This window comes from Panthera tigris, chromosome C1 (assembly GCF_018350195.1).
Source record: "Panthera tigris isolate Pti1 chromosome C1, P.tigris_Pti1_mat1.1, whole genome shotgun sequence".
Lineage (NCBI taxonomy): Eukaryota > Metazoa > Chordata > Mammalia > Carnivora > Felidae > Panthera > Panthera tigris.
In genome coordinates, this window is record NC_056667.1 from 37,101,019 (window position 1) to 37,245,197 (window position 144,179).

Consider the following 144,179-nt stretch of genomic DNA (forward strand, 5'->3'; position numbering starts at 1 on the left):
TTATGGCCATTTCTACATCTTGATTTTAACCCCAAATAGCAGCGCTGCAGGGAAACAGACACCGACCGGTCCTGGCTCCAGTGGGGAAGAGCACAGAGCAACCAGGCTGCTAACTAACTAAAAACTGTTTTTATCAGATTATTACCTCAGAAGGCCCCAAACGAGCTGGAAAGTATTTAGAGATACAAAGTCCCCTTCTTTCCAGCTTCCATATCAAACTTTGATAGAAGAAAGTGACATCTAAGTTAACCTCAGCAGAAGAGCTTGATCTCTCAAGTGAATGAGGGCTTTTTCCTTTTAGATTTAGAAATACGAATTTTAAACTTAATTTTTAAGAAGGTGGGAGAAAAAAAGAAGCAACCCTAACAACTTGGATGGATCTCAAGGACATTAAGCTGAGTGAAGACTTATTTCATCAAGTTACACACCGTGATGCCACATTTATATTAACATCCTCAAAATGACAACACTGGAGTGATGGAGAATAGACCACTGGTTGTCAAGGATTTGGGCTGGAGGCGGGTATATTTTAAAAGCATAGCACTATGGAGTTTCTTTGCTGTGATGAATCAGTTTTGTATGCTGATTGTGGTGGTGCTGAATCAAATCTATAACAAGTGACACAATTTCATAGAGTTATACACCAAAAAGTAAATAAATGAGTGCGTGTAGAAACCTGTGCAACCCAAAAGGTCTGTGGTTTAGTTACTAATATTGTACCCAATGTCAATTTCTTGGTTTTGATCATTTGCTATGGTTATGTAAGATACTATCATTGGGGGGGGGGGGGTGGTCACTGGCTAAAGGGTACACCAGAACTCTCTGCTATTATTTTTATAATTTTGGGGGAGTCTAAAAAGTTTTTTTTTTTTTTTAACAAGTGTAGAAAGAAGGATACGTTATAGCAGAGTACAAAGGAAAACAGTAAATCTGAACATTTTTATTAAGTTCTACTAAAAAATATTAAAACACGTGAAATACTCAAAGTCTGTAAAACACACTCATACTCAGTAATTTTCTTATTTTGTGATAGCTAGTGCTATAATGTTGAAAATGTTACATAACATCAACCTACCAGACTGCAAGAGTTTTACTTCCACAGAATTCGACAAATATGCATCCTAATTAAGAGAACATATATACTTGTTGTGTAAAAGATCTTCAGGTTATTTTTAAAAATAAAACTTTCCCCTTAAATTCAATAAGGGTGGGTTTAGTTAATTTAGTGAGGGTCATGATAAGTCTATCTCATGTTCTTTTAGGTGATAGTGGGTAGATGCAGAGATGCAACATGCTAGGAAAATAGACTTACTTTTCACAAAGAACAGTTCAGATTTAGAGCTGGATACTGTGTACGTAAATTTGTTTAAATGACTGGTCTCGGGATTTTTTTTAAAAAGTCGCAGTGATGCTGAACGGCTCTATTTGAACAGAGAACCTCACCTCCCACCAGTCAGCCATCTCCCAGACCATCAGGTTGCTTGTTTGGCTTTTGGCCATGAGCTGCTGCCAAGAAACAGAGCGGCCCTGAGAATGCTTAGGGATCCCCAAACCACCAAGTGGCTCTGGCTTCCCTAAGTCTCTTTGGGAGACACCCCATCCTCACATCAGGAGGGTGGTGAGTTTAAGGTTCAAAATAGTTTTGGCAACTGTCTGAGCCGCTTTACATCTAAGAAGGTGCCTACTGAATTCATACTGTTCATCTGCTTTAAAGTTTCAGGTTTTAAACTTTCGGGAAGAATTGGAGAGTCCCTTTCATTTTCTTTCTCAGGATGTTGGGTAAACTCTGCTTTTCCAGTTCGGAGGTTCACTGCAGGACTTGGTTTAAAGTTTTTTAATAAGAAAGCTGGGTTTTCATTCAATTGCTGCATTGCTTTTGGCCGCACAACTTCATTTGTAATATTTCTCAGTACTGGCATATCTGTGTGGGTGCTCACGGGTTCACAGTTGTGACAATTAATTATTTCACAGGTGTTCCTAGAGGGCTCTTTCTGACAGTCTAGTTGCTCAGGTGTGGATGTAAGGTTTTGACTCAGTAAATGTTCACTCTTGCCCTCTGTATTGTTTGGAGGCTCCTCTTCATCTTCACTGTTGTCACTGCTTTGAATGAGTCCGTATCTCTTCATATATTTTTTGGTTGCAAATGACATGTTGTTTGGTGAAATTAAACTAAGCCCCACTGTGCTTCTGTCTGTATTAATATGTAGAAGACTAAAAGATGAGTCACAGTTATTTTGGTTTGATCGACTGAGGGATAGTTGTGACAGCTGATTTTCATTTAAATATTTCAGAGCTATAGCATTCGCCTCCATGCTCAAATCCACGCCGTTGGGGCTTAAGCCACTCATACCAACATTAGCAAATGACATGTAGTTTAATCCAGAAATCACTGCTTCGGGGCTGATGCATGCCAACACACTGAAAGACACAATGGAGCAGGCCATCATTTATCTCATTTTGAGTACTAAATGCTGTTATTCTAAATGTGTTCCATTCTAAGAAAGCAACAAAAGGTTTCCAGCTTCAAGATTCACGGTGCTTTTTGATCTGAGTGTGCAAACATCTAAGTCTTAATGATCCAGGTACATTCAAGAGATAAATATGGTACACTAGAAGGTAATCCATGATTCAAAGACTAAAAGTGGAACACAAACTAGTTCTCCTAAATTTATACATCAGTCATGATTTTAAGAACAAATACAATGCCCCCAAATGTAAAAGCCATTCAATTTTGGTAAAAATAAATAAATAAATAATAAATAAATAAATAAATAAAATCAAACAGAGCAAATATCTGATAATGTAACATTTACAAGCTTTGGTGAGTAGCTCAGAATATGAAATTGTCCATAGTTGAAGAGACTCCATTTGTAATGAGTGAAAAACATCAACCAGTCTCTGGATATGGGCTACTGTATGTATCTCTGTATACACTAATTTTCTTTCATTAGATATAATCCTCAACTTACTTTTGGTTGGTGTCATCTCATTAATATTAACTAACTGACTTGCCTTTTTCCTTTATATCATAAATACAATAATAATAGCTGCTAATTTTTACTGATGCCTGATTATGTGCCAGGCACACTCAGTATCTCATTTAATCCTCACAGAAACCTTTCTCAGAGGTATCTTGCCTTTCAAATATTCCAACCTCATTCTACACTCTGTACAACAGTTCACATTTACATCATTTATTGGCAGTCCATATATTTAACTCACATTTCTTTTTTTTCTCTTAACTTTTTAATGTTTATTTATTTGAGAGCGCACAAGCATGAGCAGGTGAGAGGCAGAGAGAGGCAGAGAATCGGAAGCAGTCTGTGCTATCAGTGTAAAGCCTGACACGGGGCTTGAACTCATGAACTGAGATCATGACCTGAGCTGAAGTTGGTCACTCGACCAACTGAGCCACCCAGGTGCCCCTCTTTTTTTTTTTTTTTTTTTTTTTAATGTTTATTTTTGGGAGAGAAAGAGACAACACGAGAGGGAGAGGTGCAGAGGTGGGTGGGGCACAGAGGATCTGAAGTGGGCTCTGCACTGACAGCAGAGAGCCCAATGAGGGGCTTGAACTCACGAACTGTGAGATCATGTCCTGAGCTGACCTGGACGTTCAATGGACTGAGCCACCCAGGCGCCCCTAATTCATATTTCTTATTTATCATCTAGCTCCTTCATGAAAGCCCATGAGGGCAGGTATGTTTAAATCCACCACCTCATGTCAATATCCTTGGTGCCTAAACAGTGTCTGGCACATAGTAGGCACTTACTGAATATTTACTGTATGAATTAAAGAAATAAGTACTATTATCTTTATTTTATAGCTGAAAACACTAAGGAATAGGGATTTTTTTTTTTTTTTTTTTACTAATTTGCCTAAGCTGAACAGCTAAGAATTGAAAAGCTGAGCCCAGGTCGCCTTATTCTCTAGGGCTCTACCACCCCTGTGTTTCACTATTATTTTGGTATCAGTTTTTCTGTTCCCTAAAAATTAGAGTCTTTTGTGTACTGTTTGTTGTGGTAAACATTATATTCTACTCAAATACACTGTAATTTTGCATATCACCCGATGAAGAAATTCAGTTGTTTTATATGTGCCAGCCACTGTCTTCATCCCTACCCCCATAAAACCCAAATAATGAGCAGGTATTTTCATTCTGAGAAGTATCTGAAATTTTGAAGAAGCTATTTTCAACCATTAATATTACTGAAACCAATGATATCATCATCAAACAATGAAACAGTGTGCTCAATAATGTTGGTCTTTAAAACCACCTTATAATTTTCCCTTAATCTTCTTGGTACTTAGGTACTTAATACGATGGAAGAGACACCAATATATCTAGACATTATTCTTTTATGAAATGTTCACAGTGATAATATTTTCTAAATATAAAATCTTTTCTACTTTCTTTGCCCATTTCTTCAAAATTATAAGCAATTTGCATATTAAATCAGAAGACCTGTACATGTTAAAAAATATATATCTCTAGAGATAATATTAATGTAAATAAATTAAAACTTCTAATTCAAAATGCTAAATATTTAGAAAAAGTAGGTCTAATTTGAATTACATCTTCTTTTATTATAGAATAGCTAAAGAATCTATATACATCCATAAACCAGTCACTATCAGTTTAGAAGGTTCTTCAAGTTTCGTTGTGTAACACAGCTAGCTAATTTCAATTAGGGGTTAGGGGAAACAACACTACTTTGGAAACAAAACAGATCAATAAGGCTCAAAACGAATGCATATAAACACTAGGGTAATTAAAGATGAGAAACAACAGGAGGCCACTCACTAATCAAATCCTAACAGCCTTGAGCACAAATATACTATGTTAGTATCTCATTAGATGCACAGTCTCAAAAGGATGATGAGAGTCCATTTATGCTCCTATAGGAGAGTCCCAGGCCAACAACTATTCCAAAATTACAAAAATTATTCCAACTTAAAGATGAAAACTAACTTTGACTTTATTGTTCTGTTTGAATACCAATTAGTAAACTCCTACTTATCCTACACTGGGTTTTCAACTAATAAGTAGAAAGGAAGGAAGCGACTAAAGAGACTGCTTAAGATCTGTTTTGAATTTGAAAGGAATTGGAAATATGCCTGTAGAGGCTGCTGCCAGACCTCAAACCACAATCTCCATCTTCCCTACAATTTCTAGGGGTTGTTTAGCACCTTCTTTCATTGCTCTCCTGCCTTTGGACCCTCCTAATCTCTGCAGTTCTGAACCTGAAAAGCAGAAAGGAAATCTTCCTTCCCTTGTCTCAGTTACTCATCTGGTGGGAGAATCTGCTTCCGAAGTCTGTACATGAAATGAGTTCTCACATAGGTACAATGACAAAGAATAGGTGGTTTATAAACTAGGGGAACAGTGTAGATTGTAAGAATTATAAAGAGTACTTTCCTGGATTACTAAACTACAATTTGTAACACTATTTCCATAGGAAAATGTACCTTAAATTCTAAACGCCTGCCTTATGAACTTTTAAGCATACCAGTTATATTATACTCATAGATGTTAAAAGGTAACAAGGCCACAAATACGGACAATAAGTACCGCAGAGGTGCTAAAAATAAAGCATTCACTGTATGCTTCAATGATGACCCAAACAGATGGGATTTCACAAATTCAGCAAATGACTCATGGAAGGCCCACCAAGTGTGATAGAAGCAATGAAGATTCAGAGATATATACTACTCATGATCTTGCTGGAAAACCTATCACAAGAATAGGCTATAGAATAGGCTATATTAGGAACAAGTAGTCTGAGTAAAAACATCAATATTCTGGTGAGGGGCCCAGGAAAGCTTGACAAAGGAGCTGCCATCTGAGTTCAGCCTTGAAGGATAAGAGGATTCTGGCAGGCAGAAAGGTGAAAAAGAATATCCCAGGTGAAAGTAACAGTGAGGAACCTTGCAAATCCCAATGGTGGGTAAGCTGGAAGGCTGGCAGACAGTGGTAGGAGATTATACTAAAAAAAATAAGTTTGGGGCACCTGGGTGGCTCAGTCGGTTAAGCGTCCTTCGGTTTAGGTCATGATCTCATGGTTCAGGAGTTCGAGCCCCAAGTCACGCTCTATACTGACAGTTGGGAACCTGGAGCCTGCTTCAGATTCTGTGTCTCCCTCTCTCTCTGCCCCTCCCCTACTTGTGCTCTCTGTCTCTCAAAAATAAACATTAAACAACAACAAAGTTGTTAAAAAACAGAACAGCTTAAGACAAAAAACAATATGAATTAATTAATTAGGCTTTAGATTCTTTCAGCCTAAGATTAATGACAAACAAAATCTCACTTCTTTGTGTTGGAGAAACAGTTTCAGTGTGGTTTCATGTTTAATCATAATAATATGCAGAAGCCATTAATAATCAATAAAATATAAATTAAATAGTTTAGGGGCGCCTGGGTGGCTCAGTCGGTTAAGCGTCCGACTTCGACTCAGGTCACGATCTCACGGTTCGTGAGTTCGAGCCCCGCGTTGGGCTCTGGGCTGATGGCTCGGAGCCTGGAGCCTGCTTCCAATTCTGTGTCTCCCTCTCTCTCTGCCCCTCCCCCGTTCATGGTTTGTCTCTGTCTCAAAAATAAATAAACGTTAAAAAAAAAAAAAAGAATAGTTTAATATATTTTTGGTCTAAATTAGCACACATGTTCAAAAGGACAATTTTAATATAGGGTAATTATAATACAGTATGAAAATACTGCTAATGTTAGGTACCTCTCCTATGTGTTTCTACAACATACTATATATATCCTTCCTTTTCATAGGCGGTAACAGAATATATCATAGTTGACTATGTGTCTTTTCCACTGCACAATGGGCTCTGTGAGGGCAAAGATGTCTTCAACAGGTTATCTTGTATACCATGATGTCTCTCAGAGCTGGCTCAAAATAGAAGCTCAATATGTATTTATTGAAGTAAAATGAATGAAAGTATTGGCGAAATAATACATATAGCTGGTAAGACTATAAAACCTTCTCTTTCAGAAAGCAATGTCACAACAGCTTTAAAATTTTCCTACCCTTTTGACTTAGTCTTTCCATTTCTGAGACTGTAAGGCAATAATCCTAAACTAAAAAAAAAAAAAATGCAATCTTTGCAACAAGATGTTCATTATAGCAACATTTCAAAAGGGGCACCTGGGTGGCTCAGTCGGTTAAGCGCCTGACTTTGACTCAGGTCATGATCTCACCGTTGGTGAGTTTGAGCCCTGCACTGGGCTCTCAGGCTCTCTGCTGAGCAGGAGCTCACTTAGGATCCTCTGTCTTCCTTTCTCTGCCCCTCCCTGAGCTCTCTCTCCCTCTCTCTCTCAAAAAATAAATAAACATTAAAAAATTAAGTAGTAAGAAATTGGGGCGCCTGACTGGCTAGCTGGAAGAGCTTGTGACTTTTCATCTCAGGGTTGTAAATTCAAGCCTCACGTCAGGTGTCAAGGTTACTTAAAAATCTTTTTTTCGCCTAATGTCTGATTATTTTTCAGAGAGACAGCGCAAGCAGGGGAGAGGTATAGACAGGGGAAGATAGAAGATCCGAAGTGGGCTCTGCGCTGACAGTGAAGAGCCCGATGTGGGGCTCAAACCCATGAACCACGAGATCATGACCTGAGCCAAAGTTGGACACTCAACCGACTCAGCCACCCAGGCACCTCCCAAATAAAAATCTTTTTTTTTTTTAATTAAAATTAAAAAAAATAAATAAATTGAAGCCAACTTGACAAGTTCTTTTCTGTTCTGACAAAAGGGAAGGGTTAGGTAAACAAATGCTATATATCCCACTTAATGGATTAGGATATATCCCCATTAAAGATGATGGTTGGTAAGAGTTACAACAATTTGGAAAACATGCTTATTTCCCAGTGTAAAGCCAAAAAGAATTTGGTTTTTTTTTTTTGGTAGACACAACACGGTCAAAACACAAAGTAGCAAACTATACACCACCATCAGACCTCACCAAAAAATTAAATAAGCAAGAGAGCAAAACAGTAATAACACAAAACAAAAAACAAACTATGGACTTTGGAATTAGAGAGAGTAGGTCTAAAATCACAGGTATGGGGGCCTTGATCAAATTGGTACTTAATTTCCTTATCTATAAAACAGGAATAATAATAGTGTCTACTATATAGATTACTAAGGGTTAAATGAAAAATACTGCATAAAAATTCAGCACAATTCCTCACACACTATGAACGCTCAATAAATGGTTGCTGTTGAAAATTATTTTAGAGGGGGGAAAAATTAGAGTGGTACCTCAGTCAGTTGAGCGTCCAACTTCGGCTCAGGTCATGATGTCACAGTTCATGAGTTCAAGCCCTGCATCGGGCTCTGTCCTGACAGCATGGAGCCCAATTCAGATTCTATCTCCCTCTCTCTCTGCCCCTCCCCAGCTTACACACTCTCTCTCTCTCTCTCTCTCTCAAAAATAAGTAACATTTTTAAAAAATTAAAAAAAAAGAAATTCTCCAGAATTAAAAAATTATTTTAGAAAAAGAAAAGGAAATACAAAAGCAAAGTTTTAATAATAAATGAGTTTGATTGGGATGAATATGGTTTTTCTACATTTTACAAAATAAGTTTATATTACTTTGACAATGAAAACAAATATCAAGTTCTATTTCCAAAGTTCTACAATATTTTATACAACTTATACCATATAATAAAATCTAAAAGATTTTTTTCATATAAAGATATAACTATGTTACTTACCCCTCTATGGAAATACCTAATTTAACATATTGCTTTGAACCGAAAAACAATTTTTTTCATATTGGCTTTCACTTCCTTGGAAAATTATCTCATATGAAATTAAAATCCTATCTATGAACGTATATCTATGAGTTTTTCAACTGCTAATCAAATTTTAAAAATGGGCATAGCCCACAATATTAAAATTCATAAAGAAAAATATTAAAATTGTATATATAGTAAAATTGCAACTGTTCCTTTTTTTAATTTAATTTTTATTTATTTTTGTTAACGTTGGAATCATACTGAAAATGCTTTATTCATTTATTTATTTATTTATCTATTTATTTATTTTTCAATATATGAAATTTATTGTCAAATTGGTTTCCATACAACACCCAGTGCTCATCCCGAAAGGTGCCCTCCTCAATACCCATCACCCACCTTCCCCTCCCTCCCAGCCCCCTAATTTTTATTTTTTGAGAAAGAGAGTGAGTGAGTGCAAGTAGGGGAGGAACAGAAGGAGAGGGAGGGAGAGAATCTAAAGCAGGCTCCATGCTCAGCATGGAGCCCGATACGGGGCTTGACCTTCCGAACCCTGGGATCATGACCTGAGCTGAAATCAAGAGTCAGACGCTCAACCAGCTGGGCCACCCAGGTGCCCCTGCAACTGTTTCTTAAAAAACTGATTTTCTTTGGATGTTATTAGTTCAAATGACATTCTCTTCATTTCCTAAAATGCCAACCCTGAGCACATATAATTTTCATAGTAGAGATTTACAATGTAAATTGTTATGTAAATAAAGAACAGAACAATCTTGATAAAACAATGACTACCCCACAATGGTAAATCAAAAGGCTCTACTTTCCATTTCATTCTAAGCATCTAAAAAACAAATCAAGTTCATTATATGTTGAAAATTTATTAATTCCACTGTTTTACTGTAAAGACATTAAAACTGGGTAACTACTACGAAGAAATAATTACCTAAAAACTACTCCCCAAAGGCACCACACCAAAACACAGTGTTCCACAGATGGCAGGATAATTTGTATATTCCAACAGACGTTATACAGCCTCTGTCTTACAGTATTAGATAAAACCTTCAAAAATGCTAGCCTTACTCTCTTATACTGTTGGTAGGAACATAAACTGGTACACTCATTTGGTGGGCAATGGCAACAACTACCAAAACTTTAAATGCATATATCCTCTGATCCTGCCTACTTCTAAGAGTTGATCCTACAAAGATATTTGTATCAGCTCCTGCAGAAAGATGTTTACTTAGCATTGTTTGAGATAAGAAATAAGAGATTCAGTCTAAGTCCATTAACAGAGGTCAGGTTCACTATATTCTGTGTACAACAGAGTATTATGCAGCTGTTTAAATGCATGAGAAAGAACTACATATACCTATAAAGAAAAGTATCTAAGACATAATGTTAAGCAAACAAAACAAAAACAGATTGCAACACTCTTCACACACATATACACCTGAATATGCACAACATTTTTACAGAACACAAAAGAAACAGTTAAGAGGAGTCAAACTGAGGAATTTGGGGAGTGGGAGCTTTTGCATTTTATCTGATATTCTTTGTATTATTTAATATTTTCTCTTTTTTATTTAATATTGTCTTAAAACATGAGACCATGCTACTTTTGCAACTATGAAACAAAAATAATTAACAGAAAACAGGCTAACCTTAATAATACAATTTTCAGATTTTATCCTTTTAAAAATAAGTATGTGATAAAGATCATCTTTGATGAAGAAGAATCTGAACAGAAAAACATGGCCAATTGTAATAGGTAAGCAATAAGTAAAGTTTGTATGACTAGACTGTTGAAAACCCATTTCTAGGGAAAGGAATGTTTTTGCCTTTTAGTCGACACAACTGCATAACCGAACGTCCAATAGGTGGTGCAGACTGTAGCACCTCCAGGAAGGCCTTCTAGACACCAACAATGAGTAAAGTCCATTTCTTTCTCCAAGCCTTCCAGAGCATTTTGTTGGCATCTTCCCCCAGGAGGGATTTATGTATATAAAACCTACTCTCTTACTAAAATGAAGACCCTAAAGGGTAGAGATGATCTCTTAGTCATCACACACATAGTAGGCCCTGAATTCATGATGCATCAATTGAATGGAGTGGCGAGCTTACACTTTTTCTCATGAGACCGCTGCAATACATCTACAATTTTTTTTGATCTTTTAAAACAAATTTTAAAGTTACCTGGCATGATCCACTTTATGTGCATTTTTATTCACTTTAGTGGGAGAATCAATTTTTACTCCAAGGTTTCTTAGTTGTTTAAGGGTTGCATTAAGAACACAATCTTTGTCTGCTGGCCCTGAATCACGTTTTTTTTTCTTTGTATGGTAAACATTTTGTGTTCTGGTACATTCATGGCTGATAATTACTGCTTTGGTGGACGGCTGCTCAGCTTCTTTGGAGGAGCTATTCAGTAGGTGGTTCACTTGACTCTGATGAAAAAAAATGTATTTGAAAAATCACTATTAACAATCTTGGGAAACAAAAGTGTAAATAGCAGCATAAGCAAGGCCAGGGAAAAGCGAAATAAGATCTTGCCAAATTCTATAAAGAAGCAAATATATTTGGAAATTTTTTATACTATAGGGTTTTTATAAAGGCAGCCCATCTTAACAAATGATTTCATCAGGCTCTGAGGAAATTTAGAATGTCTGTTCAGAACTTGTTCATTTTAAAACCAAATTTAAAATCATTTCAGTAATATTTCAAGTGTTTTCAAGGGTTTATAGTAGCTATAAATTAAAGTTCTAAATCATGCTTTCGTTTGAAAAATGGTAATGTTTCGGGCACCTGGATGGTTCAGCTGGTTAAACATCTGATTTTGGCTCAGGTCATGATCTCACGGTTTGTGAGTTCAAGTCCTGCATTGGGTGAGCTCAAGCCCCACTTCGGGTGAGCCCTGCTTCTCTCTCCCCCCCACTCTCTATGCCCCTCGCTCACTTGTACACACACAGTCTCTCTCTCTCAAGAAAGGAAAATGGTAATGTTTCAGAGTTATAAATTAGATCTTTATGTTCAGAATCTGACTCTTCTCCTTTCTCCCTTTGAATGAGAATGACCTGTGATACTATCTCTGCCTTCCTGGCATTAGAGTACATTTCATTCACTGAGCCACAGCTGCTAGCACCAGTATAAGACCCCACAAGCAAATAACAATTATGTGTTCATTGATGGGTACCTAGGGCCCTATGAAGCATGGAGACATCCAGTGTTCCAAAGTCTACAGTTTGGATGGAAGTGACAGCCAGGGTCATTCAACCTTCAAGTCTCAGTTTATATTCCAACTTTTCCAAGACGACTAGGTGACTATTTCCTCCAACCAGAATTATCCCTTTTTAGTCCATGCTGCCTTTGTTTATAGCACTTCTCGGCCTGTCCTATAATTGCTTGCTACTAGTATCCATGTGCTATTTCCCCTAGATTCTCACGAGCGGAGACTACCATATTCATCTTTATATTATTCCCTTTACTTAGTTTATTTCTTAGAGTAAGCTAAATAGTCTATAAAAATCTGCTTACCTGAACTCAGTAAATATTATCATAAATATTCTCCTACTTTTCAACTTCCAAACTTCCTGCAAATTGTTGCTTGTTTTTTCTGGTACTAGCTTAGTTTGAATTTGGCATAATATCAACACTTCTGTTTTAAAATCAGGTTCCACCCCCCTCCCCTCCCCCCCCCCCACCTATCTAAGTATCTGATGACTGGCATGCTTATACTAAATTACTGAATTTAGGTTATCATAATCATGAAAAGCTAAAGGAAATAAATTATGTATCATTAATTTGGGGAAATCTTTTATATCAAAGTCCCAATCAGTTTAAAGACAGGAGAGGCTTAACTAGTCTACTTTAAACTAAATAATCATCTCAGAAAAAATGAAATGCATTACATTTCTTACCAATAAATCCTGGTATATTTTCTGCCTATCTGATGGTTGAGGAGGCAAGGGTTGTATCGCTTGCTCAGTTTTGGGTTCGCCTGATGTTACAGGGTTGTTACTAGCACCCTCTGTTGGTCCACTCTGTAAGCACATGCTTATACTCTCTGCTGGCACAGAATTTGCAAGGAACACGGGCACATCAGGTTCTTTTCTCACACCTGGAGAAGAGCTGCTTGGAAGGATATATAAATAATGTAAGTGTTAGTTATCAAGACACCTTTAACATATATTTGAAGTGCAGTAACTTTGAAAGAAAGGGATAAGACTCAAGCAGCATTCTGGCTTGTATTTTCAGATCTCATCTTGATAAGGCTGTATATAAGCCAGATCATGACACCTTTTTAAGTCATGTTATTTATATTTAGACAATTTTTTTTTTAAAAGGCAAACAACCTGCTGATTTCTCTTGAACTTGATACAAAGGAAATTTTCAGAGTATCTAAAAATTATAAATGTATCATTTCTTCACTTCAAGTTTTAAAATATAGTTAAGGGGTGCCTGGGTGACTCAATAGGTCAAGAGTCTGACTTTGGCTCAGGTCATGATCTCATGGTTTGTGAGTTTGAGCCCTGCGTCAGGCTCTGTGCTGACAGCTAGAAGCCTGGAGCCTGCTTCAGATACTGTGTCTCCCTCTCTCTGCCCATCCCCTGCTCGTGCTGTCTCTCAAAAATAAAACAAACGTTAAAAAAAGAATTAAAATATAGTTAAGTTCCTGCCAAATGGAGAGTTCATAAGCTGCCATTTATAATCACATCTTATATTTGGTAGTACTTCTTTTCTTCTTTATGCTGTTCTATATTTTTCAAATTTTCTACAATAAGCATTTATTACTTTCAAACTTAGCATATAAACACATATCTTTACATTTATTATGGAACACAATATTAAAAAAACATTTCTTGTAAGAACAATAATCTGTGGCTAAAGTAGAGAAATAATAAAATATCAGCTAGCAGAAAGCTTACTGTAGGCCAGGCACTGTTTCAAGTGCATTATCTTGTAAAATACTTACCATATACCAAAAACACATATAAGATAGTTACTACATATTATGCCCATTTGAAAGATGAGGAAATTAAGGCAGAGAGGTTAGATACTGCCCAAAGTTATACCAAATATGAAGAAAATAAAACTCATACATAGTTTAATGCCTAGAGATAACCACATTTTAGAGTACTTCCATTTATACATATATATTTTTACAAGTAGTATTTTCTCTGAAAAACTGTACCATACCAAAGGTAGTTTGGAGGCAGCTTTTTAAAACCTAACATTAGGGGCGCCTGGGTGGCTCAGTCAGCTAAGTGTCCAACTTTGGCTTGGGTCATGATCTCGCAGTCTATGAGGTGGAGCCCCCCATCGGGCTCTGTGCTGACAGCTCAGAGCCTGGATCCCACTTTGGATTCTGTGTTTCCCTCTCTCTCTGCCCCTCCCCTGATATTGCTCACACGCTCCCAATCTCTCTCTCTCACAAAAATAAACATTAAAAAAAAAATTAAAACTTAACAAAATATCATAAGTATCTTTTCATTTCACTAAATATTCTTGAAAACAAGCTTTGTTACACAGTATTTTATTTTAGAGGTATAGTATAATTCTTCTAACCATAAGTCTTCTTTAAAACTCAGCTTATTTCCAATTTTCTCCATACTACTTAATTTTAACTTGATATGAAGTGCCTAGTACTCGTTTGGTACTTGATAAGCTCAGTAAATATTAGCTGAAATGAGTATTTGTAAAATACCAGTTAAGTCATAATTCTAAGGAAAAAAATCCATAAATTTGACTACATGAAATAAAAATTTTTACATAGCAAAAAACATCAAACAAAATCAAAAGACAACTGACAGACTGGAAGAAAACATGCACAACATATACTACAAAGAGCACAACATACACTACAAAGAGCTAACATCACTAATGTAGAAGAACACTTAAAAAGTAAAGGGTGAAGGACCTGAGATTCTAGCAGAAATATGTGAGAGACGTAAACTTACAATTCACAAAGTTATCAAAATAAATCTTGACATGAAGAAGTGATCCAACTCATTCATAATTTTTAAAATGAAAATTAAAACTCCACCAATATACCATTTATCACCTATCAGACTGGCAAAAAGTTTGTTTTAAATATGCCAACATTTTGTTGGCACAGCTCTGGGAAAATAGGTAGTCTCATACACTGCTGTTGAGACCACAAACTGGTACAATTTTCTGCAGGGAAACATGGTAATATTTAACAAAATTACATATGCACTTAACTGTGGATGCAGAAATCCCACTTCTAAAACAATTCAAAAATGCACATACCACGAGGTAATCACTATAGCAATACTTATAACTAAAAATTACTGGAAACAGTCAAAATGTTTATAAGTAGATGTTTATTAAACTATGGTACATCCACATAGTGGAGTACTATATAGTTATATAAAAAAAGAAGATCACTAGGACTGATTTGTAGTAATTTCCAGTATATACTGTTAAGAGGAAAAAAAGCTCAAAAAATACCTGTGGTATGCTACCTTTCTACACTTCACATAAAAAAGAAGTATAATAAGAAAATAAAGACACAGGGAAGTCTTGGGTGGCTTAGCTGGTTAAGCATCTGACTCTTGGTTTTGGCTCAGGTCATGAGATCAAGTCCCATATTGGGCTCTGCACTGAGCATGGAGCCTGCCTGCATAAGATTCTCTCTCTCCCTCTCCCTCTGTCCCTCCCCTGCTCACACACACGCTCTCTCTCTTTGAAAAAAGTAAAAAGAGAAAAAGAAAACATAGACATATATGCTCGTTTGTGCAAAAGAAATACAGGAAACCTGGGTGGCTCAGACGGTTGGTTGAGTGTCTGACTTAGGCTCAGGTCATGACCTCACAATTTGTGAGTTCGAGGCCCACGTCGGGCTCTGTGCTGACAGCTCGGAGCCTAGAGCCTGCTTCAGATTTTGTGTCTCCCCCACTCTCTCTCTGCCCCTCCCCTGCTTGCGCTCTGTCTCTTTATGTCTCTCAAAAATAAATAAACGTTTAAAAAAAAAATACAGGAAAGGTAAGCCAGTAACTAAAGAGATTGGTTATCTAAAGGAGATAGATGAGTGGGAAAGGGGGTAGGAAAAAGGGAGATTTCAGAACAGGGTGGCAGGAATGAGAAGGGAGCAACACTCCTTTGAGTATATGCCTTTTTATGTAGTTTGGTCTGTTAAAACTACAGTAAGTTTCAGGTACCAAAAAAACCACAAATAAAATCAACCAGAATACGGAGGGACCCCCAAGTGGAACAAACAGTAACGAATCAACCTAATGATATTACAAACAAATAACCACATAAGGAAGTGTGGAAGAAAATAACCTACCTAAATAACTATGGAAAGAGGTATTTCATTGGATACTGTATGGTTAAAGGTAAAAAGAATTATAAAGAAATATACTCTAGTAAATCCATTTCAGAATTCTTAAGCAATTCCAAAACTACTTTATGTGTACACTAGAACTAAACAAATAAGTATAGTGTACATGAAAGCCAGGTTTCTCACTGTTAGGAAAAGAAGGTATAAATAAGAAAAAGGGATGTGTTGGACTGGAATCAGAGGATTGGTAGGAAGTCAAGGATTTTCAAATATAGATAGATACATATAGAAATAAATATGGGGGGGGGGGGTGTATCCTAGATAGGAGGGCCTAGAAGCACAGATACAAAGTAGCAATGAGTACACCTAGTGCCCAGATCTTGACTTCTAAATATGTTCTCTGGTACTACTGCTCCTGGTTTCTGTGTTTGAATCCAGGGTTGGGGCAGGGAAAATACAAGGTGGGCCTGGAACATCCTGTGGTGCCAAAAAATAAGAAAACACGTGAAAGAGGATGGGGGCTTTTCCAGAGGTAACAGAAGCCAATCTAAAAGAATTTCCAAAGACCAGGGCGCCTGGGTGTCTCAGTCGGTTGAGCATCTGACTCTTGATTTCAGTTCAGGTCATTTCCCACGGTTTGTTGAGATCAAGCCCCATATCAGGCTCTGTGCTATAGCACAGAGCCTGCTTGGGATTCCCTCTCCCTCTCTCTCTGCCCCTTCCCTGCTTGTGCCATGCATGCTCACTCTCCCTCTCAAAATTAATAAAATAAACACTTTAAAAAAACATCTAAAAGAGTTTCCAAAAACCTAAACTGGAACAATTTGAGCAAATAAAAATAAATAATAATACTTTGAATTATAACTCTTAGAATAAAAGTAATGCCCAGGAGTACACACTGACACAAACAAATGAATAAACACATAAGAAGAAAAGGAAAACAGCTTTTCCTTACAGAAGAAATCCAATTTACAAATGTAGAAGGAATGGGGCGCCTGGGTGGCTCGTTTGGTTGGGCTTCCAACTTTGGCTCAGGTCATGATCTCAAGGTCCTTGAGTTCAAGCCGCCTCAGGCTCTGTGCTGACAGCCCGGAGCCCGGAGCCCGGAGCCTGCTTTGGATTCTGTGTCTCCCTCTCTCTCTGCCCCTCCCCCGCTCGCACTCTGCCTCTCTCTGTCAAAAATGAATAAACGTTAAAAAACATTTAAAAAAAATGTAGATGGAATGAGGAAAATACAAAATCATCAGTAATTAATATTGGTGTATTAATTACACCTCTGTCTCAAAAATAAATAAATGTTAAAAAAAAAATTAAAAAAAAAAAAAGATACAATTCTACATTTGGTTTGTTTTTCTCAAATATAATTTGATTAAGAAGTCTGAGATCCTAAAGAAGGAATAATACAATAAAAATACAAGGCACAAATTTTTTTTTTTTTAATATTAGAGATTATTTTTTTTATAGGTTTTTTTTTTTTTTTTTTTTTAACGTTTATTTACTTTTGAGACAGAGAGACAGAGCATGAACAGGGGAGGGTCAGAGAGAGGGAGACACAGAATCTGAAACAGGCTCCAGGCTCTGAGCTGTCAGCACAGAGCCCGACGCGGGGCTCGAACTCACAGACCGTGAGATCATGACCTGAGCCAAAGTCGGCCGCTTAACCGACTGAGCCACCCAGGCGCCCCACAAGGCACAAATATTTTAACAAATAATAAAATTTACAAATAGAGATTATTATAATCACCATTTGGCTTCTCAGACACAAAGACACACTGTTCTTAAAACCAGAAAGGAGCTCTCCAAGTCACCCACTCCATCCCTTCCTCAAGATAAAAGTACATTTAAACCAGTAAAGACACCAGTGAATTTATCCTAGACTTAAAAGAACTTCGGTGTAATTATGTTGTATAATTTCCTTTAGTATTCAAATCTGGTGTAATTAATTAATTAAATACCGAGAATTAAATCTTAAAAAAAAATTTTTTTTTTAGTATAGTTGACACACAATGTTATATTAGTCTCATGTATTATTAGTTTCAGTATATTAGTTTCAGGTAAATCTTATACACAGAAAAAAAGCACATGTTTAAAAACCTTAAGTGGGAGAACTATTTGCAAATTATGCATCTGATGAGGGGTTCATATCTAAAATACATAAAGAACTCTAACTCAACAACAAAAAATCAACCGAATTAAAATGGGCAAAGGGCATTTCTCCTCAAAGATGATATAAAATGGCCCACAGGTATATGAAGAGATGCTCAACATCAGTAATCATGAGAGAAAAGTGCAAGTCAAAAACAATAAGATATTACCTCACACCCATTAAGACTACCACTATCAAAAAAAACTCCAGAAAATAACAAGTGCAAGTGTTGGCCAACAAAACCCTTCGCACTGTTGACAGGTCTGTAAAATGGTTGCATCCACAATGAAAAACAGTATGGAGGTTCCTCAAAAAATTAAAAGTACAACTACCTTGTGATCCGACAATCTCACTTTTGGGAATATATCCAGGTGGATCGAAAACAGGGTCTCAAAGAGATGTTTGTATACCTATGTTCACAACAGCATTATTCACAATAGCCAAAAGGTAGAAGTAACCCAAATGTTCATCGATGTGTGAATGGATAAACACAATGTGGTATATACATACAATGGAATATCACTCAGTTTTAGAAAGAAGGAAATCCTGTCACATGCTACAACATAAGTGAAACTTGAGGACATTATGCGAAGTCAAATAAGGCACTCATAAAAAGACAGATGCTGTATGATTCCACCTATACAAGGAATCTAAAGTAGTCAAATTCAGAGAAATAGAAAGTAGAATGATGATGACTACCAGGGGCTGAGGCGGGAGGAGAAAGGGGAGTTGTTCTTTAACGGATATAGAGTTTTGGCTTTACAAGACGAAAAAGGTCTGGAGATCTGTCTTACAACAATGTAAACATACGTAATACTACCCAAGTGTACCTTTAAACATTAAGATGGTAAATTTTATGTAAACGTATTTTTTAGCAAAACAACAAATACCTTAAATGATTTCTTAAAACAAATACAATTTCTTATTCTGCCAATCAAAGCTCTCCAAAATTTGGTAGCCAATTTGGCTTTTCAGCCAATTTCTCACAATGTCCCCTGTTTTACTTCTAAACAAAATGGATAACTAATAATACTCTAAATTCAGCCCATACATTTTAAGTCCCCAGCGCAGTAGTTCTCAATCTTGGCAACACAGCAATATTACTTGTATTAAGTAATAAATAAGTAAGTTTTTAAAAACACAACTGTTTGGCCCGCACCCTTCAGAGACGCTGAACTGGTGAAGGGCCCAGATATCTATCTGTACTTTCAAATGCCACGGCCTCAAGAATTATTGCTTGAATGCATCTATGTTGGCACACTCTTGTCAAACCCTTATCTGCTCTTGAAGGGTCATCTTAAAAGTCTGCTTCCTCTAAAACCCTAACTGGATATGTTCTCTTGCTTCTTTTAGCCACCATTAGCACTTCCTTTTATCTTTTATGTCACATATATTCTCATTTATGATACAGTCATCTGTGTGTTCATCATACTTTGGGCAAATTTTTTAATCCGGGCCTCGGTTTCCTCATCCATGAAAAGGGAAAAATGATATCCACTTCCCTGGGTTGAAAAAAATGACACAGGATTAAAGGAGATACAAAGTGCCTAGCACAGTACCAGACAATCATAGTGGGCGAATCATAAGTGTTAGTTCTCTTTATCTCTTGTTGCTTTCCCCTTATTCCCCAAACATCAGATTGAACCTTTTTCTTCAACCATGTTAACTAATTTCACTTTAGTGAAAACACCAAACCTCTTAAATGTAGAAGCAGAAATCTAGTCTTTATAGAGATTTTATGGCTTTTTGGGAAATTACTTGTTCTGAGCAGGATTTTTATCATCCAAACAGTTGCAAAGCACTTTATTTTTATGGAGAGTCCATGTCAGTTACTGAGTTTGCCTTACTCCATCTTTAGCTAGATGATAAAAGTAATTAGGCACTAAGGCACTGTTCTAAGTGCTTTACATATATTAACTTATTTAATCCTTACAACAACCCTATGAGATAGGTGCTTTTATTCTCTCCATTTACAGATGAGAAAACTGAGTCATCCATAAATTATGAAACCTGCCTACAGTCACACTGCTGTGATTCAAATCCAGGCAGTCTGACACCTGACCCCATGATCTTAATCATAATCACTCTTCTAAACTGCATTTTCAAGAATCTTAAAATATCTGTTTAGGGGCACCTGGGTGGCTCAGTCGGTTGAACATCGGACTCTTGATTTCAGCTCAGGTCATGATCCCAGGGTCATGGGATCAAGTCCTGTGTTGGGCTCCACACTGAGCCTGCTTGAGATTCATATTCTCTCTCTCTCTCTCTCTCTCCCCCCCCCCCCGCCCTTCTCCTTCATTCATCCTCTCCTTAAAATTTAAAAAAAAAAAAAAAAAAAAGACCTACATATGCGTATCTGTCTTAGTGTTTAACATAGCAAGCAAAAACAAAAGAAAAAGAAAAGAACCAAAACATTAAAGATTTTAACCTCAAAAGATTTAAGATTAAAACAAAATTTTATTTTATTTATCTTTTTTTTTTTTTTAAGGTTTTATTTTTGGGGCACCTGGGTGGCTCAGTCAGTTAAGCAGCTGACTTGATTTCAACTCAAGTCATGATCACATGGTTCATGAGTTCAAGCCCCACCTTGGGTTCTGTGCTGACAGTGTAGAGCCTGCTTGGGATTCTCTCTCCCTCTCTCTCTGTTTTTCCTCCACTTGCCTTTCTCTCTCTCAAAGTAAAGAAACTAAAAAATTAAAAATAAAGATTAAAAAATTTTTTTTTTAATTTTAAGAGAGAGAGAGCACTCATGCACAAGTTGGGGAGAGGGGCAAAGGCAGAGGGAGAGAGAAAGCAGGAGAGAGGAGCAAAGAGAGAGGGTGAGAGAGTCTTAAGCAGGCTCCATGCTCAGTATGGCGCCCAACTCCAGGCTTGATCCCATAACCCTGGGCTCAATCCCTCAACCCTCCTTCAACCCTGGGATCATGACCTGAGCTGAAATCAAGAGTTGGAGGCTCAACTGACTGAGCCCTCCAGGCACCCCTAAAAGATTTTATTTTTAAGTAATCTCTATACCCAAAGTGGGGCTTCAACTTACAACCCCGAGATCAAGATCACATGCTCTACCGACTGAGATAGTGAGGCACCTCAAATCAAAATTTTACAAGATGACTCTAGGGCACCTGAGTGGCTCAGGCATTAAGCATCTGACTTCAGCTCAGGTCACGATCTCACAGTTCATGAGCTTGAGCCCCACATCGGGTGACCTCAAGCCCTGCTTCAGGTGAGCACAAGCCCCACTTCCGGTAAAAACACAAGCCCCAGGTTTAGGGAAAAAAAAAGGAGCACCTGGGTGGCTCAGTCGGTTAAGCATCTGACTTCAGCTTAGGTCATGACCTCATGGTTTATGGGTTTGAAACCTGCATCAGGCTCTGTGCTGACAGCTCAGAGCCTGGAACCTGCTTTGCATTCTGTGTCTCCCTCTGTCTCTCCCCCACTTGCACACACACACTCTCTCTCTCTTTCCCTCTCAAAAATAAATTAATATTAAAACAAATTTTGAAAAAGGGGGGGCTCCTGGGTGGCTCAGTCGGTTAAGTGTCTGGCTTCAGCTCGGGTCACAATCTTGTGGTTCATGGGTTTGAGCCCCACGTCAGGCTCTGTGCTGACAGCTCAGAGCCTGGAGCCTGCTTCAGATTCTGTGTCTCCTCCTCTCTCTGCCCCTCCCATGCTCATGCTCTGTCTCTCTCTGCCTCTAATAAATAAACGTTAAAAAACAAAAACCAAAAAACAACACAAGCTCCAGGTGAGCCCCGTTTCTCTCCCTCTCTCTCTCTCTCTGCCCCTTGCTCACTTTTGTCCTCTCTCCAAAACACAAAAATAAAAATAAAAATAAAAGATGAGTCTAATAATACAGCAAGTGGTATACCCAAAGAATTTTTAAAAATGTTCTATTTATTTTTGAGAGGGTACGAGTGGGGCAGGGGCAGAGAGAGGGGGACAGAACATCCGAGGTGGGCTCTGCACTGACAGCACAGAGCCTGATGTGAGGGTCAAACTCACAAACCGCGAGATTACAACCTGAGCTGAAGATGGACGCGCCACTGACTGAGTCACTCAGGTGCCCCCAAAGTATAACTTCTAAAAGAAAAATAAGGATTGTTTCACATGAAAGTCTATAAATACCACTACTCTTCAGCGGCAAAAAGCTTTTAATTACCAACTTTCCTTCAAGGCAAATAAATTTATCCCTCATAGACTGCTTTAACATCAGAAAGAGAGATCCAGGAAGACATCCAAGGGGGACAGGGAACCCGGATGGCTAGGTGCCATGTATGAACACTTAGCAGTGGGAAGCACATCATGAATCAGACCACATGTTTGGGAAGAATCCTACAGAAGCACCAAAGCCACTATGGACAATAATGGAGACAGTATTTAATCCAAATCAATACATTATGCTGAACAAAGATCAGATTTATATCTAGCTATGTGTTGGAATCAATAGAGCTGATTAACTGCTCTGAAAAAGCAATTAACTAACATTCTACTAATTAACTGAGATATGTTTCAAAAGTTAAAAACCACATTGGATTGGAGATGTTTAAAGTTTTGACTTAGAAACTATTTCAGGGGAAGACACCCATAATGCTAAAAAGAAGTCTGCAGTTTACAGAAGTCCAGAAGGAGAAATAAGGATAACCATAGTTCATTCCTTTGTTCTGTTTCTATAATTAGTCCAAATAAAATGTGGATTTATCTCGGGGCTCACCTTAAATTGCTCTTTCTATCACAGAACTCATATGAAGTAGGTAACATGGGGAACCATACACTAGGTCAAGTTCTAAAGACACAGAATATGGTAATCAGAATAATTAAAAATGTCAAATATTATCACAAGGCTTATAATTTAAAAAAATAACCAACTGTCTGCCCCACGCCATCCCACCACCAAATTCACCTCTTTTAACTGCTGTTGCATGTGGTGTGTTACACCTACATCATTCCTCTACTGTCAAGATGCACTCTATGTATTCTACACCTGATCCCTTCGGGCACTTCCACAAGTCCAAGTGCCTTCACCTCCTCTGGCCTTGACTATACTAACTGGTTTCCCTACTTCCATTCTAAACCCCTTTAGTTCAATTGACACAAAACAGCTATTTAAAAAACGAAAAATCAGGGGTGCCTGGGTGGCTCAGTCGGTTAAGCGTCTGACTTCGGCTCAGGTCATGATCTTGCAGTTTGTGGGTTCAAGTCCTGCATGGGGCTCTGTGCTGACAGCTCAGAGCCTGAAGGCTGCTTCAGATTCTGTGTCCCTCTCTCTCTCTCTGCCCCTCTCCTGCTCAAGTTCTGTCCCTCTGTTTCTCAAAAATAAATAAACAGTAAAAAAAAAAAAAAAAAAAAAAATCAGATCACACTACTCTATTGTCTAAAATACACCCAGACTTTAATAAGCATGGAGTAAATTCAAAGCTCCTTTCTACATAATGCAAAGCCCCCACATAATTTGGTTCCTGCCTGTATCTCTGACCACAGTTCCTAAGCTCTCTCTCCCTCGGTCACCATATCTGCTGATGAGAGAAACAAAGGCAAGAGAAATGTAACATAAGTTAAATCTCTTTACAGCTTGCAGCCCCTGATAGACACCTGAAACCTGCAGAGTGTGACCTTCCTCAAGCAACTCATGGCTGCCTTACTTCCTTAATGTTTTTGTGTTATTAAAGACTAAAAATAAGAGTAGCCTTGTCTTAACAGTAGCTAGCCCCTCAAGGTCCTGAAAGCCTTGGTTTCAAATTCCTTAGAAACTACGCTATCCCTAACCCCACTAACTTAAAAGTATATAATCAGTCACTCCTCACAACCCCAGTGCAGCTCTTTCTGCCCACAGGTTCTGTCCTGCTGCTGTAATTAAATCACCCCTTTGCACCAAAGAGGCCTCAAGAATTCTTTCTTAGCCGTTTGCTCAAGAACCCCATCATAGCCACAACGGCTTTCCTAATTGTTTCTTGAACAGTCAAGCTCATGCATACCTCAAGGTCTACACTTGCTATTTCCTCCACCTGGAACACTCTTCAGATGTTCTCATGGCTGGCTCCTTCTCATCATATTAGGCACTGTTCAGATGTTATCCCTCAGCAAAGGCTTCCTTCACCATGCCCTACTTAATATATCCCTCGCTCCCATGCCACCATCCCAGTCACACTCCACTTAATAACCCTGGTTCTTTTTTTCTTTTTAATGTTTATTTATTTATTTTGAGAGAGAGAGAGAGAGCATGTGCATGAGCAGGGGGAGGGGCAGAGAGAGAGGGGAGAGAGAATCCTAAGTAAGCTCTGCTCTGTCAGCACAAAGGCTGATGCAGGGCTTGATCTCATGAACTGTGAGATCATGAGTTGAGCAGAAAACAGGAGTCAGACGCTCAACCAACTGAGCCACCCAGGCGCCTCCCTGGTTTATTCTCTTCAGAGCAGTAATCATTATATGACATTAAATTATGTGTTACTTATATGGTTATTGTTTGTCTCTTTTAAGTCATGAACATTCCATTAAGTTAGCAGCTTTTCCTGACCTACTGCTCATCTCTAGGGCTTCATTCTATGGCAGCACATATCAGAAGCTCAAAGATATTTGAATTTGTTTCCTAATTTCCTGAGGATCTTAAGTTACTTTGAAATCCTTGTTTAATTAAAAAAAAAAAAATTCATAATGAAAAATTTCAAACACAAGAGAATAGTATAACAAACTATTATACACAGTTTTGTATATTGCAACTTGCAACTTTTGTATATTTGCGACTTGCAACCAATCTTATTCCAATTATCCCCTTAGCCATTTCATCTCCCACCAGATTATTTTGAAGTAAATCTCAGATAACATTTCGTATATAAACACCCAGTCTGTATCTTACAAAAATAAATTCATAGATATATAAATTTTTGCAATATGCAGAATCTTTAAAAATTCACAAAATTCAGGGCCCATCTCCATCTGGGATCTAGCTATCAGAATCTACAGTGAGGCCTAGGCATATGTATTCCTGAAATTTTCTTCAGATGTTCTGATTCAGCTAGATTGTAACACAACCAAAGATTGACATCTGGGAATGGTTCTAGAAGAGTCAGAATTGTCGATTACATAAGAACCATCTAAGGAGAGCCACTACAGCTGAAAATACCATTTACAAAACAAAGTTTCTGAGTTAGAACACCAAAAGAATATTAGAATTTAAAAAGAAAAACAGGAGGATGAATACTGAATCGAAGACACCTTACTTGGATACAGAAAGTGGCTGATTAAATTCTTCTTCCGCAGCAATGTTGCTCTCTTCAAAGCTGGGAATATCAACTGCTTTTAATGAAGATGCACTACCTGGAGGACTTGTGACTCCATTATTAATATCAACAGAAAAATTCATGTCCTCACTGGAAATCTTTGTATCATCTTGCCTCAGCTGAGATTCAGGCTCTTGACCATCGCCTGCTGCATTCCAAAACAAGCTGGCACCTAGAGGTTAAATGATGAGCCAGATACTGAAACAAATATTCTACTATAAAAATAAACCTCTGACAAACCTCTAAGACTAACTCTATTATTTTAACACTATTACCTAGAAATGTCTTCAGATTATATTTTTTTCAGAAATGCCATAAAGAGGTTAGGTGAAAAGACAGAAAACTGGTGCACAAAGGTAAAGGGGACATTCTGGGCCCTCTCTTCAAGATGTGTGGCTCTCAAATGATGTGTTTTACATATTAAGGTTCTGAATATGATTTGGGGTATACGTATGTGTACTGAAAACTGCTGTTATGAAAAACCAGGGAAAATAATATAAATACAAATTCCTAGGCTCTGTGATTTTTATCCTTAAACACGGTTATTTATGAGACTACTCAGGGGCATATCAGGCAAGTATTAAGAATCAAATGTTTCCCAAACTTTATGGAGCATTTGCACAATTATTTGCAGAACTATTTACATTTACTCTTATGGCTTACTGTTTTTCTTTAAATCAACTCACTTTATTTTTACCTAGCTTCACCATTTCTGTGAAACCACAGATTTGATGTGCTGTATTTTTCCAATACTCTTAAGAATAAATGTATCTACAAAATATAAAACATTCATCTTTAAACCATCCCAAATTATCTTTTGAATCTGAGTGGTATGCATTCCACAACTTGGGAAATACTGCTATGCATAATGACTTAAAGAAATAGTTAAAATCAAAAAGTACATCCAAGTCAAAATGGTTTCTACTTTGAGGGTCAACCTGGGCGATTAAAAAAAAAAAATTAATAAATGAATGATTTAATTTTGTATTCATAAAACATTAAAACCTGTCTTAAGAAAGGACAATTATAAAAAAGTTACATGAGTGCTGCTACTCTTCTGGAATATTTATCAATATATACCTTCAGGAAACTAAGTATCATTGTAGAAGAAACATGTTTCTAAAAGTCACTTATTCTAATGATTAATAACGCATTAATATTATTATTATTATTATATATTATATAATATTAAATATTTAAATAAATATTAAATATTAAATAAATATTAAATATTAAATATTTAAATAAATATTAAAATAATTATTATTAATATTAATAACGCATCTAATTATTAATAACGCATTTTTCTGCATATAAGTAATAACCACCCTAGATCATCCAAGCTGAATTACTGAATATGAATCTATGCAGTTTGAAAATAATTTCAGAATGTAAGTTTAAACATGTAAATGACTTCATTCAATGATCTCTTATTCAGCACACATGATTCAGGCATCATGTTAACTAATGAGATACAGTAGTGAATAAGGTAGTGTTTCAGATCCCCAAAGCTTATGGATGAGAAGCAACTGTAATATAGTAAGTAGAGAGTTTTATAGGAGCAAACATAGATGTTTGCTATCTATGTACGTTTGGTTAGCTCACGATACCCGCAGCTCCTTGTCCACCACCCCTCTACATTACACACACACACACACACTTTCTCTGGGGACTACCACCCCTGCAATTAACAAAGGTAGGACTCCAAAAGACATGTTCCTATTATGTGCTTCTCACCCCCCTTACCGCTGAACCAGGGATTAAACCCTAATCCAAACTAGGCCATTCAGGTTCTCTGCAATTTGAAACAAGACTGAAGACAGTAACCTGGTTTGTGTAACACATACCCTTTGGAGCTTTGGGTGAGCTGTATTTTAAGATGCAAAGCAGTGAAGAAAGAATGAGTAAATCAGCCACACACAATAGTTGAACAGTCCGAATGGTATTCCAGTTTCCAGTTCTAGTTTTTTCCTGAAGTCCAGCCCCATTCTTGGCCTTGGTTTTCATGAAACATCCTCATATCCTTCCAGTAAATTCCCCTTCCTTGCTTAAATTATTTCAAAGTGGTTTATATTACTTGCAGCCAAAGAATCTTGACTAATATTCAGTAATAACTGACTTACTGTACATGAGGTTCTTGCTCCCCTCCCTCCGTGCTCCCCTCCACGTGGATAGTTAACAAATGAGTTCAGAAATAGAATACAGAAATCTGCCTTCTTTCTTTTTTCTCCCTCTCAAATCTTTACTTTCCAGCTCAAATCTGCATCTGCTACTTTTCCAAGTCTTAGGTCATCAGCCCACCTCCACTCTTCTGATGTTTGAGTATCACCATCTTCATTTCCAAAAGCAGCTCAAATGCAACAGATATTTACACTGAACTCATCCTCTCTTCCCTGCTTCCCTAGGTCATCTAGGCTGAAAATCCTAGGATAACTTTTATTTTCATCTTTAATAAACTTTCAATATTAGAATAGGTCTAGATTGATAGAGATGATAATACAGAGTTCCTGTACACTCTCCTCACCCAGTTTCCCCTGTGCCATCTTATGGCACATTTTTCAAAATCAAGAAACCAACGTTGGTGCATGACAAAAATCTCCAGATTTTATTTGAATTTCACCAATTTTTCCACTAATGTCCTTTTTCTGTTCCAGGATCCAAACCAGGGTATTACACTGCAATTAGCAGGAGTACTTTTGAATCCTACACCTCCTCCACTGCCACATCCAATTAGTTACCAAATCTTATTAACACCCTGCACAACTCTTTCTCTTCATTATTGTCACCATCACTCTATGTACTAATAGGCATCTTGCTAGATCTTGGGGACACTCTTGAAGACATTCTTAAAGATCTCAAAGGGTCTGGTGATGAGCAAACATGCAAGCAAAGAAATATACATCATTTACATTATTAATTGATTTTTTAAAAAGACCTTCAATGATGTATACCAAATAAAGGAGACTTTCCTTTTTAAAAGATGTAATAAAGGCTCTCCATAAAATATTACAGTACTAGACAATTCAGAGCCTGTGTTTTCTCACTGTGCCCATACTATTTTCTCTACCCACCCTATTCCGCCATCTCTCAATTCCACCTACTAAAATCCTACATACCCTTCAAGGCCCAGAGTCAGTAACACCGCATAGATGAAAAAAACTTTCCCTGATCCCTCAAATCACAGATGATTTTTCTTACAAGAATTGGGTCCAGCCTAGGAATGTATCAAATACTATGTATGATGTCATGTGGTTTCACATTTGTTTTCAAATACAGTTCTCTTTCATGAAGAGTAAAATTACACAAAGACTTAAATAAGTGATAACTCTCATCACCCTGGTTTTGGTTCTATTTGTACCATGCACCAATTTCAACATCAAAATTTTAAAAGTAGACATGAAAAGCATTTTTTAAAATTCCTTCCAAATAAAAAAAACAATTACCTGTGCTCACAGCAATGCTCACACTTTTTCTCATGTGCAAGCCAGGAGAAGACTGTGCTTCCATGGAAACCAGCTCCATCTGTCTTGCTGCTTGTGCCGTGTTTTCAACAGAGGTTGTCTTAGGGGAACAGGGCTGCAGAGACTGTGCCTCCAATAAACGCTGAATCTGTATCAATTAACAACACATTTTAAACTGGCCATGGAAGTAATCACCAAATTGCAGTGGAGTTTAAAAATGAATTACAAAGTGTCCCAATTACAAATAAGTGGCTTTTAACTAGATTTTTTTCACATTTCAGTTAGATCATACCATAAAACTTATTCAATGCAGAAATCACTATCCTTCATTATTAAGACCCACTTAAGTGGGCTAAATGTAAATTTTATTTTATTTTACTATTTATTTATTTATTTATTTTAGTTTTTGAGAGTGAGTGTGAGCAAGCAGGGCAGGGGCAGAAGGAACAGGAGAGAATCTTAAGCAGGCTCCACTCCTAGCGAGGAGCCCAACATGGGGCTCGATCTCATGACCGTGAGGATCATGCCTTGACCCAAAATCAAGGGTTGGACACTCAACCCACTGAGCCACTCAGGCACACTTTTATTATTTCTTTTAAAGTAAACTCCAGGCCCAACGTGGGGCTTAAACTTATAACCCCAAGATCAAGAGTTGCATGCTCTACTGACTGAGCCAGCCAGGTGTCCCATGGCTAAGCATAAATTTAAAAGTGAAACACAGGGGCACCTGGCTGGCTCAGTCGGAAGAGCATGTGTCTCTTGATCTCGGGGTTGTGAGTTCAAGCCCCATGCTGGGTGCAGAGATTACTTAAAAAAAAAAAAAAAAAAAATTAATAAACCAAAAAAAGTAAAAACATGAAGGTATTTAGATTGACATTCATAACTTTAAACTTGTGTAAAAAAGCCTAAATGTTAGGACTTCAAATAAATATTTCAAGAGTGCCTGGTTCGCTTAGTCAATTGAGGGTCCAGCTTCGGCTCAGGTCGTGATCTCATGGTTCATGAGTTCAAGTCCTGCATCAGGCTCTGTGCTGACAGCTTGGAGCCTGGAGCCTGCTTCGGATTCTGGGTCTCCCTCTCTCTCTGCCCCTTCCCACTCTTTCACTGTCTCAAAAATAAACATTTAAATAAATAAATAATAAAAATTTCATTCCTATTCCACCTACAAATCAAAAGTAAGATAAGAGCTACACTTAACCAAATATTCAACATTTTTACACAAGGTTCTTCTTATAAAGGTTAACCAGAATAGCCCATGTTTGGCTGTGCTAAACTGGAATTATTAGTTTTTTTTAATGTTTATTTATTTTTGAGAGAGTGCAAGGGGGAAGAGGCAGAAAGAGAGGGGACAGAGGATCCAAAGCAGGCTGTGCACTGCCAACAGCAAGCCCAATGCGGGGCTCGAAGCCACGAACTGCGAGACCACGACCTGAGCCAAAGTTGGATGCTTAACAGACTGAGCCACTCAGGCACCTCACAACTGAAATTATTAATAACAGTAGTGAACACTTACTGTTTCCTGTTTACAAGATACTGTATTAAGAGTGTTTATGTAAGATTAATACAACCATCCCATGAAGAATGTACTACTATTTTTTAAATGACAGTTTTTTTTTAAGTTTATTTATTTTGAGAGAGAGAGTGCTCACATGAGAAGGGGAAGGGCAGAGAGAAAAGGAGAAAGAGAATCCCAAGCAGGCTCCACACTGTCAGCACAGAACCCAACACAGGGCTCGAATTCATGAACCATGAGATCATGACTTGAGCTGAAACCAAGAGTTGGACACTTAACTGACTGAGCCACCCAGGTGCCCCAAGAACGTACTACTATTTTAAGTTTACTTATTTTGAGAGAGACAAAGCAGCACAAGTGGGGGAGAGGCAGAGAGACAAGCCTGACACAGGGCTCAAACCCACAAAACTGTGAGATCACAACCTGGGCCGAAACCAAGAGTCGGATGCTTAACTGAGCCACCCATGCATCTCAAGAATGTGCTACTATTAAACACACTTTACAGATAAAAAACTTGAGAAATTAAAAATAAAGTCACTTGCTCAGAACATGTAACTAATAAGTAGCAATGCTAAGGTTCAAACACCAAGTTTTCTTTACTCCTTTTAAAACTGAAATAGAATTCACATACCATTTAAAACTCATCCCTTTAAAGTATACAATTCAGTATTTTTTAGTAAAGCCACCACAAGTTTGCAACCATCACCACCATCTAATTCTAGAACATTTTCATCAATCCCCTGAAAAAACTCTGTAACCATTAGCAGTCACTCTCTATTGCCCATCCCTAGCCTCTGGCAACCACTAATTTACTTTTCTGTCTCCACATATTTGCCTATTCTAAACATCTGATATAAATGAAACCACATAATATGTGGCCTTGTATTTTGCTTCTTTTACTTAGTATAACATTTTCAAAGTTCATCCATGTTGTTGTATCTACCAATACCTTGTGGCTGAATAATATTCTGTGTGTGGATATGTCACAGTGTGTTTATCCATTCATCAGTTGATGGGCATTGAGCTGCTTTCACTTTTAGCTATTATAATGTTACTATGAACATTTGTCTGTAAGATTTTATGTGCTCATATTTTTTCATTTCTCTTGGGTATATACTTAGGAGTGGAAGAGCCTCACTTTTTAAACACTGTGATTTTCTACTTCCCTGTAAATTACACTAATGTGTTTAATTCGTCTCACTTATTTCAGCAAATTAACTTTACTAATATAAGAAAATATAACTTATCCACAAATTATCAAGATAGGTAGAAATACAGCCTGCATTAATAATACAAAATAGCCTATGTACTTATAGTGGTTTGTAGCATAGACTTTGGTGTCATGATGTAAGTTTAAATCCTACTCTGCTATCTTTTGGATAAGCTTTTTAACCACTATGAGCTTCAATATCACCTAAAGCTAAAGTAGTCGTAAGGATTAAGAGACAAATAAAATAGTTTTAACTTTTTGACTGCTGATTGCAGTCAGATCCTACACTAACCACTTGATACACGTACATACACACACACACATAAACTCATTTAACCATCAAATCTACATGTAATAGCAATCACTGCTCCCAATTCACAGATGAGAAGAGTGAGGTTTAGAGAAATCACACAAGAATCACAAGAATCACACAAGCTTGATAATAAAGCTATAGTAATTAACTAAATAGTACTGGTGCTGGAATAGACAGGCAAATCAATGGAGAATATGGTACAGAAATAGATACAAATACATGGTACTTCTATTATAAAAAAATACATCTCCAATCATTAACAAAAGATCCATTATTCAATAAATATATGAGGCCAGTTATCTGATTATTAAAAAGGGAAAAATCTCTTATCTCACATATCAAAATAAAGCAAAAAATATAATTCTGAAGGGGGAGAGAAGATGAAGAATATATTTTTTACAATCTGGAAGAGAAAAGGGCTTTCTAAACATAATTAACACCCAAAAAGAAAATGATAAATCTAATTATATCTAAACTGGACTATTCTGTACAAACAAATGGTTAAAACACAAAACATTTAACACAAACTGTAAGAAATGCTTACCACATACATATGATAAAAAATCAATTTCCTCAATATACAATGAGCTCTTAAAAATTTAATTAGAAAAAAACCTAAAATGGGTAAATGACAGACTTTATACAAAGAAAAAATAGCCAATAAATAATAAAATGATCAATCTTGATTATAATAATATAGTGCAAATTAAAACAATTTCTACTTATGACTGATACTCATTTTTTATTTAAGAGAGAGCGTGCGAGCAGGGGAAAGGGGTGAAAAGAGAGAAAGAAAGAGAGAAAGGGAGAATCTCAAGCTGAAACATTTAGCTACATTAAAATTTCTGCCAAATATCTGTAAGGATTTATAAAAATCAAGCTTATATTTTACAATTTCAGAGAATTTACCTAGGTTTAAAAAACAGCAAAACTACATTTTTCTCAAGTGTCTCATCTATACCATTTTTAAGCAGCATTTTTATTTATTTGTATTTTATTTATTTTAAAAAGTTTACTTTGAGAGAGAGAGAGCACATGCACAAGCATGCAAGGGGGGGGAAAGGACAGAGAGAGAGAGAGAGAGAGAGAGAGAGAGAGAGAACCCCAAGCAGGCCCCACACTGCCAGAATGGAGCCCAACACAGGGTTTGGCCTCAGAAATGAAAGATCATGAACTGAGCCAAAATCAAGAGTCTTTTAACCAGCTCAGCCACCCAGACACCCCTATTTATATATTTATTTTTAAGTTTACTTATCTAAGTAATCTCTACACCCAATGTGGGGCATGAACTCATGACCCTGAAATCAAGAGTCCCATGCTCTTCTGACTGAGCTAGCCAGGTATCCTTAAGCAGAATTTTTTATATATCATTACCTTTTTTTGTTTTTGCAAAATGCAAAACAACTTTACAAAACAAAGATGTTAAAAAATCATACATGCATATAATGCCGATTATACATATATTTGCATAGTTATAGGATGATGGAAGAAGTATAGAAGAATATATTTCAGGTTGTTTTCATTCATACTCATGGGAACGGGAAGGAAGATGGTAGGGGATTTGGGGTACATACGTGGAAGAAAGGTGCCAGTAAGGAAAGGAAAAAAAAAAAAAAAAAACGGCACAAAACTGAATGGTGTAATATAATTAAAAGACTAAAAACTGCCATAAATGCCTGAAGAAAGGAAGCATTTCATAATATAATGAATGAAATCCATCTAGTATAGATACACAGAAGATGTTCCAGAACTACTCTTGAAAGGTACACTGGCTGAAACTTATTAAACATACTACAGGGTTGACAAGTTAGAGACGCATCAGAATCCATTGTGCAGGCTTTATATCTAGTGGTATACCAAGGTCTAGTAAATTACATAGACTTTCTGTTAGAGGCAACAAATGAAAAGAAAAATGCAGTTATATTGTAGGTTAGGATACACACCAGGCAGAGAAGAAAAGGCCTGCTTTCTACTCCTGGTTCTACTCCTAACTAGCAATGTGTCATTGTCTAAAGTATACTCTCTCTAATCCCTTTTGCATTTATCTGTAAAACAACAGGAACTAGAATCCACTTTCCAAGTTTCCTTCTAGTTCTGATATTCTACAATTTTTTTTAATGTTTATTTATTTTGAAAGACAGAGAGAGCAAGCAGGGGAGGGGCAAAGAGAGAGAAGAAAGAGAATTTCAAGCAGGCTCTGAGCCATCAGCACAGACCCCAATGGGGGGGCTCTAAGTTACTTACGAATCAGGAGACTGACCTGAGCAGAAATCAAGAGTCAGACACTCAACCAATGGAGCCACCTGGGCACCCCTGATATTCTACAGTTTTACTCCATAAAATGTAATTACTGAAGAATTGCCAGTTATTTTTAAGTAATCATATTAATACCAAGAACTTAGAAGAAGTAAGAAAGCTTGCAAACCTGTGCCTGAAGCAGTCTCAGCTGTCTGTCCTGTTCTGTGAGGAACCTATATGCATCCGGAGACAGTCCCATCATTCCATTATCTGGCCCGGTCTTGGGTGTGTGTGTGCACACTGCACAGGGCCGTGGGTTACATGCGTCCACGTGTGAAGGCAGTCTTGCCACAGGCGATGGTTCCACAGTGCTGTGGGGAAGGCAACCACCCGTGCTTCCCTGGGGTCTCAAGGCTATAGGACTACTTGAAGCACAGAATGCATTAGAGTACAGAGCTGGACATCCACCTGGGTGAAATAACGAATGTTTGTGAAGGGCTTCAGACTGGAGGTCTTGAATGGACCCCACTGTATTCATTCCTTGCCAAGAATTTACTGGACTATACTGAATATGGCCATGATGCTGACAACAACTGCAGACATTTGTAGAATAGTAAGATGGTGGTGGTGGAGTAGGTATCTGAAGTTCCATTGGTCTTCCTGAATTACAGGATGAAAAAACAAAATTGTGTGGGTGGGTCTGTGAGGCAAGAGAAGACTGCTTGGAATTAAATGTGGAGGATCCTATAAGATATTCTTCTTTGTGTAAATTTGTATCAGGAGATGGCCCATTAAGAGAAGATGGTTTACCACTGTTCCTGTTATGGGGGTTCCCTTTTTTACAGGTAGATGATTGTCTTACTTCGCCATGTCTTAAAGGAACAGTGCTCTGGGTTAACTGATTTGGTAACCCTCTCAAGGAAGGCTCTCCAGCTTTAGCTTCTAGGTTGTGTTCGTCATCGTAAAGCTGGGGTTGCAATGGATCCAAGTGTTCAGAGTGGTTAATCAACAAAGAAGGGTTTTCATTATTCACCATTTCCAATGGCTTAGGAAGAGGATTTGATTCTAAGAAATTGCCATCCAACACAAGCGAAAGTTCAGGAACTGATGGTTGGATCTTAGAAATCTATAAATGGGAAATAAATGAAAGAAGGAAAGTATTTTTTAGGATGCCTCACTTTCTTCACACTAATATTTTCCAAATTATATCCAGTTACTTATTAAAAAGTGTTTATTCTTTATTTAGACAGTTGACACATATTTTCTGGGCATCTTCTACGTGCCAGCACTAGGAATGTAACTGTGAGGAAAATAAACAAGGTCCCTGCCCTAACAAACTTACTTAACAATGGAATTCCTTTTATTGGAACACTGATTATTGTTGCTTAAATCACATAACACAATATGGGAAACTGTTTTTATAATAGATTTTTTTTTACCCTCTCCCCATAAAAAAAATTATTGCTGGCAGAATGCTTTAATAGATCTAGTAGCAAATAATGTTTCTGTATCTTAGGTGATAAAAGATCTTTCAATAAATATTCCAGAATATTTTTCTACTAAGTAAAATTATTCACTGTTCTTTTTATCAATACCAACTAGTTATTGGAAGAGCAGAAAAAAGTAAACAATACTCGCTGTGGTAAATTTGGTTATAATTTGATAGTAATTTTTAAAAATCTTTCCCATTCCTGGGGCACCTGGATGGCTGTTGGTTAAGTGTACAACTCTTTCTCTCTTTTTTTAATGTTTTAATGTTTATTTATTTATTATTATTATTTTTTTAATGATTTTTTTTTTAACGTTTATTTATTTTTGAGACAGAGACAGAGCATGAACGGGGGAGGGTCAGAGAGAGGGAGACACAGAATCTGAAACAGGCTCCAGGCTCTGAGCTGTCAGGACAGAGCCCGATGCGGGGCTCGAACTCACGGACCATGAGATCATGACTTGAGCCGAAGTCGGCCGCTTAACCAACTGAGCCACCCAGGCGCCCTTATTTATTATTCTTAAAATCATGTTCATTTATTTGTTCTTGAGAGAAAGAGACAGAGTGCACAAAGTGGGGGAGGGGGGGTCAGAGAGAGAGGGAGACACAGAATGTGAAGCAGGCTCCAGGCTCCAACCTGTCAGTGCAGAGCCTGATGCGGAGCTCGAGCCCACAAACCATGAGATCATGATCCGAGCCAAAGTCAGATGTTTAACTGACTGAGCCACCCAGGCGCCCCTAACGTTTATTTATTTTTTATAAAGGGGGGGGGGGGGGAGAGAGGGAGAGAGAGAGAGAGAGAGAGAGAGAGAGAGAGAGAGAGAGAGAGAGAAAGCGCACGCATGGGCAGGGGAGGGCAGGGAGAGAGGGAGACACAGAATCCAAAGCAGGCTCCAGGTTCTGAGCTGTCCACACAGAGTCCCACATGGAGCTTAAACTAACGAACCATGAGATCATAACCTGAGCCGAAGTCAGTGTCTTAACTGACTGAGCCCACCCTGGCGCCCCCGACTTTTTTTCGCCTCAGGTCAAGATCACAGAGTTCATGCAATCCAGCCCTATGCCGGGCTCTGCACTGATAGTGCAGGGCCTGCTTGGGATTCTCTCTCTCCCTTTCTTTCTGTCCCTCACCTACTTTCTTCTAATAAGTAATTAGTCCAATTAAGGCACAACAATTCTATAATCAAAAAATTATGACAGATTAGCAATCTCCAAAATCAAGTATCATGTTTTCTCAGATTTGGTTAATAAGAATCACTGTCAAGTTCTGGTAGTAGTACAGAATGTTGAGCCTACATGGGTTTTTTAAAAGCACCAGGTTCTGAAACCAAACCTCCTGAACTACTAGCTTTACTGAATTCCAATTTTACTACTTACTAGTTGTTTAATACTGGGCAGGTACTTAACCAATCTGTGCCTCAGTATTCTCTGGAAGTAGTAATAAAAGGTACTTATTACAATATGTACACACATATGTATATATATCGCATACAATAATTACACATACTTGTGAGAAATATCTGTATCTATATATATAGATATAGCCACATTGATATATAGCTAGATACATCTTAGAATAAAAATTAAATAAGTTTCAGGTAATATTATTGAATGCTTTAACATGAAGAGATTTTCGGTTTCTAAACAATAGGTGGGCTCTTTATAAGATCAGTGATACCTTCTGACTCACAGGATGAGGACTAGGAATTGGTCTTGGAGAAAAATCTTCATCTTCAACACCAGAGTCATGATCATTTATTGGCATCTTCCCTGGAGATAACTTTTGGGAAGACCTAAAAAATAGAAGGGAATAAAGAAAAGTCTTCAGTAATCTTATTTGTTCATTTGTTCTTTCTTTTTGAAAGTGAATAAAGTCCTTTAATAAACCATAGTAGTATCTGGATCATTTAATTTAGTATTTGACAACCACAAATTATTTTTTTTCGGGCCAGTGTTAGCTGCCTAGGAAAGCTGGTGCAGTCAGATTCATGCTTAATAAACTACCTCTCTTTGCCTGATCGCGGGAAGTTTACAAAATATCAGGGGCACCTGGGTGGCTCAGTCAGTTACGCATCTGTCTTCAGCTCAGGTCATAATCTTACAGTTTGTGGGTTTGAGCCCTGCGTCAGGCTCTGTGCGGACAGCTCAGAGCCTGGAGCCTGATTTGGATTCTGTGTCTCCCTCTCTCTCTGCCCCTCCCCTGCTGGCGCTCTGTCTCTCTCAAAAATAAATAAACATTAAAAAATTTTTTTAAATATATATGTATCAACAGTTACTGAGCATCTTCCGATTAACACTTTGAGGAATGTAGTTATAAATAAGGCATAGGGCTTGCCATAGCAAAACTTTAGGGGCGCCTGGGTGGCTCCATTGGTTGAGCATCTGATTCTTGGTTTTGATTCAGGTCATGATCTCAGGGTCGTGGGACTGAGCCCCTTGTCAGGCTCGGTGCTGAGTGTGGCACCTGCTTGAAATTCTTTGTCCTTCCCCTGCGCACGTGTGCACAGTCTCTCTCTCAAATTAAAAAAAAGAATTATAATCTGGTGACAGAGCTGTACACTCACTGCATTAAACACTGTGTTAAAAAGGGAACTTAAGAGAGAACTACTACACTTTCCTGCGTACTGATAGCTGTGATGGGAGAGCTTGGAGGAGGTGCCTCCTCCTACTGAGTCAGTTGTAGTCATTGGGTCACAGCCGCCTGCCCCAATAGAACACAGACACGATTTTGAGTACTGAGTTTCAAAAGCCAAAATTAGAGTTTAAAATAAAATCTGGAAGACTATATGCATCAGATTTTTTTGCATCCTAGATAAAGTCTCAATAGGATGAGTTCAGGGAAGAGAAAAGCCAGAAGGAAGCTAAAAGAGCACAGACATTGATGGAATCCCTAGAAAGTGTCCTACATCCTGTCTCTCTGGTCAGGGAGCACAAAGAAGCCCCCAGGTAGGAGGTCTGACAGCAGAAGAGACCTTTGCCTAAACCCTGGTGGTCTGGAGAAGCAAACACAGAGTTCTTTCTGCACCAAGGTGCTGCAATGAAATAATCCAAATGTCTGCATGGTGTGTTTAAGCAGCAGGGTCTGCACTCAGTCCCATAAAGTTCTCCCCCTACACCCAAGATGACGTGGAGAATATTATTGTATCCCCTGTGCCTCAGGGTAGCACAGACATGACAGAGAACCAACGACCTGACTAGAGTAAGGAGGTCACAGCAGAAGCCTGCACAAACCTACTGCCAAAGACCAGACGCAAATGAAAACATCTCAGCAGATGGCAGCTTGGATGGATGATAATCATGTCACCCCACACTACTACTGGCACAGCATTAATTCCTCCAAATTGCATATAACCTCAGAGGAAAGAAGACAAACAGAATTTGAATTACTGAAATTTGGTTTCTATAACCAATTGGGTGGTCAAATTAGAAATTAAGTTCAATTACTTTTAAAAAGAAAAAAGTTAACATTTTTGAAAACCTGAGTTTGTGGCAAGGAATTAATATTTGCTACATATTTACTTGTGGTAACACAAACATGTAAACACACATAAAATTTCTGACATTGAGCAATAAAATCCATTTCTGAGCTTTTGTAGGACCCAAGGCAAAAAGAAAAAACTTTATGTTGTATAACTATATCATCAGTTCTTTAGGTGAGATGAACATTTTCCTAAAATCTAAAAATGATCATTCCTAAAGCTCTGATCAGAGTTGAAAACTGGCAAAGTTTTCAAAAACAATGTTAAAGAAATTGGGGCACTGGGGTGGCTCAGTCTGTTAAGTGTCCGACTTCAGCTCCAGTCACGATCTCATGGTTTGTGAATTTGAGCCCTGCATGGGGCTCTGCTCCGACAGCTCAGACCCTGAAGCCTGCTTCAGATTCTGTCTCCCCTTTTCTGTGTGTCCCTCCCCAACTTATGCTCTCAATCTCTCTTTCAAAAGTAAGTAAATAACTTTAAGAAAAAAATGAAGACAAAAAAAAGAAATTATAAGTGTCTCCTAAATTTGGCTTTTTCTTCCATAAATAATCCATAAAATCTTGAATAAAGACTTAAAAAGACAGTGACGGTATTCCTGAAAACCTGAAAGAACATAGGTTTCTGGTGATCTAACCTATTCCCAGGATAAGTTAAAATGCCCAAAGATGGAGAGAGCACACCTCAGGTATGTCTAATCTTCAAAACCTGTAACTATGTTTACCGCACTTGGGAAAAGGAAGTTTGCAGATGTGATTAAGTTAAGGATCTTGAGATATGAAGATTATCCTAGATTACCCAGGTAGGCTCAATGTAATCACAAGGGCCCTTATACAATGGAGGCAAATGGGTCAGAGTCAGAGAAGAAGATGTGAGGATAGAAGAAGTCAGAGAGAGATCTGAAGATGTTATACTGCTAACTTTGAAGACAGAGTAAGGGGCCACCAGACAAGTGATGCGCATGGCCTCTAGAAGGTGGAAAAGGGAATAAGATGGATTCTCTACTAAAGCTTCCAGAAGGAATGCAGCCCTCTCACCACTTTGACTTTAGCCTCAAAGACCATCTCAGACTTCTGACCTTCCAAACTGGAAAATAATAAATCTGTATTGTTTTTAAGTTGGCAAGTTTGTGGTAATTTCTTAGAGCAGCAACCAGAAACTAATACAGATTCAGTCATAATTCCCATTTTACAGATTGAATAATGATGTATAGAACCAGGATTTGAATGCAGATATCTTACACCATAAACTGAGCTCACAACTATTATGTTGTGACCTCTATAAATAATTGGTATAGTTGGCAATTATTTTAAAATTGTATCATAGTTAATTTCCACCTACAGAATCAAGTGATGAATGAATCGTATAAAAAAAGTCAAGCCATTTTCTCAATCACCGCAATAACCTATAATGAACCTTACACCTCCTGTTTTGCATGCAAGATACTAAACAGTATTATAAAGGGGCCCAAAGACAGGTTAAGGTTATATTCAAAACGTTGAGAAAAGGACAAATTAACCACTAGGGCAAGTTAAAATAACATTTGTAGGGGTATCTGGCTGGCTCAGTCAGTAGAGCATGTGACTCCAGTAATATGGAGAACATTCAACACTTCATCACTGGACTATAAATTTCACGAGGGAAGAAATCTGTATCTGTTTTTAATACCACCATATCTCTAGTCTTTAGCATATTACCTGGCATACAGGAGAATACATGAGAAAGGTGGGATAGGGATATGAAGGGTTAATTTTATGTGTCAACTTGGCTAGGCCACAATAACCAGATATTTGGTCAATCGTTATTATAGATGTTTGTATGAAGGTATTTTTAGACGAGATTAACATTAAAGTCACTAGACTCCAAGTAAAGCAAATGATCCTCCAAAATGTAGACAGGCCTCATCCAGTCAGCTGATGGCTTTAATAGAACAAAGAACAACCCCCTGCAAGAAGAGGGAATTCTGCTAGCAGACATTTGGACTCTAAATGCAACTCTTCTCAGCCTCCATAACTGCAGGAACCAATTCCATAAAACAAAGCTTTCTCTCTCTCTCTCCCTCTCTCTCCTTCTCTCTCTCTCTCTCCATCCTGTTGGTTTTGTTTTTCTGGAGAACCCTAATACAATGGAGTATCTTTTTTTTTTTACCGGGAAAAGTATATACTGACCCAAAAAATCACAGCCAGTATTCACTTAATACTCCCCAAGAGCATTTTCTTTTTTAGGTAGAGAAGTTTTTTTACCACAGTTTCTCGGATAGGCCCAAGTTTAAAACTACAAGTCAGAGAAGAACAAACAGAAGGCAAACTAAACAAAAACAGGAGCTTCTTCCTAAGCAAGATAATTTGACACTTCCTGCCCCTATGTAATAAAGCAACTCAAATGACGACTACATTAAAGTTGTCACTTCATCCGAGTATGAAGTAATGCATGGACATCTTATGATATAAGATAATACAATCAGTTTCATCAGATTAGGGAGTTACTTTCATTACTCATTAAAGCTAATGAATATAATAAAAAAAAGTACACATGAAAATAGTATCTTTTACCTTTTAATTGAAAGATTCATGGAAACTTTGTTGAAAAACTCTGTTTCTGCATTTTGGCTTTCAGCAGTCAGTTCAAAATGGATTGACTTTTTATCAGAAGGTTCAACATTCTGAAATAAAGAAGGGCATACTTTGAGAGCTGACTTAAATAGAAACAACAGAGAATTCTATTTAGATGAAAAGTAGCTCTGAGGGGGCACCTGGGTGGCTGTCGGCTAAGCCTCTGACTTGATTTCAGCTCAGGTCACGGTTCGTGGGTTCAAGCCCTGAGTCAGGCTCTGTGCTGATGGCGCAGAGCCTGCTTGGGATTCTCTCTCTCTCTCTTTCTCTCTGCCCCTCCCCCACTCCTACTCTTATGCTCACTTGCTCTCTCAAAATGAATGAATGAATGAATGAATGAAAAGTAGCTCTGAAACAATGGGAGGTAGGAGACTTATTTCTATTACTGTAACCTTTTTAAAAAAATTGTTTTTAAAATTGAGATATAACAGACACATCACATTAGTTTCAGGCATACAACATAATGATTTGATATTTGTATATATTGCAAAATGCTCACAATAAGTCTAGTTAACATCCATTACCGTACAAAGTTATAATTCTTTTTCCTTGTGCTGAGAACTTTCTTTTTTTTAAGTGTTTATTTTTGAGAGAGAGAGAAACAAAGAGTGTGTGCAAGGGGCAGAGAGGGAGACAAAGGATCTGAAGCAGGCTCTGTGCTGACAGCACAGAGTCTAGTGCAGGGTTCAAACTCACAAACTGTGAGATCATGACCTGAGCCAAAGTCGGACGCTTAACCAACTGAGCCACCCAGGTGCCCCGCCTTTTGTTGAGAACTTTTAAGATCTACTGTCTTAGCAACTCTCAAATATATACTATTAAATATAGTCAACATGCTGTATGTTAGATCCTCATGTCTTATTTTAGAACTGAAAGTTTGTACCTTTTTTTTTTAATTTTTTTTTTTTAACTTTTTAAATTTGTTTTTGAGACAGAGAGAGACAGAACATGAACAGGGGAGGGGCAGAGAGAGAGGGAGACACAGAATCTGAAACAGGCTCCAGGCTCTGAGCGGTTAGCACAGAGCCCGACGCAGGGCTCGAACTCACGGACCGTGAGATCATGACCTGAGCCGAAGTTGGGACGCTTAACTGACCAAGCCACCCAGGTGCCCTGAAAGTTTGTACCTTTTGACTCTCTTCACCCATTCTGCCCACCCCAAACCATACTGCAACAATATGTTTTCTGTATCTATGAGTACAGTTTGATCATTTTTTTTTCACTTAGCATAATACCATGTTGTCACAAATGACAGTATTTCTTTTTTATGGCTGAATAACATTCCACCGTGTGTGTGTGTGTGTGTGTGTGTGTGTGTGTGTGTACACACATTTTCTTTATCCATTCATCCATCAATGGATACGGATACTTAGGTTGCTTCCATGTCTTGGCTACTGTAAAATAGTATTGCACTGAATATGGGGGTGCAAATACCTTTTCAAGTTTGTGTTTTCATTTCCTTTGGATAAATATCCAGAAGTGTAATTCCTTAAACATGTTAGTTCTATTTTTATGTAACCTTTTTATTTTATTTATTTTTTTTTTTTAATTTTTTTTTCAACGTTTTTTATTTATTTTTGGGACAGAGAGAGACAGAGCATGAACGGGGGAGGGGCAGACAGAGAGGGAGACACAGAATCGGAAACAGGCTCCAGGCTCCGAGCCATCAGCCCAGAGCCTGACGCGGGGCTCGAACTCACGGACCGCGAGATCGTGACCTCGCTGAAGTCGGACGCTTAACCGACTGCACCACCCAGGCGCCCCTATGTAACCTTTTTAAACTGTCCATTTCCCTGCTACATAAATGAAAGCGAGAACTTAATTACCTGTATTATGTAACTTACTCAATAATCAATAATAATCAGTTACCAATAACTGAACTGAGGATATAACATAAAGAATGAGTAAATGATATTTGTCTCTAAAATGGAAGTAAATTATTAGACCTCACTTAAAATAATTATATTTATAATTAAAATACAAAAACTTGATTCATGAACTGATAGCCTATAAATAAATTAAAGAAGGCACAAAGGGTGCCTGGGTGACTCAGTCAGTTAAGCATCTGACTCTTGATTTTGGCTCAGGTCATGATCTCATGGTTTGTGGGTTCTGCACTGACAGCAGAGAGCCTGCTTGGATTCTCTGTCTCCTCCTCTCTAACCCTCCCTCTCTCAAAAATAAATAAATAAACATTTAAAAAAATAAATAAGGCACAAAATAAGATCAGAGCGAAAACACGATTATTTAAATATATTCAATATTTTTGTAATAAAATACAGAATTAAAAAAAAAGTTTTATTTAAGTAATCTCTACACCCAACATGGGGCTTGAGCTCACAACCCCAAGATCAAGAGTTGCATGCTCTTCTGACTAAGCCAGACAGGCGCTCCCAGAATTTTTTTTATTATTGGTTTGAGACCTAGGACGATCAATCATTTTACTGAAAAGTGGTCTTTGAATGTTTTTACATCATGACACTTATGGTTTCAAAGATCTACTTTTTCTGTGACAATCACCTAGATGTATTTTTATGTGTTTTATGAGCTATAGCAACAATCTATTCTGATTCCTAGGATTATATATAAACACTGACTTTCTTTAATTTTAGAGACAGAGAGAGGAAGACAGAAAGCGACAGCACACAAGTCGGGGAGAGGGGCAGAGGGAGGGGGAGAGAGAATCTTAAGCAGGCTCCATACTCCGTGCAGAGCCCAGTGTGGGGGTCAATCCCATGACCCTGGGATCATGACCTGAGCTGAAACCAAGAGTTGGATGCTCAAATGACTGAGCTACTCAGGTGGCCCTAAACACTGACTTTCAAATGTGAGAAACCATTTGTTATATCTACACATTTAAAAAATAACAGGGCACACAAAATGCAAAGATCACAAACTAACTCTCAATATCATAAAATGATATATAAATTTCTTGATACTCTTCAAAGGTTTCAGAAAAAATTGGGTAAGTTATTCTGCGGAAAAGCTCTGATCCTGTATTACGGTTTGGTTCTGGAGACATGGTCTAAAATTTATAAAACGATATTAACCATAAATGAAGTTAATATTTAATAAGAATAATTATAAACAAAGCCTAATAGTCTGAGTTACTATTTATTTTAAAGGGTAAAAATCATTGGGTTTAAACTGCCAACAGGCAACCCTAACTAGTGATTACATGTTAGGAATCAGGGGCACCTGGGTGGCTCAGTTGGTTAAGTGTCCAACTCTTGGTTTCAGTTCAGGTCATGATCTCACAGTTTGTGCGATTGAGCCCCGTGTCAGGCTCCGCATTTACAGCACAGAGCCTGCTTGGGATTCTCTCTCTCTCTGCCCTTCCCCCGCTTGCTGTTTCTCACTCTCTCAAAAAAAAAAAAAAAGTGCTAGGTAATCAAATCACTTACTTTGAAAAGATGTAATGTTTCCTTGCTGGTTAGTAGCTGGAACTGAAGGTCAGATGACCTGCCATCACAGGGGAGGCATTCATAAAACTCAGGATCCTTATGTGTCACAGAATAGAGAACTATAATGAAATTTCCAGATTCTGAAAAAACCCTGGACAAAAAAATGCCATTAAATTAAAATTTACTGAGGATAATGAAAGTACACTTTTAAGAACTCCTACAAGAGTCTCTGAACCTAATTAATAAACTACTTAAAAGTCCAATGTTGGGAAGAAAACTGGGGAGCAAATTTATGCTTACTTTTTTAGTGTTACTGATTTTTAATTTTTAAAATACACTTTATTATAAAGTACATATTCCTTGTAAAAACTTTAAGCAAAATAGGGATATATAAAATAGAAAACCAACTCACTTTATGGTTTAATATATATCATTTTCTCCCAGGCATGCGAAAACATCTTATACAATCTAACAAAAATAGACCATACCATACATACTACAGTTGACCCTTGAACATAGGTTTGAACTGCACAGACCCACTTAAATATGAATTTTTGCCAATATAGCACAGTATTATAAATGTATTTACTCTTATGATTTTCTTAAGAACTTTCCTCCAGATTGCTGTATTGAAAAGTACTTGTAATATTGTCAGAACACGTAAAGTATATAATACATAGAACACAAAAAAATATGTGATAACTAACTAGGTTATCTATAAAGCTTCTGGTCAACGGTGAGCTAGCTATTAGTATAAGTTTCTGGGGAATCAAGTTTTATGCAGTTTTTTGTTGTTGTTGTTTTTTTTAAGTAGGCTTCACACCCAGCACAGAGCCCAATGCAGGGCTTGAACTCACGACCCTGAGATCAAGACCTAAGCTGAAATCAAAAGTCAGAGGTTTAACCGACTAAGCCACCTAGGTGCCCCCAGTTTTGTTTTTTTGTTTTTTGTTTTCTTTTTTTAAATAAACTCTACACCTAATGTGGGGCTTGAACTTATGACCCAGAAATCCAGAGTCACATGCTCTACTGACTGAGCCAGCCAGGCGCCCCTATATGCAGATCTTTGAACCTGCATTGTTCAAAGGTCAATTGTATTCGCAATTGCTATTTTTAAAACTTTTTTTTTAGTGTTTATTTATTTTTGAGAGACAGAGCACAAGTGGGGGAGGGACAGAGAGAAGAGGCACAGAACCTGAAGCAGGCTCCAGGCTCTGAGCTGTCCGCACAGAACCTGACACAGTGCTCGAACCTGTGAACCACGAGATCGTGACCTGAGCCGAAGTCGGTCACTTAACAGACTGAGCCATCCAGGCACCCCTGCAATTGCTATTTTTTTATTTGACTATCTTGGATTTCTTCCCATGTCACTATTCTATATTATACCTCAGACCTCTTTATTCTTTTTTTAGTGACTAGCCAGTATTACAATTTATAGTTGTATCATTTTTAACTTCTAAGTGGGTATTTTAATTATTTAAACATTTCATGATTATAAACACTTGATAAAAAACATTCATTTTATTATTCACTATATGACTCAACAAAAATATTTATGAAGTCATCACGAATCCTTAAAACCAGTGCAGATATCCCCTCTTTTCAAAAGTTCACATTAGGCCACTTCACTTTTATAGGAGACTACATTAGGAGAACCTGTTTTTACTAACCAAAAGAAATCTGAAGATTTTTGCTTTTACAATACAAAGGCAAAACCGAAAATAACGTGCAGCATCTGTTTTGCATGAGCCATTACAGAGACAGCACACACTGCATGAGAGGGGCCCCACCAGGCTCCTTCCCCAGGAACCACACTCAGTAGCTCAGTATCGAGCAGTCATAGCTTTGAACTCTATCTGTGAGTATTGTGTTTTATCTCAATTTATTTTGTGCATCCATTAGCAAGACATGACCTAAGGTGTCAGAAAAGCCAGAGAGGTTATTTATTTTCTAGGTCTGGGAACGCTAAAAAATTTTCCCATGTATATTAATGGTAATCTTTGCTTTACATCATTTCAACTTAAGCAAGATTTCATAGAACACTCTGCTCTTTCAAATGGTGGGGGGTGGGAGGGTGGGAATGGGATGACAGCCTGCAGTTAAAAATACTTTTAGAAGGGGCACCTGGGTGGCTCAGTCGGTTAAGTGACCGACTTCAGCTCGGGTCATGATCTCACGGTGCGTGAGTTCGAGCCCCGCGTCGGGCTCTGTGCTGACAGCTCGGAGCCTGGAGCCTGCCTCAGATTCTGTGTCTCTCTCTGTCTCTCTCTGCCCCTCCACTGCTCATGCTCTGTGTCTCTCTGTCTCTCAATAATAAATAAACGTTAAAAAATTAAAAAAAAAATACTTTTAGAAAATAATAAACGAATAAAAACACTTTTAAGTAGTTGTCTCTCCTTGGTAAAACACTGAATGAAAAATAAGTGGGGATACATTACACCCTTAAAAACAAGAAGTGAGTGCTGTAGAGGCAGAATGTGTATTCTGCTCAATTCCTCTCTCTTGGGTCAGACAAGACCACTGTTCAGAATGTTGTAAAGTACCAACCTAAGCTATGCTAAGCAGTGCTAACTCTTCTCTGGTTCAAAGGGCTGGCAGAAATTAAGGAGTTCAGGTATCAAAGAAACTTCCTGGGGCGCCTGGGTGGCTCAGATGGTTAAGCACCTGACTCTTGGACCCTTGATTTCAGCTCAGGTCATGATCTCATGATTTGGGAGTTCAAGCCCCGTGTTGGGCTTTGCACCGTGTCAGCTTGGAGCCTGCTTGGAATTCTCTCTCCCTCTCTCTCTACCCCTACCCCACTCATGCTCTCTCTCTTTCTCTCTCAAAAAAAAGAAATAAAATATTTTTAAAAGTATATTATAGCTACCCAAGGTAGACACAAACCGACCTGGAAATTTTTAATAGACGAGAAAGCTAAGAGGCAAATGTGGTATCACATACAAAATAAAAAATTAAATGAGGAATTGAGGGGCGCCTGGGTGGCTCATTTGGTTGAGTGTCTGACCATGATCTCATGGTTTGTGAGTTCGAGCCCTACATTGGGCTTGGTGCTCTCAGCAAGGAGCCTGCTTTGGATCCTCTGTCCCCCTCTCTCTTTCTGCCCCTCCCCAACTTGCACTCTCTCAAAAATAAATAAAAAAAACATTAAAAAATTAAATGAGGAGTTGAGGTTAGAAAATTTCTTTGTTAGCTCCAATGCTTGTGCTTCAGCTCCAGAAGAAAACTAAACATTTCATCTCAAATATTTCTTAGGGTACCAGTAGTAGCACTGTGTAATTTAATAAAACACAATAAGGCAACAAACTCAAACTCATTTTCAATCACTTAATTGAAAATTGATCTATTTTTAAAATAAGATGCTAGAAGAGATGATTTCTAGGGTTTTTTCCCCACACCTAAAAAATGTATCGTCTATGTTACAGTCCTGTGGTTAGACAAGTAAATTCCTTCACATTTCTAAGTATCCTGCAACCTCACCTTTTTTGTTCTGGTTTTATTCCCATTTCATGTAAGATTTGTTTTTTTTAGTGTGCTTTCTTAGTCTTACAGTTTTTAAGTATTATAAAAATCTTCTGGTATGTAAATGGTATAAAAGTATTAAGGCACTGCATGAATTTTAAATGAGACCAGTAAAATATGAACAGGGGAGAAGGTCAAAATAAAATAACTACAAAATAAAATATCACTTGCCTTTCTTGAATAGAAGAACTGAACATGTATCGTAAGCAGCAAGCCCACACCTGAGGACTATAAATATGTATAATTCCAGACAGCCAACTAAAAGAAAAAATAGAAATTAAAAGCTTAGTAACTTCCAAATTAACACTTAGTGTGCTTTAGATTACCTTCTTCTCAAGGTAATAATATGGCAGAAATTCTTGGTATTCAGCAGCAATACATTTAATGGCTCATAAATATGAAATCTATAAACACCAGATCTCACTAATAATTAAAAGGAATACAGAGATATAGATATAGGTATAGGTATAGATATAGACGCAGACATAGATATAGACACAGACAAAGAGAGTTTCCTCTCTGCCCTATTCTCCCTGAGAGGACAAGAAAATGGTGGGAGACAAAATGGTTAACAATAGAAACTAGGAATCAATTAGAATCAATTAGCCTGGACTAGAAAGAATGGGCTGAATTAGGGAAGAATGAAGTGAGCAGGAGAATATAGTTAGCAAACTATAGGTATTGAGAGGATTAAACGCTGTAACATATATAAGCTGCCCAATACAAGGCTCTTATAGGCATTCACTTGGTATCAATAATCCATAACAAACACTGTACATTTCGTAGTCTACAGAACATTTGTGCCTTCTCATTTTTTAACTCTGCTCATACTAACAGTCCTCCCTTCTATTATCCAAACTCTTCAAGGTCCAGCTCAAATTTGCCTTCTTTAAGAAAATGTCCCTGTCATCTCTCTAATAAATACTAATAACACGCACTGTCTAGATTGCTCATCTCATAATAAATCATATACTTCCTTATTATTTTTCTATTTCTATTTGTATATTTTATTGCCTCACCTTTATTATGAAATTCCTTGGAGAGCTTTAAATCCCAACATAGTACTAATAGTACTATGCATAGGGTAAACACTCAATAAATACTCAAAGAACATACATTTCTGACTGAATCATCTGTCTAAATGTTATTAACCACAAACTCTAAAGAAAACGCCATTCATACTAAAGGGAATTTCTGCAAAAACTGCCTGGCAGTGAATTTTAAAGTGTTATTCTGAGCCCTGGGTTCTTCAAGGTGCCTTGAAGGAAAGGGGGTAGTAATGAAGATTAAAGAAGCGGAGTTCGAAGGCTTCAACTTCAACCAATAGAATTTGACTTTATGTGTTTTATTTATTGGAGTTCTTCCTAAGATTGGGCAAAATATGGTTTTAACTGATTCTGCTATGAAAATAAGAAAACTTAAGAATCATTGGCCTCTGTGGCTTTACAAGGTGACTTAAGTATTAAGTTTATATTCATAGTACAACAGATGAACATGCTTATCATATACATTTGAATACATATGTGGCTAAAAAGGCTGTCATAATAATACAACACTTACATTCCCACTAATGGTAGAGAACAAATCTTGGGATCTGATTCCAGCAAAAGTAATAATTTGCGTGTTTCATCCATGGTAAGATATCTAAACAGAAGAAATTCATGTAAAAACAATTAAGAGTTTGTACTTTCTACCTAAAAGAGATAACCTAAGTACTTGAAGAAGCATATTTTAGGCAGAGAAGATGATTCAAATGAATGTCCCCCCCCCCCAGAGAAAATAGTTCAAAATGTAGAAAAAAGAATTCAGTAATAGAGATTAAAGAGATTTAACATCTTAAATTTCTATTCAAATGGTCATTGAAGATCACACATCTTTTAAAAAATTATGCTCTAAAAGTGTCTGCTCTTTTTAAAAAATTGTGCTCTAAAAGCGTCCGCTTATTTTAATTGGGAATAGTAAAATCAAGGCTGACAATTTCAGATTCAAAGAGGTTTCCCAAAGAGAAGTGGATTTCCTACTACTAGAAATGTTCAAGCATCCAGGTGACTTCACAAGAATGCAGCAGATGTGACTTCTCACTGAAGGTAGCTGAATTAGATGAGTTATGCTCAACCTTCCATGCACTACATTCCTCCAACCATTATCAGAGAACATTAGAACCAACATGACAGAACCTCAAAATTCACTTTTTCCTAAAAGGACATTATACCACATTTATACTCTGTTATTGTTTTATTATTTACAGTAAGGTGGTTTTTTTTTTTACAGTAATCTCTACACCCAACGTGGGGCTTGAACTCAAGACCCCGAGATCTAAAGTCACATGCGCCAACAACCAAGCCAGCCAGGTGCTCCTATTACTGACAGTAAGTTTTAAGGGCATGAATAACGATAGAATTGTCAAGAATTAATTTTATCGTTATGGTTTTTTTTTTAAATTTGAGAGACAGAGCAAGCACGAATGTGTGTACGTTCAAGCCGGGGAAAGGGGCAGAGGCAGAGAGAAAAGAATCTTAAGCAGGCTCCAAGCTCAGTGCAGAGCCCAACGCGGGGCTCAATCCCAGGACCCTGGGATCATGAGCCGAAATCACGAGTTGGACGCTCAACCAACCGAGTCACCCAGGTACCCCTATCATTATGGCTTTAAAACACAAAAATAAAAATACCATTAGTCTTGGTAATACCACTGAGGACATATTTTATTGCTACAATAACCTTAAAACACAAAGATAATGAGTTTTATCGGGCCATGTGACAAGATGATTAAGCCTGAGTTGGCAGGGAGATTTATGGATCAATAATGACACTTAGGGGTGCCTGGCTGGCACAGTCAGTGGAGCATGTGACTCTCGATCTTGGGGTTGTAGGTGCAAGCCCCATGCTGGGCCAAGAGATTATTTAAAAATAAAATCTTAACTAAAAAAATGACACTTAAACCTGCTTTGAAAGCTCTTCTGCCTTCACCATCTGATAAATTTCTATTCTTTAGTTTGGACACACATTCCTGCTTTCCCTGCACTATATATAAGCCCCTATTATGTTTACCTGCATCGTGTTTACGCAAGAATATACTTAACAGACAATAAATATGGTTTTTACCTATTTAATTCTAGTGTATAACACAATACTTATTCCATAATGGATCCTAATAAATATCAGGGTAAATAAATGAATGTGGTCAAGGAAAAGGACAAACGTCACAAATTAAATAAATCTAAGTAGGAAGGGGCTAAGGGAACTAGGTGATTAGACAGAATAGTGAATATCCTGGGTTACTACTAGCATGCCAAGGGGTCACAGAAAGAAAATTCAAAGAAACAGAAATTCATGCTTCACTAGTAGATGGTCATGGGGACTATGAAAAACAAGTTCATTTTTCTGGCTAATTTTAGCACAAATTCCCATATCCCAACTGAGAAGCATTTTATTATCCCAAGAGAATCAAATGTTTCACTAAATTCATATACCTTTTATCACTATCACCTCTGACCATACCATGACTTTGGAACACACACTTTTTCCTTTGTACCGCTCCAGCCAGAAAGGCGCTCTGGTCAGCCTTTGGGACTCAAAAATAGGACTTTTCTTGCTATTCCAGGGACCCTCTGAAAAGAAAACCCTCTCTTTTTCTTTTCCTCTTTTGAAGAGGCATTTTTAGATTGGACTTAGAGTGGAGTGTATCTTGGCAAACACTTTTGGCTCTAGAGACCTAACAGGAACTAGGGTGGAGTCACTGGCAAAGGAAGCCAGAAGCGAACTGCTTAGACTTTAAAGCAGAGGGTGCTTACATTGTCTAACCTAACTCAGGAAACAACGGATAAAGAAAGTGGATGAGGATCCAGGGAAGTATCCCTGCTGAGGGTCAGAAAGCATGCAATTTGGCTTTCCGTCCCTCAAAAACTAAGAGCGGTGATAGGAAGCTGGAGAGAATGCTGCTCTAGCTCTGTGGGGAAACTTCACCCTCCAGTGGCTGACAATTTGGCAAGCAAGAGTACTACGAAGTTTGATTTAGCAATCTCCTTTCTCTCTCTGCAGTGCTCACTATTATTCACAATTAATACTGCAAGTTATTAAAAAAAAAAAATTCAGCCTCTATTAGGCTCATAGTCAGATTATAGCTTAAAAAAGAAAAAGACAAAGACAAAAAGATGATAACCCAAAACTCGGCAAAATACAAAGGGTAAAATGACATGGAGGATAATCTCTCCTATTTTCAAATTACAAAATACAACCAATTTTTAATATAAATTTTACCGGTAATTTTTCTTGGGGTGATAGGCACAACTCTGAACTACATTCAACAAAATTTAACATCACATTTTAACCTTCTTTGGTTATTTATCTAGCCACGACAGATCTCTGACATGTAAACTGAATGCACAAATATTTCACATGAAAATATACTAATGTGACCAATATTTAAAATTAATTTCTCTCTTACTTACCCATATTTATAGGTACCTTGAACTTGAGAAATATTCAGATTACTGCTCAAGTTTCTTGCCAGGGCTGTTGGAATAATGGGGATGGGCTTCACAGGTGTGCATTTAAAAGTATGCGCTAGAGTTACTGCTGCCCAATGCAAGTCCAAATCCACATTGTCCAAACTTTCCCTGGAACTGATATGAGCTCTTAGGGAAAGCAGTTTACCACAATCCAAGGAATCTTTGCTACATACATGGTGCTGCAGAGCCTGAAGAATCAATATTATACAATTATTTTAAAACTGTGAGGGGAGGGAAATAAAAAATAAAACTTTTTTTTTTTTAAGTAGGCTCCACACCCAGTATGGAGCCCAACACAGGGCTTGAACTCACCACCTTGACATCAAGACCTGAGCTGAGATCAAGAGTTGGACACTTAACCAACTAAGCCACCCAAGTGCTCCATTAAAAAATAAAACTTTGAGGAGCACCTGGGGAGCTCAGTTGGCTAAGCATCTCACTTCAGCTCAAGTCATGATCTCGTGGTTCGTGAGTTCGAGCCCCACGTCTGGCTCGCTGAGGAGAGCACAGAGCCCACTTCAGATCCTCTATCTCCCTCTCTCTGCCCCTCCCCACTCACACTCTCTCAAAAATAAACATTAAAAAAACTTTTTTTGATATAAAAAAATAAAAAAATGAAACTTTGAAATTTGTCCATATCTCTAAAGGCTTTGTTTCATACTGGTGCATATATACACATATATACCTTGGATTAACAAAATTAAACAATTTCTGATTTGTGATATTTCAATTCTCTCATTTCTTCCATGTGACCAAAAAGTTACATGCATAATTATGTCAAAGCAAGTAAGAATTACTGTACCAAGCTCCATCATCTATTGCCAGATGTGCCAGCAGCATTTCAAATTCTTATCAGAGAATGTCACTTCCAATAAACATTCATCACATGAAAAAAATGAATGTTAAACTAACTCTGACTCAATTCAGAAAACCTAAAGTCCATTCTTTGATTATTTTCTTATTGCCCTAAAGTGTCAGGTCAGTTCTTCCTGCATAGTTGCTCATGCCCACTGTGTCCTTCCTAGACTCGGCCACCACTCTAGAAGCTAATTACACCCTAATACACATCTGACTGTTGCAATGGCTTACCTACTCTCTCTGACTTCAGTCAGGCTGCCATATCAAATAAACTATCCTTGATTTCATATTATCTCCTCTTTTCAGAAACTTTCAATGACTCTTCATGGCCCATATAACAAACGTCAAATTCCTCAGCCTGGCAGATAAGGCTCTCTATAATCTGGCCAAGCTCATAGTCCAATCTGATTGCCCACAAACACAGCAAAAATCTACATCCTTAATATGACCCTGAGCACATCCTGCACTTTGTTATCTTGGCCATATTGCTTCCCCTTCTGGAATGCTACCCATATTACCTCCCCAGAATTTCTACCCTCAGAAACCACATTTAACTGTATTTTAACAACAATCAGAAATTATTATGAATACTTGTTAAATATGGGTTTATTGAAATACAACACAGGACACATAATTTGATACTTGTGTTGAACTAAGAATAATCAAGTTATCAACAAATCCCACCTTAAAAGCTGAACTGAAGTCATCTGCATCATGAACTATTACTTCTTTTGAACAAAGTCCATGGGTATAAATTTTGCAAGGAATCACAAAGTCCCCAGGAAGAGCAGCAGTAGGGGTTCTTTCTAAGCATTCAGGTACTTCTCGACCAGGATCAAAACGATCTACTGTCAATGTCACACTTTCTTCATCTGAAGAACAAAAATAGCAGTTATTATTATAGCATGACAATAAAAATTTGAAATCAACCAAGCCAGCCTACAACTACAGCAAAGCATTTTGTTCATAGCAATAGTACACTAAACTCTTATTTTAAAAAATGACTTGCATATACATTCTTCCATGTTAGCAGACTATGAAGTCTGTGATGGGTAGTGTCAAGTTTTACTTACCTTTGTAACCTTGGTATACAGCAAAGAAAATAAGCACGAAGAATATTACAATAATTGGATGAATTCAAAAGACAAATTCTATTATAGTTATAAAAATATTTTTTTAAATATATTACCTTCATCTACTATGAGAGAACCAAGTAAAAAGCATGGCAGGTTTTTTTTATTCTGCTTAGCATGACGATAAGCAAGTCGGATGGTCTTTTCAGTTACCACAAGCTTTGGATTTCTGAAAAATAACAGAAGTCTTTTATGAATGTGATAGATCTGATATCCTAGAAAACCCTCCTGCCATGATAATGCCTAAAATATAACACACATCTTTTAATATGTACAGAAAAATCATTGTTGGGGTGCCTGGGTGGATCAGTCAGTTAAGCATCCAATTCTTGATTTCTGCTCAGGTCACGATCTCACTGTGAGATTGGGTCCTATATGGGGCTCTATGCTTCAGCACAGAGCTTGTTTGGCATTCTCTCTTTCCCTCTCTCTCTCAAAACACATAAACTTAAAAAAAAAAAAAAAAAGAAAAATCATTGTTGAGAAATCCTAGGATCAAAAATGGGCAGGAGGTGGGGAATGGGTAGAGAGAGCTGCCTGGAAACCAGGATTGTAACAAACAGACACTGAAGATATCGTTGTTCTCTGAGTCTTTGCTTAATTTTATGAACCAGAGCAAGGATCAAGAAACTATGAGGCCAGGCTCCTGTTTTTAGAAATAAGGTTTGATTAAAATATCACATCCATTTGTTTACATATTGTCTATGGACTTCAGATACTAGCATTATTGAATCCAAAATATACAAAAATACAATTCAAATGTGTAAAAGCATATAAAAGGGACTCTAAAATACGGTCAAGGAAGAAGATACTATCAAAAAGACTAGGCAGGGGCACCTGGATGGCTCAATTGGTTAAGCTTTCAAATTTTAGCTCAAGTCTTGATCTCAGGGTCTTGAGTTCAAGCCCCATATTGGGATCTATGGTCATAAAGCCTACTCAAAAACAAACAAACAAAACTAGGCAAACTTATAAAAAGAACCACAAAGGACCTGCAGAAATAAAAATATAATCAATTAAAGACTCAATATAATGAACTGGGGATAGGTACATGAATTTTTATTATTATTTTATAAACTCTGCATAAGTATTATAAACAATCATATATATAGTATACTTCCACATTTAAAAAACCTAAATGAACAGGTTAAATGGTAACAAAGTACACTTAAAGAGAAAATTAGCAGCTGAAGAAAAAAACATTGTAGCAAAGACAAATAACAACAAAAAATATAAAAGATAGGTCAAGAGACATTAAGAATGAACAAGTCTAGGGGCGCCTGGGTGGCGCAGTCGGCTAAGCGTCCGACTTCAGCCAGGTCACGATCTCGCGGTCCGTGAGTTCGAGCCCCGCGTCAGGCTCTGGGCTGATGGCTCAGAGCCTGGAGTCTGTTTCCGATTCTGTGTCTCCCTCTCTCTCTGCCCCTCCCCCGTTCATGCTCTGTCTCTCTCTGTGCCAAAAATAAATAAAAAACGTTGAAAAAAAAATTTAAAAAAAAAAAAAAAGAATGAACAAGTCTAAGAAATATTTAATTGAACTTTCACAAGACTGTTTTTTATCAATGATACTATCCTTCTGTGCCATCTGGTCTAGAACTTAAATACTTTGTGACTTGTATCTCTCCTTTATTCGACTGAATCCATCATCAAATGCTACAAGCTATTTTCTCAAAATACCGGTTTCATTCTTTCCTTTTGATCTCAGTACTGCTACACTGCTCTAAACCCTTATAATAGCTCCCGTTTATTGAATACTTCCTATGTTCCAGGCACCATGCCAACTGCTGCTTTACAGAGTCTGTCTCATTTAATCCTTACAAGAGTGCTATGAAACAGGTATCATTATTCCCATTTTATAAATAAGGAAACTGATCCTTGCCTACTTTACTGAGGTTGCATACATAAGTGGTAGAATCAGGATTTGACCCTCTAGGCAGTCTGACTCCAGTTATGGCACCTTAAACAAGCCACTGTGGCATAAATCTATGTTGCTTAGATTACAAAAAATCATCTCACAGCCAGGCTAACTCTAGGCTCTCCCCACTATGACCCATCCTTCTTAGAATTCTGCTATTAACAAATAACTCCCTTACATACAAAATCGCAGTGAATCTCTATCTTCTATTAGTTTAAGTCTAAGCTGTTATGTCTTTCTTTCAAGATCCTGGTTATAACCATATTTTACAGTCCTTCTAACATGATCTATCCACTCAAAATCAGTTCAATCTTCTCAATGCTCTACAAAGGTATTTATCATATTTTGTCTTTTGAATTCCTATAAGACTTAGAACTTTAGATCTGCGAGTATTTTAACTGTGAAATTAATATTACTCCTCAAAAGCATAAGAAATAGATTTAGGGACCCTGGGTGGCTCAGTGGTTAAGAAACAGACTTTGGCTCAGGTCATGATCTTGTGATTCATGAGTCCGAGCCCTGCGTTGGGCTCTGTGCTGACAACTCAGAGCCTGGAGCCTACTTCAGATTCTGTGTCTCCCTCACTCTCTGCCCCTCCCCTGCTCACGCTATCTCAATCTCTCTCAATCTCTCTCTCTCAAAGAATGAACCAACATTAAAAAAAAAAATTTTTTTTTTAAAGAAAAGAAACGGATTTAAGAAGTAGCAGAAGGGATAATTTGTTTGAGAGGAGCTTCTGAATGGAAAAGTTAAAAAAAATGAATTAGTCATAGTAATCAACTTCGCCTTACACATCCTTTCGACTCCTGTTTATACTGGTTTGATCTGAAAAGAGACACATCTTATACCTGTAGTAATTGAGGTGTAAACAGATGAAATCTCCTATTGGCATTGGGTTCCAAAGTGCACATTTTGATGGAGGAAAGTGGAAAGGTACCATTCTGCTTGTAGGAAACCTTTAAAAAGAAATTTAAATCAAAGCACAATGAAAAGCAAACTTGGCAGAAATTTTATAAGAAAGAGTTTAAAGTTAAATGATGAGGGGGCACCTGGGTTAAGTGTCTGACTCCTGATTCTGGGTAGGTCATGATCTCATGGTCGTGAGATCAAGCCTCATATTGCACTCTGTGCTGAGCATGGGGCCTGCTTGGGATTCTCTCTCTCTGACTCTCCCCTGCTCACCCAGTGTGCTCATATGCACTCACTCTCTCAAAATAAATAAACACTAAAAAAAAAAAAAAAACAGAGTTAAATGATGAGGCTTATCAAACTACTTTTGTAATTTAAATTTTGTTTAATGTTTATTTATTTTTGAGACAGACAGAGACAGAGTATGAATGGGGGGAGGGCAGAGAGAGAGAGGCAGACACAGAATCCGAAGCAAGCTCCAGGCTCCGAGCTGTCAGCACAGAGCACAGCACAGAGGGGCTTGAACTCGCAGACCGTGAGACCATGACCCGAGCCAAAGTCGGATGCTTAACCGACTGAGCCACCCAGGTGACCATTTTCATAATTTTAAAAGAGCTTAAAAATATTTTTTAAAAGTTAAAAAAAAAAAAAGTAACTTTATTTCAAGAGAATAAGTATTCAAAATTTAGGTATAGCTTTTCCCTATCCTTTTTTTCCTATGCATACAGAAATTTATGTACACATGTTTAAAAAAAAAAAAAAAAAAACCAGGAGGGGTGCCTGGCTGGTTGTCAGTAGAGCATGCAACTCTTGATCTCAGTGTCAGAGTTCAAGCCCCACATTGGGCATGGTGCCTACTTAAAAAAAAAAAAAAAAAAAGCAATTGGTAGCATCCATTCTATATATCCTTTTTAAATAACAGAGAAATAAGTATAAACCATGAATTTACATTTAAATTTAAAATTAGAGGCACCTGGGTGGCTCAGTCAGTTGGGCGTCCAACTTTGGCTCAGGTGATGATCTCACAGCTCGTGGGTTAGTGCCCTGAGTCAGGCTCTGTGCTGACAGCTTAGAGCCTGGAGCCTACTTCGGATTCTGTGTCTCCCTCACTCTCTCTGTCCCTCCCCTGCTTGTGCTCTGTCTCTCTCTCTCTCTCTCTCTCTCTCTCTCTCAAAAATAAATAAACATTAAAAAAAATTAAATTTAAAACTAAAATGCTATCCTTCTGAATTAATTTCTAGATAGTATCTAATAAAATTATGAAAAGCACAAAAACTTAATACAGTCTTTATTTTTCAGTGGTTCCAAACTTGGTATCTTGGGTCCTATCACTTAAGTTTAATTACTGAAGCATCAAAAGGACATCATTATAATTCCTTAGCAAAGACTCTAGAGGCAGTGTAAAGCAAGGCTTCAATGTTAAATCATACAGAGTGCCATCACAAAGTTTATTTTACATAAGTGAGTGACAGGAGAACACCACAATAAGAAAAAACAATGGAAAGAAAGGACTGGGGAAAAAATAGCTGGTCACACATAATTAAAGCAAGAAAGGGACGCTTGCCAGGCTCAGTCAGAAGAGCATGTGATTCTTGATCTTGGAGTCATAAGTTCAAGCCCCACATAGGTATAGAGATTACTTAAAAATAAAATCTTTAAGGGGCGCCGGGGCAGCTCAGTCAGTGAGGCATCTGACTCGACTTCGGCTCAGGTCATGGTTTCAGTTCTGAGACTGAGCCCCACGTTGGCATCCATGCCCAGCATGGAGCCTGCTTAAGGTTTGTTTTCTCCCTCCCTCCCTCCCTCCCTCTCTCTCTCTCTCTCTCTCTGTCTCCCCCCCACCCTGCCCCTTTCCCACCCAAGTGCACTCTCTCAAAAAAATTTTTTTGTTTTATTTAAAAAATTAATAAAATCTTTAAAAAGAAGTAAAAAAAAATCAGGAAAGTTCTGACAGTGTATCATGTATTAAGGATACCTTATTCTAGACTCTAGACCTTACTTTTACATTATCAACTGATGAAGCTTCTCAACTAAAATACTAGTCTCATTTTACTGATTACCTACTACTGAGCACTTTACGTACACAGGCATCCTACTGAGCACTTTACACAGTATGTCTCACTAAAACTATTCTAGAAACATTTTATTATCCATTTTATAGATAAAAAACTGTAACTTTCCTAACTTCATACAACAATTAAGTAGCAAAGCTGGGATCTTAATCTAAGTGTGGCTAATTTGGAGTTTATACTTCTAAAAGCTGAATGGTATAGTGCTTTAGAACCTGGGTTCAAATTCTCGCTCTACCACATTGCTAGCTGTATGTTTTCAAATCCACGTCTAATTTGAATTCATAATATCTATGAGAAGGATTTTTAATCTCCTTTTTTGAAATGAGGCCATAGTCTGAAATTGAGAAATCTGTTCAAGGTCACAAAGCTAGTAAGTAACAAACAGTTTATCTATGTTTCTATATCTAATATATTTATCACTTATCAATTGAGAGGCAGTATGATGTGGTGGGTGAAAGCAAAATGTGGTGGAAGTCAATTGTTTAGGTCTGAAAACTTGTTCCAAAATCTGTTAGCTGTGTGACCTTGATCACATTACTTATGTCTCTGTGCCTCAGTTTCCTCATCTGCTGAACAGAATAATACTGGTATCTCCTGGTAGTTACACTGAATATTAAATGAGTCAATATATGTAAAGGTTTAGAGTAGAAGTCACATAAGGTTTAAATCCTGGCTATAACACTTACCAACTGTATAACTTTGGGTTGGTTAATCTCTCCACACTATAGTTTCCTCATTTAAAAAAAAGGCGGGGGGGGGGGGGGACTGGATAATAACAGTACCTACACCTCATAGATTTGTTGTGAGGATTAAATAAGAATAGTGCAGGTAATGTGCTTAGCACAGTACCTGGCACATAGCAAAATTTCAAGAAATGCTGCTATTAGTCCTTTTCTTAATCTAAGGTATGCAGGTAGACTTTAGAGGCACAAACAAAATTTTTGATAACAAAATTTTGTGGTACAACATTTTACAGGTATGCATATAAGAGTTTTTTCTTAGGGAAGGGGATTCATGTTATCAGATATTCAAAGGAGTCTGTAACCCCAAATTAACTCAGAACTGCTGCTCTAAAGCCCAGAGATTACTGAAAATCAGAGGTCATTAAGTTAAAAAAAACAAGAGTTGAGTATTTTAGGAATAATCAGTTTATTTTTAATTTTTTTTTAAGTAATCCCTACACTATGTGTGGGGCTCAAACTCATGACCCCAAAATCAAGAGTTGCATAACCTACAGATTGAGCCAGCCAGGTGCCCCAGGCAAAATGTGTAGTTACCTAGAATGTAAGGCATGAATCTGACTCAATAATATATCTTACCTGGAATATAAGAAATGAATTTGACTCAATAATAAATAAAAAAGAGAACGTATTGACTTGTTGCAAGCACAACAAGTTCTTTCAAAGAACAGAAGTTGACAGATTTTCAAATAACAGGTGGCAGTAGGATAAAACAGAAGGGTCAAAATTAAGCAAAAGGATTATGATAGCCTCTTTGGGTTATGTTTCCCATTGTCTTCAAAAACACCTGGCACAAAAGAAAAATACTGAGAATGAAGGTAACTCATGGATGTAGTTATAGTTTAGAAGAAAAAAAATTCACATGTCACCGTTAATTGTTCCTCCCTGGGGGAAAAAAAGAATAATGAATGATCAAACAGCTGCATAACACAAGCCAATTTGCCTTGTCCCCATAGTATTGACAGATTGCGAAAATTAGGGGACAGGTGGCAAGCTCCTCCTTCCTATTCCACACGAGTGGGGAAAGGCTTAGGGACATTTAAAGAAACTTGGTACATCCAATGTGCAATTTTTCCCATCAAGGATTAGGGTTTAAACAAGGGAAGGAACCTAACCACTTTCTCATTTGTCTAGGATGTAAATAAGTATGTACGTGATTTTTAGCCCCAAGAAATCAGGTTCTGTTTCCCATCAATAAAGATGCTCTGTGAAACCAAAAAAAAAGGAGGTAGGAATGAAACTGATATTTACTAAGTGCCTACTATGTACCAGACCCTTTATTTTAGTGTTCTTATTTAATACTTCACAATAATCTTCTGTTACATAGAGATTACTATCCCCCATTTACAGATGAGGAAATTGAGGCTTAGAGAATTAATTAACTTGATCAAGGTCACCCACCTACCAAGTGGTAGAGCTAGGATATGGAACCAGATTTTCCCAATTGGAAAGTTTGGTTTTTTTTCCCATTCCAACCTATCTTTCCAACTTATGAGAAGCAGTTAAAAAAACATTTTGTGAAACGATTTCTATACCTGGTATTCATCTGGGGCCCTGTAAGAGGATATCTAGGCTCCATGATAGTTGGTGAATGATGTATTCAATATCAAATGCTCAGTATCCTAAAGAAGTAAAGAGAATGTTACTAATGAGTGACAAAAAAAAAAAAAAAAAAAGAAATACGATTTAACCACATATTAACGGAAGTGTAGGCAAAATTAGGTAACTTATATTAAGTACTTTCATTTATAGAATAGTAAGATAAAATGCTCATGGATTCTGAACATTTTCATACTTTCTAGTCATTTTGCCTATAAATTAATATTAACATTTATTCTAGGCAGCAATACCTACCAATGTATCTATTCATTAAGGAAAGCACAGATTCTGGGTTACCTGGGTGGCTCAGTCAGTTAAGTGCCCAACTTCAGCTCAGGTCATGATCTCAAGGTCTGTGAGTTCAAGCCCTGCATCAGGCTCTCTGCTGTCAGTGCAGAGCCTGCTTCAGATCCTCTGTCCCCTCGGCACCCCCCCCACCCCGCCCCTTTCCCACTCACATTCTCTCAATGATACATAAACATTATAAAAAAATAAAGAAAAGCACAGATTCTTAAAAAAAAGAAGAAGAAAAAAGAATGAAAGAAAAGCACAGATTCTGTTCACAAGATCCTCATAACCATTTAGTAAGCTAGGTATAGTAGGGCAGGCAATACTTAATACATGAAATTTTGACCAAAAGTGTCATAATATTCAGAAAACCACAAAACAGGACATAGGGACAACTTGAACTAGATATTTACTGGATCTGTAATGAGGTTAACAAATGTTAAATTTCATGGAGATGGAAGACAAATATTACATCCCCACAAACTGACTTGTTCCCGTGAAAAATCAGTGGTCTTTGTTTGGCTGCACATGCCCTCTCTGGGTACTTCTTTTCCACTGCCATTGCTTCCACACCCACCTGTACATAGCAAACTTTCAGCTTCCATCTCTCTTCTAAGTTTCAAAACTGTATTTCTAATTGCCCGCTGGGTATCTTCATTTAAATATTATCAAAGCAAAATACAGGGCTAGTCCTTTCTTTACAGTTCAGTATTTCCTATACTCTTTTATTAGGTCTTAGAGTTCTTTAGGCTCTGTACATTTCACTTCAATTTTAGCAAGAAGGAATCGTCTGAAGCAAGATAAGAGAGGAGAGTTACGAATGCAGGTGCAGAAGAGATTTTTCAGACAAAGCCAGAGGCTGAAATTATTTACTATAATAAAATCTTATTGAAAGTGCTCTTGTAAGGTTGATAAAAAGTCCCTCTTGGAGACATCTGGACTTCATGCATCTTCTATAGAATGAAGGCTTTAAACTTGAAAGCCCTTCTACACCACTTGGTTGTTACGGATAACAGTATTCAGACTGATAACTAACTGTAGGTAATATATAAAGTGCCATCTTTCTTCAGTAAACAAGAATCTTAAACTTGTCTCTTCTTCCTTTATGTATTAGGATAAAAAAATAATGTTGACCTATTTCTCATATTTAAACAATACATGAGTTTATTTTTACAGTATCACGTAAGCAGTGAAAGCTAGTGAAACTGAACCCACACAACACCTATACCTAGCAAAATATATTCCCCTCGGATAATGGCATGCATCATGGTTTATCAAAATGGAAACCCTGAAGGCATCCTTACCTCTTCTTCCTCCCTCTTTCCCACATAAATTCTGTCTTTCCATCTCTACCACGGTAGTTCCTGACTACATCAACTCTCACCAGATTTACTGAAAAGTCCCCACAGTGCTCCTAGAAGGGTATTTATGCATATCTGACCAAATTACTGTCCCTGCTTTAAAAGCTGATGGCTCTTGTTTAAATACAGAACAAAACACCTCCACGATCTGGCCCCACTCTACTATTCCAACCTTATCCCTCATCCACTCATCCTACATTCCAATCAAATTGAACTACTTACAATCCCCCGAGTTTGGGTGTCTTTTGCACAGGCTGTCCCTTTAACTTGAAACGTCTTGGTAAATCCCCCTCATCCTTCACAATCCAAATCGAATGTCACTTCCTCTGGAAAACCATCTCCTAAACACCGCCTGTGTTCACACACATAACATTTTCACACTTTATTGTTCACACATTACTCCCAGTAGACCGCGAACTGCAAACACTAACTGATCCCTTACCAAGAAGCCATCTGAATTAGATGTGAGAAACACAGGAGCGAACATGCAGGGCTTCAGTCCACAAATTTTCATAGTAAAAACACCTTTAAATGGCACGTTATCGACCGCAAACCTCTTTCACATACCTAAGGACAAACGATTCATAGGAAATTCACGGTCCGCTTAGTTTATTTCTTCCACTAGTTCCCCTTCACGTCATCAGCCCCAGGCTCCAGGAGCACTGAGAAGCCACCACAAGGCCCTGAATGTAGCCCACCGTCCTTCTCCGTGCTCCGCTGCCGCCCTTCGGGAGAATCCGCGACACAACGCCCTACTCACCGCCACCGCCGCCCAGCGGGGTCTGTTTGTTGGGCCGGAACAGAGGTCGGCTCCAAGGAGCGCCGCTGCCGCCTCCGCCCCGCCTCTAGGACGTTGGGGTCGCGGGAACCAAGGCGGCAAACACAAGCTCGGTAAACCGAAGTCCGCGCCGCGCCTACTGACTGGTCAGAAACCCAACCCTTCAGGGACAGGGGCGGGGCTAGAGGCAACGCGCACGGTCGCCGAGGCGTGCTAGTACGCTAACCAATCAGCTCTCTGCGCCGTTCCGGTGCTTGACCAATCCCAAGCCTCACTGGAGAAATAGGGGCGCCATCGGCTCTCCACGATCAGGATCCGGAGGATTTAAACACTTCATTTTGGTCAACGGTTAAGTTCCGGGCAGGGGAGGACATTGCGCAGGCGCAATGAAGAACTTAAGCCGATGTAGTGAGGGTGGCAGAGGAAGCCGGAAGTGCTTGTTGTGCTGATTCTTGGTGGGAGGTTAGAAGCGAATCAAACCGTTTGCTTGAAGGAACAAAAGAGAGGAGTTAGATTTCTTTTAGTTTCTTTCGTCTTTTTTTTTTAAATGTTTATTTTATTTTGAGAGAGCGTGCTTGCGAGTGGGGGAGGAGGGTAAAGAGACAGGGAGAGAGAGTCCCGAGCAGGCTCTGCACTGTTAGCACGGAGCCCGGGCTCCATCTCCTGAATCGTGAGATCGTGACCTGAGTCGAAGTCAGGAGTCAGATGCTCAAATGACCGAGCCACCTAGGCGCCCCTCTAGTTTCTTTCCTAAGAAGAATCCTCTCTGAATAACAACAAAAATTTTCTTTTAAATGTCTTACCGTTGAGGGGCTCCTGGATGGCTCAGTTGATTGATTGAGTGTCCAATTCTTGATTTCGGCTCAGGTCATGATCTCAGATATTGAGGTGGAACCCCTTGTCGGGCTCTGTCCTGAGTGTGGAGCCTGCTTAAGGTTCTGTCCCTCCCTCTCCCTCTGCTTCTCCCTCAAACATGTGCCTGTGCCTGTGTGCATCGTCTCCCCCCCCCCCCCCCCCCGCCAATAAATAAATAAATTCCTTACTATTGAGGAAAAAAATAACGTGGCTTAAATTTATAAACCATTTATATTTAGTGTCTACAACTAATGTTGGTAATTGGGCCTTTTCTGTCATTTTTTATATGGTTGTCCTGCAACAACCGAAGTAGGTATTAGTATCCCTATTCAACAAACGAAGAAATGTAAAAGATGACACAGCTAATTAGTGCAGAGTCAGGATTCCAAATGCCACTTAACTTTCTTCTACATTCCATTTCTGTTAGTTTCCTGAGCAATATGGGAGCGTCAAAGTCGAGATGTGTTTGTAAGCTGTATTGTTCTGAAGGAGCTCACCCTTTTGAGGGAGTGAAGACACTCTCCTGAAAAATGTATCAAACTAGCCAAGAAATATATGCTATATAGAATGTCATTCTCTGCTTTCCTGGAAAAATTCCTAGAATCTAAGGCATACATTTTAAGAGAAACGATGGTGAGTTCCTCAGTGTGAGAGTAGGAAGAGCCAGTGATGCATGTCTGACAAAGTGTTGGCAAACCCAATAGGGAACTTTGGAGCAAAGATTGTCCATTAGAGGAGCCCCACATTAGGCATAAATGGCTAGAATCCTTGCTGCGTTCAGTCATTGCCTGGGCCTTCCCAGAGAAAGCAAGCACTAAGGCAGATTCAGAAGGGCACAGCAAGAGGCTGACAGCTAAGTATATACTCTGCATGTGATTGGCATGCTCTTTCTGGAGAGAAATCCAAGTGACATGCCTTGATGGCTGTCATGAGTTATGTTAAGTGCAAAGTCCCTGGGGTGGGATCTTCCTGGCATCTTTCAAGGAAGGCCAAGTAGGCTAGTATGTCCTTAGCAAAGTGACTGAGGAGAAGAATATTAAGGGTTGAAGGGGGAGACGGTGTTGGTAAACCACACAGGGCCTTAGAGGCCATGATAAGGATTTGGCTGCACTTTTGAGTTAGATAGGAAGCCTCTAGAGTATTTTGTTTTATTTTTTAAAGTTTATTTATTTTGAGAAAGAAAAGGGGGAGGGGCAGAGAGAGGGCAAGAGAGAATCCCAAGCAGGCTCAGCAGTGTCAGCGCAGAACCTGACGCAGGGCTCGATCCCATGAACCATGAGATCATGACCTGAGCCTAGATCAAGAGTTGGGCGCTTAACTGACTGAACCACCCAGGTACCCCTACTGGAATATTTTAGAAAGGGGGCTGACATGATCTGATTTTAGGTTTTGGAAGGACTACTGTGGTTGCTACTTTGAGAATAAACTGTAGGGAGCAAGGGGAAGCAAGGAGACCAGTTAGAAAGCTGTTGGAATGACCAAGGGGAGACAATGATGGTGGCTTGAACCAAAATGGTAGCATTGGCGGTGGTGAGAGGTTGTTGGATTCTGGATATGGTTTGAAGGTAAAATCAACAGGATTTGATTACAGATGGAATTTAGGATGTAAAAGAAAGGGACTTTGTGTGGGGCCCTCATGATCTATGATTTTCTTTAGAACTACTTTAAGATATCTGAAAGAGAAATGTAAGATGAGCTGATATGAATCAGACAAAAAGGAAAGGATGAGTGTAACACATAATTCCCTACTCCTTAGGTGTGTGCTTGGCATAGTGAAATCCTTCCAAAGTGTACAGTATAGAAAGGATGGAAGGAAAGAGTAACTTTACAGTGGGTAAACAACCAAAGCTACTTCAGCCAGGTGACTAACGCCAACATTAATCGTCATACGTCATGTTGATAGTATGTCCACTGGATACGCTGTGTTGAAAACAGCTCTTTACCTTTGTGGTCCTCCTTTCAGTAACCTATAGACCCAGTTGTATTCTGAGAAAAACACTGGACAAATTCTAATTGTGGGGAATCCTATAAAATACCTGACCTGTACTTTTCAAAACCATCAAGGTTGTCAAAAATAGGGAAAGTCTGAGAAACCAGCCAAGAGGAGCCTAAAGAGATATGACAACTAAATGTAATGTAGTCTCATGGATGGAATCGTGGAACAGAAAAATGACACTAAGTTAAAAACTATGAAAATCTGGATGAAATGTGGACTTTAATTCATAATAATGTACCAATATTGATTCATTAATTGTAACAAATGTACCATACTAAATATAAGATGTTAATAATAAGGGGAAACTGTGTGTGGCGTATATGAGAACTCTGTACTATATTCTTAATTTTTCTGTAAATCTAAAACTGTTCTAGGAAATAAAGTCTACTAAAAAGAAAAAAGGAAGGGACACGTGGGTGGCTCAGTCGGTTAAGCATCTGACTCTTGATCTTGGCTCAGGTCATGATCTTGCAGTTTGTGAGTTTGAGCCCCACATCGGGCTCTGCGCTGACAGTGCAGGGCCTTCTTGGGATTCTCTCTCTCCCCCTCTCTCTGCCCCTCCCCTGCTCTCTCTCTCAAAATAAAGAAATAAACTTTAAAAAAAATTAAAAGAAAAATATAAAAGGAAGGGGCAATAGGAGAGTTGAAGCATATGCTAATTTTTTGAGCAACAACAATAAAATAAAAAGTATTTTTTGCTTAATAACTCAAATACTAATAAAACTTCAATTAAACATTTTATTACCATTGGATTTTTAAGCAGGATATACATTTAATGATATACATAAAATAGATATTTTTCAAATTAAATGATGAGAAAAGTAATTATTTATTTTAAGATTGGAATGACTCAGCCTTATATTTAGGACAGCTTAGAGGTGCCTGCCTAAAGGACCTACTGCCCCAGATATTAAAAAAAATTTTTTGAGTTTTGTTATAATGTAACAAGCACTGGCTTTGGGGATCTGGCCTCAATTCTGCCATTTAATCTCTCTAAGATTGACTTTCCTCATTTGCACATTGTACATCATCATAAAAAAGAGTTAATGAGTGTGAAAGTTAATTAAAGTTAATTAAAAGAATACCTATATATTATTATTTGTCCAGTTATATTCACCACGTACAGTGTTAATAAATGAGCAACACATTCATAGAGATTAAGGGAATTGATTTGTATTTGTAACTTAAAGAATTACAAATTTGTAATTGTAAATTAGAGAATAAGCTGAGGGAAATAAAATCTACAAATGCCATTCCAAGGATCTACTATGCAATGACATAGGGAATTGGAAGGATATGACAAACATAGAACAAGGAAGGCACAATTCTATTTTCGTTAATGTTTATTTATTTTTGAGAGAGAGTGAGAGAGAGAGAGAGCAAGCAGGGGATGGGCAGAGAGAGAGGGAGACAGAGGATCCAAAGCTGGCTCTATCCTGACAATGGAGAGCCCGACATGGGGCTTGAACTCATGAATCATGAGATGATGACCCGAGCCAAAGTTGGACGCTTAACCAACTGAGCCACAAAGGCCCCCCAAGGAAGGCACAATTTTAAAGGTGGGGTAATAAGCGGTAATTATCCAAAGCAAATATAAATTATTATTAGATTTCAGGCCAGTTTGAATAGACTGAATATATACTATGCTATTCTTTAATCCCCATTTTTATATATTTATGCCATTTCAAGACTGTATGGAATTGCTCTGGTTATAGGTCCCCACAGAGAAAAGCTACAGGCCATAATTTTCAAATTTGCAAGTGCTTTAATTTGCTTCACAGAGAATCATTTCTAGTATGTCATACTTTTTAAAAAAATATATGAGTTTGTTGACAATGCTAAAACAGGAAAAAAAATTGTAAAGGGCAAAGTTCATCCAAAATTCTACATCCTAACACATCAGTTGTTTTTACTTTACCTTATTCCCTTTCAGTCACTGTCCACATGACATAGTCTTTATGATTATATTGGGTACATATTCAGTGTCATAAACCCTGGTGTGCCTGCTAGAAGTCTGAGAGAATTAAAGAGCAATTGTTATCACCAGGAACAGGGAAGTTGGAATCAGTTATCAGTTCTGTTACTCAATTTCTCCAAACACCAATTTTCCCTTTTGCTATTTACACTTCTGAGCCAAACTAGACTACTGCTCTTTAAAAATAACTATAGCTTTGCTTTTTTTTTTTTTTTTTTTTTTTTTAATGTGCAGCGTGGAGCCCAATGCCAGGCTTGTCTCATGATCTTGAGATCAAGACCCAAGTTGACTTATTTTACTTATTTTTTAAAAAATAGGGGCACCTGGGTGGCTCAGTCGGTTGAGTGTCCGACTTCAGCTCAGGTCATGATCACGTGGTCTGTGAGTTCAAGCCCCTCGTCAGGGCTCTGTGCTGACAGCTCAGAGCCTGGAGCCTGCTCTGGATTCTGTCTCCCCCTCTCGCTGCCCCTCCCCCGCTCATGCTCTGTTCTGTCTCTCAAAATGAATAAACGTTAATTTTTTTTAATTTAAAAAATAAATAATAATCTTTGTGTGGGGCATCTGGGTGGCTCAGTTGATTGAGTGTCCACCTTTGGCTCAGGTTATGATCACACGGCTCATGAGTTCGAGTCCCGCATCATGCTCTGTGCTGACAGCTGGGAGCCTGGAGTCTGCTTTGGATTCTGTGTGTCCCTCTTTCTCTGCCCCTACCCAATTCATGCACTGTCTTTCTCACTCAAATATAAATAAAACATTTAAAAATTTATAAAAAAATAATAATCTCTACACTCAACTTGGGGCTCGAACTAGTGACCCCGAGATCAGCAGTCACATGTTCTGCTGACTGAGCCAGCCAAGTGCACCTTATTTTACTTTTTTTTTTTTTAACTTGGATTGCTTGGAATGAAGACAGAAATGATCAAACAACACACACAGTTAACTTCTCTAAAATTATTTGCTTAACTGAGTCAATGTAAAATCATCCTGATTTCACAGGCAAGGAAACTATAGGTGTAATCACCCTACCTATAGTTTCAGAGTTAATTAGCAAAGACACTGTAGGACCTGCCAAGACAATCTCCCTTCACTGCTCAGCCTGCCATTTTACAGTATAGACCTGACTGAGCTCAGCTGACACACTCCTGAGAGGTTAGGCATATTGTCTGTTGTTAGGTTTGACACATCAGCTTTTTAAAGGCCATATTTCCTTTAACTAATGTTCTCAGAATCTTTGATTAAAAGGTCCTTTGAGAAAGCATTATAGCAAGAACCATATCTGCAAAAAATGCAAATCTAAGTAACAGGAATCTTCATTTTAGAAACTCCATGAAGCATTGGGTTATGTAACACACTAAGTGTCTGCCAGGAAATAGATTACAATATAATAGGTGGCAATGAAGGCCTGAATGCAAAACATATGGCCTGTCATTCACCCTTCTATGCCTCCACACACCAGGTCTTTGTTTCATCACCCAGCCTGATCCTACAAACCAGTTCCTACATATAGGCAAGAAAGGTGTTTTTGGAATTACAGGGAAGTAGCTGCCAAAGGTCATCACAAGTAGAACTTGAGTGGCAGCAACCAAATTAGTCAAAATCTTCCAAGGACCTCGGAGTAGTACCCTTAAGAGAGTGAATCATATTGTAAAAAGAGCAGGTTGTCATGCTGTACAAAGAGTAATCAGACATGGTCTCTTCCTTCCAGGAGTTTTGGGTTTTTTTAATGTTTATTTTTTTTGAGAGAGAGAGAGAGAGAGCATGAGTGGGGGAGGGACAGAGAGAGGGAACACAGAATCTGAAGCAGGCTCCAAGCTGCCAGCACAGAGCCTGATGTAGGGCTCGAACTCACAGACTGTGAGATCATGACCCGAGCCAAGGTCAGACGCTTAACTGACTGAGCCACCCAGGTGCCCCTCCTTCCAGGAGTTTTAAATCTAGTATGGAGATACACAATATACTACAACAGAAGTAAAGGAGGGAAGGAATAGGTGTGTATGGGTGCTGCTGGTGGTGGTGTGTGTAGAAGCACAAAAGGGGGGCACCCAACCCAGTCTTGGGAATTTGGAGAGCTTCCTGGAGGAAATAAAATCTGAGGTGAATCCTGAAAAATGAATGGTACGTACCAGCAAAGAGGCATGGTCAAGAATGGGAAAACAAAAGTGTGGGAATAGATGATTTCTCTCTAAAGGGCAATTATGATAAATAGGACAGATATATGGTGACAAGACTCTATTTCTTAAGATCCTATAGAATTCCCTAGAACATAGCCATACCCTGGAAATAGTGGGCATGTACTGAATATATGCCCAAAAGACCTAATGTACTTGATAAATAAACACATATGGGTTGGAGTTAGTTTTGAGGACACCTCTTATTACACATTTTTCTGAGATCAGTCTTCTCATCTGTAATGAGAACTAAGTTGGAAGGGATTTTATGAGTATGGAACTTTTTATCTTATAGAGGGGTTTCTACTGTATAGAAAGAATGCAGATTTAAAGCCATCCACACGGAGTTTGTATTTAACTTTGCTATCTACTTCTTACGTGGTCTTGAACAAACTACTTCCACTTCCTGGCTGTTTCTCCAGCTGCAAAATGACAGTGCTAATGTCACAGCATTATGATGATTCTACAAGGCAAGGCTGATATGTAACCAACACACAACTGGTAAGACCGTATTGGTGGTTAAAATAGTGCATTATTTTCATATGAGTTGGTATATAACTACTCCCCTGAGCACTTTGAGAGCCCTCCATCCCTCTCCTGGAACACCAAGGACCTCCCCATGATCCAGCAATTAGAGGGCTGATGCCTAGCAGAGCAATCTTGGCACAAAAATACCTACAGATATCCTGATTGTACTGATCATTAAAAGTTTGAATATCGGGGCACCTGGGTGGCTTGGTCGGTTAAGCGTCCGACTTCCGCTCGGGTCATGATCTCACGGTCCCTGAGTTCGAGCCCCGCGTCAGGCTCTGTGCTGACAGCTCAGAGCCTGGGGCCTGTTTCAGATTCTGTGTCTCCTTCTCTCTCTGACCCTCCCCCATTCATGCTCTGTCTCTCTCTGTCTCAAAAAATAAATAAACGTTAAAAAAAATTAAAAAAAAAAGTTTGAATATCATCCAAAAAATAGGCAATGTAAGTCAAATGCCTGGTACTTAGTGGATATTCAATAGATATTCATCAAATTTATTTAATCTATGAGTTCAATCTATGTGTTTAGCTAGGAAATGACCCTCTACTGGGTGACATCCTTTTATTCAGTATATAATTACTAAGGCATATTTTCATTGACTATCTGGTTGTTTGCATGTAGGTGGAATTCATTCTTTTCTCTGCCACCTCCAAGGAGTGGGAACACTGATCTAAGGCTAAAAAAAAAAAAAAAAGATTTCTTTGGGGACAAATTAGGACCAAGGTGCTAAGAGTTAGACCTTTCACAGTGAACAAGTAGAAGGGTTAAATGTTAAATTGTTAGAGTAGCATGGTGTCTTTTATGAATCCTTGGCTTGGCTCCATGGGACTGCCTGGTGTGGTAACATCCATGTTTGGAAAAACTCCTCCATGTTTGTCTTCTTTCTACTCATAGCACTACTCACACTGAACACTCCAGGTCAACGATGTGGGGGAAAGGGGGAAAGGGAGAAGACAGGGCTGGGTTCCCACACTAAGCATTTCACGTTGTGAGCCATTAAGTTTTGGGGTAGGTTTGTTATGTAGCAATAGATAACCAGAACAGGCCTAAAGTGCCAACAAATAAGAAATTGTTCTTCGGCCTAGGCTTGTTCTTCCTGAAAATAATTCCCTGGAAAACCCTTGGCAGAGATAGGTATATGGGTTTCACTTTTTTATTTATTTCCACACCAGTATTTTCCTTACTTGCCTTGCATGGTTGGCATAAAGAACTGGGCAAGGTACAAGACAATAAGTACTCAATCTATGGTGGTTATAGTTCTCCAGGGCGACTTAGAAAGAAAAGTCACCACATCTTGCTATATATAGGTATTCAATGACATTTTGGACCCAAACTCCTGTGTGGATTCCTTATTCTGGTGGACTCTCTCTTGGAATCAAGAAAGGCTACTTTTTTGTCTATGGCCTAATGCCTTCACTAAAAGCTTGTGAATAGCTTCCTAATCCCCTTTCCCACAGACCCCATATCTTGAACATCTTTCAACTTTAATTGCCAGGAGAGATACAGAAAAGACACTTAAGAGAACACGCACCAAGGAAAAGAAGGCACATTTGCTTACAGTATGGCCCTTTTTGTACTCCTACTCTCAGTGTTATGACCAAGTGTTCTTATTTTCAGCGGACTTATCTCTTAGCTCCTCTTCCCCAGGGAGTGGAGGGGCTCAGAAAAACAAAAAAAGGAATATTGTGAAGGGATAGGAGTAAGCTATTAATCATAACGTTTCTTTAGCTGTGATAATCTGAGATATCCCATTCCCTCTTCCATGGTGGGAAGTAAAAGGTAGAAATGATGGCAAGGTGGGAATGCAAGCTGGTGCAGCCACTCTGGAAAACAGTATGGAGGTTCCTCAAAAAACTAAAAATAGAACTACCCTACGACCCAGCAATTGCACTACCAGGTATTTATCCAAGGGATACAGGTATACTGTTTCGAAGGGACACATGGACCCCAATGTTTATAGCAGCACTACCAACAATCACCAAAGTATGGAAAGAGCCCAAACGTTCATCGATGGATGAATGGATAAAGAAGATGTGGTATATATATATACATATAATGGAGTACTACTCGGCAATCAAAAAGAATGAAATCTTGCCATTTGCAACTATGTGGATGGAACTGGAGGGTATTATGCTAAGTGAAATTAGTCAGTCAGAGAAAGCCAAAAATCATATGACTTCACTCATATGAGGACTTTAAGAGACCAAACAGATGAACATAAGGGAAGGGAAACAAAAATAATATAAAAACAAGGAGGGGGACAAAACATAAGAGACTCTTAAATATGGAGAACAAACTGAGGCTTACGGGAGGGGGTGTGGGAGGAGGATGGGCTAAATGGGTAAGGGGCACTAAGGAATCTACTCCTGAAATCAGTGTTGCACTATATGCTAAATAATTTGGATGTAAATGTAAAAAATAATAATAATAAAATTAAAAATTAAAAAAAAAAGAAATCATGGCAAAGAAGGAAGTAGGAACCAAAAGGAGATGGGATCAGAGAGCAAAAGAAAAAGAATAGGGTGGGGAGAAGGACAGAAAAACAGAAATAATTGGGGAGAATGGTAGGAAATTAGAAATGGGGAAAGAAGGGGAAGAAAGATAGGAATAAGTTAAAAAAAAAAGGTGAGAGAGGAGGGAGTGAAGGTAGAATGAGATGGGGAAGAGGCTGGAAATACTGGGTGAGGGAAGGGGAAAGGAGCAGTAGAGAGGAAAGAGGCTGGGGGGCAGCCAAACAGAGGCTATACCACCTTCTTTCCCTCCTGTTTGCTATCATTTTCCAACCCTCTGGTCATTCTGTCTTCAACAACTTAGTTCCTCTTTCATAGTTTCTCTGTTTACTCTAATGCTAATTCATGCAGACTGCTTGGATGACAAATCTAACACTTTGGCCACCCAGTTCTAACCACAGGGCATGCTTTCTGCTCCAGCCTTCCATTCTCATGGTCTCACCTTGTTTGGGCTCATCCTGGATTTCAAAATCATCAAAAACTTACAATTTCCAATCCAAATATCAACTTGGCCAATTCCAAATATCCCACTCAGACCACCAGCATCTGTACTGCCAGTTCACTTGCTCAAGTACCCCACTGCAGCCATTCTTCAACATCAGTGCTTCTAATGCCTTGGCCCCCTCCTCACTCCCCTCCACGTCCCCACTAGCAGCCCTAATATGCCATAATTGGCTTTCTATATGTTTTTGTTTCCATATACATCATCACAAACATTCTCTTGAAAATACCATCTTGGTCCTCTCTCCCTCTGTTGTACTTGCTTGGCAAAAATCCAACCCTGGATGACCTCAAGAATCTGTCTTCTCTCTGCCTGCACCTGAACAAACACCTTCAATGATTTAAAATCCATGATCTCGGGGCGCCTGGGTGGCTCAGTCAGTTGAGTGCCTGACTCTCAGTTTCTGCTCAGGTTGTGATCTCATGGTTTGTGGGTTTCGAGCCCCGTGTCAGGCTCCGCACTAACAGTGCGGAGCCTGCTTGGGATGCTCTCTCTTTCTCTCTGTCTCTTTTTCAAAATAAATAAATAAACCAGGGCCTCTGGGTGGCTCAGTCTGTTAAGCATCTGACTTCAGCTCAGGTCATAATCTCATAGCTCGTGGGTTTGAGCCCTACATCAGGCTCTGTGCCGACAGCTCAGAGCCTGGAGCCTGCTTCAGATTCTGTGTCTCCCTCTCACGCTGCCCCTACCCACTCATGCTCTGTGTGTGTGTCTCTCTCTCAAAAATAAATAAACTTAAAAAAATAAATAAACTTAAAAAAATAATAAAATCCATGATCTCAAATACCAAGTGAGCTTTTAATATCGCTCAGAAGTCATACTGATTGGTTTTCTAAAGAAAACCAACTTTTCCATTCTCAAAAAAGTGTCTATTTCATATCTTCTCTCCTCAAACATCCTACTTCAAAATCTTTACCTTCATCTAATGTTGCCTTTTCTTTACTGAGAAAATAAAATTTTCAGACAGGAACTCTTCCTACCTTCAAACTTTCCTGAAACTGTGCCCTTCTTGCAATTCCTATTGCCAATTTATGTGTTTGTTTCTTAAGATCTTCTAAGTCATCTAAGGCCCTCCATGTGCCCCTTGGAACCCATACGATTTTTCTTCTCAAGGGGTTACCTCTCTCCCTTTCTATCAAATCATTCCCAGGAACTTAAATACAAGGTCTAGTATAGCACTGCCCAATAGAACCTTTTTTTCTTTTGAAGTTTATTTATTTTAATTTTTTAAAATGTTTATTTTTGAGAGAGCCAGAGCACGTGCAGGGGAGGGGCAGAGGAAGAGGGAGACAAAGAATCTGAAGCAGGTTCCAGATTCTGAACTGTCAACACAGAGCCCGATATGGGGCTTGAACTCATGAACCATGAGATCATGACCTGAGCCAAAGTCAGATGCTTAACCAACTGAGGCCCCAGGCGTCCCTATTATATATTTAAATGTTTTATTTAATTTTTTGACGGGGTGGCAAAGAGAGAGAGAGGTGACAGCAGTGAGTCCGGTGTGGGGCTCGAACTCACAAAATGTGAGATCATAAACTGAGCCTAAGTCCGAAGTCGGACACTCAACTAACAGAGGCACCCACGTGGCCCTTATTTACTTTGGAGAGACAGAGGAGAGAGAGAGAGAGAACAAAGGAGGGCAGAGACATCGAGGGAGAGAATCCCAAGCAGGCTCCACATTGTTGGCGCAGAGCCAGATGAAGCGCTCCAACTCACCAACTGTGAGATCGTGACCTGAACTGAAATCAAGAGTCAGGCATTTGACAGACTGAGCCACCCAGGCACCCCTAGAACCTTTTGTAGTGGCTACATTCTGTATGTTCACTGTCCAATTCAATTGCCACTACCCCATGTGACCTTTGAGCACTTGAAATTTAGTGTGAACGAAAAACTGAATTTTGTTTTTAATATAATTAATTTAAATCGCCACATGTGGTTCATTCCTTGGACGCCTTTTCTTCTCCCTTAAGGTTTTTCTCTCACGCAGGCAGGCGAGAACTGGAGTTACAATTAAAGGGCTTCCCACTGCAGTTGGAATATAACCCCAACTCCTTTCCATAACCAAAGGGCCTGAACGACCTGCCTGGGCCTGACCCCCCCACTTTCCATCCTGTGCCTCATTCCTACAACTCAGGTCTCTCTGGCTTTTTCCAACACAAGCCATTTTAGGGTTTTTTGCACATGTTCTTCTTCTTGTGGGACCTATCCCAGTCTTTACCTGCTTTCGCTCTTTCCTATGCCCTATGTCTTGGCTTAAATGTTACCCGACTACCGCCTCCAAATTGTATCCATCCTTTGTTATTCTTCCGCTTTTTTCCTTCAAAGCCTGTATCGCTCTTTCTCCCTTCTTTTCTGTCATCTATCTATTCTTCCCTTGGCTTGTTCAGGTCGGCTGCCTCCCCACTGCAACTTAAACTCCTCGCAAACAGACAATAGGTTTTCTCTGTCGTGTGTCGCGTCGCACACTCCAGCACAGGCCTGTCAGACAAGGCGCGCGACGGGGACCTGCGCACTGGACGAACTGCCTGCGGAGAGATGAATGAGCCGGCTGAGGGGCGGGGACTAGTAGGGGCGCGGGCCCACACGGGCGGCGCCGGAGCGCAGCCGCCTAGAACGCAGCAGAGGCACCGCCCCTTCCGGCCGCGGCGCGGACGCCTCGGCAGCCACGGCGGCGGGGCCGCGGCGGGCGCCGACTCGGCCCGCCCCCTTCCCCCCGCCCCGCCCCGCGCCGCCGCCGCCGGCCCGGCCGCTGTCAGCTCCCTCAGCGACCAAGACGGCCAAGACGCGGCTGAGACGCGGTGTATGCTGAGTCGCTGCGGCCGGAGGCTGCTGCACGTCCTGGGCCTTAGCTTCCCGCTGCTGACCTGCCGGCCGCTTTTCCTCTGGCCTCACCGCCTCATGAAACCGCTGGTCGTGTTCGTCCTCGGCGGTCCCGGGGCCGGCAAGGGGACCCAGTGCGCCCGCATCGTCGAGGTGAGGCCCGGGTAGCTGGCGCGCTCCCTGGGCTTGACCGGACGCCGGGTCGGCTTGTCCCGCAGCGTCGGGCGGTCCGCGCGCCTTCCCCCCCCCCCCCCCCCCCCCCGGTCAGCCGCGGACTCAGCGGACTACTAGTCCCGGCGACCATCGCGTCGTCCGCGTGGCGGTGATCGAGGGTTCTGCGGTGCGCTGCCTGTCGGGACTCGTAGTCCACGTCCCCTCGCCGCGGGGGGGGGGGGGGTGCCCAGAAGGGAGGGGGACCGCTTGGGGTCGCTTTGTTCCTGCACCCCTCTCTCCTTAACGTTTTGGGGACCAATTTCATCCGGAGAGTGGGCTGGGAGGGGATCCGGGAGGATCAGCCTTCGGGGACCTCCGGCGCGCCGAGTTCAGTGTGTCACCGGTTATGGGGTGGGTGAAGGCGGCGGGAGCGTGGATTTAGGTTAGAGGCGGTGTGCGCTCGCAGCTGTGTGGAAGGGAGACCGGTTTGTCTGCTTGGCTCCTTCCCGCAAGCCCTCTAGAAACGCCAACATCTCAACTAACCTTACCGTGGTCTTAACCCTGGAAAGGAACCTCGGGGGACAGGGTGTTGCTTGAGGTAATAATCTGTGATCTGCCCGGAGCACTTTCCCGCTCTGTCAATGGCAGTACCGGCTCTGAGGCTCAGCCCAGATTCGTGTGGTCGGAAAAGCCGAGGAGACGAGTCTGAGTTCAAGCTTCAACCTCTGGTCTCGCTGCCAACTCAGGCTTTGTCCTTGGCCAAGTCACTTCCTCTCTCCGAGTCTCAGTTGCGCTCTAGACCATAGGAGGCTGTGCACCCAGATTTAAACTCAATGTAAAATACCTCCCAACTCTAAAATTCTGTTACTTTTTTGTTGTTGCTTCACGGCGTGTTAAGGTTACCGGTTCAGTTCTGTTAATTTTCGAATAGATAACGTGGTTAGTGACACTGTGAGGAGTAAGGCTTATTGAAGAATCTGGGGAATGATGTTGGGAGTGAAGAAAAACAGGGTATCTAGAAACAAGAGACGACCGGCAGAGCCGTAAAACACCCAAACAATCCCTGTGAAACTCGGTGACCACAGAAGTTTTGACCCAGAACTTCTAAAATATTTCCCTCCTCTTTTCCAGAATATGGCTTATATTAGCTTTGGGCGTTCACTTCTCTCCTCTGTGTTCATACAATCCACTCCTGTCCTATATTTTATTCTCTAAAGAACATCTCTAAAGAAGATCGAATGGTAACATCTACTTCATTATGTTTTACAGCTGTCTTTATAATTATTGATCATTTTTAGAAATAAAGGTGGAACTATTTCAACCAAAAACATATTTTCTCCTTTTTTTTTAAGATTTTTTTTTGAGAGGGAGAGAAAACACGTGAGTGGGGGAGGGGCAGAGAGAGAGACTTCCAAGCAGTTTTGGTGCTGTGAGCACAGAGCCTCAGGCAGTGCCTGATCCCACAAATCATGAAATCATGACCTGAGCTGAAATCCTGTTCCATGCTTAATGGACTGAGCCACCTAAGTGCTCCCTCCCTATTTTTGTTGGTTCTTTCAACTTTTTAAGACTAGTGGCGATTGGATGATTTCAGGTTTGGGTTTTTTGTTTTTTAAATATATGAAATGACTCACATGTATATAGCACGATAGGGGAAGGAGAAAAGACTTCAGAACCAGACACATATGGTTTCAAACCCTTTGTCATTTACTATTTCTTCTCTTTCAAGATTTTTAAGTAATGTCTACACCCCACGCGGAACTCGAACTCTCACAACCCAGAGATCAGGAGTTGCCTGCTCTGTCTGCTTTACCAACTGAGCCAGCAGCCAGGTGTCCCCCCTCCCCCCTCTCCCCGGAAGTTGTTACTTTTGGCTGGCCCTCCTCTGTGAAGAGAGAGGAATAATACATATCTGGTATGGTATTTCCAGATATTAAATGAGGTAAAATATCTGGCACACATAGATGCAAATAATTTTTTTCTACATTTTGACTTCCCGTTTGTAATTTATGAGATTGGTTATTTTTACTTTGAAATAGTATTACTTTAAAAATTGGCTTATGGCTGCTATATTTGAATGCGTTTAAATATTTTGTTTCTGAATCATAACGTGGCTTTAAACATCCACATCCAAGCTAATAATAGTCAAATTACTCCACTGCTTTAAAAATAATCTACACATTCTGTAACTGGTATTTATTCTTTACTCTGTTCAGTTGTGGCTAATAATATTTTAAACCTATTAATTATCAACTATAAATTTCCATAATTAAATATGTTTCATAATATATTATTTTTTAATATTTTGGCAATTATATGAGCTTAAATTGTTTTAAACTGTCATCTTCTTTCATGAAAATAGTTGCCATTGATTCCAATTGCCGTAAACAAGCTGATTTCTGCAAATTCCAAATAGTTTATAATTTAGCAATTGCTGTCTCCTAGCTGACTAAATTAAACAATGGAATGTCTAATGAGCAATTAAGGCAGAGGGCTTTTCTTTTCTTCTTTGTCTTTTGTATTTTGACCCAATATTTTATTTCATAGGCAAACATAAGCTGAATCCTAAACAATTGTAATTTTGGGGACTAAGTTTTTTCTGTAAGGAAAGATTATACAAGTCAAGGTTAAATTCTCTATCTGTGATGCCAGTGCTAATTTAGCTCACAGGGTACCTGAAATGTGGCTGAAATACAATTTGAGGGGGTGAGTAATTATGTTGATTTCCAACTCAGGCTGCCAGAAGTACCTTTTTAGGTCTGGCTGCAGAATCAGAATATCTGGCCCTCCAGTGTCCTGGGGCATCGCAGTTAGTGATCAAGGCTGTAACTGGAGGGAAGCTGGTATATATGTAGGTATGTATGTATAATTTATCTATTACCTATCTGTCTCTTTCTTTTCTACCTCCTTTCCTCCCCCTCTTCCTTTCTTCTCTCCTTCCTTTTTTCCAAACTTCCTTCCTTCTTGCCTTGAGGTGAATTCTATCTCTACTACTTATGCTCCCAGACCTTGAGGGAAGAAAAGGCAAATCTGATATAGTATCATATGAAAGTGTTCTCAACTGAGAAGGAATGATCTGAGGGAGATTTAGGGGTTGACTTTGCCCATTTACTTGTACTGGTCTTTGTCAGTTTTATTTATTTATTTGTTTGTTTGTTTTTTATTTAAGTTTATTTATTTATTTTTGAGAGAGAGAGAGAGCATGTGTGACTAGGGGAGGGGCAGGGAGAGAGAGAGAATCCCAAGCAGGTTTTGTGTTGTGCTGACACTTAACTGACTGAGCCATCCAGGCACCCCTGTTTGATTTTCTAATTGTTTCTAACTCTGTGTCCTCTTGTACTCTATTTGTTTTTGAAAATTGGCTGTTTTCTAAATCATGCAATCCTTTCAGGGATACTTCTCCTTTTTTAATTTTTAAAATTAAGCTTTATTTATATTGCTTTGACCCAAGAAAAATTATGATGCCATAACCTAAATTTGTCTTTCAAAATAACCCCAATTTTGCATGTGTTAGCCGGAAGGGATATTTTAACCTCTCTTTTAAAGGTGGTGGACATTTTGCTTACATAATGCTAAAGCATTACATTACTTTAGCATGTACATTGCTTACATTATGCTAAAGCTTATCTCCATGCCAAATTGCTTTCTCTAGTACCCTAAAAGGATTCTTATCATTTTCTGTTTTATAACTTTCTCCTGACCTGTATGGGGGAACTTATACTTTGTATGGTCCTCCTACCTACTATACTTAGAAATTTGGGGACGGTATTAAATTTAAACATGTAGAAATCAGAAAGTCGATTTTATTTATCTTTGTGTTTCCAGTGTGGAACATTGTGCTTGGCACTTAGTAAGGGCTTAATAAGTATTTGGTGGGGGGCGGGGGGAATGTTTTTTGAATCAGTTTTAGAGGACACTAATTTGTCCTAAGATGTAAAAAGTTTTAAGAATTTGGTCTTTAGGGGGCGCCCAAGTAGCAGTTAGCTCTCCCAATTTCAGGTCAAAAGTGCTTGAGTGAGACCTAACCCTGTCATATAAATATTTCTTATGTAACACTTCTGCTTACTCTCAGTGAATAAATGGTATGGTTGTGAAAATCTGCTGAGTATTCTAAAATATCCAAGCTCCTAATTCCAAATCCCCAAAGATTACCTCTCATAGAAGAATGATGATAGGATGATCCACTGGACATTAAGTTTGTTTAAGAATAGGCCTTTCTCTCCTTTTGGTGGGATAGGGTAGAGTAAGAGATAGGTTTTTTGTTTTTCTGGTTTTTTTTTAAAGAAAGTTTAAATTATCTATAAAAGACATAGTCCACAGTATTCTTGACTCTTCTGAAATACCACCTTTTTATTAAAGGTGGTTGTAACTTAGAATTTTTTTTTTTTTAATAAGAACTTGGAGGAGGGGAGAATATATTGAGATATTACTGTCATTACTTTTCGAAACTTCCTTTTTTCCTCCTGCTTTGGTTTTCAGTTATAAAAGCAATACTTACTTGGATGGGAAGAGTTAAATCTCTTCTAATTCTGATGTCACTCATTAGCTGTCTAGTATTAACTGCTTCCCCATCTCTCTCAATATTCTTAGAAATAAAAATACCAATATATGTTTTTTACCTCTAGATGGGATTTTTCTATTTTCTGCTGAATGTATCATGGATACATTTCAGGTCTTTACATACCTTTCAGGTCTTTACATATAGATTTAACCCATTCTTATTAGTAGCTGTAGAATATTCCATAAAATACATGTTTTATAGCATAATTGTACCATTCCCCTATTGATGGACATTCAGGATAGTCTGAAGGAATTGTTTTACTATTGCAAACAGTACTTCAGAAAACTTCCTTGTAAAAACAACAGCAAAAACAAACTTCCTTGTAAATATAACATTGCATATGGATACTATTATTTTTGTAAGTTAGGTCCCTAAAAGGATTGCTGAGTCAGAGGATATATGCATTTTTAATTTTAATCGATAATTCATTATCAGAATTCTTTTCAAAAACATAGTTATTACAATTCAATTAGCAGTGTATGATTCTTTATTAGCACTGGGTAGTTATCAATTTAATTTTTGCAAATTTGTAAATCTCCTTTCTAAAGTTTTTCTGAGTAAATTCCTTATTTTTTTCAAGATGTCCATAAAGAAGAAAAGACATAATTTGAAAAATTTCCCCTGTCATTCATTCCAAAAACAGTTTTTTTGTTTTTTTTTTTTGTTTTTTTTGAGAGGTAGGTACTCTGATTGTTGCTGAAATGAATAAGGCTTAGATCCTGCTGTTGAGGGAAGTTTACAGTTTAGAGTGGAGTCAAGGAAGTTAATTGGTGACTACTACAGAATAGAGTGGTAAGTCCTATGATAGAAATAAACTAAATATACCATTAAATAAGGGACATTTCAATTTCAGTCCAGTGACTTCCCAGTGGGTCAGGGAAGTCTTCCCAGGAGAGGTGATAGCTCTGAACTCAATTTTTTTTTTTTTTTGAAATTTATTGTCAAATTGGTTTCCATTCTGAACTCAATTCTGAAGGGCCATAGGAAAGAAGCAGCTAGGAGATGTGGGGGAGTAGAGAGTACTTAAAGCCCTTGAATAAGGTAATTTGAGGTTTCATTTTTGAGAAAAGCCTAAGGAGAGTAAACCTATATGAGACTGACCCAGAATACATTTCCTGAATGTAGACTGTGTGTTCTGTCTATGGGGATATAGGCTTCTAGGGGCTTTCAATTTAGTGGAGATAGACACACACTAACAGAATTTTATGAGAAAAGATATGAAAAACTTTTGCAGATATTAAAGTTTAACATTAAATTGTTTTAAAATGGTCTATCTTTTAGTTTTACCTTAACTGTATTGTAATGTTTTAAACAGTGGGGACCTGGTCTTTTACTCCTCCTGCAAGGCGTTTGAAATGCCTGCTTATCCTTCAGATCTTAGCTTATACAGAGATTCCCAGATGTCCTCAGTTCATGGTGCCCTTAGTGTCTCAGTAATTTTTTCAAACCTAACCTGGTCCAAAAGAAATATCTAATAGTTGTATTTGTTAAGTAATGAGATCCTAACAATACTCAGGTATTTTCTAACAATTTGTGGTCCGTAGTTCCTGACTTACGGCTCCCACAAACCCTTGGAATTTCCTAAGTGTTGAGCATTACAGAAATGTTTCTTGTTGTGTTAATGAAGTGACTTTTGGACCCCACCTAAGGGCTGGAGCTGGTTGCCAGGAAAGCCAACCAAGTCATCAGAGGGTTGGAACGTTCAGTCTCGCCCCTCCCTCTCCCCTCCAGGGAGAGGAGTGAGCCTGGATGTTTAATCACTTGCCAGTCACCAGTGATTTAATCAAACATGGCTATGCAAGAGGCTTCCAAAAAAACCCCAAGGTCTGGTTTTAGAGAGCTTCTGGGTTGGTGAACACGTGGAGATCCAGGGGGAGACATTCACCTGGAGAGGGCAGGGAAGCTCTATGCCCTTGTGCTGCATCTCTCTGGCTGTTCCTGAGTTGCTCCCTCTACAGTGAACTGATGATCTAGTAAGTAAAGTGTTTCTCTGAGTTTTGTGAGTTATTCTAGCAAATTAATCAAGCCCAAAGAGGGGACCGTGGGCCCTCTAATTTATAGTCAGTTGGTCAGGAGTACAGGCAATACCTTTGACTGCAGCTGGTGTCTGAAGTGGTGGTTGGGGGGGCAACCCCCTCGGACTGACCCTTTAACCTGTGGAAGATGACAATATCTCTGGGTAGATAGTGCCATAGTTGAGAATTGAGAACACTCTGCTGGTGTTGTTTGTTGTGTAAGGGAACCTACTCCTTAAGTTAGAATTGGGTCCAGGAACCCCACAGACTCCCCCATTAGACCATTAAACTCCATAAGGGTGAGAGCCCTGACTTTCTGATTTATTCTCATATCTTTAGTGCCCAGCACAACATCTGGCACAAATTGAACATGTAAGTAAATCTTGAAGCCATTCAGACCTGAGTTCCTGCCCCTTGGTGAGTTACTTAAATTTTTGGCTTTTTAAAAAGTTTCTTCCACTGAAAAATGGGATGTTAATCTACTTTTCAGGGTGATTGTGGAGATTAACCAAAAGAACCTGTGTAATGTCTGGCAGACTGCCTAATACGTATTATTACTTCATATATGTTAGCACCCCTCCCTCCTTGCCTATTCTGTATCCATAAATAGTCAATGAAGCAAATGTCTTGAGCAGTGTAAGTAGCAACATTTTGGGAGGCATTCTTAGTCATTTAGACTGAAGAAAAATTTAATTGAAAGGATATGAATAAGTATCAAAGTGATGATCTCAAGGTTCCTGAGATCGAGCCCTGCATCGGGCTCTGTGCTGACAGCTCAGAGCCTGAAGCCTGCTTCAGATTCTGTGTCTGCCTCTCTTTCTGCCTCTCCCCTGCTAGTGCTGGCACTGTCTCCGTGTGTGTGTGTGTCTGTGTCTCTGTTTCTGTCTTTCTCAAAAATAAACATTAAAAATATATATATCAAAGTGTCATACCTATGAAGTATGTAGAGCTTAGATTCTAGAGTCAGACTGCCCGGGTTTGATTTTCAGCTAACACCTACTGTGTGTGTGACCTCAGCCAAGTCATTTAATCTCTCTATGCTTAAATTTCCTCATCTGTAAAATGGGAATAATGATACATAGTGTCTACCTCATAGGGGTGTTGTGGAGGTAATGAGCTAATATATGTAAAGTTCTTAGAGCAGTGCCTGGCACATGGTAAATCATATATGAATGTTAGCTGTTTGTACTATCATCTTTTTATGTGTTAATTTTTACCTGTCTGCCTCCCCCCATCTACTTTTTGAACTTGATTGAGATCCTGCCTCCTGCCCCATTTATTCCCTCCTACTTTTGTAGCTATACAGTCTGTTTTTAGTGTTTGCCCTAGAAACTTTAAGCATACATGTTATTTAACTTAAGTCTAATATTAATATTTTTACTCTCCTCCCTCTAAACAATAGAAATACCTTAGAATACATAACTCTATTTTCCATCCTCTTCTGTTTTCCAGGATTCAAATTGTATATTGATTTTTTTAATCCCTACAAATGACTTGTTAACATTTTATAGCAATGATGTAATGTTTGTGTAGAATAACTCACATGTATACCAGCTTCTCTATTCACCAATTATTTTTGTACCTCAGAACTTCCTTCAGAGATAATTTTCCTTTTTAAAGTATATCCTTTAAAAGTTTCTTTATATGAGCTTATGGTTAGGAATTTTTGCTGTTTTCTCTGCATAGTGGGTTCTCTTTTCTAGTTCAGCCACTGAGGGTGTCATCCTTTAGGACATTCTTTACATGGAGCTCTTTGATCTGATCTCCAGTCCTATTTAGGCCTCAGTCTCTGTCTCTGTTCACCAGTTTGTGGGCCTTTAAATCCCATTGTGTCTGGCAGACACAACTCCAGCACTGGATTTGTGCTTTCTTGATTTTTCTAAATCTGAGTTACTCCTTTAATTTTCTGCCAGCTCAGTTATGCATTAAAAAAGAATTTGTGGGGCATCTGGGTGGCTTAGTCTTGGTTAAGTGTCTGACTTTGGCTCAGGTCATGATCTTGAGGTTCATGAGTTCGAGCTCTGCGTGGGACTTTGGGCTGACAGCTCAGAGCCTGGAGCCTGCTTTGGATTCTGTGTCTCCTTCTCTCTCTGCCCCTCTTCTGGTCATGCTCTTTCTCTCTCTCTCTCAAAAATAAATAAACATTAAAAAAAGAATATATGAATGATGCTTGGCTGGCTTAGTTGGTAGAGGATGCAACTCTTGACCTTGAGGTCGTGAGTTCGAGCCCCATGTTGGGTGTAGAGATTATTTAAGAAAATAAAGGAAAAATGTTATTAAAAAATACTCCATTTGGGATGTTTGGCTGGCTTAATTGGTGGAGCATGGGCTCTTGATCTCAGGGTTATGAATTTGAGGTGCATGTTGGGTATAGAGATTACTTAAAAATAAAATCTTAAAAATAAAAGAATATATATACATATATATACGTTTATATACCCATGTAGTTGGATATATATACATATATGGGTGTGTATATATATAAATGTATTATATGTATGCCCAACTAGTTGGATATATATGTGTGTGTGTGTGTGTGTGTGTGTGTGTGTGTGTGTGTGTGTGTACACATGGGTTTTCTATGCAGGAGGGGATTTCTCTGAATGTATGTATATAGTCCACCCCCACAAAAATTAGATTCCTCTACCTAAGTCTTAACTCAAAGCGTCTCTTCAGTATCAGTTCTTTCCCTTATCCTTACTCTTTTAAAGTCTGCTTGATGTGTATGTACCCTTTGGGTTAAAGTGTCAGTGACAATAATGGGTTAATCTAAACACCACGTTTCAGTTAAGACACCAATGGGGAGAGGACTGTAGTCCCCGAAGACCTCTCGGTCACAATTTCAACAGTTATCCTTCTGAATTTAAATTCAGAGAGTTTCAGAGAAGTTGCTCCAGTAGTGGGAGTTTTATTTATTTATTTTTAATTTTTTAACGTTTATTTGTGTGTATGAGAGAGAGAGAGAGACAGAGTGTCAGTGGGGGAGGGGCAGAGAGAGAGGGAGACACAGAATGTGAAGCAGGCTCCAGGCTCTGAGCTGTCAGCACAGAGCCCCATGCGGTTCGAACTCAGGAACCATGAGATCAAGACCTGAGCCGAAGTCAGACACTTAACTGACTGAGCCACCCAGGTGCCCCTAGTCGTGGGAGTTTTAGATCAGGTAAGAGAGAAAGGGTGGAGATGGGGGATAACTGTCTCATTCTTTGTGTCATGTTGGCCTGATCACGCTGACTCTTGTTAACCTTAAAGCTAATACTTTTAGCCCAGTTGCCTATGAAAATGTATTTACTCTGACATTTCTATTGCTTTAACCTGGCAAATCAAGAACATTTTTACAGACTAAACATGTGATAAGAGCACTTAGAATTTAATAGAGAACAGGTGTGATTGTACATACTGTTTGCTGACATTTTTTATGCTGCCTGGTAAATCTAACAAAACATTACTTTGGTAAAGGAAAAAGCACCAGTTGTTACCTACCATTGTCAGAAACTTTCATTTTGAGGGACTGGGTCCTATGAATCATGTTCCATGCCTGGTTTCCATCAGTCTTCTCCAGAAGACCCATGAGTTGGTTTTATTCATCATTAGAACATATGTTATATCAACAAACAAATATGCTTAACTTGGGGCTATACAAAATACTGCTTCCCTGCCCACTTTCTGTTTGGAACTTCCCTAGTGTGTTTGTCATGGGTGTATGCCATTAGTTTACCCTACAAGATTTACCTTTATAATTATGTATGATTTAGGTAGATAATAACATGAATTAATATCTTCTTGGTATCTACAGGGAGTAAAGAGACAGCCCAGATGTTTGGATTATGTGATTGGGAACTGACTTATTAGCTAATTTAGGTTTTTAAATAGTTGAAAATTGTATCTGGCACTTAGTGATTATTGGGTGAGGCAAGTGGAAAGTGGAAACGGTAATGGTGTCAGAGTGGTAGTGGGATCATAAAGACAAGAATGAAGCAAATGAAGGAAAGATGGTTGGAATCTGGCTGGATGGTAGGTCAGACATGCCTGGCTGTTTGGTGTGGATGAAGTTCTGATCTCATCTCCGTGCTAGGATACAACAAAATTATAAAGTACATCAACTTTGAGTTTCCTTTTTAATTTCTGCCAGCAGATTCTGTTATTTAAAGGCTGTAAGTACCTTCAAGGCAAAAGACTGTCTCTGTGTCTGTCACCTAGGAATTGCCTCAGATGCCCACTGTGGATTGATAGGAGACTTGGGTTCAAGTGCCAGTTTCCTCTCCACTAACTGGCAAGTCTGTTTATCTCAGTTTTCCCTCCTGTGAAAGGAGGAGTGTAGAAGTAGGCAGTTTTGCCAACCCTAAAACAAATCTGTATCCTGAGACTTCAGTGTTAGCATGTAATCCAGTATAGTACAATCAGAGGCAAATTATCCAGTCACTAAATATGTATACCTTCTTTGCTATTCTGTGCTTTATGAATGTGAGCACCAAGGAATTGTATTTAATAAATTCCTGCTGGATTTCATGTTTACATAGAGCTTCAGACTGGTAACGAAGAATGTGTGAAGTTGGGAAAAAGAATAGCTTTCTGAAATAGAATTTTGTATGCATTTTTAAAATTAAAAATATGTAAGAAATGGGATATTAGGACTAACTTTCTTACACTCTAGCATACTATTAGAAAGAATGTAGACTTTGAGGTCAGGTGTTAGTTTGAATCCCAGCCTACCACCTACAGCTACATTCGCTAACTTTTCTGATTCTGTATCTTCATTTGTAAAGCCATGATAATGCCAACTTAACTGGGTTGTTACAAAGATGAAATGATGCTTCTACAGTATTTAGCACAGTACATGACAATGTGTAAATGGTAACATTATTTTAAAAAAGATGTTTAGGAAAGAGATCAAAGAGTAATTTGGATAAAAGTAGTTTGGGGAAGCATTATATTCTCATTGTTTACTCTAACATAGGGAATGATTATACTAATCAGTTTATAGATTTTAGGAAATCTGATATGGTAGTTTAGAGTCTATTGAATATGAACTATTTTTGTACTTAGAGAAAATATTTAGAGTTAGCTTACATTGAAAAATCCTAGAAAGGGCACATAGATTTAAGGAAGTTTACAGCATAAATGCTGTTTATATTCAAAATAGGATATTAGTTGCCAAATGGAGCAAATGTCCTAATGATGGGTTAAGTATTGTAAGCTAATACTGTATATATATACTTTAACTGTCTTATTAAGGATGAGCACACTTTTTATTTTGATTACCTTTTTTTTTCTGGATACTTTTTTATTATACAAGTAGTATAGACACATTACACAAAATTTAGAAAATACAGGTATATAAAAAGAAGAGTATAAAAATTACCAGTAATCTTACCATCCAGAGAAAGCTACCATCAATCAATATTTTGGGGCGTATTCTTCCAGACTTTTTTTTTTTTTTTAAGTAGGCTCATGCTGTCTGGAAACGGGCATTTCACTTGTCATATCACAAACATATTTCCATCTTAATGAATGTACTTTTACCATATAACCTATATAATTATATCATACTGTATAGATTAGATACATTACATAATTAATTAATTCCCTGTTTTGGAAATTTTGTGATTTTTCAGAAATTCTGTGTTTTTTAAAAAATAACTTCATTGAGATATAATTTACATGCCAAACAATTCACCCATTTAAAGTGTATAATTCAATGGTTTTGGTAATTACATTGTTAATTTTTTTTAATTGTGGTAAAATATAAACTAAAATTTCTCATTTTAGCCATTTAAAATGTATAATTGAGTGGCATTAATTGCATTTGCAATGTCGTGGAGCCGTCACCACTTTTCTAAAACTTTTTTGATACACCGAACAGATACTGTACCACTTAGTCGTAATTCCCCATTCCTCCCTTTACCTCTAATCCGCTTTCTCCTCCCTTTATGAATTTCCCTATTTTAGGTTCTTCATACAAGAGGAATCATATTATTTGTCATTTTGTGTCTGGCTTTTTCACTTATCATAATGTTTTCAAGGTTCGTCCATATTAGCGTGTGTCAGAATTTTATTCCTTTTTATGGCTAATGTTTCATAGTATGTATATGTCACATTTTATTTATCCATTTAGCTATTGTGGGACAAGGGCTGCTTCCGACTTTTGGTCCTTGTGAATAATGCTGCAGTGAACATTGGCATACAAACATCTGTTTGAGTCTCTGTTTTTAGTTTTTTTGGGCATATAGTTAGGAGTGTAATTGCTGGGTCATATGATAATTCTGTTTAACTTGTTGAGGAACTGCCAAACTGTTTTCCCCAGTGGCTGTACCATTTTATATTCCCATTAGCAATGTATAAGGGTTCTAGTTTCTTTATACCCTTACCAACACTTAATCATTTTTTGTTTGTTTAATTATAACTATCATACTGGTGTGAAGTGGTATCTCATTGTGGTTTTGATTTGCATTTCCCTAATGACTAACGTGGGCATCTTTCATGGACTTTTTGGTTATTTGTATATTTTTGGAGAAATGTCTATTCAAGTCCTTGACCCATTTTTAGTTAATTTTATTTTTTTTAAGTTTATTTATTTATTGAAATTTTTTTTTTTTTTTTTTTTTTTTTTTTTTTTAGAAAGAGAGAGCATGAGCAGGGGAGAGGGGCAGAGACAGGGGGGGAGAGAGAGAGAGAGAGAGAGAATGAATCCCAAGCAGGCTCCACACCCGGAGCGGAGACTGACTTGGGGCTCAATCCCACGACCCCGGGATCATGACCTGAGCCGAAATCACCAGTTGGAAACTAAACTGACTGAGCCATCCAGGCACCCAAAAAGTTTATTTTATTATTTTGAGAGAGAGAAAGAGAGTGTGCATTTAAGGTGCAGGTAGGGGCAGAGAGAGGGAGAGAGAATCTTAAGCTGGCTCCATGCTCATCATGGGGCTTGATACCATGGCCCTGGTATCACAACCTGTGCCCAAATCAAGAGTCGGGTACTCAGCCAGCTGAGCCACCCAGGTGCCCCATCTTTTTATTATTGAGTTATAAAGTTGCTTATGCATTTTAGATAGAAATCCCTTACCCAGATAAATGATTTGCAGATATTTCTCCCATCCTATGGGTTGTCTTTTAATTTTCTTGATAGTATCCTTGGAAGCACAGTAGTTCTTAATTTTGATGAGGCCTTACACCCTGCACATTAGAACATACAGTCTGCTTTCTATTGCCTATGATGCAGAGATCAAAAGACTGATAAGTAAGTTAAACTAAAAAAGAAGATAACTGGTAAGTGTATGTCTTGTACCTGGGACTGAGAGTTGGGAATGAAGGAGAAGAAGGGATAGTGGTGGATGGAAAAGAAGAGTGGGAATAACAGATTGTTATTACTTCTTTGACTGATTCTAGGCATGATTGTGTCCAAGTTAAGTCAGACTAGTGGGGTGGGTGAGAGAAGTTGCTCATTCTATAGAATGGTTTCCAGCTTTCTTCCTGTTGTATAGTGATGGCAGGAAAGAAAATTTGCCATAAAATTTCCCATAGGCTTACTACTGTTCCCCTTCTATGAAGAAGTTAGTCTCTGATCAAGGACGGAGGGTCTTTTATATTCTGCTCTATATTATAAAATGGATACAGGTATCTGTGGCCAGCATTAAATTCCAGGCTGGGCTAAGATTTGATGGCTATGCCATAAAAAATGTGTATTCTTAGGGGTGCCTGGGTGGCTCAGTCAGTTAAGTGTCTGACTCTTGATTTCGGCTCATGTCATGATCTCAGGGTTCTTGAGTTTGAGCACTGATAGTGCGGAGCCTGCTTGGGATTCTCTCTCTCTCTCTCTCTCTCTCTCTCTCTGCCCCTCTCCCGCCTGTGCACGTGCGCCCTCTCTTTGTCTTAAAATAAATAAACTAAAAAGTATATTCTTAGACTGACTTTTATTGATTAATTGATTGATTGTTGGTGCACAATGATGTTACATTAGTTTCAGGTGTCCAGCATAGTGATTCAGCATCTATAGGTTATGCTATGCTCACCACAAGTATAGCCACCATCTGTCACTATTCAGTGCTATTACAATATCATTGACTATGTTCCCTATGCTTTATCTTTTATTCTCATAACTTATTTGTTCCATAACTGGAAGCCTGTATCTCCTACTTCCCTTCACCCATTTTGCCCATCCTCCTTCCCTCAGGCAGTCATCAGTTTATTCTCTGTATCTGGAGATCAGATTCTTCTTTTGCTTTGTTTATTCATTTGTTTTGCTGACTTTAATTTAATATTGAGCAAAATGTAATAAACTGAACTTTATACCCCCGAATTTTAAAAACATGCACTACCTTTTCAAGCCTAATAGTGGTTTTGCTTGCACTTTCTTCTATTAACACAGATTGGTATATCAAAATGAAGATGGTTCTTTGTTGTCTAAGCAAGATTAATTATGTATAAGGAATGAATTGAGAGAGATTGCTTGGCACAATAACAGTCTGAAAGTGCCCTGGAGACTAGAAGTAGTGTGAGTATGTTGTCTTTGCCATGAAGGTGTCCTTCCCAGAACAACTTGCTTATAGTTTTGAACCCTAGTGTCTAAAGTAGGGCTTCATTAAAATGTTTCCTTTTAAACCTTTGCTGATGTGCTTTTTGGATTCTTAACTGAGTGTTGTCTCTAAATTTCCATCTGTTTCTAGGCTATAAAACTGGACTGTTTTCTGTCTCCTATAACTCTTGACTTCATGCCCATGCAGTACGTTTTTGTGTTGCTATATTATACTTTTGTTTCTCCTTTGTTTAAGAAATGGGTCCCTTTCCAGGGAAATTTTTGTTCAAACATTTGAATTGATTTTTGCTATTCTCTACAATGATTTAGTTTTAAATTTTAAGTAAGTTTTTGATTGCACAAGTCCTGTTTCTCTTTTTTCTTGAAATTAGATGTTTTTTTTTTTTTAACATAGGGATTTTTATCTTTAATGTGAGGCTACTTTGAATTTCATTTTGCTGTTTTGTTAGGATTTTATATTAATAAACATTTAAGTTATGAATTTTTCTTTGTGGTATTTGCCATTTAGAAATGGGTGGTTAGTATATATACTTTATGTAAAAGCATATGTATATATATATTAAATTAAAACTTTAAAAAGTTTATACATATATATGTACATTATAAAATTATGAGTCAAACATTTGAAAGTACGTAAAGTAAAAGTGAAAGTTCTCCTTAACCTCAGATTATGTAATCACATCAATTTTTTTGTGTGTGCCTTTCTTTTCCTTTTTTGATGTATCTATACACAGATACAATGCATGTGCACATACGTGCACACACATTGCCTATTGTTTTTGACTTGCATTTTTTTCCCTAACAGTGTATCTTGGATAGCTTTCCATATCAGAACTTATAGATAGCTCTACTTCATTCATAATATATACAGTGGTATATTTAGTGGTATATTCATATATTGGTGAACATTTTGATTTTCTGTTTACAGATGATGCTTATGTGAACATTCATTTATGTAATGTCTTTGTGTACATGTACAACTATTTCAGTAGCACAACTCCTAGAAATGGACCAGAGGGTATGCAGACTTAAATTTTGATAGATTCTGCTAAATTGCTGTCAAAAAAACCTGAACTAGTTTACACTTCTGCAAAGTATGGTTCCCCCCCACCCCCACCTCCATTCTTGCAAAAGCCAGATATAACAGCCTTTTTATTTTAACCAATCTGATGGGTGGAAAATGAATCACATTGTTTTAATTTAAATTTTCGTGATTACCAGTGAGGTTGAACATCTGTTCTTTTCTTCTTTTCTGTGAATTGTTTATTCTTATCCTTTGCCCATTCCTGTATTTTTTTCTTTATTTGTTAGTGTGATTTTTTAAAGTTTATTTATTTATTTTGAGAGAGACACATGTGTGCATGTGCGCGAGTTAGGGAGGGGCAGAGAAAGGGAGAGAGAGAATCCCAAGTAGGCTCCACGCTGTCAGGACACCCTGACTTGGGGCTCAACCTCACAATCCATGCGATCATGACCTGAGCCGAAATCAAGATTCAGATACTTAACTGACTGAGCCACCCAGGTGCCTGAGTATGATCTCTTTATGTACAGTATATATTACCCTGTCACCTTTGTATGGTGAAAACATTTTCTTCCATGCTCTAGCCTGTTATTTGATTATATTTATGATATCTTTCTTTGTTCATTAAGTGTTTATTATTTATGTTGTCAAACATAAACCTTAACTGGCTTGGTTCTTGTTTTAGAATGCCTTTTTCTATCTCAGGATTATTTTCCTCCAGTACTGTCATAGAGTTTTTTTGCTTGTGTTGTTTTAATTTTGCATATGGTATGATGTGGGTATCTAATTTAATTTTTTCCCAGGGTACCTAGTTGCACAAGTATCATTTATTAAATAGTTCTTTTCTGTGTTGAGTTTTACTCTATGCCAATATGGGGCTCAAACTCACAGCCCCAAGGTCAAGAGTTGCACACTGTACCAACTGAGCCAGCCAGGCGCCCCCGCTCCTTGAATTTTAGGTGCTAAGTCTGTCATTTATTGAATATCCATTTATACTTACTTGGCTCTGTTTCTGGACTGTTCACTTTCATTGTTCTGTTTGCCTATTTTTATACTAGTATACTGTTTTAATTACTGTAGTTTTATAATATTTTATGCCACGTGGTGGGACAAGTCCCACTTGTAGTTGTTAAAATTATTTTCAGTTTTGGCCATTCTCTTCTCACATTTACTCTGATAAACTTGAGAATCCGTTCATTAGGTTTCATTAAAAAATCAATTCCAGTTGAATTTTGATTGAGGTTGCAATAAATTCATAGATTAATTTGTGGAATTTTAAAATACTTACAGTATTGCATCTTTTTGTTCAGGAACACAGAAGCAAAGAATGCCTTGTTTGTTTATTTATTTATTAAAAAGATTTTTAAGTCAGTTTTTTGCCCAACATGAGGCTCAAACTCACAACCCCAAGATCAAAGGTCACATGCTCTTTCTTCTGGCTGAGCCAGCGAGGCAGCGCCCCATACCATCTTTTGATAATAATAGTTTCAAGGGTTTCTAATTTCTTTATATAATTTTTACACATTAGTTGTAGGCTTAATCCTAAATTTATGTTTCTATTGCTGTTTTGAATAGGATCTTTTTTAAAATGTGTATTTTCTAATTAGTCATTGCTAGTGGGTTTGAAATTGATCTGTTTGTTTATAAGAAGATAGTAAGCAAGATAAATTCTTGTTGGTTCTCATAAATTTTTAAATGTACTCAAATATATCACTGTTGCCATTTGTTGGAGACTGTATTTGAGGCTATTTGCATAGTGGATTGGACTGTCATTTATCATACTATACTTGTTCTATACTTAGTTGTTATTATTATTGCTTTTGTTCCTTTCCTGTGTACATTTCGTATGCTGTTGAGCCAGTTTGGTAGTACTTTTCCTTTGTTGGTATGTAATTTGTTAGGGTAGCCACTGATTATTGTGGACTTTGGAATAACTGGAATGGGATCTGGGAGTTTGCGCTCTCATAGTAGGTCTTGAATCTAGCAATGTTTTTAGGAGTATGTTCTTTAGGAGACACCTCTAGTTGTAATAGCTAATGATACTATGCTGCAGCTGATAGTGTAGTGTAGGTATTATTTCTGGTAATATAAATAATAATTCTGTTTCACAGATGAAGAAACTGAGCTCTAAGGTTACATAAATTTTCCAGTGTCACACAGGGTTGTGAGCGTTTAATTTTAAGACTTGATCCCTTAACTTTCAGTTCGGTGTTCTGAGTACGTGACTTCATGCAAGGTTCTTTTCTTGTGGTTGTTGCTGGATTCTGTATTTCTGTAGCTGCATTTTGCCATTAGTATGGTAATTTTGCAGATGCTCAAATGCTATGTTTGCATATATTATTGAATTCAGAGTTTGTTATCCTTTGCACATTTTACTCAAGTTGATTCGTAAATCCAGATAAATTCTAGCCCTTAAGGAGAACCTGAGCTATTAAAATGTGGTTATTTAAAAACTTTTTTTAATGTTATTTGTTTATTTATTTTTAATTTTTTAATGTTTATTTACTTTTGAGAGAGTGAGAGACAGAGTGCAAGGTGGAGAGGAGCAGAGAGAGAGGGAGGCACAGAATCTGGAGCTGGCTCTAGGCTCTGAGCTGTCAACACAGAGCCCGATGCAGGGCGATGCAGGGCGATGCAGGGCGATGCAGGGCTCAAACTCTCAAATTGCAAGATCATGACCTGAGCTGAAGTCAGATGCTTAACCGACTGAGTCACTCAGGTGCCCCATAATGTTTTTTATTTATTTTTGAGAGAGAGAGACACAGAGTGTCAGCCGGGGAGGGGCAGAGAGAGAGAGAGAGACACACAGAATCTGAAGTAGGCTCCAGGCTCTGAGCTGTCAGCACAGAGCCCAACGTGGGGCTCAAACTCATGAGCCATGAGATCATGACCTGAGCTGAAGTTGGACGCTTAACCATCTGAGCACTCAGGCACCCCAAAATGTTGTGGTTATTTTGAGTCTTTTTACAAATTGCATTCTCAAGTATCTCTTAGGGTGGCTTTATTACTTTTGGTATTCCCCAGGTAAATGATATTCTGATTTTAATGTTATTTATTTTTTAAAAATAAGAAATACAATTAGGCCTGCTTAATATTTTAAAAACTCTCTTTCCTAAGGTGAAATAGAGAGGCAAGGGCTTCATGTAAGTGGTTTCATTTATGTCCTCCAAGTGTTCTCACAGGAAATGAATTAACTGAACTCTAGGCTCTTAGGCCACCTGCAACAATATTTGGGTTTTAGTGATATGAGTGTGTAGCTTGTAGGCTCTACAGTGACTATAAGAATTGATCATTCAGTTAATAAGATCAGAGAGTGTTTTTTTTTTTTTTTCTTCTTAAGGTTTATTTATTTTTGAGACAATGTGGGAGACAGAGTGCAAGCAGCAGAGGGGCAGACAGAGGGAGACACAGAATCCAAAGTGGGCTCCAGGCTCTAAGCTGTCAGCCCAGAGCCTGATGCGGGGCTCGAACTCACGAACTGTGAGATCATGACCTGGGCCGAAGTCGGACGCTCAACCGACTGAGCCACCCAGGCGCCCCCAGAGAGTGTTTTCTAAGATTAACAAGACATCTGTACCTATCCATTAATGTTGGAAGTTTTCAAATTACTGCCCCTGAGCTCCTGGAATCCCATGAGGTTTCTGGGCCTGGTCTTCATCTTTGACCATTTTCCATGCCCTTCTAATATAGGGAAGACAGATTGATTCAGAATGAATGAGATGAATTAAAAGAAAAATACTGGAAATGACCAACTGGAATGAAATTGGAGTGTGAAAATTCCAATTCACAGTTGCTATAGGGACCATTTGGTATATAAATCAGGTACCCAAATCCTCAGTTATCTGAGGATTTTTGGAAACTGTTAGAGGAATATGCAGGCTTACAGAAATGGGGAAACAGTGTTGGGTGGCTTCTAACTCACCTTTGCTCTGAGTTTTGTTTATTGTTCTGTCTTCTTGCACTGCCTCTGAAGAATCAACTTCTTCCCCCAGCAGACAGTGCTGGTAAAGACTGAATTCCTTAGGAAAAGCTATGCAAGATGAAGAATTGTCTTACTGGTTAATCGTACAGCTCAAGTCACTTTAATGTACAAGTCACTATTGCATCCTATTTACTTCCCCTGAAATCAGCACATTGCCTGGCACTTCATAGGCACTCAATAAATATTTATGGATTTAAATTAAGTTCCAAGTATTGCCTGAATTAAGGTTGTCTTCTAGGAAGAGCAAAACATTGAGGAAAATGAATAGTGTTGTAATTGTGTGCAGTTGAATGGATTATATCCCTCTTTTCAGGGTATAAGCTTTTAAAATATCACTCTTTAATTAGAAAAAGAACTATGCTTCATGTTAATTTAAAATCTGTCTGCTAAAGCTTTTTGTTTAAGAAAAGATTTAGCTCAGTTTATAATTTCTGTAGTTTATAGTTAATATGTAGATTTGCAATTAAATAGGCATGGTGAAGTGCAATTCATGCATTTGGAAATACAGCAAGGGCAGACTAAAAATGAGATTGGAAATCTACTAGCAATTTAAATCAACTATTACGCTCAGCATTTCTTGCACGGAACAGTTGTTTTTTTTTCCTTTCTTTTAATGCTAACCTTTCTTTAATGGTGATTATCGGAAAGACCCTTTCTCTAACCCTCTATAGGTAAAACTGGAAGGAACCTTAAACGTTTGACCAGTTTTAAGCATCTGGGCACTGTGCAGCAGTTTTTACATTCCAAGTAAAGTAAGTTCCCCAAGACTGGCAGATTCTGTTCTTGGAAGGTCCTTATCAGACATCTCATTTAGAGTAATTGGAAAAAGTTCTATTGGAAATGCCTTTGAAATAAATGAGAGCCTTACATAAAGTGTTGCTGGGAGGCTGTAGGCTCTAAAGCTATTGTTTGCAGCAGGCACCAGACTAGTGAGTCTGGATGGCTTGGGATAGTCCTTGAAGCATTTCTGGGTGTGCTGCTGAAGGTACATTGTTGACAGTACAGAACCAAAATTTAGATTTTAAGGGTCACTAATCTTGTAAGGAATGCAAAGTAAACTTAGTCTTAAATGCTTTAAAGATGCATCCACTATTTAAAGGATACCCAGTAATTTTAACTCACACAGTTGCATTAAAAATATATTTGTAGCAGGGCACCTGGGTGGCTCAGTTGGTTGAGCGTCCGACTTCGACTCAGGTCATGATCTCACAGTGCTGACCGCTTGCTTGGAGCCTGGAGCCTGCTTCAGATTCTGTGTCTCCTTCTCTCTGCCCCTCCCCTGCTCATGCTTTGTCTCACTCTGTTTCTCAAAAATAAATATTAAAAAAAATTAAAAATACTAAAAAAAATTAAAAAGATGTATATGTATATATATACATATATATGTATATATATACGTATATATATATCCGTATATGTATATTTGTAGCTAATATATCTGCTATGTTCCCTCTCTTGTGAGGCTCAGTCACAGTCTGTGGTACTTTCTAATTGCCACACTAACAGAAGGAGGTGTCTGGCATCTGGATCTCTTCTTGCCTCCAAGGACTTGCCATTTATGCATCATTTTTACCTTGAACTCTTTTTTGTTGTGGTTTTGTTTTTTATTATTTTCGCTGTCTTTGTTCACATAACACCATATTACCTAAATTTAGAAAGAAGGAAAGATGATTGCTAAGAAGGGAGAGAAGTCCATCAAGATGATTGGAGATTTGATACCATAAATTGTCAACCTTCACCTAGTTATAATTACACAGAGTGCCATTCTGTCCTTATTGAGAACATGGTGCTTTTTTTTTCCCTCCTTCCAAGTCTTAGTATATGGTTTATAAAAATTTATTGAGTTTTCAGTTTCTTAAAGGAGAAAATGAAAGTAAAAAATTTAGACCGTTACTCTAAATGAATTGAGTTTATATATTTGTCACTAGAAAACTATTTTTAGTTGAATAGTAGCTTGTAATTGTATTTATTGTAGTTTATAGTATTTATAACCTGCTGTGGTTTTGAATGTTGTTCTTAAGACTGCAGTTAGTGACCCACTAGGTTTTAATTGCTAGGAAATTCAGAAAATGTGAAAGAGTTTTGGTTAAGCCTGAGAAAAAGCCATTCTTGCTTTCCTCAGAATTGGCATCAGTGACTACTTAATGACAACAGAATGCTTTAAAAACATGCTCTTTAAAGTCTAGCTGTTATTAAAATACCATAATAGCTAGTATGTAAGTGATAGTTGCTTTTTGTTGTAGAAACTCTGTGGTAAGAGGAAAGCTTCAGCAAAATCCTTAAGAAAAATATAGTATAAAAAAGTGGTAAATAGAGGATTTTTAAAGATGGAATGTGAATGAACAGTAGGAAGACACATGTATAGATTTGACATCGTTCTAATTTAAATTCCTTGTTTCCTTAGACTTTGCAGATAAGGTTGTTTTCTCTCTTTTTGACCAACTGTGTGTGATTTTTTTTTTTTTTAAATATCATTTGTATACTTCAGTTTACAACTAGTTTCTCTTTTAAAAAAGTGATATGCCAAAACCTACTTTAATGCAATATAGAGCTTGCAAATTTGAGTGCTCCAGTGTCAGGAAATAAACACTGTATATACTAATTTCTAAATTGCTAGCTGGGCTTCTAAATGTATGTTGTTCATGCAGCAGAGGCAATCTGTACAGACCGATCTGTGTGGTTTGTGTTTCACTAAGCATTTGCCATTGTTTGGTACTGTTTGTCTCTGCATTTATTCAATATTACCATATGCTATAATCTCTAGGCCAGATGAGAACATCCAGCAAGCATAGACTTCCAAGCAGAAAACAAAGTAAACTGTAGGAAATGGGACTGCTATAAAATTTTATGGACACTAGTTGCAAACTGCTTTTTGAAAATTGTAATAGTGAGTGGGAAAGTGGGTCACGCCTCATTTTTTTTATAAGGCCTTTTCTACAACACCCATTTTCAGAAGTTTGCTTATGCTTGGTGATCAAAATAGGCATTTAAAAATGGTGTGTGGAAATAATTTTAAAATAACAGTTTAAATAAACATTTTGTATTTCCATTTTCTGTAAACGATGGGAGGGTTTTTTTTTCTTTAAACCCTATTATAACAACTAAATACACTTTTGATTATTCTAATGGTAGGGACTGTGTGACTAAGAGACATGAGTGACACTGCAGTTTTGTTTATTCTCCTCCAACTTTATGCCCAATTTTAGTCAGCAAATAAACTATTTAGAGTTTGTTTTCCTTTGCTGACTACCTTACTGCTAGCTTAGAACTAGTTCGGCAAGAGTAAGTTTAGCCAACAATGTTTGGAAATAGAAAAGGGGTAAAGAATGTAAGCCTTCTGTAATCCAAAAAAAGAAGACTCACCATAACCTGGGTAATTGAGAGAGTTTTTATGAGTGCAATTGAAACATTGTACTTTATTTATTTTTTATTTTTTTTAATGTTTATTTATTATTGAGAGATAGAGACAGAGCATGAGCATGGGAGGGGCAGAGAGAGGAGGAGACACAGAATCTGAAGGAGGCTCCAGGCTCTGAGGTGTTAGCACAGAGCCCGACACGGGGCTCGAGCTCACAAACCCAGCGAGATCATGACCTGAGCTGAAGTCAGACCTTAACCGACTGAGCCACCTAGGTGCCCCGAAACATTGTACTTTAAAAGTAGGAGGTGGGATTGTAGGCTTCCTCAAATCTTAATGTTGGGATTAAAGATAAATTTAAGATCTTAAACGTTTATTGCACACTTAAGTATGCATGAGATAAAGTCTCATTTAGGGAGTCTTAAGAATTTGGGGAGAGATGATTTTTGTAACCAAAAATTGAATATAGTTCTGAATGCCCTGATATTTGAGAGTAAAAACGTTGTAAAAATAGATTTTAGGGGTACCTGGGTGGCCCAGTAAGCGTCCGACTCTTGATTTCTGCTCAGGTTATGATCTCATGGGTTTGTGGGATGGAGCTCCGTGTTGGGCTCTGCACTGACTGTGGAGCCTGCTTGGGATTCTCTCTCTCCTCCTCTCTCTGCCCCTCCTTACACTCACATGGTCTCTCTCTCTCTCAAAATAAATAAATAAAAACTAAAAAAAAAAAAAAAAGATTCTATAGTTCTTTTGACTTAATAAAAGGGAATGTATATGTTCATGTAGAGGAAGAAGCTTTTCATTATTCAGAATGGTCTCTTAGATCAGCATTGTTTTCTCATTCCAGTCATAGGGAAATGGCAGAGCAATACTGTAGCTTTTTTGTTGTTGTTTTTTGGTTTTTTTGTTTATTTATTTTGAGAGACAGAGCAGAGGAGAGGCAGAGAGAGAATCCCAGGCAGTCTCCGTGCTGTTAGGGCAGAGCCTGAAGCCTGATGCGGGGCTTGAACTCATGAACTGTTAGGTCATGACCTGACCTGAGCCGAAAGCAAGAGTCAGACACTTAACCGACTGAACCGCCCAGGCGCCCACAATACTGTAGCATTTTATATGACTTAATTCAACTACTACCCTGTACCCTGCACCTAGTGCATCATTTATAAGTCCTACATAATAATGATCGTCACAGTCATAATTATACTACTGACTTTTCGTTGGCTAGTCATAGCTATTACCTCAGTTAAGCTTCTTGGTTGGTCTTTCTATAAAAACCATCAAAATGAGTACATATGCATGTGTGGGTGTTTGTGTACACACATATAAAATGGTGTATATATAATATAAAAAATGCTTCTAGCTTATTTAAGTATCTTCATAATAGCAATGAAGTAATTGGTGACTTTTATCCCCTGCTATGTGCAGGCTTTTTGGTAGGCAATGTATATACATTATCTTATTTAGCCATAACTTATAAAACAGCTATGTGTATTCCCAATTTACAGATGAGACCTCTAGTTGCAACTAGAGGAGGAAGAGGCAGTGGACTTTGAAGAAAGGTAAGGAAGGTACTGGTCTAGGTAGAGAGACAGTGATACAGTGATAGGTAGAGAAGGCTCTATTTGATTAATGTGACCACTCTCGAAGCTAATTTTGTGTAGGAGGTAGGACTTGTGCTATTTACTGAGAAAGGGAACAGACCAGAAGAATGGGGTTAGTGTAAATGCTGATGAGTTCAGTTTAGGTGTGTTGAGTTTAAGGAACGGAAGTAGAGATTTTGTAGAAGGTGGATACAGCCAACACTGGTAGGATTTTTTATTTTTATTTTTTTTGCCTTGAATTGTATAGGTTTTTGTTATGCATTTTTGAACATTATTAATGACATTTAAACTTTGTGTTTTGTGAGGGATTATAATGAAATGTTAATGCCTTGAATAGTTACACAAATTCCTGGATGATTTTGTGGTGTGTGAACATTGTAGCCACCATGCCCTACCAGGTTAAGAGTATTTTTTAAGCAAATTTGATTGTATGAAATCTCTTTAAATGTTTAACAATTATTTGTTTAATGTACAAGCAAAGCTTATTTATTGTAGAAAAATTAGAATATAGAAATTAACATGAAGGAAAAAAATTGATAGTCCTATCATTGGGTTGAATATATTCTAATTTTTTTCCCTATGTGTTGTTCCTTTCAGAAATATGGCTACACACACCTTTCTGCAGGAGAACTCCTTCGTGATGAAAGGAAGAACCCAGATTCACAGTATGGTGAACTCATTGAAAAGTACATTAAAGATGGAAAGATTGTGCCAGTTGAGATAACCATCAGTTTGTTAAAGAGGGTAAGAAGTGAATGCCAACCAGTTCAAACCAGCAAGGAAATGAGAAAGTAAATCTACCTTTCCTTTGAGTAATGAAAAAAAATGAGAGTACTAAATTTCTTGCTTGTGGTAGGTGGTCACGGTGTTTGAGAATGGCAGAACTAGAAATTCTACTTTTCACCTGGGAAGAAATTGGACAGTAGCAAGCATTCTCTGCCTAGAACTAGGATCAGCTACAGCTGAACTTAACATCCATATGTGTGTACTTGATCCTTCCCCAACGTGCAGAAATTGTCTCACTTCCATTTCTGTCTTCTTCCTTTCTTCCTTCCCCTCCTCTTCTTCCTTCCCCACGTCCTTTCCCTTTTCTGTTTTCTTGTAAGCCTTCTTTCTTCCTTCCTTCATTCTCCCCCTTCCTTTTTTTCCTGCTTCCCATGACCCTCTCATTGTTGCCGGTCTCTCAATTTCGATGTTTCCTTTTCTGGTGAATGTGTCACCATCTTCAGTGTGAAATGCCAAGATTAATAGCTATGAAATTATAATATGTCCCATCTTAAAAACAGAGATCTTGGATTTACATGGTAACTCTCCACTATAGATCTATCTTTCTTTCTTTCTTTCTTTCTTTCTTTCTTTCTTTCTTTCTTTCTTTCTTTCTTTCTTTCTTTTTTAATATATGAAATTTACTGTCAAATTGGTTTCCATACAACACCCAGTGCTCATCCCAAAAGGTGCCCTCCTCAATACCCATCACCCACCCTCCCCTCCCTCCCACCCCCCATCAACCCTCAGTCTGTTCTCAGTTTTTAACAGTCTCTTATGCTTTGGCTCTCTCCCACTCTAACCTCTTTTTTTTTTTTTTTTCCTTCCCCTCCCCCATGGGTTTCTGTTACGTTTCTCAGGATCCACATAGGAGTGAAACCATATGGTATCTGTCTTTCTCTGTATGGCTTATTTCACTTAGCATCACACTCTCCAGTTCCATCCACATTGCTACAAAAGGCCATATTTCATTTTTTCTCATTGCCACGTAGTATTCCATTGTGTATATAAACCACAATTTCTTTATCCATTCATCAGTTGATGGACATTTAGGCTCTTTCCATAATTTGGCTATTGTTGAGAGTGCTGCTGTAAACATTGGGGTACAAGTGCCCCTATGCATCAGTACTCCTGTATCCCTTGGATAAATTCCTAGCAGTGCTATTGCTGGGTCATAGGGTAGGTCTATTTTTAATTTTCTGAGGAACCTCCACACTGCTTTCCAGAGCGGCTGCACCAATTTGCATTCCCACCAACAGTGCAAGAGGGTTCCCGTTTCTCCACATCCTCTCCAGCATCTATAGTCTCCTGATTTGTTCATTTTGGCCACTCTGACTGGCGTGAGGTGATATCTGAGTGTGGTTTTGATTTGTATTTCCCTGATAAGGAGCGACGTTGAACATCTTTTCATGTTCCACTATAGATTTCTAAGACTATTTATTAACAGGTTTTTTCATATATAAGAAATAGTGAAGGAGAAATGCAAGAGTGAGAACAGTAAGAAATAGTTGAAGCCCAATGGAAAAGAGATATCTGAGCACCAGGACAGAACCACAGAACCTTGAGGATGAGGAGTAGTGGCTCATTTACATACATTCTTACCTTTTGTTTCAGAGATGGGAGTAACCTGCTTCCACTCCAGAGTGTATCCTCCCCTATTCTCTGGATTTAATGTCTTTTTCTCCACTTTATCACTAAGCACTGTGAAAAAGTGGTCTGCATTTTTCACTTTTTTACTTCCTACTCTTCAACCCTTTGGAGTCAGGTACTGTTTCCATCTTCATTGAAACGATTCTTGCTGTTGTTACCAATGTTCTTCCTTATCAAATCTAGGGGATATTTGTAGTCGTTTTTCTCATAGCAATTAACTCTATTCATATCTTCTCAAACCTTCTTTGTTCTCTGTGATACCATTTTTTTTTATTCTTTCCTACTTCAGTGGCTGTTGTTTCTTTTTTTTTTTTTTTTAATTTTTTTTTTTTTTTCAACGTTTTTTATTTATTTTTGGGACAGAGAGAGACAGAGCATGAACGGGGGAGGGGCAGAGAGAGAGGGAGACACAGAATCGGAAACAGGCTCCAGGCTCCGAGCCATCAGCCCAGAGCCCGACGCGGGGCTCGAACTCACGGACCGCGAGATCGTGACCTGGCTGAAGTCGGACGCTTAACCGACTGCGCCACCCAGGCGCCCCCAGTGGCTGTTGTTTCTTATGTTTCCTTTGATAGCTCATCTTCTGCAAGTTTCTAAACCATGATGCTTCTCAGGGTTTTATCCTTGGTTCTCCTATCCTTTTATGTATTTCGTGATGGATGGTTTTAGCCATGCCCAAGGCTGTCACTGTGCTAAGAAATGCTAAAACCTACAGCACTGGCACACATCTTTTTTCTGAACTCCAGACCTATATTTCTGACTACTAGACATCCATCTGAATATTTGACAAGTATCTCAGCGTTATCAGCATAACCTCTAGAATGTGATCACCTTTTATTTCTTGTCCTGGTCAATGGTTCTACCATCTGTGCAGCTGCCCAAGCCAGAAACCTGGGGCCATCCTGTATTTTCCACCTCTTCTTCACTTTCCCAAATCCATTCATTGAGCACATCTTCCAGTGACTTTCCTTTTTTTAAGTTTATTTATTTATTTTGAGAGAGCAAGAGAGAGTGCAAGTGGTGAAGGAGCTGAGATAGGGAGATACAGAATCCCAAACAGGCTCCATGCTGCACCGTCAGTGCAGGGCCTGATGCGGGACTTGAACTCATGAACCGTAATCATGACTTGAGCCGAAACCAAGAGTCAGATGCTTAACTGACTGAGCCATCCAGGCACCCCGATTATCTTCCTCTTAACCCTCTTTGACTTAGTCTGTTTTCTCTATTACTACTGTCACCTTAGTTCAGATCCTCTTTTTCTTACCTGGACCATTATTGGAGCCTCCTCATGAGTCTTTGCCTTTAATCCATGCTTGTCCCCTTCTAGCTCGTCCTTCATGGTACAGTCAAGGTGATTTTTTTCCAGAAGGTGATGTAAGCATATTCTTTTGCTTAAAAGTCCAGGATAAAAACCAGTTCCTTAGTGTGACATAATAAGTTCTTCATTAATCTTGCCCCTACCTACTTTCTAGTCCTATTTCCCACTACTCTCTACATGTGTCCTAATATTCAACTGTCTCAGCTTACTTCAGATTCATTAAAGCTGTTATGCTTTCTCATTTCTGAGCCTTTATCTATCCAGTTTACACTCTTTGGAGTACCTTGATCCCTGTCTGCTTGCCACTTCATTATTTAGGACTCCATGGCCACCTACCTGGTAAAGCTCTCTCTAGCAGTTTCCCAGGTAGTTTGTGCTTAATTTCTTTGTTTTATCATAGCATCCTTTCATACCTCATCATAGGACTTAGCACATTTACTTACACACACCTGCTGAACTATGAGCCCCCAGGAGCCATGAGTTTGCTCTTCATGTTCCCTGGTTATAGGCCTTGAGTAAATGTATGTGATGGTGGAATATTGATGCACCTCTTCAGGTATCTTCCACTACCATAATTGGGGTAGAAATGCTATAGCAGGGGCCCAAAAACATTCTGTGATAGTTTTGTATTATTGGAGAATATTGGAAAAGCTAGATGATGGGACAAAGCCAACCCTCAGACAAAGAAAGGAATTAGGGGGCCTGACAGCCCTCGCTCTTTTTTAAGAACTAGGAAACAGTTTGAGCACTGAGGGGACTAGATGTTGGTGTCTGGAATAGAGGCTGCTCTGGAGTTGGTCAAAGTCATGTGTCAGCGTGTACCCAATGGGGGCTGGCAGTGGTGAGGATTTGGAGACTAGAGATCTGCATCTCCTGTCACATATTGTCACATTGTGCCCAAATTCACACTGGCACAGGATGGTGAAACGTGCTGTTCTTGCTATCTTTCTTGAGTCTGTTCTTTCCTCTGCTACCTGTGTTTTGGGTAGCTTAATTAGCTTTAGTTGAAAAACTATTAACTTTATACTAATAATTAATGCTGGCAATCTCTTTATATTTGTCCAAGGATTTTTTGCAACTGGACTTGAATTATTGCAGAGAATCTTAATTCCTGAAGAAGTAGCATTCTTCTTAGCACAGCAAAAATGACTTGGGAGAGAGGAGAGGAAGGAATAGGGTCTCTGGTGGCTAGAGCAAAGATACTGGTTAATGCCTATTTTCTTTTTGCTCTTTATAACTTTGTGAATCTGTATGTGAAAGTAATATATGCTTACTGTAGAAAATTCAGAAACTGCACGAAAAAGAAACTGTGTGTATGTCTATTAATACGTATAAATGGGGAAGGGGTATATACCATAACTCCACCAACTTGAGGTGACCGTGTTACTACACTGGATCATCTTTTTTTTTTTTTTTTTTTTTAATTTTAATTTATAACCTAAAAAAATTAAAGAAAAATTTTTTTAACACTTCATTTATTTTTGAGAGAGAGAGAGACAGCGTGAGCGGGGGAAGGTCAGAGAGAGAGGGAGACACAGAATGCAAAGCACACTCCAGGCTCTGAGCTGTCAGCACAGAGCCCGACGCGGGGCTCAAACCCCCGATGCGGGGCTCGAACCCACAAGCTGTGAGATCATGACCTGAGCTGAAATCGGATGCTTAACTGACGGAGCCACCCAGGCACCACCCCCGCTTCCAAAATTTTTTTAATGTTTATTTATTTTTGAGAGAAAGAATGAAAGTGGGGAAGGGGCAGAGAGTGAGGGAGACAGAATCCGAGCTGTCAGCACAGAGCCCAATGCAGGGCTCAAACTCATGAACTGCCAGATTATGACTGGAGCCAAAGTCGGACGCTTCACCAACTGAGCCACCCAGGAGCCCTGCCTGATCATCTCCTTTAAGTCTTGTTGTTGTTTTTTTCCCCCATGCGCCCTCCACTCTACTCATGATTTGAAGAATAATAATAACAAAGCAAACACTCATATATCCCCCCCCTTCCTTAAGAAGTTGTATTTTGTTAATGTTATATTGAACCTAAATCTTCCTTTTCTTTTAGGAAATGGATCAGACAATGGCTGCCAATGCTCAGAAGAATAAATTCTTGATTGATGGGTTTCCAAGAAATCAAGACAACCTTCAAGGTTGGAATAAGACCATGGATGGGAAGGCAGATGTGTCTTTTGTTCTGTTTTTTGACTGTAATAATGAGGTAATGAAGACCTTCATCTGCCCACATGGGGTTTAACCAACTGATGGTCAACTATTAAAGAAAAACAAAGTGATTTTTTACTTATATTTTATATCAGCAGCAGTATTGCTTTGAACTGGTAAATTGGTTGGATGGAACAGCACTGTATTGCTGTTGGACTATTAGAAACTATTTGGCATCAGCAACCTTGTGGACCTAAAATTTGCTTTATTTTCAAAATAGCAGTACTGTGTTTGTTTTAAGAATTGACTTGTACAATAATGTTAGGTAATGAAACTGCAGTGTTACCTCGTAGGTATGCACTCTTATCAGAGAGTATCTTGCCTTAGGACGTTAGGACAACATTTTTGGGAAGTTGGGAAAACTTTCTATTTTTAAAGAAACATACAAGATAGCTTGATTTGTCTTCTAAGAGTGAAATGATCTTGCAAAAAGCAGGAAAGCGTTCTTTTTCTTTCTGGCACTTCTAATAACATACCCAGACATACCTTTGAATAACCAAATTTCTCAGAGTCATTTAATTAAAAGGCCTGACTGTTTAACAGCTGCAGTAGAACTTCATTAAATTAATGCCAACAGCCTGGAAGAATAAGAATCTAAAGAACTGCCTTGAAGGAAGTTGGCTATTCTTGGGCTGAATTGCAAATGTGCCTCTGGTGGAGACGCTTGCTGCAGCCTTTGAGTTGTTTTAAAATGTAACTCTCTTTTTCCAACCCCCAAAAATATGTTTTCACTTATTCTTCAAAGTTGACTTTAGAATGTTACCACAGCTTTATAACTAAGGAATGTTTATTCACGATTAACAAGGGATACTTTATTCAAATGCAAATATGTTGACTCTTAAATATTTGGATATTTATGGAATTATCAAAAAGTAAGCAAAATGGAACAAAGTTTGAGGCATGTAATTGATACCTAATAAGTTAATAATATATCCTGGATGGAAGCATACACATACAGATCTTCTTTTTATTGCGGTTTAAAAAAAAGTACACAGGAAAAACTGAGTCATGAATGAATTCTTATTATGCTCTGTGCTTATTTAACCTAGTTTATATAAATTGAACCACATGTTTAAATTTAAAAGGACTTTGCATGTTGATTAATGAATTAGACAAATTAGTTTTAATGTAGGGTTTTTTTGTGATCTCTTCAAACTTTGTTCTCATTCAGGTTAAAAGAATGGCAAATGTGAAATTCACATCTTTTTTTTTTTTTTTTTTGTACTATTTATTTCTCTTTCTAGATCTGTATTGAACGGTGTCTTGAGAGGGGAAAGAGTAGTGGTAGAAGTGATGACAACAGAGAGAGCTTGGAAAAGAGGTACTTTGCAGACTTTACACATCACCACCTTGGGCTCATTTTGGAACTTGAGTCACAGATTAAATACCTGCCTCATTTTGGTCCAGAAAAAGAAACTGGCATGCTTAAATATGTAAATTGTGTGGTCTAAGGAGATGGTAAGGGAGTCGGTTGGGTTGGGTCTGGGTTGTGCTCTGAGCTGTTCCGTAACGTGGGGGAGAGCGGGTGGATGCTTAGAACCTTGCAATATGTGCTGCTTTTGCAGAATTCAGACCTATCTTCAGTCAACAAAGCCAATTATTGACTTATATGAAGAAATGGGGAAAGTCAAGAAAATAGATGCCTCTAAGTCTGTTGATGAAGTGAGTATCCCCTAGCTTGCCTTAAAAGAAAAGTCCAGTAAAAATGTGATTTGGGGGACAAGGGATAGGTAGGCAGGAGAAAAAGAAGTATGACAGATTAGTTTGTTTGCTTTTCAAGACCTGGGAGACTAAGTGAAAAATGAGATTTTTTTTCTCCTTTTTTGAATAGAGTCTAAAATAGATTTTACAACTTCAGACTTGTTCTTTCTAAGAAGTGGGTGGTTTATTAATTCCAAACCTCTTTTCTCAAGCACTGGAAAATTGGCATTTTGAGAACTGTGATTTGGACCACATTCATCTTTTAAAATCTCTAATGTGAATGGCGAGTCCTCTAGAGCAAGGGCCCCAGGCAGCTTCCATCTCTTCCTCACAGAGCACAGAGCCCCGAGCCCCAGGGGCGCAGGGCTTCCGCGCCCAGCCCTTCCCTTCCACTCTGTAAAAATCCTGATCTCTAAACTGCTGTGCAAGCCCTCAGTGCCCAGCAGCTCTTTTCTAGTGTCTCTCTCTCTCTATTTTTTTATTTTTTTATTTTTTAAATGTTTTTTTATTTTTGAGAGAGAGAGAGAGAGAGACAGACAGACAGACAAAGCACGAGCTGGGGAGAGGTCCAAAGGAAAATAGATGAAACCAAGGAATTAATGTATTTTTTTAAATGATACATCTTGAAAATTAATAAAAAAATGGACTTCTAAACAGGAACTTAGCCATATAGTATTTTAATAATACTTCCTTTTTAAATTACTACTCTTTGTCCTTTACAGGTTTTTGATGAAGTTGTGAAGATTTTTGACAAAGAAGGCTAACTCTAAACCTGAAAGCATCCTTGAAATCATGCTTGAATATTGCTTTGATAGCTGCTATTACAACCCCTTTTTAAGGCAATTTTAATCTTTCATAATTACATCTCAATGAATGGCTGGAAAGTATGTAGTAAGACAAATTAAATTTTTTATCTTCAATTTTTCTGGTTACAGGAGTAGACAGTGAATTCGGGTCTAACTTCATCTTAGCTATGGTGCTCACAAAACAAAGAAGGATATCAGCTAGTTCTTTGTTTTTCCTCAAAAAGCATATCCCTTTTATAGTGTGTGCCTTCTGTGAGCAAAACTCTGTAGTCTGTGTGTATATCCCTTTAGTAATTACAACATGTTAAGATTAGGGATTCCCCACTTCCTTGTTTTCTTGTAGGTTTTACATTTCCAACCTGTTAAGCGAATTTGTGGACCAAATTCCAAAGGAACTTTTTGTGTAGTCAGTTCTTGCAAAATGTGTTTGGTAAACAAACTCATAAAATGAATTCCTAGAAGTGTTTTAGTATTTATCAAATAACTGACCATTTCCTACAGAAAGATAAGAAAACTTAAGGCTTTGTTTTATTACAACTTATACAAAGTTGTATGACAAGGCATCTTCTTTGCTTCCAGGGGTTGGGATGGGGTCGCTGGGGGTTCAGAGCCTGGGAGAATTGTCAGCTTTATTCTGACATAAATCTGAGGGTAAGGGGCAGGATCACATCAAATGACATGTGTTCCTGTGCTCTATTATATAGTGTTATTATTATTAATGATTAAACTGATCTTAACAAAATTCCTAGCAGGGGAACCTTGAAATGCATGTACTGGGTTTATGGTAAAATGATTTGGTTAGCATTTTAATAACATTTCATTCAGAGTTTTTTGTTTTTTGTTTTTATTTGTTTTCTAGATTAAATGTAGGGTTGGTATGAAGTAAAAAAAAATCTAATGGCTAAATTTCCCATTTGTGTTTATTTTCTTGAATACTTTTTTTTTTTCAGTTATTTAAGGACATTTAAAAATCATTGCACTTTGGTCAGAAAAATAATAAATATATCTTATAGATGTTTGATTTCCTTCCTGGCTACTTTTATTTAGTAAATTCTTTTTTGGCATCATGTTGAAGCATTGAAAGGTACAGAATTTTAAAAAGGCTATTTTAAAAAGGCTATCGAGTCCAAAGGAATTTTCCCTTAAATCCATTCTTCCTTTAAAAAATCTCTGAGAAATTTGTGTTCCCCTTTCTTATCTTTTTCTGCCATTACTAATGAAGAGTTATTTCCAAGGTTCTTCATGTGAGATTTATTAAAATGTTTCTCATTTTTAGCACTTATATTGTTTGGTATACAGGGTTAAATAGGGTAAGGAATTTTGTTTTTGTTTAATTAGATTTTATATTTAAAGTCATTGGGAATAGGAGCGCCTGGCTGACTCAGTGGTGTAAAGTATGTGATTTTTGATCTCATGGTTTGAGTTCAAGCCCCACATTGGGCGTAGAGTTTACTTAAAAAAGAAGAAGAAGAATTAGAAGTATAAAGTCATTGGGAATAGTGAGGACAACTTGTGGATGTTCTTACATTATAATAGGTTCATTTATTTCTATGTGTGTTATGAAATTCACTTATTAATGATATATTTTTCAACATACTTGCCATTAGGAAACAAAATATAAGGGATGGATCATATTAGCCACCAAAATTTGTATTGAGATTATCTTGGTTTCCTGGAAGAGACTATAACAAATTCTTGTGTGGTGATTTAGTTCAGCAGATACAGAGGGATTTTGCTGGTGGTTTAATCAAAAAGCTGCAGTATGAAGCAAGAGTAAAGACTATAAGGTTTTGAGAGCATTCCTGCTCAAATAAGTGAAGAAATTCATCAGATGGGGGAATCTAAATGTTTATACTGATTTTGGGAAGCAAACGTGAGGTTTTTAAGAAGACTGCTGAGACGAGGCACTTCGCTTCCTTTCATCACACAGCCTTTTGTGGCATTTGAGAACACAAATCAAGAAACATCGTAATTACGGAATTATGAGCCTTTGCTAGTTTGCTTTTGAGTAGAAAAACATGTTGGCAATATTGTGTTTAGGATTTGACTGAGATACATCGGACTTCATTAGTTTAGTCATTCCGTTTGTTAAAGTCACCAAGGAGGTTTTCAGTTTTGAAAGACCTTAGTGGAAGCTTTGCTTTTTTTTGCTTTTCTTTCTTTCTTTTTTTTTTTAAAATTAACTGACATTTCCTGATGTTGGATGTATATGAAATTACTTGGTAAATAATCCTAATAAATTTTGTGCTATGGCTTTTGCTGTTTCAGATTTCCATTCTCTCAAGCATATTGAAGACTGAGAAGTATCCTGTATTTAACATGTGGGTTTACAGCAAAAGCAGAGTTCAGGATCCAGGAGAATTTTCTGCTCTGTATTATGTTTGCACATCTTGAATTAAGTAGAAAGCATGACTTTATCCCATTCCTTCAAGAAGTAATCTGGATCGAGGCACAAGTATAGCCTATTTCATTACCTACCTACAGCAGCAATTGCTTGTCTCTTTGAGGGGGAAATTGGCATCAGGCTATGTCTCAAGATGCCTCAAGGCAGTGTCTCAAGATGCCTTGGGGGGCTTGTGTCTTTGTCATGTAATTAAGTAGTTGCCTGACACTCTGGAGATAATAGTGACTGAAAGTATTGGCCAGAGTAGGTCAGCTTTTTTTTTCCCCTGGAGGTTTGGTCCTTCTTCAAACTCATAATAATTGCACAAGCTGTAGGTGCTACAAACACATACTCTGCCTTCCAAGCGTTTTCTATCTGAAACTAACACCCTGATGTGGGTAGACCTTCACATGTCTTTTGATGGGTAATGATCATTATTATGTAGCTTATTTCACTTCTCCCTAGCCTGCCCGCATGTTTCAACTAAATTAAGTACTCCTTAATCCTAAGCATTTTTCTTTTAATGAAGAAAGTAAGCTCATTTGTTATGTACCAAGGAAAAAGGTAAAAATGGTCCTAATCACCTATCCCTTTATTTCCTCACCCCTGACCCCAGTTTAAGTATTCTCTTGGATCCAGGTTTGGTTTCCCTTGAATGGGTGTGGTTATTGTGACTGTGGTGTTAATTCTGGGCCTCATTTGTGCTCCGCAGGTCACCAGCTTTCCTGTCCTTGGGACAGCTAAAGGACGAAGTTGAATTTCTGGCTATCAGGCTTTATACCCTTTGTCAGCCCTGCCACCTCCAGGCCATCACCAGGGCTCAGATTTTTGTGAGATCCCTGCTGTCCCTGCTCATCAGAGCAGAACCTGGTTTTCTGGAGTCCGTCGTCTTCAAAAAGGCTCTTTCATGATTTTGTCTTCCTAAGACCTAGCCATAAGAGAAGAGGGCTTAATTATTTTGGCCTATTCAGGGAGAGATGCGGGTAATAAATCAACATTTCTCTAAGTGAGGTTCTTTCAGCCACAGAAAGTGGTTTTTTATTTATGATACATTTTGAAGTAACGCACAAAGTGTTACCTTCTTGACACTGGCCTTCAATGCCCTAACCAACCAAAGGAAAAGCATCTGTAGAGGTAGGTTACCTCATCCCAGCCCTGATGTAGATAATCCAGACAAACTTTGAAAATTGTCTTCTACACTGTAGAATCAAGCAGTTGAGCAGTTAAGCAGCATTTTGCATAAATAGCAGATGCATTCTCATTTGGTTGAGTAACCACATCTAAAAAGAGAAAATAAAATTCAAAAAATATGTATGTGAGCTTTGGGAATATTTGTATTCTACCCTTTAGAAGGCTTCCTGGAAGAAGTATATTCTTGGTAACTGCTTCTCTGAAATTAAGGGGGAAAACTGATACAGTGGACTCAAGATGGACTTCCAAGAAACCCCCTGAATTGGCTGAGATTCATTGCCGGTTTGTAAATGCTTGCGGCCCTCTGAGGACTCGGGGTAGAACTGGCCCTCTTACGACCACCTGGTTCCAAAGGCTTCCAGAACCAGAGGGAGAAGACATTGAATTGGCTCAGCAGTTAGTACTTAAGAGCACAAAGCTGTTGTGCATGGCTCACCCCAGGTTGGTTGGTCCTTAGTTTTACAGAGAAGCATTCTCACAAGTGGTTCCAAACCAGCTGCCAGAATTTGGCCAGAGTATGATTGTGACAAGGCTGCCTCAAAATAGCCTTGTCAAAATGGAAACCTTTTTTTCCTTTTAATTACCAGGTAGAGCACAATAGGCACTACCATTATCCTGTCCTGGATTGGGGTGGTGGTTTAGACCACCATAGACACGTCATTTACATGATTTGGGGGAGAAATGCTAAAGTTTAATGGTCAACTTTCACGTTGGGTCAAAATAGTCACATCAAAATGACCAGTTTAAAACAGCTACATCAAAACCCCCCTGATGTCAAGGACTGTGTCAGAATGTCCTTGTCACATCCAATATCAAACATGATTGAGCAGAGACCATTCCTCTGCCTAGGGCCTTTCCTGCTTAGGTCTGGCTAAGTGCTCTTTAGAGAAGGTAGGTGCACTACTGGACTTGAGGCTGCTGCTGTTGTGCTAATGGAAGAGTCCTAAATGGAGAGGATGGATGGGATGGGATGAGGGCAGGGAGAGTAAAACCATTTGTGTAGAGAAGCAGGAGTTGGTTCATTCCAGTTCTTTGGCATGATGGTCCTTGTAGGAGACTTACTCTACCCATAATCACTCCTACCAAACACCATTTCTTAATCTGTCCGGTCTTCATGATCATAGACCACATTCCCACTACTCTCCAGGATTATTTTGTTGATGAAAATGGGCTTCAAGAATGAGACTCCCTTGATACTATCTATCTTCATTTATCCTTAACTTATGGTTTCAGTAGTTTTATGGATATTTGTAAGTTTAGCTTGTGTATATGACTTTAAGTATTTATAGTCAGCTAAATCGTTGTTTCATATGACAATACTCAGACTGGCCAGTTGCTGAAATAATAACTAGATTGATACAGGAGGCGTCATTACAGTCTGTAATCACATTCATGGATCTGCCATCTTAATTGAGCTAACTGGTTGTGTTAGCAAGCTGCCTGGCAGAGATACTAGCTTTTAGGATTGAGATCAGAGAATTTGTTACAGGTAATCTACATCTTCCTTAATTAGGCAATGTGTCTGTCATCAGACCAGGAGATGATGAGCACTAAAATGGTGACATTACAAGGAGTTTGGTGGCAGGACGCCTGGGTGGCTCTGTCAGTAAGTGTCCAACTTTGGCTCAGGTCGTGATCTCATGGTTCATGGGTTCAAGCCCTGCATCAGACTCTGCGCTGACAGCACATAGCCTGGAGCCTACTTTGGGTTCTGTGTCTCCCTCTCTCTTTGTCCCTCTGCTGTTCACATACTGTCTGTCTCTCAAAAATAAGTAAATATTTTTAAAAACGTTGGCTGACCATTCATTCAAAATATGTTTGAGACACACTTATTAAGGATACCACAAGCAGTAATACGTAGTCCCTGCCTTCAACAGGCTCACAAGTTAAGCTCAAGTCTAGCAGTTTCTTAACTATTGTTTTTGTATAGTGCTTTAATGCAAGCACACTTTTACCTCTGTTCTCATCTTGTTTTCCCAACCATTCAGGTTGGGATGACGGTTTTCCTGTTTTGTGAATGATTAAACTGAAGCTGAAGGAGCCCAAGTCAATTGCCCAACAATATTTACAGCTAGATAGTTGTGAGTCTGGAATTGGACCCCAGACCTTTGGGTCTTACCAGATCTGCCTCCTGTCTTCCAGTAGCCCATGTTGCCTACTTGTAATAAAGCCTGATTTTGAAGTGTAACCACTAATATGCCATCGTGCTTCCTCATCACTATCCTGTTACTGTTGTTTATTTTAATGTTTATTTATTTTTGAGAGAGCAGGAGCAGGGGAGGGGCAGAGAGAGAGGGAAACACAGAATCCAAAGCAGGCTCCAGGCTCTGAGCTGTTAGCACAGACCCTGATGCAGGGCTTGAACTCATGAATGTGAGATGATCTTAGCTGAAGTCAGATGCTTAACCAACCGAGCCACCCAGGCACCCCACCCTCGTTTATTTTATATATTTTTTTAAGTTTGTTTATTTTGAGAGCAGGGGAGGGGTAGAAAGGGGGAGAGAGAGAATCCCAAGCAGTCTCTGCACTGTCAGCCCAAAGCCAGATGCGGGGCTCAAAGTCACAAACCATGAGATCTTGACCTGAGCTGAAATCAAGAGTCAGATGCTTAACTGACTGAGCCACCCAGGCGCCCCTCATTTGTTTTCACTATTGCACGTATCTGCAATTTGTGAAGTTACTTTGTTTACTTATTGGCGACTCCCCTGCTAGATTGTGTCAGGAGATCAAAAATATGTTTTCATCTGTTTCCTAGTGTCTGCACATAGTAGGCACCCAGTAAATACTTCTTGAAAAAGCAAAATGAGAAAGTTATTTTTGACTCGCTATAGCTGCCAGTTGCATCACTGAACTTTGGATCCTAACTGGGTCCACCTGCAGTTTCCTTAGGATTCTATTTTCAACTCTCCCAGAGCCTGGAATCGGATAACCATGGAGTACAGGGGATAGGAGGGGAAATGAATCTTTCACCTCATCAGCCTCCCTCTACTTGTAGCTCACAGCTCAGAGAAGACCATGTGATTGGCTGTCTTGGAAGGAAAACCAGGAGAGACTAGGGCCAGAAAATAATAGTTTTGGCGAAAATCTCACCCACCCACTCATAATTCAATCTAGTTGATAGACTTTTGACTTATTATACCTCCATTGTCATGTTACTGTGTTATGACTTAGAAATTTTTTTGCTTTATGAAGACTTGATAGTTTCCAGTTCCTGTTCCTGATCTGAAACTCTTTAGTATAAATTTCTGCTTGAAGCCTTGTAAGACTACAGTGTCTCCTCAGCGCTTTCACTGACCATATTTACTGGATTGGGAAAGAACAGAATGAGGTTTCCACCTACTTTCTCCTCAGTGGGTAATGCATTGTAGTTCTTGATGCATGGTGTCTTTGGGAAGGAGATTTTAGAGGTCTTTAGCTGTATTTCTGTATTCTCTTCGTGACCTGGCACAGAGTCCATTCTTAATACATTTTATTTTTTTTTTTATTTTTTTTTTTTAACGTTTTTTTTTTTTTGAGACAGAGAGAGACAGAGCATGAACGGGGGAGGGTCAGAGAGAGAGGGAGACACAGAATGTGAAACAGGCTCCAGGCTCTGAGCAGTCAGCACAGAGCCCGACGCGGGGCTCGAACCCACAGACCGCGAGATCGTGACCTGAGCCGAAGTTGGACGCTTAACCAACTGAGCCACCCAGGCACCCCAATACATTTTATTTTTTTTAACGTTTATTTATTTTGAGAGTGCAGGCATGAGTGGGGGAAGGGCAGAGAGCAAGAGAACCCCAACCAGCATGGAACCCGACATGGGGCTTCATCTCATGAACCCTGAAATCATGACCTGAACCAAAATGAAGAGTCAGACACTTAACCAACTGGGCCACCCAGGCACCCCCTACACATTATTCTTAAGATATTCTTAATACATTCTCTTGAATATTGAAAGATGTGTCTTCCTCAAAGCCCTCCAGATAGTAGCAGAACTAAGCCTAGAACCCAGGTCCCCTTTTTCCCAGCCCTCATTCCTTAACACCAACATGCTTTAATCCACCGTCATTCCTAACAAAAACCTGGAAAGGCAAAGTTATAACTTGTGATGCTCGAGAGTCACTTCTATTTAATAGGATTTCATTCAGTGTGCCAAACATTTGTTGAATGTCCTTTAAACCATTTTTTTTTTTTTTCTTTAGGGGCACCTGGGTGCCTCAGTTGGTTAAGCGTCCGACTTCAGCTTAGGTCATGATCTCGCGGTTCTGTGGGTTCGAGCCCCGCGTGGGACTCTGCTGACAGCATGAAGCCTGGAGCCTGCTTTGGATTCTGTGTCTCCCTCTCTCTCTGCCCCTCCCCCACTCATGCTCACTCATTCTCTATCTCTAAAATTAAAAAAACAAACCATGTTTTTAAACCAATGTCTCAGGCATCACTCCCAGAAATTCTAATTTCATTTTATTTTTTATTTTATTTTTTTAAATTTTTTTCAACGTTTTTTATTTATTTTTGGGACAGAGAGAGGCAGAGCATGAATGGGGGAGGGGCAGAGAGAGAGGGAGACACAGAATCGGAAACAGTCTCCAGGCTCCGAGCCATCAGCCCAGAGCCCGACGCGGGGCTCGAACTCAGGACCGCGAGATCGTGACCTGGCTGAAGTCGGACGCTTAACCGACTGCGCCACCCAGGCGCCCCTCTAATTTCATTTTAAAGACGCCCCAGGTGAATCTAAACCAATGATTCTGAAACTTTCAAGTGTATCCGAATCATTTGAAGGGCTTGTTAAACCCAGTCTAGGGGGCCCACCTCAGTAGATATGGGGTGGGGTCCACAAATTTGCATTTCTTATAAAATTCCAGGTGATAGTGATATTTTGAGAACCAGTGTACTAAATAGGAACCAGAGCTGATACTGGAAACTCCTAGCCTTGCATCTTTGTGGACAAGGGACCAGCTTCTTGGTCTTCATGTCCACAGTGCCTAACATAGAGGAGGTACTTAGTGCTGGATAAATGACAAATTGATAACCCTGGTTGAGAGCTCACAAATCAAACAGTTCCCTAGTCTACCATCCCTGAAGTTCCTGGGTTGAGGAGGGGAGGGGTAGAAGGACTAGGAGAAGATCACAAATGTTCTCTCTCTAAAGAAGTTGTCAGATGGGTACTAACTTGACATAGTAGGGTGGCTTTCAGCTCACTTCACAACTGCCATTGTCATAAAAGGTGAGGAGAGCCCTGGGGCCGCTGTCACTGTCCAGACTTCTGAGGGGAGATGGGTTTGAGGGCAGAGCTAGGGCCCTGGAAGCAACTGAAGTTGCCACACAAGGGGTAGAGGGGCAGAGGGGCAGTCTTAAGCAGGCTCCATGCCCAGTGCTGAGCCCAACTAGGGGCTCGATCTTAGGACTGAGATCAAGACCTGAACCAAAATCAAGAGTCTGAAGCTTAACCGCCTGAGCCACCCGGGCGCCCCTAAAGAAGACCTTGTAAAGTTAGAGCCACCCAGCACTGAATTGGGATAATTTAGGACATGAATTCCCCATCACTGGAAGTGTGTAACCAGCAGGATGTTTTAGAATCTTCCAGCTCTTAGGTTCCATGGTCACATCCTGTTCAAGTTGTAGCTATCTAAGTCTGAGGTCCATCTGGAACCCCAGCCACATTCTTTGGGCCCTCCTGAAACTCGGGATGCAGAACAGCTCCCTGTCCATACGGGCAGGGAGGAAAGGCTAAGGAACATCATGGGAGTCTGTGCCTTCCCATAGGAACCCAAATATTGAGAAACTTCCTTAAGCTTCTGTTTCTACTTCCTGGGTGCCCTCCGCCATGCCTGGGATAGGTATTCAGCAAAGTTTGCTGATGGTAATGCTGCTGGTGGTCAGGAGGTGCCTGCTTTGCCTCAGGGGAGAGGAACAGCATATTCTGGGAGAGAAACCGCGCTAGCAAAAGCATGACAGCCAGGATGGGTGGCTGGACAGGGTGGGGGTCCATGTGCCAAACAATAGGAGATAGGGGCATGCAAAGACAAGGCAGGGAGATGTAATGGACAAACCATAAAGGTGGGTAGAAGAATGTGGGCTTACCCTGTGTCTGTTTAGCTGAGTCCAGACGAGAATGCCGGGTAACTGCTAGGCTGGACGGGGAAGTTTGACAAAGTCCTCTCAGATTTTGGAGGCTGCTCCACTCCTCAACCCCTCCTCTTTTTCTACTCTTTCTCCTCCTTGCTGTAAGCTGTCCCTTGAGTTCTATTCTGAACCCTTAATGGTTTTCCCATCTCACTAGGGACAGTTTGCAAACCCTCCCTGGCTTGGCCTGGGTTAGGGCTGGGCCCAGGGCCGGCCTGCCTGAGCCGGGGAGAGGAGGCGGCTCCTAGCAATAAGCAACCCACAGAATTGTGTCTGTTATTTAAGAAAAGTTTCTGGGTTTTCGGCTAATTGCAAAAATACATAATGGATGCTTTTCGCATCTGCTAGTTATTCTGGAACAGGCCTGCATCCAAGAGCAAACTTTAAACAAACAATAAGATTATGGAGCTTAACTATTTCAATGTGTAACAGAAAAGAAAGCCAAGGCCCCAAAAGTTACATTAACACACATCCACTCAGACACAAGCAGTCTTACCAACAGATACACATACATACAAACATACAGATGCACATCCTGGCTCCAGTGCTCACAGGGCTTGCACACTAACACGTACACACGTACACACACAACCTGCACATACGCCCGATCACTTGCACTGATACACGTACTCAGACACATACACGAATAAGCATGCCTAAATTCATATCAGGCACGCTCCTACCCAACACAGGCACACAGACGCACTGCTCCGGGTACAGATGCATTCACGCAAACCGTTTTTATTGCAGCGTGTGGTCCTCTTTTGTAGGTCAGTGGGCCCTTCTAGCCCTGAGGTAAGTCAGTCAGTTGGGCACTGGCTGTGTCTGGGTGGTATCAGGTGTAGTTATTCAGTGTGGCCACCGAGGGGCACCCGTCAGCCATCGTGCATCCACCTTCTGCTCCTGCCAACCCGTCAATTGTTTCTGTACCCACAAATCTGCACCTTCCTGTTCCGGCTCCCTGCACACAGCTGGGAGTCTCCTTGCCTCCAGCCCCAACCTTCTAGGATCCACTGTACTCATTCTCACCTTTTCCCTCTTCCAAACCACTGAAACAGCCACAACCCCTCCTCTGCTTCCTCCTAGCTGAACACACACCATACTTCAGAGCCCCCTGCTCAGTCTTGAGATTGCTCCTTGGGGGCTGGATCTGTCAGGTCTTTTTTTTTTTTAATGTTTATTTATTTTTGAGAGAGACAGAGACAGAATGCGAGTGGGTTAGGGGCAGAGAGAGAGGAAGACACAGAATCCGAAGCAGGCTCCAGGCTCTGAGCTGTCAGCACAGAGCCCGATGCGGGGCTTGAAACCAAAAGCTGTGAGATCATGACCTGAGCTGAAGTCAGACGCTCAACCAACTGAGCCACCCAGGCGCCCCTGGATCTGTCAGGTCTTAATCGTAATGTGGCCTCTACCAAAAGCTTCTCCCCCAGAAGCAATTGTCGAAATCTCATCTCTTTTTCAAGGTGTGAGATAGCATCTCCCAGTGCAGGACTGCCAAAAGTTAACAGTGCATGGTAAAATAATTGAACGAGTTAATGCCCAACTCAACTTCCCCATCTGCCCTGGCTGAAGAGGTCTTCCACTCTCAGCACCTGCCTCTCGCAACCCCCACCCCTCCACCCCTTGTGGTTCTATGAAACAAATACTGGCTTCAAAACATAAGCTAGGGTAGAAAGACCCAATATGTCCTGAAGTTTATCTCTTTCAGCATCCCTGACAGGTGGCTACCCTAGTAACAGATTACTCACCCCAACCTGAACAGTTGTCCTCACTGGGTAGTTCACACTTCTCGAAAGTGTCTCTACGTTCTTTCTCCACAAACATTCCCAGAGCTCTGCCTTCATGACGGGCTGTGGCAGGTTCTGAACAGACAGGATTTCTGCCCTTCCAGAAACTAATAGTCTGGGAAGGGCATTTGACCAGCACAGCATGAGACCTGCAGTAGTGCAGCAAGTACAAAGTGCAGGGGAGTGTGGGGTGAACTTTCCAGAGGAGCGAGGCGGGAGTCAGGGAACATTTACAGAGGGGGTGAGAGCCGAACAGAGACAGAGTGAATAAGAACAATGGTTACGGTTCTGTTTGTTGAATGTTTACTGTGTTTGTGACTGCTAGTCCTCAGGAAAAATTCTAAGCCAGGTCAGCCTGTCTGCAGTCTGAGAGTTTAACCACTCAACCCAAAACATCTCTTGTAACAAAATAAGTGTTTGGGGGCAGACATCCCAGGTAGATTAGTTCTCTATGACTCCGTAACAAATCATCACAAACTTGGCAATTTGAAGCAACGCTCCCCTGTTCCCTCACAGTTGCTCAGAAGTCTGGGTTCTCTGCTCACAGTATCACAAAGCTGAGATCAAGAAACCAGCTGGGCAGGCCTCTCATCTGGAGGCTCAGGAAAGAATCTACGTCCAAGCTTATACTCACTGTTGGCAGAATCCAGTTCCTTGCGGTTGTAAGACTGAGGTGCCTGTTTCCTTGCTGACTGTTGGTCATGGGGCACTCCTGGCACTAGAGGCAAGCCTCAGGTCTCTTCCACTCGCCCCTTCCATTTTCCAGACAACAAAGGCAGATGGAATCTTTGTCATGCTTCACATCTCTGATTTCCTCTTCTGTCACCAGCTGGGCAATCAAGGCTTTCACGCTTTGTTTATAGATGCATCCCAAACTGAGAAGTTAAGACACTGTCTTTCGTGTAGCTGTGTTAATATCACATTCACTGCAGACCCGGTGGTTACCAGGTTGCATTTTATTTCTTACACCACTTTTTCTTTTCCTCTTTTCCTAATGGCCTTTATCTTTCCCTCATGTTTCCCCAGTCTCTCTTTCTCCCTGGAGACCTTTCAGGGCCCCCTATTCTCGCACTCCAGTCTGGTCTGCGAGTGTCCAAACCTGTTGGACATCCATCAGTCTCACTTCCTTTCCTAGCTTTCTGCACGAGGCCAGTCTTTTCTGGAGCTCAGTCTTCTTTCATGGCTTATTTCCATGTTTGGAGAAAACCCTCCAAGTAATCACCTAAGGGTACATAGGACATAAATGTTCTGACTCCATATATGTCTCTATATGTCTTTATTACAGCCCAATAATGGACGGTTCAGCCTAGCTAGAGCTCTAGATTGAAAACTCTGTTCTCCCAGCATTTGGAAGCATTTCTCCATTGACTGCTAGCATCCCATGTTGCCGCTGAGAATTCTGAGGTCATTCTGATTATCGTTCCTTTGTGACCTTTTTTTTCTTTATTTTCATTTTGCTCCCCTCTGAAAGCTCTTAGATCTCTCTCATCCCTGTTAAAAAATGTCAGGATATCGGACTTGAGTGTGGGTCACTTTGTCCTTCATTTTGGGGGCACATATTGAGCTCTTTTAATGTAGAGACTTTATGACTTTTGTTTATGGGACATTTTCTTATGTAACTTTTATTTATTTTTGTTTTTTAATATGAAATTTATTGTCAAATTGGTTTCCATACAACACCCAGTGCTCATCCCAACAGGTGCCCTCCTCAATGCCCATCACCCACTTTTCCCTCTCCCCAACCCCATCAACCCTCAGTTTATTCTCAGTTTTTAAGAGTCTCTTATGGTTTGCCTCCCTCCCTCTCTAACTCTTTTTCCCTTCCCCTCCTCCATGGTCTTCTGTTAAGTTTCTTAGGATCCACATAAGAGTGAAAACATATGGTATCTGTCTTTCTCTGTATGACTTATTTCACTTAGCATAACACTCTCCAGTTCCATCCATGTTGCTACAAAAGGCCATATTTCATTCTTTCTCATTGCCAAGTAGTATTCCATTGTGTATATAAACCACAATTGTTTCTCAATATATGAAATTTATTGTCAAATTGGTTTCCATACAACACCCAGTGCTCATCCCAAAAGGTGCCCTCCTCAATACCCATATCACAATTTCTTTATCCATTCATCAGTTGATGGACATTTAGGCTCTTTCCATAATTTGGCGATTGTTGAAAGTGCTGCTATAAACATTGGGGTACAAGTGCCCCTATGCATCAGCACTCCTGCATCCCTTGGGTAAATTCCCAGCAGTGCTATTGCTGGGTCATAGGGTAGATCTATTTTTAATTTTCTGAGGAACCTCCACACTGCTTTCTAGAGTGGCTGCACCAGTTTGCATTCCCACCAACAGTGCAAGAGGGTTCCCATTTCTCCACATCTTCTCCAGCACCTATAGTCTCCTGATTTTCATTTTGGCCACTCTGACTAGCGTGAGGTGGTATCTCAGTGTGGTTTTGATTTGTATTTCCCTGATGGGGAGTGACGTTGAGCATCTTTTCATGTGCCTGTTGGCCATCTGAGTATCTTCTTTGGAAAAGTATCCATTCGTGACTTCTGCCTGTTTCTTCACTGGATTATTTATTTTTCGGGTGTGGAGTTTGGTGAGTTCTTTATAGATTTTGGATACCAGCCCTTTGTCTGATATGTCATTTGCAAATATCTTTTTCCATCTTATGTAACTTTTAAATGATTCCTCTTCTCCATTTGTATCTGTGCTAGAATTCCCCATTTGTTGGATTTTTAACTTCTTGGATTGATCCTTTATGTTGCTTATATTTTCTCTCATATTTTCTTCTTTTTTTTAAGGTTCATTTATTTTTCTTAGTAATCTCTATATCCAGTGTGGGGCTTGAACTCACAACCCCAAGATCGAGAGTCCCATGCTCCTCTGACTGAGCCAGCCAGGCTCCCCATTCTCTCATATTTTCTACCTCCTCATCTTTTTGTTTCACTCTCTGAAAAATGTCCTTTGTCTATTCGCATTATATATATTTATATTATATACACATTACATATATAACTTAATTTACATGATATTATATAAGTTATTTATATAATTAACATATACATAAATATAATATTTTTTTCAAAAGTTCTCTTTGGTTCTTTTTCCCTCATACCATCCAGTTTTTATTTTATGGATACAACATGTCCTTGAATCTATGTGAGGATCTTAATAGAGTGTAAACTTTTTTTTTAGTTCTCTTTTCCTTGCATTATTTCCATTTCCTCTGAGGTCATTTTATGTGTTTGTCTTGTGCTCAGTTTGGAGGTTTTCCTCAAATGTGTGGTAATCTTTGGCTGTCCATTCATATTTAAGAATGAAGAACTGAAAAGCTTGCTGATTAGCTGGCGTGTCTTAGTTGACTAGGCAGCCAAGTCAGTCAGTCACTACAGCAGAGCACTTCCTCCCCCCATTCCCACCCCAATCCCAGAATTTGAGGGTCCTTCATCTGGGGACATTAGATGTCTCCAGAAACTGCCCGCTCCCACTTGGAGAGTAGACCCTGACCTCTTGGTGCTCTGTGCCCAGGTGTGGGGAGGCACTGTCCAGTGTACAGATTTTCATTTAATCTGCTGATTTAAGCTCTGTGTTTTGCCGGGGCTGCCAAGAGGCTGGTGCTGCCTCTTTCCATGGCTGTATCTTCTTCTCTGCATGCTCTGTGCCAAGGCTTTCTCTGCCCTACTGCATTAGTTATCACCCTTCCATCTGCTTTCTGTTGTCCTGACATTTGTTGAATATCTCCCCTACTGATGATGCCTCACCCATTATTTTTATTGTTGTGGGTTTATATCCTTTTTATTTCTTAACAATCATTTTAGAAGGCTCTCAAGAGAAAGGGGAATAAAACAAGTCATCAATTTAACATCTCCAGTGACATGTCAGCCCAAGGTCTTATTTTATGGGTACAACGTTATTTTATGGGATTATCTTATTACCACACTGGCCCAATTGTGAGGTCCTCGAGGTGTGTTTGAGGACTCCTGTGCTCACTCCCTCATCTCCAAGCTTCAGACACCTCTTCTTCACCTTTCCAGGCTCTTTCCTCCACCGGAAAGGACTGTAGACATCTTTACTCTGAGTGTGCATGTCAGGTGAGAGCTTCTGGGAACATAGTTCTTATTGGTTCTCACCTAACATATGAAGAGTGAATGGTGGTATTTCAGTTCTAGAACTTGCTTTGGGAAAGCTGTATCTCAGGCATAAGCACAGTTTTTATAGGTCTTGAGCCCCTAAAATGATCTCCTATTTCTCCCTGGTGATGACAGCATAAGTGTGAATGTCCCAAAGGGCTGAGACAGGCTGACTGTGGCTGCAGAGAGGTTGCTGCTACTCCACACTACACCCTCTGTCTCCAGACCTGGAAGTGCACTTTGTGGTCACTGAGGGCCATTGCTGTCCCTGACCTATAAGGCTGGTTGCCTGGAGGTGGCTCTGCATCCTGGGTCTCCATGGGACAGACTATTTGGCCAGGCTGTTATCCCTTATACTGGGACACAGGACTCCCTGAGTCCCAGAAGCTTCCACCTAGATGATCCCCTGCAAACAGGATCCCACCAGCCATCCTGGTTTGCCCTGTACTGAAGGGCCTCTCAGGATGTCAAAGGTCCAGTGCTAAAACCAGAAAGTCCTGGACAAACTAGTTAAAATTGGTCACCCTACCTGCAGAGGACTGTTTCCTGTCCCAACCTCAGACTTCCATAGAGAAAGGTTTGGGGCCTACAGACCGCTGTAAGCAATTGTTTGGGGATCCCAGCTAGTGTCTTCTCACCAGCTCCCTAATTACAGACCACTCCCACCTCTTCCCCATCACTGAGCTGCACAGGACAGTCCAGCTTCTCCCAGGCCAGGAGCCCCTCCTCGGTCTGCCTCACAGGGCCCCACAGCTCTGCTTTTGCCCCCAGACATGGAAGGGTCACAGCCAGAGGCAGCCATGGCCTCCAGAAAATGCTTTCCTGATACTTCCCCCTCAGTGGTCTCAGCAACAACATTCGGAACCACACAAAACCAAGCGGGTTACTTTTCTGCCTCTCAATGAATAATTTGATAAAATAGTCATGATTAAAGACCACTTATTCTGTGGTCTCATGCTAAGCTCTTACTATGTATCATATCATTGAGTTCTCAGAATGGCCTTAGAGGCAAATGCTATTATTCCTATTTTACAGATGAGGAAGTTGAAGCTCGGAGAGGTTAACTTGCTCAGACTCACACAGCTAGTAGTAATTGCAGAAATAGAACTCAAACCTCGGAGTATCTGATACCAAAGAGTAAGAACTTGAGATGGTCTTAAAATATCCAGTTTAAGTCCATCTTCTCTTAGGAAGTCTTCCCTGGTCATGTTTGCCTCCTGCTCCACATTTGGACAGAAAATCCAGCTCACGATGGCTTAAACTTTTAGGACATTATTTGTTTACTTGAGAAGTACAGAAACGGTACTGGGCTGGCACAGTGGCTTATAGGTAACAAGTACCATAACTCTTTCCAGCTAACCACATCATGGTCTTCAGGGTGTGGGGATGGTAGACTGCATTTTCCAAAGATGGACAGGGCAGTATCTCCCATACTGCCTGCTTTTCTGCAATGTCACCTTGTCATTCGCTCACCTAGAGATAGAGTCTAGTTCTCTTCTCCCTTGAATCTAAGCTGGCCTTAATAATGCGCATAACCTGGGGCACCTGGGTGGCTCAGTTGGTTGAGCATCCAAATTTGGCTCAGGTCATGATCTCACGGTTCATGGGTTCGAGCCCTGCATCGGGCTCTGTGCTGACAGCTCAGAGCCTGAAGCCCACTTCGGATTCTGTGTCTCCCTCTCTCTCTGCCCCTCCCCAGCTCATGCTCTATCTCTCAAAAATGAATAAACATTAAAAAAATTATTTAAAAAAATTTGCTTAACCAATAGAACATGGTGGAAATAACATTTTGAACTTTCAAGGTTACATCATAAGCCTTGCAGCATCTGTCTGAGCCTCTTAAAATGATTAGTGCTTGAACACTTGCCCTCAGAAACCAGCAAGCAGCCTGGGGCGCCTGGGTGGCTCAGTCAGTTAAGTATTGGCATCAGCTCAAGTCATGATCTCGTGGTCTGTGAGTTTGAACCCCATGTTGGGCTCTGTGCTGACAGCTTGGAGCCTGGAGCCTGCTTCAGATTCTGTGTCTTCCTCTCTCCCTGCCCTTCCCCTACTCATGCTCGTGCTCTCTCTCTCTTTTTCAAAAATAATAAACATTAAAAATTTTTAAAAAAAGAAACCAACAGCCATGGTGTGGGACACCCAAGCCACATGGAGAATCTCTGTGCAGGTGTCCTGGTCAACAGCCCTAGCTAAGCTCCCACTGGACATCCAGTGCCAACTGCCAGCTATGTGAGTGAGCCACCAGGACATCCAACCCCACCTGTATCAGACTGCAACCACATAAGAGACCTCAAGTAAGAGCCATCTAGTTGAGTCCAGTCAACATATAAAATGGTGAAAGATAATAATGGATTGATCCTTTAAGATACTGAATTTTGGGGTGATTTGTTATGCAGCAGTAGATGACTGGAGCAGTTAGGTTTCTTCTTCTAGTTTGTTGCCTCAAGTTACAAGATGGTTGCCTCAGCTCCAAACATTGCTACAAACACCCACAGCTAAAAGCAGAAGTGAGGGAGTAAGTATGGAGCAAAGGCATTCTTAAGTGACTTGGAGGCGTAAGAAAATCTACCAGAAGTCCCCCAGCAAAATCCCCCACTTATCCCATCAGCCAGAACTGGGTCATGTAGTCTCTCCTAACCACTAGAGAGGTTTGCAAAGCCTCGTTAGTGGGAGGTAGGTGAAGGAAAAGGAGGCTGGGAATGACTGTTGGGTGGACACCAACAGTGTCTGCCATACTTGTTGACACGGTGTTTGTTCAAAGAGAAAGAAGAGTCAGGTGGAAAAAGTGAGCCCATGCTAAAGAAGGAGTCTTCACTGCTCCTTCTAGAAGCAAAGCTGCCAGTGGGAACAGGTTTACTAAAAACACTTTCTTCAGATGGAAAGCCTGGTGTAATGGCTAGAGTTTTACTCTGGAAGGCAGAACCTGGCTCTACTGCTTGCTAGTGGTGCAGGATTGGTGGGTTGGTTCCCCATTCTGTGCCTCAGTTTCCTCATCTATACAATGCAAGGTCTCCCTCCAACTCCTTCCGACTAGGAGAAGAAGCCAGGCCAGAAGGGAAGTGTTGGATGCTTCACGTGTGTGGAGGCTAACGCGGTGCCCAAGCCAAGCTCAGCAGAGCCTGCCTCTGGCCACAGATGTTGGGATTTGCCAAACAAACCCTAATCACTTAATGAGAAACGAAAATGGTGCCTGGTTCCTCCACTTAATTGCCCCTTTGAAAACAACACACGGGAGATTTATAGTAATCACCATAATCGCCTCATAAAAACCCGAGAATTTAAAGACTGACACGCCTCATTTCTGGGAGGAATTAGAGGCAAAAATTAAGGCAAGGAATTCCTGGCCTGCCTTGGCCTCAGCTCGCTGGGAATCCAGGACTCTGCCCATAGAGAGCCTGCCACTCTGGACAGCCTCCTGGTTCCAGCCAAACATCACTCCAAACGCTCTGCTGCCAGTGTCTCCTGCAGCCTCAGCTGTCACTTGTACCACCCAAGGCAGGAACCACATGTACCCGGAAGGCTCGACAGCCCCGAGGGTCAGATGAAGGTCCTGGAGGAGGAGACAGGACCCTTGCTGCACCCACTTGCAGCTAGAGCTAGAGGACAGGAGCTGAGGGACACATAGGCTGTCCCTCACCCATGAAAGCCACAGCTTCTAGTTCTCCTGAGGCCACCGGGCCCGACTTGCATATCTCCCGTGACAAGGCATTCTTATGACCTCCTGGGACATTTACTAAGATACCCTGCCAGAAGGAAGGTTCACACTCTGCTAAGTGGATATTTGTTCCCTTTCACGTTTTTGTAACTGGGCTCAGAAGCACTGAGCGTCAAGGTTAGAAGTGTCCTCTGGGTTTGCCTCTCCAGCTTCTTCCTTTGATAGCAATTCTTTCTTTCTTCCTTCTCACTCTCTGCTCAATCAAAAATACCTATTTGATCCCTGAGGGGCCTTGAAACTATCAGTTCTTACCAAGGTAGCCAGAGTGGTCCTTTTAAATATATTTTTTAATGTTTATTTATTTATTTTTAGAGGGAGGGCAAGAGAGAGAGAGAATCCCAGGCAGGCTCCCCACCGTCAGCAAAGAGCCCAATGTAGGGCCTGAACTCACAAACCACAAGATCATGACCTGAGATGTAATCAAGAGTCGGATGCTTAATCGACTGAGCCACCCAGGCGCCCCCACAGTTGTCCTTTTAAAACCTAAGTCAGATCAACTGACTTGTCTGTCACTCTCCAGTGGCTTCCCAACTCAAAGGGAAGGGGAAGACTTTATGGTATCTGCACTGCTCTCATGCCCTGCCCTTGGCCACTTTGCTCCAGCCTTGCTGTTGTTGTTCCTGGAAAACGCCAGGGACCCCACCTGACCTCACCTCAGCACTTTGGTAACTTGCTGTTCCCACTGTCCGGAATGCCCTTCCCTCATATATTCAAAGGGCTCTGTCCTTACCTCCTTCCAGGCCCTTCCTCCCCTCCCTACATAAAATTGCACCCCTACTCTTTCTATTACCCCCGCTATTTTATTTCTGTCCATCATGCTTAATACCTTCTAAGACGTAATACACTATAAGATTTGCTGATTGTCTATGCTTGGAGGGAAGTTCCAAAAGGCAGGGAACTTTATCTTTTTTTTTTTTTTCACTATTGAATCCCAAACACCTAGTACAATGGCTGTCACAGAATGGTGCTCAATAGATTCTTGTTGAGTGAGTAACAAATGGGGATAGAGCGGTGACAAAGAGAAAGCCCCTCCCCTCGTGAAACTTATAGCCCCATGGCAGAGGCAGACAACAGGAACACCGTCACCCACAGGACTCGATGCTGGAAAGAAAGGGGCAGCTATGACGAGGGTAATCTGACTGTGGCCCAGCGCGGCCAGGCTACGGACGTCTGGAGAGCCGTTTGCGAGAGTCGAACGCGAAGGGGGCTGAGGGTTTAAGGCCATGAAGCTTTGGGAGGAAAGGGTGCTGCTTCTACACCCTCTAACAGCAATGGGACTCCATGATGACAGGGTGGCATCTGCCAGCTGAGTTCATGTCCCCCCTGGGCCGTGCCCCAGTCCTTCACCCTGGGGCAAGCAGCTTCAGTGCCCGGATACTTGCCACGGAGAAGGGGTAATAGCTCCCGGGCTTGTCGCGAGGAACAGATGAAATATGTGTCAGAGCCGGAACCTGCAGGTACAGAGTGCTCGCTTACGTCCTGCTCCTTTCCTCTTTGCCAAGCCTTTAACAGCCAGTCTCTTCATCTGGCCGTGCCAATCTCGCTCCCGGCCCCTCGTGAGCCTTGGGGTGTATCAGCCTGGATGTAAAACTACAGATTAACAGAGATCAGCCAGATCTTTGCGGAGCATCATTTGACAGAAGATTTGACTGATCTCTACTGTGCCCCAGGCCCTCCTGGGCTCCAGTCCAAACTGGGTTGGCTTTGGAGCTATTGACTATATAGCCCATCAGCCTCCGGGCCTGATGCCTGTTGGCCCATAGGACCATGTGACTAGAATGAAGAGTAGGGGTCAGGGGTGGCCGACACAGCTGGGCCTGTAAAGCTGCCAACTGCTTTGCTCTTGGGGGAGCCCTCCTCGACTCACAACCTAGAGAGCTCCCGGCACATACCCGTGCACGCACATACCTGTGCAGTACAGTGCTATCCATACACAGCTCCCAACTCCTCAGCTCCCTGTGTGAGGACAGACTCTCTACCCCCTCAAACTCTGCTCTCCCTCCTGATTAGTAAGTGGGGGAGGGAGGCTGGTAAGGAGGCAGCAAACACATCACTTCTTCCTGTGCTTAGTATGGACAGTGGATATGTAGAGGTGTTTAGCAAATTCTTCCCATTGTGAGCCAGTCCCAGCATTGGGCAACAGAGAAGCAATGAATCCGATCTGAGTTCCTGGCCTCAGGGTTCACGTTCTAGTAGGGACAGCAGATACTTGCACAGATCAGTATAATAGAAACTACACAGTAGAGGGTCCAAGTGAGAACCCATAGAAAGAGAGCCTGGATTTCACTTTGGGGGTTTGGGGATGGTGACAGGACAAGTTCTTTGGATAAGGAGGACTTGGAGGTGCACTGAGGTTTGATAAAGGGCTTCTCGGCTACTATACCTACAGAAATGGAGGCACAGAGGTGGGAGAGTGAGGGGCAGGGCAGGAAATGGTGAACTGACTGATGTCATGCTAGATAGAGCCCGGGGTGGGGGGTAGAATTGCTTTCACTGCAATGATTTGGTTTGTAACCAGCCCTTAGAAGTGCTTAATGCTTCCCAATCCCTCTCTCCACCTGTCTAGTAGTACCTTGGATGGCTTTGGATGGTTCCTGGGGAGCAGAAGACCACCATCTTTCTTGTTTACTACTTTACCTCCCTGCTTGGCCACACACTCAATTCCTTCAAATCAGCCTCCCTTTTATCACCTCGAGTGCCCCCTGGGAAGCACTCCACCTCTTCTCTCCCTGCTTACACGACTCTCATCCTTCAAGGACAGAGGAGTCCTGCTTGCTCCAGGGACACCCTCTGACCACTCCAGCCCACAGTGGCCTCCTCGTCAGACCACTTAAAATGACTGAGGTAACCCTGCAGCTTCATGCAATGACCCCCTTTCCAGTAAACGCTTTGCTACATGCTATATTAGGATGCTATTTTTACAACAAGAAATCCACTTGACTCTAGGATGGGGAATTGATTGCAGGGAACTTGGAATCTCAAGCAACCTGATGCAGGAAAGGACTTGACCTGGCTCAGCAATCCAGGGGGTGGCATCTCCCTGCTTCTGTCTCTGCCTCTGTTCTGTTCTCTTCCCAGACTGGCCTTCTCTGCCTTCTATCGGATGGGCGGGGGCGGCAACGTGACTGCTCACAGCACCTGACAGGTCCAGCCATGTGAAAAGAATCTCCAAATTCCCAAGAGAAGGTGATTGGCCCAAATGAAGCAGGTGTCCCACACTGGCCCAGTTGGCTTTGGGAAGGGGAATGGGGTCACACAGTAGCTGCCAGGCTACTCCTTTGGGAGTCATTCCCCATAGTCATCAGGCCCTGGGCTGTTCTGAGAGAAGGAAAATTGTCATGAGCAGGGAAAATACCCCAAAGATGTCTATTACTTATCTGTAATGTAATGTGACTAAATGCTCGTGAGTTCCCATTCCAGACTATTCTATTGACCTCCTTTGTGACTTGAGGCAAGTCCTTCCCCTCTTGGGCTGTAGTTTTCACTGTGCATGGGGAAGGGTGGGGCTAAGTGTTCTGTTGGGCTCCTTAAGTCTCTGGGACTTTGGGCCAATTACTTACTTTCTCCGAACCTCTGCTTTTTCATCTGGGAGCAAAACAGCAGCAACAATATCCATCTCACAGAGTAACTGGAAGACAGTACGCATAAGATTATCTAACATAGGCTGGTACTGAGATGCTCCAGAAATGCTAGTGCCTCTAGTAGATATAAATTGGGGTGGCCTCCAAGCTCACAGTGATTTCCCCTGGTGGTCCTGGCCATGACACCCCATGTGTTTGGGAGAATTGTTTCTTCTCTAGCTGGGAGCTGCCACCCTCCAACAGTGATTTGACAAGGGGACAGCACGTCCCAAATCAGATCCCTTGGAATGCTTCTCTGGGGGTCTCTTTTCCAACTGCAGCTCTTCTGTCCCCATTTGCAAAATTCTACGGATGGGACCATAAAGCTGCCAACAGCCAGGCCCCCAAACTCATGGAGAAAGTGGTCTGCGAAACGGAAGCCAGTATGAAGAGGATGTTTGAGTTCTCGGTTCCGAACATCTCAAAATCCTGTTTCACCCTTACCATAATTTATGAGAGGGTACATGCTCCTCATTTATCTAAAGTTGGTTTCAGTTGGTATTCTGTTACTTGCAAGCAACGACCCCTGATAATACGTCTCCCTCCCTGTCCAAGCCTCAGAAGCCTTACCTATAAGATGCTGGGGCCACAGCCTGCCTCTTCATCTGTGATGTTCTACCACTGCATTCATCAATTCCTTCATTTCATCCATTACTTATCTGTAATGTAATGTAATGTCAGTCAGTCAGCATCTGTAATGTCAGTCAGTCGGCATCTGTGCTGCAACTGTTCTGTCCGTGGCCCCATGTTGGATGCTAGGAGTCACTCTAGAGGAATAATTCACACCACCAGTTCCCCAGACTCACAGAGTTAGGGGGAGCTGAGCAAGCATTCAGTACTGAGTATGGTAACGGCTGTGATGGAGGAAGCATGGGCATTGTGGGGAAGTCAGAGAAGGAGTCACAGGTCCATTTGGAATGCTTCCTGGAGGAGGTGGCATGAGCTGAGTTTTCCAGATGGGGGTGGGAGCAGAGAGAGGAGGAAGGGCATTCCAGGCAGAAGAAGCTAACTCTGTAAGGGCCCAAAGGGGAATGAGGGAAAGCAGCAGCCTGGGGCTGGAGGGAAGGGACACAAGCGATGAATGGATTTGTATTTTCCACCCATGCAACTTCTGGGGGAAAAAACAATAACTAAGCCTCCATTTTTGAAGCTTGGAAAGTCCCCAGGGTGGAGTCTTTGAACAGGGATGAGAAGAAGTGACTCTTGACCACAGTAAAGCACTGGAGCAAATGATCCTTTCTCCAGCAGGCTGCCGCACTGGACCTTGGTCTCCCCAGGACAGCCCTGCTCGCAGCTGCATCCAGCGGCCCATGCTAGGCTGTTGTTGGATCCACCTAAAAATAGGAAGGCAGGGAGCCTCACGCCAAGCAGACGGCAGGAGAGCAGCCCAGGCGGGCCAGGGAGGAGCGCAAACATCCCCCCCTCCTAGGAAACATACTCATTACATTCTGAGCAAAGGCGGTTCACAATGCATCCTGGGGAAAATATGCAGTTATTGCCCCCAAACATGCCAAAGCTCGACTAATGACTGCACGCCTGCTCCAAAGGCTTAAACTATTCCAGATGCTGCTTCTTGCCTCTGGGAGACTGCTTCTTTCTCCCAGCCTGAGGTTCTGGACTCTTCCTTGGGTTCTAGTCCTCTGGGAGACACACAGTTGGCTGAGGGTCTTGGGGTAAGTGATCGCCCTCTCTGGGACTCCTAGGGGCAATCTACAGGATCTTTGCCTTAACCGACTGTTGTGGAGACTATGCCTACCTGCCTGATGGGGCGGTGGGGGAGGGTGCCAGGTGGGAAGCCTGGAGCCAGGGCTCTAGGCGATTTGGGGTGAGGCGAGGGGTTCTGAACTTGAGTGTGTTCAGTTTCTGCATCTATCAAATGGTAATAATCCGTAGGGAAGCAGTAATTAGAAGACTCAAATCTCCAAGCACACTCAGGGATGGCTACCACCAGACAGCACCGAAGCTTGGACCTGTCTTCCGGCTGAGTGACCCCGGGGAGTTCCCTCCCCCTCTGTGAGCCTCCCTTCCGTCATCTGTAAACTGGGGATGGCTTCTGGTTAAATAACTCATGCATGCTTATTGTCTATTTTTTTAAAATTTAATCAACCCATTTGAGCAGATGACACACTCACGTGATTCCAAGTTCAAAAGATGCAAATGGCACAGAGTTAGTCTCCCTCTCACTCCTGCTCCATAACTACACCGTTTTCTTCCACTGAGGCAGCCACTGCTATTGGTTTCTGGTGTATTAAATATGGATAAATTAAAAGGATTTTTATTGCAGTATTCACACACACACACACACACACACACGCAGCCAAGTGACCGTCTCAAAAACACAATTCAGTGAATAATGATCATAGTTCTAATTCTCAAAAAGAAAAAAGGAAAAATCACCTGAAACTCATCACCTAAAGATAAAATTGTTGATATTTTGGTGTATTTTCTTCCTGTTCCTTTTCTATGTGTGTATATACATACACATTGGAACCATGCCATGTAACTTCTGTACCCTGGTTTGTCGTTGTTGTTGTTTTGTTTTTGTTTTTTTAGAGAGAGAGAGAAAGCATGAGCAGGGGATGGGCGGGGAAGGTCAGAGGGAGAGAGAGGCAATCTTAAGCAGGCTCCACGCTCAGCACAGAGCCTGATGTGGGGCTCTCGGATGCTCAACCGACTGAGCCACCCAGGCACCCCATATCCTGTTTCATGTATTTAACACATGTCATGAACGCTTCTTCAGGTCACTAAAAATTCCTCAAAATTGGTCTTTCAATGTTTGCCTAATGTTTCAAGGAATGGACCCTACTTTTTACTGTAGAACATCAGGTTCAATTTCCCGTATTACAAATGACAGTCATGAGCACCCTTGAGCATGCATGGTGCAGCACATTCCTCTGGATGAACTCCTAGCAGGGGAATCACTGAGTCAAACAGTATGAACTATAGCACTATAGCTCAGGAGAAAGTATGCAGGGTTGGCCCGATGCACAGAACTGCTGTGCTAGAGGTGTTCTGTAAGGCTCTGGCCTTGTGCTGGGCACAGACACGGGGCTCCATGGTGAACCAAGTGGCTGCATAGAAAGAACAGGTAAATGCTTGCTCCTCCTCTCCCTAGAGCTCTACGCTCTAGGCCCTCCCTCCCTGGGGTCGTCTTCTTCTTTTTAAAATTTTTTTTAATGTTTATTTATTTTTGAGAAAGAGAGCGGGAGAGAAAGCGTGAGCGGGGCAGGGACAGACAGAGGGAGACACAGAATCTGACGCAGGCTACAGGCTCTGAGCTGTCAGCACAGAGCCCAACGTGGGGCTCGAACTCACAAACTGAGAGATTGTGACTTGAGCCAGAGTTGGACGCTTAATCGACTGAGCCACCCAGGCGCCATCCCCACTTTTTTTTTTTTTTTTTTACAAAATTTTTAATTTTATTTATTTTGGGGGGGAGGGGCAGAGAGAGATGGAGTCTTCTGACAGCCACAAAAAAGGGGCTCTGTCTAATCTGAGCTTTATCATTCTAATCATTGGAGACTTGTCAAGTGAATGTTTAACAGCTGGCTTTCTGGGGGAGGGAGGTGGCAGTAGGTTCTGATTGGTAGCACTGGCCCATTTCCATGGTGTAAAACCTCCCACTGTGACCATTGTCAAACTGCCAACATGTCATCGAAAGCAGTGTTGGGATGAGATGCACCTAATCTCATAGGCTGTCTGGAGCTGACTTGTCCTTCCATCTGTCCAAGTTGCCCTCTTGCCCCTCTTCTTCCTCCTCCCCATTCATCCCCCAACCTGAGGATCATCCAGAGTGATAGGGATTGAATATTTTTTGGGGGGAGGTGGGTGTTACTAAAGAATGAGAACATCCTGAAGAAGGAGACTTCAGGAGGTCCAGATGATTGTCCCAGGGCACCCAGCAAGATGATGTTTCACAGGGTGTCAGTCCCTGCTCCGTGCTTGGGACACTTCTCAGATGGGAGCCCATGCTTCCTACTGCAGAAATATACTGCCTTTTCTAACACTCCTCTTCCTCTTTGGTGACTCTGGCACTGGATCCACAAGAGTATGAGTCCCAAGCTTTGCCCTTCAGGAGCTGAGAGCCAAGTGGGGAGGCAGAGACACATGGGAGGTTTATGCAAGGCAGGGGGTGAGTGCCTTACAGGAGCTCCCCTGTTCAATTGACTCCAGTCTGGGCTTCCCTTCTTCTCTCTTCTCCCCTTGTAACAGACATTGTTGAGGGCTCCAATTCCTCCTTCCTGAGGGAACCCAGTTTTTCTGTATCTACTCTCATGCAGCAGCCTGTTTTGTGGGCAAGTGACCCATCCTCAGTTCTGGGAGTGGGTAAGGTTCTGATTAGTCTTGATCAAACCTGTAATTTATTTTTCCTTGCCAGAGATTGTTTAGGAATGGGAGGTGATCCAATTCTGGCCAATGAGAGCTGAGGAGACACAGCCTGGGTGGTGAGACAACCTCTCTTCTTCTGGATACTTGGAACTCAGTGTTGTAGTTTGGGTGTTGTAATTGCCTTGTCACCAGGCTGAAGATGAAGCCAACCCATGAGGGACAGCAGAGCCAGGAGAATTATAGGAAAGGGGAGCCAGAGCCCTAACTGCAGCCTGCCTCTGACCTTCTTGTTAGGGAAAAAAAAAAAAAAAAAAAAAAAAAAAAAATATATATATATATATATATATATATATATATATATATTTCCTTCCAGCCTAAATCATTTTGAGTTGATGTTTTCTGTTACTTGAAGCCAAAAACATCCTAAATGATAAAACACTTCCAGTCCATCATCTGCATTACAAAGGTACTGGTTATTATACAACAGGGATCTTATCATACCACTTCCTGACTCTAGTTTTTCAATGGCTTCTGTAGAAAGTTAGGATAAGGGAGCCCGGGTGGCTCAGTTGGTTAAGCGTCCAACTCTTGATTTCAGCTCAGGTCATGATCTCACGGTTCACCAAGACTGAGCTCTGCATTGGGCTCTGCACTGACAGTGTGGAGCCTGCTTGGGACTCTCTCTCTCTCTCTCTCTCTCTCTCTCTCTGACCCTCCCCTGCTTGTGCTCTGTCTCTCTCGAAATAAATAAATAAACGTGAAAAAAAGGAAGTTAGGATAAAATCTTTGTTCAGTGTCTCCTTTCCCTGCATAACGCCCACCTACCTCCCAGAAAATGTCAGCCCCTGCGGGTGGCACACTTGGTCTTCATCACTGGCTCCCTAGTGCCTGGCGTAGAGTCTGTTGCAAGGTAGGTACTTAATAAATACTGTTGAATAAGTGCAGAGGAGAGGAGCGAGGGCTGGGGGGTAGTCAGAGTTCTAGGCTTCATTTTTTGGCTTTGCACTGACTTATTTTGGGACTTTGGGTGCATCTCTCTCCTGTCTGGACCTCAATATCCAAAACTGTAAAGAAGGCGTATCAGACTAAAGCAGTAGCTTAAGAGTGGGGTTTAGGGGAGCCTGGGTGGCTCAATCAGTTAAATGTCCGTCCTTGGCCCAGGTCATGATCTCACAGTTTGTGAGTTCAAGCCCCATGTCGGGCTCTGTGCTGACAGCTCAGAGCCTGGAGCCTGCTTTGGATTCTGTGTCTCCCTCTCTCTCTGCCCCTTCCCCACTCATACTCCCTGTCTCTTTCTCTCTCAAAAATAAATAAACATTAAAAAAATTTTTTAAAAAAAGAGTGGGCTTTAAAACTACCCCTCAGTGACTCCATATAATAGCAGTTGTGCTTTTAGTGTCCACTGATGCAAAGCTTTATTTTAAAATTTTTTCTTAATGTTTATTTATTTTTTTACAGACAGAGACAGACAGAGTGCAAGCAGGGGAGGGGCAGAGAGAGAGACGGAGACACAGAATCCGGAGCAGGCTGGGCTATCAGCACAGAGCCAGATGCAGGGCTCGAACTCATGAGCTGAGTTGTGACATCATGACCTTAGCCCAAGTCAGACGCTCAACCAACTGAATCACGCAGGCGCTCCGTAAAGCTTTACAATGCGGGTACTTGTCTGTCACAGCAGCATCCATGTCCATTCGAAAAGCCTTCATACTTGTGTGTAAGACACACCGTCTATCCTCCTTACAGACAGCACCGGGTGCCATGTGGTTTCCAGATGCCTTACTTGAGCTAAGGGGCCCACAGGCTGGGAACACTGGCCTGGACCATCACAGAGTTCTTCAAGCACTAGGGGCTTATGTGTCTGGCAGGGGCCACAGCAGTTACAGCTCTTGCTCAGGATCACACAGCAATTAGTGGTGGATTCAAACTCACTCTTCTCCGGCCTGGGTTCCTTTGGCTCAGTCAGTCTGGCTGATAGCACCAGTCCCCCTCAGCTTCCCTGGAAACGAGAAGCAGGGAGGCCGGTGAGCCCTGAGATTGCCTAGGGTGGGGGGACGAGGTAGATGGCAGAACACACAACGCTGACAGCCCGAAATGACAGGAAACATACTTCAGATGCCGGGGGTGTGGTTTAGGAGCGGCTGGAATTACACCCTCAGGGCTGAGCCAACATTGTCTAAGTCTGAGCCTGAACCGGGTCTGGACCCTGCAGAGGCAGGGACAGCGTGGGGGGTCTCGGCCCAGGGCTGCAGAGCTGAGCAGAGAGACAGTGAAGGCAGGAGGCGGATTCCCAGCTGGCAACCAGGCTCGGGGAACTTTTGCCTTTCCAGACACGTGCACTCATTTGTTGATTTGTTCATTCATCATTCATTCATTCATTCATTCACTCATTCATTCACCTAGGTAGTAGTCACTCAACAAGGCTCACTGAGCTGTGCCGCCTGCAGCCTGGCATAGGGTCCGAGGAGGAACTGGGCACAGAGGGAGGTAGACACACAGCGTGTACTCAAGTCTCTCTGGGTAGGGTCAGCCGGAGGCGCCAGCCGGCCCTCTCCCTGGGGAAGGGAGTGGAGGGGGGAGTTGGGAAATGTGGTCTAGTGGAAAGTGCCTAATGCGAGTGGTACTCAAAGGACAAGGAAGAATACGCCAGGCAGGTGCGGAGGTGGGTGGGGAGTCTCTCAGAGGGAAAGATGTTAATAAAAGTCTTAGGAGATGGAGGGACTGGCTGGAAAAATAAATGAGACTGTATTTTTACCTAAAAGTGGCAAAGTGGGCTGTGCTCATTGCACTTCCCAAAGCCTCAGAGTAGGAGAGGACCTGGCGCTCGGTGACAGTGGCTCTGTACAGAATGTGTGTGCACCAAGGGCAAGCGGGCACAGGGACCTGGCCAGGCAGTGGGGCCGCAGGTCAGGCCACGGTTAACATTGTGCTCTGAGTCTCGACAGGAGTCAGTGACGGGAGCCCCTGAAGGTGCTCAAGCAGGGCTGCCTGCAGAGGACGTGTCGCTCTAGCTACTAACTAGAGGCAGAATCGGAGGGGGAGGTCGGGAGAGCAGTCAGGAGGCTACTGCCTTGGGCACTGTGAGAGCTGGTATTGGCCTCAACAATGATCGGGACAGAGAGACAAGAGCAGAGGACAGATTTGAGGGCAATTTCTGAGAGCTGACAGGTCTGGGTGACTGGAGGTGGTCAGAGAAGGAGAGAAAGGGGCACATGGTGATGGACGAGATGATGGCCAATTCCTGGACTGTGTGGCGTGGATGTTTAAGCCACTCTCTGAGATGGACGGTGGAGGGTCCCTCTCTGACCTGGTCTGGAGTGAATGGCAACAAGGGGTCTGATGCTCCTCCAGAGCCAGAGCCTTGGTTCACACCTTACTGTTTGCTCAGCCTCCCATCTGGTCTCAGCCTCCAGCCTCTTGCCTCTCTAGTCTCTCTGTGGCCACACTGATCTCCACAAGGGTTGTGACCATGCCACTCCCCCCGCTGAAAAACTTCCAAGGGCCACCTGTTGTCTGAAAAGATCTGAGCTCCTAGCCTGGCAAATAAATTCATCTACAATCTGACCCCGTCTACCTTCCCTGTCTCAGTCCCTCGGCACTCTCTACCAGCCACAGTGAACAATCATAGTAACAACAACAATAAGAGTGACAGCAAACAACAGCTGACACACAGCATTGATGTGTGCTAGGCAATGTCCCAAGAACTTTACATATATTCGCTCATGTAATTCTTAGTAGAAAAACACGGCAAGTCTTGGACTTCCCAGAATGGACCATATCCTCTTGCCTTCAGCTCCTCACCTTCAGTTTTCTTGTTCTGGCATCCAGCCATCCTTCCAGCCGTGTGATACGTATTTATAGACCATCGGCTTATGCCAGGCCCTGAACTGACTGTCTGGGATCCCAATATAAGTAAGATGTGTACCTGTCCTCAATAGGTACAGTCTAGTGTGGGAGACGGAAACATAAAGAGTCAAGGTTAAGTGCAAAGTGACAGAGAGAATGAAGGCAGAGAATGAGCCTTAATACAGCCTGGGGCCTGCCAATCTGGCCCACTGCTGCTTTACACCCTCCAGGAAGCCTTCCCAACTTTGCCAAGCTGGGTGAGGTCCCTCTTCTGTGCCCCTTCAGTCCCTTCTCTGCCTTCATCACACACTGCCCACCGTGTACGGGAAGTGTCTGTGTGGCTGCCCCCTCCTGAGCACCATGAAGGCAGAGAACAGTCTGACTTATCACTGACACAGCACCTGAGGCAGCCTGGACACAGGTCCTTAGGATTTGCTGGATAGAAGTGCTTGAAGCATGAAGAGCCACAAAGAGGGGTCTCTGCTTGGGTTGTTCTCTGGTGCTCTCCCACAGTCAGGCCTGACCTTATTTCCTTTCCTGAGCCTGGTTCAGGCCCCTCAGCCCAGAGGGCACCCCACAGGGATCAGGCCCTGTCGGTAAGGGTGGGGCTGCTGCTTTCATTAACTAGTTCAGAAGCAGCCTGACTAGAAAAGGTCACACCGGAATGGGGGCCCAATATACCCTCAGCCAGATTAGAGGTATCTGGCCCAGGCTCTGAGGAAGGAGCAGTATCCTGGGCAGTTCTAGTCTTGGGGGTAAGAGGGAGGAGGCCCTTCAGCAGCCCTCAGGATCCCTTAGTGGTGGGGGTGGAGGCGGGTGTCTCCTAGAGTTCCTTTGGTTCCTGAGCCCTTTCTGCAGCCTCTGGACTATGGGATCTGTGGATGCTGTGATGAGGGCTTCAGGAATATATGACTCTGGAGTGGTCTTTGGGGGTATTTGCGGAATATTCCAGGTCTGGTGACAGCTCAGTCTGGCCCCTTGGACTCTCATTGGGGTAACACAGCCCTTTCTCCCCAGAGCTCTGGAGTAGCAATCATGGGCTCTCCTAGAGGCACTGTGAATCTTGGGGCAAGGACCTGAAAGGACTCTCCCAGGCAGAGTGGTTGAGAAGCTCCGGCCCCCACCCTCTGCTCCTTGCCTAGAAGCCCATCTTGGCTCCTGGTGCCTCTGTAGGGGTGGGGCTGGGGGCAG

At 40.2% G+C, this 144,179-nt stretch overlaps 2 protein-coding genes across 11 annotated transcripts; one reads left to right on the forward strand and one right to left on the reverse strand.

Moving 5' to 3' along the window:
* Window positions 1–920: 920 nt before the first annotated feature.
* STIL (STIL centriolar assembly protein) lies at window positions 921–78,326 on the reverse strand. Of its 7 annotated transcripts, none has more exons than XM_042997039.1 (20): window positions 64,841–64,996; window positions 64,523–64,647; window positions 64,303–64,432; window positions 63,297–63,509; window positions 62,368–62,454; window positions 57,960–58,067; window positions 55,253–55,365; window positions 54,748–54,935; window positions 53,146–53,393; window positions 50,258–50,341; window positions 48,869–48,955; window positions 45,176–45,326; window positions 41,712–41,821; window positions 37,374–37,476; window positions 34,382–35,320; window positions 28,903–29,068; window positions 25,400–25,631; window positions 12,654–12,867; window positions 10,933–11,183; window positions 921–2,418 (listed from the first exon to the last, which is right to left on the reverse strand). In XM_042997039.1, exons 5-20 carry the CDS (start codon window positions 62,409–62,411, stop codon window positions 1,632–1,634), a joined length of 3,825 nt encoding a protein of 1,274 aa, XP_042852973.1. In that variant the 5' UTR covers window positions 62,412–62,454; window positions 63,297–63,509; window positions 64,303–64,432; window positions 64,523–64,647; window positions 64,841–64,996; the 3' UTR covers window positions 921–1,631. The 7 variants fall into 7 exon arrangements, with proteins under 7 accessions (XP_042852973.1, XP_042852972.1, XP_042852967.1 ...); XM_042997038.1 differs by having other exon boundaries at window positions 12,654–12,864; window positions 37,362–37,476; XM_042997033.1 differs by having other exon boundaries at window positions 37,362–37,476.
* CMPK1 (cytidine/uridine monophosphate kinase 1) lies at window positions 78,106–115,271 on the forward strand. 4 transcript variants are annotated; one of them, XR_006221369.1, is made up of 8 exons: window positions 78,106–78,366; window positions 104,029–104,175; window positions 109,221–109,373; window positions 110,620–110,696; window positions 110,941–111,037; window positions 111,799–111,960; window positions 114,151–114,337; window positions 114,978–115,271. XR_006221369.1 is itself a non-coding variant. In XM_042997040.1 (6 exons), the coding sequence occupies exons 1-6, from the start codon at window positions 78,196–78,198 to the stop codon at window positions 111,838–111,840; spliced, it is 687 nt and encodes a 228-aa protein (XP_042852974.1). In that variant the 5' UTR covers window positions 78,106–78,195; the 3' UTR covers window positions 111,841–111,996. The 4 variants fall into 4 exon arrangements, 1 of the variants encoding a protein (XP_042852974.1); XR_006221370.1 differs by having other exon boundaries at window positions 114,151–114,203; XR_006221371.1 differs by lacking the exon at window positions 114,151–114,337.
* The last annotated feature ends 28,908 nt before the right edge of the window (window positions 115,272–144,179 follow it).

Excerpts from the sequence above, each read along its gene's own strand:
- STIL (XM_042997036.1), bottom strand. The coding sequence starts at position 62,411 with ATGGAGCCTAGATATCCTCTTACAGGGCCCCAGATGAATACCAG. Across the intron at positions 53,394-54,747 it reads ACTTCAGTTCAGCTTTTAAG|GCTCTGCAGCACCATGTATG; the intron begins GTGGGATTTGTT and ends TTGATTCTTCAG. Across the intron at positions 45,327-48,868 it reads AGTTCTTCTATTCAAGAAAG|GGTTTTTTCAGAATCTGGAA; the intron begins GCAAGTGATATT and ends TTTTTTGTCCAG.
- CMPK1 (XM_042997040.1), top strand. The coding sequence starts at position 78,196 with ATGCTGAGTCGCTGCGGCCGGAGGCTGCTGCACGTCCTGGGCCTTAGC. Across the intron at positions 110,697-110,940 it reads AGAGAGAGCTTGGAAAAGAG|AATTCAGACCTATCTTCAGT; the intron begins GTACTTTGCAGA and ends CTGCTTTTGCAG. Across the intron at positions 111,038-111,798 it reads CCTCTAAGTCTGTTGATGAA|GTTTTTGATGAAGTTGTGAA; the intron begins GTGAGTATCCCC and ends TGTCCTTTACAG.